Here is a 125,003-nt window from a genome sequence, read left to right on the forward strand (position 1 = left end):
AATATTTTAGCCACCCGCGTAACCTTTTAAATTAAACCGCAATTAGCATAGCTGCTCTGCGTTTAAAACTCACTGAACCACCAGCCGATGAAGAGGAAAAGCAAGGCTCGTTTCATCAAGATAAAAACACAAATTCAGTCTTACCTTCTATGTTTTATGGTCATAATCTGTGCTAGAGAAAATATTCCCTCCTGTAATCTGTTGTCCCTGCGTCATGTCTAACCTAATTTTTGTAAATCCGATGGATTCCATTGTAATTCCCCCTGACAGGCAATTTGTGAACCGTCATGTACTAAATTGCCTAATAACTTATTGATACGTCCAGGTTATGTGTTTTTTTTTATAAATATTAAGCTGTTTAGCATCTGATTACTCTTATGAATTGCTTTTATTCAGGATCAGATGATAATATGAAAACATTTTCTTTTTGAAGATGACAATTTTTTTTTATTAGCCTGATGTCACTGTTTTTTATTATTATTATTTATGATACAACTATTGTGCGATGTTAGCTGATTAATTCAGCTTAAAGAATGTGTATCAGTGTGTGGCTGCTTTTAACAACTGAAATATTAGCTCATCACCGCCATCATTAGTTTATACTAAGAATTAGTTTTGGTTGAGTAATTAACTGTTTTTCCATAAATTTTTGCCTTTTGTGGTGTACAAAATGTAATGTTCTTAAGTATTCGCCAAAGTTAAACATTCGGCTTCGGCCTCGGTCGGGTCTCGACTCCACACCTGTTTCACAGTCGTGCCGGGCCGGGCCGGGCTTTGAGTTGGACTGAGACAAACGGCAAAAGCTTTGCGATGACAATGATGCGCGAGTTCAAGAGTTATGAACACTTATGCAAGACACAGCGTCTTCCAAAGAGCGAACATGATCTAAGATTCTTTATGACGCTGCAAAGTGTAGACATGACCTCGGTCCTCTGCAGATGAATTGTTGTTTGTCTTCTTACAGATGAGGACACCATCTGAGCCTGCGGGGCTTTGGCAGGCCGAAGACATCAGATGTGTACAATGTGTTCCTCACCAGTTCCGCCAAATACAGACAGGCAAAGTGGCTCAAAGATTTATGAATAAAGTCATCCGATAACCGCAAAGAGACAGAAAAAGCTCCAACATGAAGTAAATTATAGGGAATAGAGGCATCAACCTCCTCTGCTCTGTCTTGGAAAAGGGAGTTCAGACGCTTGAGAACACCTTTTCCAAGAGGTCTGTCAAACCTGTTGACAAACCTCGGTCCATATTTGACCCAGCGCTGGGTTACGAATTGGGTTATTTTTAACCCAGCGGTTTTCACTGTGTAAAAGCAGCAGAGGTATAACAACTGAAACAGAGCATCTGTTACAATAAGCATAACATCTTTATTTCTGTTGTCTCCCAAGCATGCGTGGCATCGAGAGGTGATGGAGCTTTGATTTTCTGAATTGAATCGTCTTGCTTTTCTCTCTTCCTGCTGTGCATGACCTTCTTGGTGCGAAGTGAAGCACAGCGTGGCTGTTAGCAGGAATATGTGGGCAGATTGAAGTCCACATGCATAAATTAGCCTCCCTCTGTCACGGCTTCTTTTCTCTACAGGGTTAAACACGCCGGAGCCTCTCGGCGAGTGTGCTTTGCTGTAAATCTTGCAGGGAATATGCGAGAGTCTTGCTAAACAGTACCGGGCAGTAACCTCTTCAAAGAATTGGGAGTTTATGTCTGTGTGTGTGTGCGTGCGTGTGTGTGTGTCGGCTGGGGACTGCTGCAGGGAGAAGAAGACGGTGATGTTGCTGCTGTGGTGACACGGGTCAAAGTGGCATGATGGGGCAGGACAAGACAGCGTAAAATGGGTTCAGGGCTGCTGGCAGCACAGCAGATTGAACCAACTACACTGGTGACACAAAGCTCTCCATCTGACAAACCGGCAACATGTGGCGCTTTGGCTTGGGTTGTCCCTAGCGATGTAAGATGTTGTAAGAGTAAATGAGTAAAAGCGGGTCTTGATTTATTTATTGCTTTAAAACAAGATTCAAATTTGCTTTTCAAAGCCAAGAACCCAACACACTGTATTAGCTGTCTTTTTCCAGAGTTCACTGGGAGTGATGTCAATAACTTTATCTACACTTTGGCTCATAAACCCAAATTTTAATAGTTTGCTTCAGAAATTTAGTGAGATCATTGCAGTAGGCTGAATGCTAATCTGATTGATCAGTTTTAAAAATATTTTTTCATGTATGTTTGGAATTATTTAATATCCATTTATCCGAAAATAAAATATTTTGGATTTGATTGAATCATTGTACGGTTTGGACACTCATTTGTTTGCCAGTTTTAATTTATTTGATCAAAACTGTCACAATACGATGAAAGAAAATGACTTGGGATTTTCAAGAACAGCCCAAGAACCACCAAATGTATCTTAACCAAGAAGTTTCTGGAACTCAAGCGTCACTGTCTGCTGCAGAATAAAATGTATATCTGAGGCTTGGAGCCTGCTGAAAAAGAAAGTCAGATTAGACAAAGACTGAGCTGTTTGATTTAAAGAGAAAAGAAAACTTTTGTTGGGAGATGCCAATTAGAGACTTTCAAAATCAACAGCATTGTGCCAGCTGCCAAGCAAGGTAGAGGATGGTGTTTGCCATTTTTAGCAGAGCTTTAAGGTGCTGATTTTTGACCATTTCCTACCTATCTAAAAGTGGCATTTGAGGTCAATCGGTTAAAATGAAAACTCAGTTGGGTTTCCCCAACTGAGTTTTCTTGAGATAGACATTATTAATGCATACAGTTAGATAACAATAAGCTACCTCAATCCCACAGAAAATGCATGAACTATGCTTAATAGCTGGTGCCTTCCAGAAAGTCAGCTGATTTAAATATTTCTGATAAGAAGAGAAAACAGACATCCAGCCAGAATTAAGCCCATTCTACAAAGATAAAAATATGTTTGAATATGATCAAAAAACAGGTCAAATAAATGCAATGATAATGTACAATTTATTTTTATGATGAGTGTAGAGACAAATTAGCAGTAACAGACTGATTCTAACCATAGTAATAGGCACTCAAAGCTGTAAAGAGCATAATGTTACATTCCTTCCGTAGTTTCACCAAAGTGACTTTATCAAATCTCCTACAATCAGCTTTCATGCTCACCACCCACCAAACGTCACGCAGGTTCTGCTCTGCGGTCAAAACGAAAAAGACAGGTTGAGGCTTTCACTCACACCAGACTTTCACAGGGCGAGCAACCTCACAATTACAACAGTCCCTGAAGGCAGCATTTGATCCAAGCGCTCAGGGGGAAAGAAAAAAAAGCAGAGTAGAAGAGAGAGACTATTTAGCCTTGTACCTCTGGCCTGGTAAGATAAAGCCACCCTGAGGGTTGTTTTATCAACTTCAAAAAGACTGCGCAGGGTTTTTTTTAGTCTTAGTTTTTTTTTTTTTCTTAATGTGTGTGTTAACATTATTTTTCTAATTTTCATCCCGTAGTGAGCGCTGGCCCGGTGTCACGCATGGCTCCCCAGGCGGTCTGGCTCCTGGTCGCGCTGTCCGCCGTCCTGAAGCTGCGCTCCTGCTGGGCTTATACCTGTCCGGCCATCTGCCGCTGCAGCGCCGACACGTTTCAGTGCAGCAGAGACACTCAGCTGGCCTCCAGGACCGCAGCAACATCTGCGCTGCGACTGTAAGTAACCCAGCTGTCTCTGGCTTTCAACAGGTACAAGTCACAGAGAGCAGTCTTTCCTTTCAGGTTATGCCATCCTATAAACTTTTTACTCTCCGCTGCTTTCAGTCCCTCTTCAACTTAACTTTTTATTTTTTATTTTTTATTTAACTGTCACTGTAAATTTCCCCTCTTAGCACCGTTTTATATGATAAATGTAGAGTAATTCGGAGAGACAACTTAAAGAGACATTTTTGCTGCCTATTTTCTATTTTATTTTATTTTTTATATATGTCACAGTATAGCTGTGGATTTAACTGCTTTCCTCATGAATCTTACAGAAGGCTCACCCAGCTGCCCTTGAAACAAGTTCCCACTCATGCCTTCAAGGAGCTGATCAACATTACCATAATGTAAGTGGCTTTCTCCTTTACATATAAAAGAAAATTTAAAGTGGTGGATTTATATTAAATTCAATTAGGGGTTTTAGAGAGACTCATTTTCTTTTAAACATAACTGTATGCATAAGAAAATAAAAACATTTTAATCAGTGTAATTATTCATCTCGCACAATAATGCTGGTAAATATATGTTGCCAGACTGGCGCAGTGACCTTATCTGAAAATGTATTTAACATTCAGAGTAATAGTGAATGAAATTTACGTAGATAAAAAGCCTACTAACGTGAAAATACATCAACACTGGCCCTTTTCTGTGTGGGACGTCAGTATTTAATATCTTTCTGGCAATGTAAGACTTTTTAAGAGCAATGATTTATTTTAAAAGACAACACAATATGCTTCTAATTCTTTAAATTCACTCTGTTTTCCTGCTTATTGATGATAAACTCAGTTTTTAACGTTCTAATGTTCAGCAATTTTAATATTTTTGCTAAATCTTTGTGAGTACTCACTGGGGTTGCATGATCTCAAGAAAAATATTTAATTTCTACTAATGCTAAACTTTGCGATATTAATATAAGTTGGAATAAACATTTTCTTACCGTTTCCATTTTTCTTACCGTTTCGTTAACATTAACAACTCAGCAACTCAAAGCTAAAACCCCCCAGAACCTAACAGTGTTACCAGGGAGGCAACGTTCATAACCTTCACAACTTTTGAAAACCCACCAGCCCAGCAGAGCTTTGTATTCTGCCACGATTTGACTTTTTCTGTTCCAACAGCCTTGAAAAAATAGTCTTCTCTGTGATTAGCACGCCGTCTCTGACCTCATTCAAAACCAAACTCAAGACCCATTTATTTCAAAAGGTTTTTGATGTTTGATTTTTAGTATTTTTATATTCTCTTTACTTTTTCAACATAGTTGTATATTTCCTTAGCCTTTACTTTGCACTACTTCCTTTTTATTGCGTTTCGTATTTGTTCTTACTTCGTAAAACAAAACGAGTCATCGTTGCAAGGCGTTATATATAACGTTTGATATGATTTGATTTACAACACCCTGGTGTGATGGGATCTAAACACAGGAGAAGCCCCCTGTCCTAAACTCGACACATTCAAGCTCAAATGAAAATCACAGCTGCGAAGAGAAATATCTTCTGCAGAAAAACATTCACGGTCAGATGAGCTAATGATGTAGATATCTGACCCAATTATCAGAGATCTTGTGATTGCAGAAAGCCAGTGGTAATGGTGCATCACGCAAAATAGATGGAATAATTAAACCAGCTCTAAATTTATCTCCACCTCCCAACCACAACAAATAGTTGGTTGAAACTTGGGCAAAGTTGCATAATTTAACAGAAAAATGACCGGAAACCCATCAAATCTGGTTTTTCGAACAGACAAAACGAGTTAAGATTAATCTTTCATAATGGCCTTACCTCCACCCTGTTAAAAACTTGTTGACTGTGGTTAACAGCTAAGCCTATGCAAGTCAAAAATTCTTTGAAACGGATTCTAAACTTTGAATTTGATTCTTGTTTTAAGAAATTGTGACCATGTGTTAGTTACATTAGATAGATCATACATTGTTGTCTGATCCATCTGACTTATTCATCAGCCTTACAGAAATATAATTATCCTGGTCGTGATGAGTGGATGTAAACTTAAAAAAGCACTCGGGTTCAAATTAGGAACACCTGTTGTGGATCATGTGTTCCAAGGATTTGAATAAGATTTAAAGTTAAAACATAAAATTTAAAACTGTCTTAGTTGTAATAAACTCAAAATATATTCACAATGTTTTGAGTCATTCTCCTCCCTGGACTCCCATCACTTTATAAAATTCCTTTTGATTCTGAAACACACACAATTCCCATCATTGTAGGATGATGAAATATGAGTTAAGTGTTGCTCCTCTTCTTGTCAACATTTTATTAACAAGCATGTTTCTTTAAAAGCGATTGCTTGAGGTTGTTAAATCTCACTGAAATTGATCTGTATTTGCAGACGCATCAGTGTTAGACCACTGGCCATTAATTGTTGACAGAAACTTTCCTAATGCAAGACTTTTCTGGCGACGTTAGAGAAGATCAGGACCACCAACTGACTCCTGAACAGTGCATCATTCATGTACTACCGCCCGACTGTCAAGTTCAAACATCTCAACTCTCTTACACACAGAGGAGCCCAGAGAAAAGAAAAAAAAATCCTCTCTTTATATGGAAGGGGTGACTTTAATGGAGCCCGTGGGTTGTAAAATCCCCTGGAGCTCAGCGGTGGATGTCTCAGCAGCATAATTATCCTCAGCACAGCAGCAAATCCGCCAAGAAATGACTTAAAAGAACAAACCCAAGTGTTATGTTATCACTTTGTCATATTAATCACACAGAAGTGCTGCAGGGGAGCGCGATCAAATCAGGTGAGAAAACCCTGAAATGTAGTGGAACTAAGGAAACGGTGCACAGAAAGAGGGGGCAAGTTGGAAACCGGTAGGTTACTTATGCAAAATGCCCACCTGAACTCAACTCTGAGGAGACACCTGAGCTCTAATCGTCTGTTTCCTTTTTTTTTTTTTTTTTATCATCAAAATTTTTTGCATGTGACTTTTTCATACTGTGCTGAGCATGTTTGACTTTGCTCTCTGTTCCTCAGGGACGCGCCTTATCAGTCTCAGATACTTACTGTACTTTAGTCTGATCTGCTAAATGGAGCCCAAATTTAGTCAGTTTTAAAATAAAAGAGGTCCTAACTGTCCAAGTAGCCTTAAACCTAAATGAAACGGCAGCTTTACAGCTGCAATCCTTCATTTCCTCCTCGCCATTAAGTCTGCAATGGTAGAATGACATGACTGTGTGCTTTTGTCACCGGTGATGCATGCTCGAAATCACAGCAGCTCTTCATTTAGGCGATCATGTGAGGAGGCTTTTTATGACCTCTAAGCAGTAATTATGACACTATATGTGAAGCAATTAAGAGACGGGATGAAGGGAACGAGGATCCGCGGTACAGATGGAGTACTTTAATTGTTTCTCGGTTGAAGATGGAAGGACGTCGACGTTGGACGTGCAAAAGGTATCGGCTGATTACAGCTGAGCGGCAGTCGAAAATGATGATTGCAGGCAGGAGATGGAGAACGTTTTACGAAGTCAGCCATCAGGCAACAAAGTAATCAAGGACGAATACAAAAAAAAAAAAAAAAAAGGGTCTTGGTAACTTTGTCTCCGTGTCTTTGTTTAGTCCTACTTTTTCCAACATCTTCACCTACTCTTGTTGACCCAAAAGCATCAGTGATGTATGTTTGGAGCTTTTCCACACATGAGTTCCTGGCATGTGAGCGCTAGTGGCCTAGAAAACGTGAATTGAATTGGTGGTGGGATTTTGTTTTGGGAATTTCCCTGATGGTTTGCAATGGTGTATCAATCATCCCCGTCCTATTTTTGTCTGTCTGAATGCATTAGAAGTTAAGCATTCTAAATCAAACCTAACACAAAAGAGAAAAAAAAATTACTTACCAGCTTCATGTGAGATAATTCCAGTGTATGTTCTTAATTAATGACTGAAGGAGACTGATTCTTTTTTGTTGTTGTTTTGCAGAGAGATCTCCCAGAGTGACTGCATCACACACATTCAGAAGCACGCCTTTTTCTCCCTCCACAGTCTGGCACAGATGTAGGCTAAGCGACTTTTTTACCTTCTACCAAATCCCCCCCCATCCACTGCTTGCATATCAGTTTCAAACATGATTGAAGAAATATTCATTTGCATGTCATTTAAGTTTCATTGGATTATTCTGTCAGTTACAAGGCAGAGTGTTTAATCATTGAGTTTCAGTGCAGCCGATACATAAATATTTTGTGCGAATGCGAACGCTTTTGCATGTCAGACATCGCAATTACTGATTTGTTTCCCAATTATTGTTTCTGCAGCTCAGTGCAGAATATCAACAGTCTGAGGGTCATTGAAAGGGGAGCCTTCACGGATCTGCCCAGGCTGGAGTATTTGTAAGTCACTTCGTTTTTTTGTTCGTTACGCATTTAGACGTGATGATAGCTTTTGGGATTCTGAGGTTTTCACTGCGAAAACACAAAATTTGCCAAGTATTTTTTGTCTAGTTTGTCATGCAAATATCTTAGTGCGCTTAAAATAAGACGAAACGAACTTAAAAAGTAACTTTGCAGCAAGATATATTACTTACCTACTTAAATAATTCTTGAATATGTACAAAAAAAGTCCTAGTTTTAGTGGCATTTAAAAAAAAATACTTGCAAGTGGAACTAGTACTTTTTTAAATCTATATTTCACAATTATTAACTTAAAATAAGCTTACACATCTTGCTGAAAAGCTACTTTTAAGTTTGTTTTGTCTCATTACAAGTGATAGATATTTGCACTATAATGTAGCTGAAAACACTCTGAGATGTTGCCATGTTAAAGCTTCCAAAGAGAGACTTGGAATAAATTTCACATTTATCTCACACGTATTTACAAATGATCCCCAGAGGATGAACCCAATTATTTCACAATTATGTGGCCCTAAAAATGTATCCGCCCCCATCCTCCTCCCCACGTGAACTTACTAGGTTTTTCTGATGTAAACAAATGAGATCTTAAAAAACAGAAAATAGAATATTTTCCACCTTTAATGTGACATTTATTCTGCTCTATTTAACTGAAAAACCCTTGTAGAGAAAATTATACAAAAAAATAAAATAAAAATACAGGCGCTGCAGTAACCTGATTATATAAATAACATTTATGAACCTTTTGATTCAATTTTCTCAATAATTCTTGAACCTAACTTTAGGTCCTTCTGGTCTGGTACTGTCTGACATTTTCCTCCTTTTGCTAAATACATAGTTTGCAGAAAGTTACAAGAGAAGCTTTGCATCATTTCTATACGTCTTCTTATCTATTCATGGCCGCCTGTATCCGTCACTTGTCAATGCAGGAGCATCTCAAACACAGGCCTAACACACTTCCCAGACTTGACAACCATATCCACCCTGGCATCAGATATCATCCTGTGAGTATTTTTATTTCAAATCGGGGCTTCTCTGCCCCAGCTTAACGTAAATTTGCAAGTCATAAAAATGCCTTTTTCCTTAGGTCACATTTTTGGACGAGAGCCGTTTCCTCTGAGCTCAGTTTTACTTTTATTCTGTCAATGTCACACTGCTATCAACCCTGACTGGTACTCTGTCTCACTGTGACACAGTTCAAACATCCCTTATTTGTATAAATATGTATAATTTAGTCTAACCAGAGAATGGAGCCAAGCAGCCTAAATGAGCGTTATCTCCTGCGCCTGCAGAGAAATGGCAGACAACATGAGGATCGACATCATTCCTGCCAATTCCTTCCAGGGCATCACAAAGGAGTACGTCGACATGTGAGTGCAGGGGCCTTATTCTCTTTGTTGCTTCATTATCTGAGCTAAAAGCAGCAATTTGTCACTATTTGTTTCGTTGATGCATGTTTGCATATTTAAATGTTCGGCTCGCTGACCTTGGCAATATGTGCCACTGGCGGCGAAGTAGAATTAATAACAGTGTGTCCTCAACAGGAACCTGGTCAGGAACGGCTTCAAGGAAATACAATCTCACGCGTTCAACGGGACCAAGCTCAACAGTCTGTAAGCAGTTTGGATCATTTGGAAAATTTGCCTCATGCTAATGCAGTATGCTGCAGCAAAGCAGCCTGTCACAGCTAAGTGCAAAGGATTTCCTACTCCAATCATAAATTACTAATCGTACCAGTAAACAACCCTTATGTAAGACTAAACAAAGATTGGACGCCTCGTTGTTTTCTTGCCTTGTTCCATAATGCTGAACGTCAATGAAGACGAGATCCATACAGACACCCTGCAGTCTAAAAATAAGACCCCATCCTCCACAGTGCCGGCTCCAGAAAAGGAGATGAATAATACACTGGGGGCAGAGTTGGTCATTATCATGTCGTCTCAAGTTTCCGTTCAAATTGTGTGTGAAGCAGAAAATTGAGGTTACTTCTTTGTGTTTTGTAGAATATTGAGGGACAACAGGAACCTCCGTCATATTCAGGAAGATGCTTTTGAAGGAGCCACAGGTCCAAGCTATCTGTAAGTTTTCTTGTAATTTATATATTTTCACCAGTATGTGGTGTTAAGGGATGTTTCAACAGATTTTTTTGCACAAATGCGTTCATCTACACAAAAAGGGTTTTTTGAACGTTTTATAAATTTGCTCACAATCACAGAAGCATATATCCGCCGAGTGCATCTGATGCACCATTTACAGCTGAGAAAGGGATCACAACATTCATTATGAACTTTTAATTTCGAAGGGCATACAGATAAAATTCATTAGATTTGACTCATATTGGCTGCACGGTGGCGCAGTTGGTAGAGCTGTTGCCTTGCAGCAAGAAGGATCTGGGTTCGATTCCCGGTCCCGGTCTTTCTGCATGGAGTTTGCATGTTCTCCCTTTGCATGTGTGGGTTTTCTCTGGGTACTCTGGTTTCCTCCCACAGTCCAAAAACATGACTGTCAGGTTAATTGGTCTCTCCAAATTGCCCCTAGGTATGAGTGTGTGTGTGCATGGTTGTCCTGTGTGTCTCTGTGTTGCCCTGCGACAGACTGGCGACCTGTCCAGGGTGACCTCGCCCGGAACGTTAGCTGGAGATAGGCACCAGCAACCCTCCCGAACCCACTGAGGGACAATGGTGTAAAGAAAATGGATGGATAGATTCATATTGCTTTTCTTACACTATAGCTAGATAAGCACAGTTCTCCAGACTTATATACACCCCTGGTAAAGATGTAAGATCACTGAAAATAAATTAATCTTCAGTTTTCAACGCCAAATCTCACATGCCAGAAATTTTAGAAATGATTCCCCAATTTGATACGATTTATTTAGTAGAGAAAACTGGTCCGACTTCGAGTGGAATATTCAACTTGTTCTCTTGATTATTTCAGAATTTCTAAACATCTTTGCCTTTGTTGGTTTATTTTAATAAGTTTAAAGTGAATGCAGTTAAATAGAGAAGCAAAGAAGAACCCTGATGTTACATTTCTTTGCACAGAAATATATTAGTTAACTTCCCTTGTTGATAGACTGACTTTGCAAAACTCCTGCTGAGCTCAAATTGAAAATGAAAAACACCCAGAGAGATCAAGGTTAATCCAAAGACAGGCGGAAGCATTTTATTGCAATGAAATCCCGTCATTGTCATTTTTTTCCCCAACCCTCTCATTCGTGTTCTTTGTTTCAGGGATGTTTCGTTCACGGCTCTCAGTTCCCTGCCGAGTAAAGGCCTGAGTCAAGTGCTATCTCTGAAAGCCACCTCTGCGTTCGCCCTGAAGAGCCTCCCGCCATTAGACGGCCTCGCCGAGCTGCTGGAGGCCGAGCTCACTTACCCGAGCCACTGCTGCGCTTTCCACACGTGGCGCAGGAAGCAAAGGTAAGCGGCCAGCGCTCCCAGCGATGTGACAAATCCATTTACATCTGCATAAGAGAACCAGGCCGTGTCTCCTGAATACAGATCAGTCGGCCGGTAATTAGCGGTCAGGTTTATTGATGATTCTTACAAATGAATGTTTTCTGCTCTCTTTTTTCTCCTTTCCTTCAAGGGAAAATGCCTCAAGGAACTTTACGAAGTTGTGTGATCTCAGCAACGCAGAAATGTAAGTTGCAACCCAGATCAACATCAGAAATCATCCTCTCCGCCATCTTTAAGTCTACCTGTGTGTCATTTTATCTTGCTGTACAAACAGCCGTTTTGTGAAAGCTTCAGCTTTTCCCCTCGAGTTGGTCTATCATACTGTTTACCAATAATAGCTACTGAAGTTTCAATGTAAAAAGTTTAATGGGCATCTTTACTTTTGCAAGTCACCATCTGCCCTTAAAGATGTGTGAACAGACCTCAGCATTTAACAACATCCATGAACATAGAGACGGCTCTAATAAAACGCACCAGTTGCACTCTGGTTTTGATTAATGTTTGCATTATCAGAAGGCATTTGTATTTTTTTTTTATGTTATCATTTTGTTATGAAGAACTATAAGTCAGAACACATTGTTTCATTATCTGTGGGAAGTGAACTGCTGACAATCAGCATCCATTTTTGTTTCTGTAAGTCAGATTAGATTAGCTACTTGATGTTCAGATGATACATTTCACCAGTGAGGCTCAAACAACCTTTAATCGTCAAATTGGATTTCTTCGTTCTTCAGGGAGCCCACTGATGACGGCATGAATCTCATCTTCGACATAAGCTTCCAATACCCGGACCTTGTGCTTGGTTGTCATAGCAGCCCGTTCGTGATGTGCACGCCGATGCCGGATGCGTTCAACCCCTGCGAGGACCTGCTGGGCTTCCCCTTCCTGCGCTGCCTCACCTGGCTCATCACGGTCTTCGCCGTGGCCGGTAACCTGGCCGTCTTGGTCATCCTGCTCGTCGGCCGCCACAAGCTGACCACCTCGACATTCCTCATGTGCAACCTGGCCTTTGCCGACCTGTGCATGGGGCTCTACCTGATGCTGATCGCCTTCATGGACTTCAACTCCCGCCACGAGTACTACAACCACGCCACCAGCTGGCAGACGGGGCCCGGCTGCAGCACGGCCGGGTTCCTGACCGTGTTCGCCAGCGAGCTGTCGGTCTACACGCTGACCGTCATCAGCCTGGAGCGCTGGCACACCATCACCAACGCCATGCACGTCAACAGGAGGCTGCGGCTGCACCACGTGGCGGCCATGATGGCGGCCGGCTGGGGCTTCTCCCTGCTCGTCGCTCTGCTTCCTCTGGTGGGAGTGAGCAGCTACAGCAAGGTGAGCATCTGCCTGCCCATGGACATCGACACGACGGGCTCTCAGATTTACGTCATGGCCGTCCTCATCCTCAACGTGGTCGCGTTCCTGGTCGTCTGCTTCTGTTACGTATGCATCTATCTCAGCGTGCACAACCCGGAGCAACCCACCCGCCACGGCGACACCAAGATCGCCAAGCGCATGGCCGTGCTCATATTCACAGACTTCATGTGCATGGCGCCGATCTCCTTCTTTGCCATCTCGGCCGCGCTGCGCATGCCCCTCATAACCGTGTCCCACTCCAAAATCCTGCTGATTCTCTTTTACCCCATCAACTCCCTCTGCAACCCCTTCCTGTACACCATCTTCACTCGTGCCTTCAGGAGGGACGTGTGCCGGCTGCTGAGCCACTGCGGCTGCTGCGATGCCAACTCCGATTTCTACAGATCACAGACGGTGGCGTCGCAGCACACCTGCATCAGCAAAGTGGCCGAAAGCAAACCTCACTCGCTGAGCTTCTATGCCCATCACATTAAGATGAAGGGCTGCTTACTAAGTAAGGGAGCGACATGACTGTCGGCGTGCGGGCTGGGAACTCGGAGGCAACATCTGCTCTCTGAAGATGCTGCGTTTGAGAATTAAGGTGAAGTGGTGGAGAGACTGCTGGCGTCACGCAAATATCTAATAGAATCTCATGTGGTTTATTTCGCAAACAGAAAATGTTCATTTAAACTGAGGAGGTTTGAAGGCAAGGGAAGTGCATCCTCTGTTCTGTACAGGTATTGTAAAAAGAAGCAGATAGGCAGAGAACAACAAAAAATAAGCTTGCTGAAGAAATGTAAAGCATCTCTGTTTGGTTGTACTCTATTGATCAATGAGATATTTAAAGTGGATCTAAAAAGTTGACACATCCCTGTTAAAATGGTAGCTTTTTGTGAAGAACATAACTTAGTTCCATGATTTATTTCAAAACTTTTTCCACCCTAAATGTGGAACATTTTCTACAAATATTTGTTTAGGTGAAACGGAGGCTCTATTCTACTTGCATAACTGTGCACACCTGTGAGTTAATACTTTGATGAAGAATCTTGATTCAATTTAAGGCTGCATGATAATAGGAAAACATGCAATAATATTGGCGACGGTTGCAATAATGATGTAACTTGCAGAAAGACCCCAGATAATGACTGAGCTGCTTAAAAGAACAAAACAAAAAAAAACTAAACTAGCTTTTATTGAAAAAGTTGCGTCTGACCAGAGTCTGCAGTTTTGGCAATGAAAAAGACTTTCCTGTTTCTTAATGACTGGATCACCAAATTCTGACATATAGATTAGATATCTATGCACAAAGGAATACAGAGGACAAAAATACTTTCCATAAATGAGTCTGGTTAAGACTCAAACTGTCTGAATGTAAAACGCTCAGGTGAAAACAAAGTATGGAGAGTGAAGAATTACCGTAAATAACATGAAATATTAAATGTCATTAATTTACTAAAACTGGAGATATACAGAAATAAATGTATTTACATGTACAATTAAATGTATTAAATACATTTTAATATTTCTGACAATTTTATGTACCTGTGCTAAAGCACATCATGAATTTCAAACATTTATTTTAATCATTTCTGCATTTCCAAAACTAAAAATGTAATGTCATTTAAAATCTTTATTTCTCAAGTTATTTATTGAAAGTGGGCAGTCTTCACTCTCCATACATTTTGAGCATGGTGCTAAAAACTCAGCTCATAACACAAAGCAACGCTCACACAGTGAAACATAGTGGTGGCAACATCATCCTGTGGGCCTGTGGGATTGCCATTCTTGGTCACAGTGGACCAAATTGTAAATGGTTTCAAATACCAGGCAGTTTTGACCTAAAGATTTTAGTTTCTGCTAAAAAAAAAAAGTATTTTGTCCAAACATACTGCATACCAAAAATTAAAAACCACTTTGCTGTAAGGAAGTTTTGTTCCCAATGGTCCAGTCAAAGTCCAGAACCAAAACAGACATCTTGACAGACCAGAAAGCACACACTGAAAATAATTCAAACGTTCAAGAAGTATTTCAAGGTCTGCAAACTGAAGTGATTTTTTTTTTTACATTTTCCCCTAAAGGCTTTTTTCCAGTGGAATTGCAAATAATCTTCAAATCCACATTAAAAGTTGGAAACAATTTTAAAAGGATTTCTCATTTTGTTTTTCAAACTCCTACCATTTTCATAGGGCTGTACACACTTGAGATCCACCATGAATCTATTAATGATTTCAGAGTTATCCTTCTTAAATCAAGACTTTTACATTTGTATATAATAAAGGTTTAAATATCTTTTTAAATGGTTCTACTCAAAGTTGAGTTTTAGCGCCACCTTTTGGATTCAGGAGACATTTTGACAGAAGTGTTTGAAGACTGTACCAACATCTGAAAAGTCAAACTTTATACTGAAATGTCCATTTTATTGAAATAAAATTGTGATCATTTACTTTTGGCATTTCTCAAATCTCTTCTTGGATCTCCCTTTCCAGTTTCACACTCAACTACCGAAAACAGCAACAGGTGGGATTTCTTAGACATTCGGTGGGAAAAAAACCTTCATTTTATAAGTAAAACATTCAATTGTTGCTTGTAGTTTTTAGATCACTGCAGAGCTCTTTTCCTGAGAGTATTTAGCAAAGACGACCTTCATCTTTCACAGAAAGTTCCGTTCTACATTATTCATTTTCAGCAAGTATTTTCTTAGATCAAAAGATTCTATTCAAGGAAAGTTTTGAAACCGTTTACCACTTTTTTCCATCTGTTATCTTCAGCACATTAATTTCTTATGTGCAAATCTGTGGCAAGTTTAGGAGCCAGCAACAGGTCGTCCTTTTCCTCAGTGATATTTTCTAAGGGTTTCTTTGTCTCAATAAATTCAGATACTTAATTCCCCAGGCCTGAACAGACTTGGAAGACGTCTGAATATGGGGACAACATTTTAAAATCTTTGTTTTGCTACCAAATTGTGAAGCTGCATGCATATTTTTTTTACCAACAGTTTGTCTATCTTGTGCCCTGTTGCTTGAGCACAGTTAACCACGCTTTCCTTCCACTAAACTTTCCATTAAAGTGATTTTGCAAGGTGCAAGAAGTCAGCTTCTTTAATCAAAATACATTTTGCTTGGTGCCAGGTCAGCAGTGATCCACTTGATTTTGTAGCTCATCAAATTTTCAAAAATCATTTCCCAGTTTCTTATAATGCAATCTATTTGTCGAAAAAAATGTATGAGTTATCAGAAGGCAAAAACAATTTAAATTTAATAAATTACTTAGCATTTAAATTCAAAAAAGGAAACTTGCTATCGAGATGCTCAGTGAGTAAATTCTAAATGCATTTTTAAAGCAGTTTGATTTCTCCACTGCAATAAGATATACAACATATTCATTCAGATTAGCAGCGTATATCCAAGTTGTTTTTTTACAAAAAGGAGAAAACATGCCAAAAGAAACAAAAAAAAACAAAGCAGAAGAGAAAAAGTCTCTTTAATAAAATTCTGTCAAACATAAATCCGTCACATTTCTCTCAGTAAACTGGAGCAAAATAAACTACAGGGAACTTCAAAGTTTCCACTTTCAGCCTTGCTTTGATAAATAATGACAAGAATCAACAGTGATTTGAAACAGAAACGGCTTTATGCGTCTCTTAACTGAATTTCCGCACTTCATTTTTCATGACTTTCCTTTACGAAGCGATCTCCTCACCACTCCGCTTCTCCTACAGCTTTAGAAAACACATAGTCCCTGCCTCCGTAACTCATCACTCCATCTTTCAGGTGAAACTTCCAGCGATTTTTACTGCGGTGAATCTGCAACATGAAGAAATATTTATTTTATTTTATGTCCAGCGCTGGACTTTGTTTAGCGTCGGTTGTTCAGAGAGCGAGAGAACGGATGTTCTTACCTTGTCGTACTGGCAAACGATCACATTGTCGGTGTCAAAAAGATCCGGGATGTCCTGTTCGACAACATCGTCTCCAGAATTAAGAGGATCCTAAACGACGGCGCATCAGGGAAGCTGATTAACAAAAATAAAGCCTACAAAACAGCTGCAGGCCCTTTTTAAATATTTGGGTCTCCAGTGATGAAAATCATGAAAAGCAGAGATGTTTCCTAGGAATACTTCAAAGTCATCATAAAAGCAAATGATCCACTCAACCAGGAGTTGAGTGGAAACAGAACAGCAGCTGCTCAATTATGGAGAAACAAAAAAAATAATAATTTAAAAGCAAACTAAATTTCTCCGTCAACATTAATTATCACGATTCTTTGCGGCGTTTGAAAACAGCATTCATTAGAATTTACTTCAACCTTCACAGATACCTTCTTTGTTCAAAAGTGATAATATTTATACTTTTAAAAAATTAAACTAGAAAATTAGGGTGAAAGATACTTTAGGAAATGTAAATGTAAAACAAAACAGTATATTAAAGTAATGATCACAACAATTTATATAATCAAAAATGCTTACATGACGGTTTATTCAGCCACTGAAATGTCCGGCATATACATTTAAATTTAGTCCAAATACATCAGCTATTCCATTTATTTTCTACATAATCTCACTGATTATTAAGAGTTTTCAGGAAATTGAACACAACCGCTGGTGGTGCAGTAACAAAACATGCACATCGTGTTTTTTAATCTGTACTGCATCTTTAAATTTGTTCCCAGACTATTCTGCTAAACATTACTACTACCTGCAGGTCTGTAGTCATTTCATCAGTTTACGTTTTAGTCATTTCATTGGCAACTGCTTTAAGGGACAAAATTGTGGCAAACGCTGCAGTTTCATACCAACTACATGTCTTTTTATAGCCACCAGGGCGGCGCTGCTGTCCTCTCTTCTCCATCCTAAGCCTTTGAAAGAGGCAGAATATTTGATCAAAGTAATAATTCAAATATACTGTTCGACAATTACTTAGTTTTAGTGATCAAAAGTAGAAATTGAATTAATTTACTTAATTGTGCACCACTGAGGGGCTGCAGGCCTCCCTTTCTTCAGCTATGATCAGTGTTGATGCATCAACGATGAAGAGGAGAAGAAGAGCTTCATGGCAGAAACCACCACTCAGCAGAAAAAACATGGATGGTACGTAGCTGAACTGGTTTTTGCCAATACCGTTTATACTTTGCTCCTTTGCTGTGATGCGTAACCATAGCTCCAGGATGGCAGATGTTTATTGATCCCAAAGGGAAATGATTTAAAGTATTGAAGAATTAGAATTTTTTTTCTTCCTCCCCAAATAAATGACTGAAAACAGAGTAAATCAAAAACAGGAAAATACCTACAACCGGACAAACAATTCAAACAGCTCAGTAAACGAGACAAAACATAAGACTTGACATGAAGGTCACCCTCACCTCGTCTTCAACGTCAGCGAGTTCGTGCGCCACGCCTTCGTCACTGCTGGAGGAGATGCTGTCGCCGTCGCTGCAGTTTTCCTCCTGCAGCGCTCTGATTGCCTCTGCGTTGATCAAACCCAGGAAGTCGCTCTCTTCCATGGGAGCCTCCCCTTCCTCCTCTGGGTCCGAGCCGTCGGCAGGGCCATCCAGCTGGACAATATCCGACAGCTCTCTGTAGGTGTAGTCCAAGTCCAGCTTTGCAAAAGAAACGCAAGGAGGAGTTAGAGTTATGTGGCGCAACATGAAGTTGATGCTCACAATTAAAATGAACCAATCCAACAAGGATCTCCCACCTTTACAGAACCAAAGTGACATTTTTACCTGGAAGTCGAGGAAAAACTTCAATTTTTATGAATATCTGCAGTGATTTTGAAAGAGTCAATATTTTATTTTTTAAAGCAATAAGATGTTCATTTAAAAAAAAACAGTGTTTGTATAACACCAGCATGTTTCACAAATGCAAATTCTGCATCACATTAGTCATCTTAGTCAAAGTTATGCAAGAATTAAGTGGTATACAACACAGTAGTTTGGAGGAACAAAGAGAAAAAATGCTCAGTTACCCCCAGATCAGCTCCAGACTGGTTCCCAGCAGCTAGTTTCCACACCCTGCTGGCTTTCTCCCTCTCCTCCTCTATGACTTCTTTCAGGATTTCGTCAATGTCTCTGCTCTGCGTCCTCTGTGCGAGAGCAGCCTCCTCTGCAGAGATCTGGATGTCCAACAGCTGACTGCAGGGAGAGCCAGGTTCAGGCTGGGCGCTCGAATCACTTCCTCCCAGTGTGACCTCTCGACCTGGAGGCTCCCGAGGAAGGCCGCTCTCCTGACTCGGGGTGAGACCGGTTCTCGACTGCGTGATGAAGGAATCGGGAGCAGAGCAGGACTCCGGCTCATGAAGCGGGATGGGATTTGGTGGAGCTGCCGCTTCGCTCTGTTCTGGGACGGTTTGAGCGAGACGGGACGCAGCCCGCTGCCCTGCTGGAGCGTGAGTAACGACGACAGGAACATTGACTTTGTAAAGTTGCCCTTCAGGAAACAGAAAAGGGATTTTTTACTTTCCAATAGCTGCTATTAAAAAAACCCAAGGACAAGAAGACAATGGAGACTGAAGCTGTTCGGTACCAGAAGCCGTCTGTAGAGTGACGCCTGCCGGTATCTTAATGGGGTAGGGGAGCGCAGCGGGGAGCGAAAAAGTAGCAAGAGTTTTGGTTTTGTTCTAGTAAAATGAAAGAGAAAATACAATGTTATAGTTTTCAGATTTACATTTTTTTTTTAAATCCACAGCAAATTCACAAAATACAGGTTCTAATAATAAAGATGTCATAGTAATGAAAATGTCTCTTCTTGGCAACATACAGTTTTATTTCTCCACATGTCTAATATTTAGGTTATGTACCTAATGGGTGAAAAAAAAAAAAAAAGCTAAACAAATAAACCATAAGATTATGAAATCACAAGTTTATAATTAAATGCAATGTTTTTATTACATCAAAAGAAAAAAAATTTAAAAATTCCAATTAAATTTTTAAAATATGCAGAAAAAAATTGAAATCCCAGAGCCAATCTGTTCATTTTATGTTCTTAGTGTTTTTCAAAGTTTTACATCTTTAGTTTTTTTTAGGCAATTTGCTTTGATTCTTTGTTGCAATGATGAGATCAGATGCAACTGATTACCAAGTTTATGAAAATTAACTTTAACCCAATTAATTTAATCCAAAAGACAATCAGAGGAAAGTAACGAGGACAGGGCAGCTGATTATTGTGATCCTGAAATAAAACAGTTGCTTGAAGAGGAGAAAGTGTTTTTTTTAGATAAAACCAAGACCATTTACCACATCTGGACACAGGACTCTAAAGAAAACATGAAAAATATCCTGGGACTTTGACAGTGAAGCACCCAGATGATCTTTATGTGTCAATTCAGTCATCAATTTCAATAAAATACATTTTTAAAGAAGCCATACATTTAAAAAAACACCAGGAGTAAATTGCTTAAAAGTCTAAAAATGTTGAAGTTAAGCGAGTCAAACTCCCAGGACGTTAATCCCATTAAAATCTCTGTGCTTTTCGTAATCCTTCATAAAATTATGGCACTGCAGCATGGTGATCAAATAATGATTTTGTTGAAGTGATAAATATAAAAAGCAAAATTTGTCAGTTTCAAACCGTTTTTTGCCAAGAGGAATACAAGTTACTTTTCAGGAGCTTTCACAAAACTCACCAGGTATTTTAGGAAACTTTAATAAAAGTTACATTCAGTCCCAACATTATGCAACAGGATTTCTTCCCCCCCCCCCCATAGATTACCAAATATTTTCCAGAACTTATGGTTTTTCTATGTACTTTTACCAAGATCTGGAAAAGTTCTGGATAAGTTCCTGCTAAGTTACCAGTAAGCTCCAGGAAGGAATGAGCTGAATGAAACTGACCGCTTCTATGACACTTACCTGGACCGGTAAGCTGTGGATGTTCTGACCCGTTTGTGTCAAACCTGGAGCTGAAAAAGAAAACAGAAGCTAAACAGGCGACACCCAAACAAGCCTCCCACCATTTACATTATTTCAAGAAAATTGTTCTTCTTACAGTGACACAATGATTAAACTTAATTAAGCTACATAAAGACTGATTAGAGAAGCAAAATGCTTAAAAGGTGTGGATCATCACCTGGAAGTTCCTGGTTCTGGTCGGCCTGTGAGTAGCTGGCAGGAAGCTGGAGAACAAAGTTGGAGGAGTTGATGTTCTTCCTGAAGTCCTCCATTGCTCTGGACTGCAACACTTTTGACTCCCAAAGCTGCAAAGACACAGCGGCGCGTCTTCGTGGTGTAGTTCACACTTCCCCCGCTAGGTGGCCTAACTTTGCTGCGCTTGGAAACTTCCGTTTTCCGCTTTACTCACATGCCTCAAGTCGTCCAGCACTCGATCTTCCAGGCCTTCATCCAGAAACAATTCCTTCATGCCGTCAATCACATCATCCATGATGGACAGGTAGAGTTTGGCCTGCGGAAATGATTAGGATGAACAAAACAAAACAAAAAAAAAAAAACCCCGTAAGATCAGCTAAATATGTTCTCTATAGATATAATTAATAAACATTTCTTAGATAAAGCAGCTTTTGGGAACGTAGGCGACTTTTCTCACCACTGGGCCTGAATTATTCAGCATCTTTTAAGTCAGACTGCGTAACAATAACGGTGAACCTGGAAGCGTAGTGCAGAACAATCACGCTGATAACCCTCCATCTGTTTCCTGACCTTGCACACAGGTGACAGTGATCATCATCATCATCATCATCAAGATCCAGCCCACAGGAGCGGAACCCGATGTGACGTCATAGGCGGGTTAAAAAAAAACTGCCCGGGGCGCAGAGATCCAAAAAGCCCCCCCTTCAAAACAACCACAAATCATGATATTATTGGTGACATTACTGAGGTAATGTCTGTATGTGACAAGTTGGGTTCAATATAGTGCAAAACTACTTTGCATTTTTATTAGTATGGTGTATTTTTGGGATTATTTCAGTGTCTTAGTGTTTATTATTGAGCTGAGCTATTTTTCTATTATTATTAATAATGGAGGGGGATTTGTGTATCCAATGAGAGTCAGTAAAATTACCTTTGCCTGTTGATAGGGCGTTTATAAAAACCCCTCTTTGTGTTTTTAATCTATAAAATAATTTTTTTTCCTGCTTACCGTTTAGTTACTGGAGGTCTGATAAGAACATCTGCTGCATGACATACTTTTCTTTTTCCACTGGGGCTTATTGTGCTACAATTACAGGAGCTCTTAGCACTTCCTTGTTTACAGTGGGGAAATACAAGGCAGGTCTAGACGAGGTCAGCCAGCAGTCCTGGTAGACTCCGAAGTCAGACAACAATGTGATCTGTAGCATTAATGCCTGGAGATGTGGAGGAATTCAGTTGAAGCATTTTCAGCTACATAACAAAATGATAGCTCCTGTATGACCTGCTGTAGTCTGGGTGAAACTGTAATGACTAGAAAGTGCATAGAAGACACATAACTTTTCACTGTTCACAGGAGAGATTAATTAGAATTACCAAAGTTATTTGCTAAATAACCATTTTTATTTTCATTTTGGCTTTTTTTTTCCAATTCTAGAAGTTGGCAAACAGTTTTTTTACCTTTTAATGTTTTAGGAAAGCTCAGATCATGGTGGTACATTGCTTTTTCAACCGGAAACAGGTGTAATTAGCAACATTTGTGTTAAAGAGAGGCACACTTCATTCTGCCCTTTTTGTTTGACCCAATGGAAGAACTCCGAAAAAAGAAACAACAACCAAGAAATCAGGAGAAGTGTGGACCTCAACATGCCTGAAAAATACACTAATTAAAAACCCTTGTTTGCAAATGCATCCAGGTAAAAATACTAAAAATCATCTTTTATGGTCTAATGAACAAATATTCATAATACGTCCATAATAACCATAAATATACATTTACATAGAGAAGGAAATGTTAATGTTTTGGTGCTTTGCTGCAGGAGGGACTGGTGCATTTTATAAAACAGATTTCATCGTGGAAAAAAAAAAGAAAAGATATTCTGTGGAAATATTGAAAGACATCAGCCAGCATGTTGGCCATAAATGGGTCTCCCACATTGATAATAACCCTAAGCATATCAGCAGAATAATTATAAAGTAGATTTTGTTAATTAATTAATATAGAACTCTAAAATCAACTATTACTGATAAGGATCATTATACTTCATAATCCCGTTCTAACTCTGAAAATAGTGCTTTCCTTGTTTTTTTATAGGTAAAAGCTAACGTCTCCCATCATTACATCCTCTTTTCCTGTTTAAAAGAAAATATGTTTCAGATTCCTGCTTTACGGTTACTTTCAAACAAAAAAACAATACAGTAAACTGAATCTGGTACAACACTGCAAGCTGAACCACTGAACCCAGAGTACAACATAAAACCAGTTAAAAATATCTATCTTTTTTTTTTTTTTTTTTGCAAAAAGACCCTTATCCTTTTCAAAACTTTATGTTCAATAGATTCACAGCAGCACCACCCTCGACCCCGGCTTCCTCTGAGCTGGCTGCTCGCCGATTACGGCTCTCTTCCAGGCCCCGAGGTCGACTCTTCCTCTACCGAGGGCGAAAGTGCTGCAGCTGAAAGCGGCAACATGAAACGCATCTCCACACAGAGCAGTTTACTGTGGCTGTCACTTTGCTACAGAGCTGCTCTGAAGTTTGCACTCAGAAGTTTTTGCTGCAAATATAGAAAAGTGAAGACTTGTTCTTAAGATGCGCGGCATCACCATCCACTCTGCAACCGCATGTTTAATTTATCAGCACACATCTTGGAAATAGAAATTACTTGGTCATTTAAATAAATTTTAGATTCGTAAAATGTACCTTCTGCTTCTTCATAATACATAAAACTAAACCCAGTTTCATAATTGAAGAGTGGTAAAAGGAAAGCCAATGTTGAAAGAAAGCCATAAGTAGCCCTGGCTCACTGCAGTCAGGTACAATCATGTTTTTTGTTTTTTTTCATGGCCACATGCACTATCTGTTTGGCAGAAAACTAATATTTCACATTACCCCTGAACTCACCATCCCTATAATGAAGCAAGGTGGTAGCCGCATCATGCTGCGGGGAGGCTTTTCCTCAGCAGAGATGGAAAACCTAGACTTTAGACTCACTTTTTAGCAGAACAGCCTGAAATATACAACCAGAGTTACAACAGAAAGGATCAGATAGAAAAAATATTCATGTGTTTGAATGAAATGGTCAAAGCTGAGGCCTCAGTACCGTTGGGAATGTGTGAAAACTTATCTAAGCTGCAGTTTATAAATGCTCTCATTCAGATTTCAATCAGCTTGAGTTATTTTTGCAAAGATAATTCCCCACCTAAAGAAAAAAAACAGAAATCAGTGTCTGGCTGAGCAAAACAAACAGAACCACGCCTTGAAGGGTTTGCTGGTGTACCAGCAGCAAAATGTGTTTGAACAAAGTACAGTATTAACTCTGAGGCTGATAACACATCAACATCACTCCTCAATCCTCTCTGTATTCACATGAAAACACCATAAACATGTTGAAGTTTCTGATTGTGACTTAACACGTCAGAAAGCACAATCTTTGTAGAGACTGTAAACAATGAACGGGTAAAATAACCAGAATACATCGTTTTGGGACGTTCTTTTTCACAAAAGGAAGAACTGGATGAGTTCCTGCAAGTCGAAGCTTCTGCCAGGAGTGAGTCATGAAAACAAGAGCCAAAATGAAAGCTGGTGCTCGCCTTATAAAACCAGAGTAATCTGGTGAAACAATGGCGATCCGTGTGCAGCTCTTTCTCTCTCTCTCTAATCGTGCCAATCCGGTGTTGTTCAGCTCCGGCTCAGATGTTTTCTCTGCTGGCCACTTACCTTTACACCATGTAGCACTTCAGAAAATCATTACCAGAGCACTGCATGTAATGTATTGAGGAGCACGGTGTCAGTACTGGATGTCTCATCCCGCTATCAAAGGTACAATCACTGAGAGTCAGAGGTACGTCCGATTATATCAGCTTTTTTTTGGCTTTTTTCTGCGTAGATTTAAACTCAAGAATTTGTCCCGAGTTTAATGGGTGTAAAAGAACAAAATAACTACTCAGAGTCGTTAAGGTTTAATTCAGTTTTTATTCTTGATGCACATAATAACCAGCGTAAGCCAGGTACCTCACATAAAAAATAAAAAAAATTCCCCTCACCATTTTTAATTAATTATTTTATTCAGACCTTTTTTTCCCAGCCAAGAGGTAAAAAAGACCTCGTAATAAAGATTTGATTTGCTTAAATAAAATTACAGTCGTCCATAAAGCAGCCTTTGTTTAGAGTCAGGGGTCAGTTCTGTATTGATGATGACAAAATGCTGGTAAGTATGGAAGGCTAAAACTGCCACAATCAGACAATGTACCAACAATTTTAATGAAATTGTTAATTTTATCATATTAGTATGTAAAAAAAAATACTAAATACACATCATGAAATGTTAGTTTAATGTTGTATGTATGTTATATAATATTTTGACTTAATTCCTTTGCAGCAGCCCACCATGAAACATCAATAGCAGCTTTTATAACACACTGAACAGGACAGATCAGGCTGCTAATGAAATAATACAATAATTTATTCTTTGTTACACTGCCCTTACACTTTCTAAATCGTATCTATTTATATATATAAAAAATATTTAACTCATATTTGTGGTTGAATTGTGGCAATTTTGTGCCTTGTCAATAATGAGGCTCATAGTGTCACACAGTGAAGTTAAGACATGAGTTTATGCATTCATTATTACCAAGAACGCTTCAAATACTTTTCTTTTCATGTAACCTATCAATAATAGAAGACACTTTAGTATAAATTTAAAGGAATGATTCTTAAATCTGTTTGACAGAATTGTAAGAAACGGCCTGACCGCCAACTAAGATGATGAAAATAATTGATGATTTTAGCTGATTATTGGATAAATTCTGTTTAGCATGACTTCAATGAGACTGTGAGTCATTCTGGAGAGCAGTGCAGAGAGGATGCGAATGCAAGATTTTATATACACACAGTAGTATAGTAATATAATTAATAAATCTATTGTAAAATCTATGTAAAGTGCTAGGCAAGAAGAATGTTAAGTTGTTGTTTTAAGCCTAGAGACATTCGGTCTCAGGGTTAAGGATGCAGAATTTCATGAGAAATGCAACCAGTTACTGGAGAATTATCTGAACCTGACAAAAAACCTCAAAGCCTCTCAGTACCCTCACGTTTTTTGATCCACATTAGGATGATTTTGGGAAGAGTGTTGAGCAAAAGAAATGCTGTTTTGGAAATTACTGCGTCATACAACCAGATTGCCTCTGTGAGTCTGTTTCAATCCATTTTTTCTCCACTTCCACCTTAAAAAAAAGAAACAAAAACACACAGTTAGAGAAACCAATATAGAGTTTGAGCTACGGTGGAAATAAAAAGTCTAAAAATCCCATTTAAAATCTCAAGTTTTTATTGTGAATAAAATTAGACCCTTCATACGATCTGTACAAATTAAATTTGAAAATTTCATTTTGCAGGGGAAAAAATACAAAATCTAAGGCTAAAATAATATGGCTGCACAAATTTCTTATATCTTGACATGTGGTTGTCAGCATTAACCACATAACTCTGCTATTATTTAAAGTGCATCGAATTAATTCTAAACAAAAGTTAAGCTTGTTTTTTCCTGACATCTGGCATCTCAGTGTCAAAATGTATCAGTCAGGAGATGGGCACAAAATAATTTACAAGCCATTAAATTCATCATAGAGCAAAGTAATGTCACTCATTACCAAGTGGAGAAAATAGGACGCAGCAGTGACATTGGCAACAACAAATAGGAATAAAAAAGCCACATTATTTGTTTCTATTTTGCATTTTTTCCTCCTAAAAGATTTCAGTTTGTTTTTCAGTCGAGCAATTCAGGTCAGGGGTCACGATGTGGGTCAAAAAGGCTCTGAAGTAATTTATTTTGATTCCATCTCTTAGCATGTGTGCGCAGACTTCAATCCACCTTGTATAATTTCCTGAGGACTCGTCTCACCTGACAGTGATAGCGCGTCCAGCTGGTCACGTGTTTCTGCGGCTGAATGTCGTTCACAGTGCCGAGGGACTTGACCCTGGTCAGCGACACGACCGCGCCCGAGATTTCACATTCCATGGAGACAAAGGGGTACCAGTCACAGGGGATCTCCTGATCGGATCCCAGCTCCAGCTTACAGGAGAATGAATGGGGATGATCCATTGCTGCAAGAGGCGGGGGGGGGGGGGGACAATGTGCTCTTGTAGTTAACAATAGTACAACAGCAGAAAAATATGCAATGCCAAGGAAGCCAAAAGTACTGAGGGGCTCATCAAAAATGGATGAGCCAGGGTGAAGCATGCAGCGGCCCTGAGGTGCAAAGAGAGACAATAAAGCTGAAACCTGCTGAGTTTTGATTTTGTAAAGCTAACCTGCCAGTTCTTATTTTATCAGACTCTTAATTTTTCTTATCAAATATAAAAAAGCCAGAATACTTCTACCTTTGGGGGAAAACCAGAGTTAACAACAAAATGCATTCTTAGTAAAATAAAACCATTTTCTAAGAGGACAGCCCAGAGCCGTCTTTCCTTACATCACAGGTAATCTACAAATACAACTTAATCCTACAGGTTTGCAACAGATGTGTCTGTAGATAAAATACGACTAAAAATTATTTCAAGCTACCTTTAGAAGACAGGTTATGCTTCACTAAATTTGGAGCTGAAAATTGTACCACAAGAAGCTCAGTGATATGAGATCCATTCTAAATAAAGAAAAGATGAGTTTAACAATTAAGGGAATAACAGAGTTGATGTAAGACAATTCTTCTTCCCGCTGATCCACAGGCGCCCAGCTTAGTCATTATCAGTCTCTATCTGTTTGTAGAGGAATTAAGATTTTTATCTTAAAAAGTGACATTTTTGAACGGATGGTAACACATCCTAACTCAGTATGATCTTTGACAGGAAGAGTCAGATTCCTTAAAAGGATGAAGCAAAACACAGTCAGACTTTCGTTTATTTTTTGAATTCTCTGCAACCGCTTGAACAAATACCCAGCATGCCACTGAAAATGGAGCTTCTCTGAGCTTTTGTGCTTTCTCTTCAAAACCGTCATTGATACTGAAAATAGCTAAATTAGTCTTCTTCCCTCATTAACTGTGAGGCGTGTTATTGTCTGCGTGACCTGTGAGCGAATAAATCTCTGATCAAGAACACAAATAGAAGAAAAAAATCAGATTTTTGCTACCAATAACTGATCAGAATCTGGTTTCTGTGTCCATTTCTAAAATATTTTTGTCAGCTGTTCTTTGTGAAACGTTTTCATGTTTTCTGATTTTTTTGTTTGTATCCACCTATTTGATTTATCACTCATTTTGATTACTTTTACTTCCAAAAAACAAATATTTTCCTGTGATTTTATGAGTGGTCTTGAGCCCATTTCCTAAGGCTTTCCGGAGTGTCTAAATGATTTTGGTTGCTCAACATTTAAAAATACAACTACATCAACTACATCAAAAATATTTTACACCTTAATTACATCCTATTTAGATTACTTATAGTTTTCCATTCTGTCTACAAAATATTCAAAATGCTGCTGTTCACCTTTGAATGGGAAGAAAAATAGTAACCGCTGTTCTGGCCTTGCTGCACTGGCCTCCTGTCCATTTAAGGATCAGTTTAAAATTTTTTTGGTTGTCCTTAGGATTTCAAACAATATGACACCAACTTATTACTCTGAACATTTATGGGATTCACACACCAGTTACTGCTGGTTGTAAGTCAGAGGCGTTCCAACATTCGATCATTTAACATTCCAGGTTAAAATACAAGAGTTTTTTCTCCCTTTTAATTGTAATTGTGTAGCTCTTTTGTCAGATTTATTATATTTCTGCAAAATTATACTGTATTTTAATTGCAGCATGACCTTGAATCAGCCGACTATAGTATGGATACCAGAGCCTGACTGCCTGGTATTATACAATTAATAAATATTAACCCTTCCTTTTTCTGTCAAAAATAACATTTTCTCATATTTAGTCTCTTCTTCTTTGCCCTCTTTTATTTGGAAAACCTTCAGATTGACCTTTGTGTTTTTCTTTCACAGCAAAATACTCCCATTAAAGTAAAACAACATCTTTCTGGCTGCACAGGAATAACTTTCATATCAGCAGAAGTAAAAGGCTCATAACGAGATTTTAGGGATTTTGGAGACTTTTCTGCCATCTGTTTCATGCAGTTTGAGTACATTTGGTTAGATGGTAGATCTCGGGTATGCTAGATGTTGTTTTCAGACTTTATTGTCCTCCGTTAGCATTTCTACTTAGCTGATTTTAAATTCCTCTTATATTTCTCACGAGTCTTAGATTCTTTCATCGGATGTCCTAATTTTGTTTTTACATGAATGTATGTTGTATTTTTTAGTACCAGCAGCAACAACTTATGCTTTTGTTTTGAAATATCAAGTTATACTTTTCTGGTTTATGTTTTTTGTTGAAATATTCTCAAGCTGTAGGATTTCTTAAGGTTACCGTATGAGAATCTAAAACCAGTTCATTTCAATCAATCTCTTCTTGAAGTGTTACCTGTGTTCTTGGCAGGCAGTCTATCGATCCTCCACACGATGGCTGAATAAACATTCTCGTACTTGACGGATCCGATGGACACCTGCATGACGGGCTGCGAGTCCGCGGCTCTGACCGAGCCCAGGCAGGCGTTTCTATTCATCCGGGCCTTCAGCGACCTTTGCCGCAGCAAGGCCACCGTCTGCGTCACCTTGACCCAGTCGCCTGGAACCGGGATGCGGATCACTACGTTCTCACACAGCGGTTGGGAGGTGTCGGACGTCCTGAGGGAGGAGAGGAAGGTGGCAGACATGTTAAGGAAGGCCTGCAGCTCCACGTAGGCTCCTTGGACCGTGACCACGGCTTTGATCGAAAAGGGAATCTCGGTACAGCCCAGGACCGCCGTTTTGTACCGCATCAGCTCCACCCGGCACGCATCCGGAGGGGAGAACTTGATGAGCCGGGACATCTGAAACTCAGTCTCGTTCACGCATTGGTGAAAATGTTGGTCGGTGATCTCCATCCAGAGGTCGCTGTCCTCCTCGTACCCATAGCTGGAGTTGGAATGCAGCAAGCCAAGATCGTTCAGGGCGAGGAAACAGTCGCCCTGTCCGTTCAGGAAGGCCAGACAGTGGATCTGGGTGAAAGCTGCCCTCTCCATGACCGTCCCCAACTTATCCAGGTGTATCCAGATGTGGTCAGTGACCTGCAGCGACAGCTCCTGCTCCTCGTACTGCCGCCTCTGCTGATGCGGCACGCTCAGCTTGAAGATCTCCTCCTCCATGGAGACAACCAGATCCTCCATGTCCTCATGCGCCGTGGAGCCGAACTTCAGCAGCTGCTCCACCTCCGCCTCGTGACTCACCTCCAGCTTCGGGTGGAAGCGCTTCTTCTCGGTGTAGGAGAAGAGCTCCACCTTGACGGTGAGGACCTTCCTGGGCTCGCTGTAGTTCTCCACCTTCAGCTCCGACGGCCTGCACTGGGGGAGGAGCTGGAACTCTTTGTACGGCTTCTCCAGGCCTTTCTCGTAGAACATCTGCAGCACGCCTCCGGGGAGCAGGCGGAGATAGATGGGCCCCCACTGTCGGGACGACATGCGGTTCTTTTTTTCAGGAATCCTGAGCATGATGGGCCAGCCATCCCTCTTCTGACTACGGAAAAGACCCCTGGGGACGAACTGTACCGAACCATCGCCTATAACCTCGTTTCTTCCCTCTGATATGTCCGTATGTCCCTCATTTCCTACTTGTAGGTCTTCCAGTTTATTGCAGACAAAGGAGAAAGGGTTCTGGGGTTGGTCGCGGGGAGGAGGCGTGCTGCCATCTTTGGTCCGAATAAAGAATCGCGGTAGGCTGTTGTCTGTGTCTGAGTCTGAGGAGGAGCTGCTTACATCCACGCTCCGTCTGGAATCGTCCCAGAAGGGGTTGAAGTGTCCAGAGTTTCCCCTGAAAGCTGGGAAGGGGTTCGGCCCATCCGCGGGTTGACTTGAAGTCTCTGGTGCCGGTGAGGGCACGGAGACGCCCGATGGGCTGGAAAAACTCCGGATGAAGGCATTTTTTTCGCACGATGGGAAGTGAAACGGGCTGGTGCTGGTGGAGACTCTGGTCACAGGAGTACTCAAGGCGCTGCTGCAGGGTCTGAAAGACTTCCCACTGGAGCCTGACTGGCTTTGAGGCGATTCCAGTGAACCGCTGAAGCTCCAGGAAGTGTCTTTGATTGGAGGAAGCACCAACTTCAGACCATTGGGACGTGGTACTGATGCTTTGATAAGAGAGGGTGACTGCAGGGGCTTCTGAGGCGATGAGACCGGCGTGACTTCGTCGTCAAAGGTGACCCAGTTGGAATGGTTGGTGGAACACATGGCTGGACGCTTCAAAGGACAACGGCTCCTGGATCACAGGTCCTCCGATTCAAAGTTTTTTTCCATCTGTCAAAGGAACAAAACCAGGAGTCAGAAAGAAATATTAAAAAATGATTTACATTTGAACACAAGCTCCAATTATCACAGAGAAAACATGACCCTGAGGACATTAAGAGCATTTTTCCTGAGGGTAAATTCCTAAAATAAAACTCATGCTTGTCACTCCATCGGCTTGATCTGAAGATTATCTTTCAACCTTGAAGATAAGAGGCTGGAGCTGCAGTGAGAAAAGACACCCATGAATTTGTAGTCAACTTAAATGTATTGTATTTGATTGACCTGATCTGATTTAGAATTGTAATACAATTTATTTTATTTTATAAGTAAGTTGGTAAAAACTGTGTAACTTTTTCTGATTTTTTTCATACTACAACCACAAAACTTTATGTTTTATTCAAATAAAACACAGTTCCGATGTTTAATGTTCTTTGGAAAATTAAAGTTGATCAATTTTTGAGATTCATATGTCACTTGAAAATCATCTCAAGACAACATTTGAAGTTATTGCATTAATTTTTGAAACAATTTAATGTCCAGCAACATTTGTTCCCTACTGATTTAAACCAGGAATGTCCAACTCCTGTCCTGAAGAGTCCCTGTCATGTATATTTTAGATCTTGACAACCAGAGCTGGACATCTCTGATCTCTCCGATTAACACTTTCAAAAGGAACAGTCACTTACTTTTTCTGTCTGCATTTTGATTAGAATCTAAAAAAAACAACAACTTTAGATTCAAAGGTTTGAAAGAACTGCACATTGTGCACTTTCAACTTCCTGAGATCTTATTAAAAAATAGGATGGTCTAAATATTTTATGGTGAACTTGCTCCAAAATGCATTTGAGAGAAGTTGGCCGTTGCAGCAAAGATCCAGCCACATTAAAGGGCCTGATTGGCCCATAATGTGATGCAGCAGCTGGCAAAGCAAGAAGCTAGAGAAACATAACGGCTGTTTAATGTCTCTGCCACCGCTGTAGGATGAACGTCATGGATGTGGGACATATTTCCAAAAAAATAATTAATTTGACAGCAGATAGAGATTAAACATGCTGCAATCGTCATACAGTCTTGCAGTTAATTTAGCTGCAAATCAATCATCGTCTGTCCTTTGATGTGCTGGCAGCTCTGCTCTCAGAAACATCAGGCTCAAAGGCCACAGAGAGAAGCCACTTACAAACTGCTGAAGCTCCATCTCCCAATAAAGAAAAGCGAGCTGAAAGCCTCAATTACAGCCTCCCTCCTCCCTCCAAGATCACAGCCACCACTTGCAAGTTGGAGACATCCGATGGAAAGTTCCCCTCGGTATTAATAAACTCAGGTCTTGTGTTGGATCCACTTCGGGAAGAGCAGATTGACAGCCACTCAGTCAAACACAGAAGAACATCTTCCTAATGGGAGGATGTTTGTAAATCATACGCACGCATCCGCAACTTCGCCCGTCCTCTCCGACTTATAGAAGGCAGTCGGCTTTGATTCAAAGAGAAGGATGTGTTCTTTCAGGAGGGGGGAGTTCACTGACAGGCTTATTTCCAGTTTTCTTCCTGGGCTCTCTCACAGGCGGCGCAGAAATGAGACGCTGCTAAATCTATGGAGGACAAAAGAACACATTCCACTCATTCCTCTGGGACCAGCGGCTTTGCACACAGGAAGTACCCGCCTGCTCCACTTGTGTGAACAACAAATATTATCCATAATGTCACTTTATCTCATTCTGATGCGTCTGGTTATTAACCTGAGTCAAACTCAAGCGGACATGCAGAAAGAGAGACTGCAGTTTAACACAGGCACAAAATAATACAAGAACAGAGATGTTTTGTTTGGACGTTTTCGCACTTTGAAATTCTTAATTTAAAAAAGAAAAAAATGTGCAACTGAATCAAAAACACATCAGCAAGCATCCAAGTTTTCACAGTGGAGCTGTCCCCTACGGGGAACGGAGGTGAAATGTTCTGACCGTGACAGAAACCAGTACTTATCGTCATTTAGCCACAAACGATGACTGAGCTGAAACAGCTCCAGAGTAAAACTGCTGAGCTGAGAGAAAAGAAAAAACAAAAAAGAAAAAAAAGATGAGCATGCAGATGCTTCCTGATGACACGAGGCAGGTTCCTGTTGGATCCTCTGCATGTTTCCTGCTCGTCGAGTAAGCCCGTGGTTTTCCTGGGATGACATGAAAATAAAGGACATGGCATACCCTCAAGTTTAATTTAAAGCGAAACGATTTCTGTTGCGACGAACAATGACGATGTAATCCAGGGCAGTGGTTGAAAATGAGATGACCCATCTCCAAGGGCATCACTACCACCAGCTTAGAAAGGAAAAGAAAAGAAAAGAGGAGAAAAGAAGAGAAGAGAAAAGAAAATAGGAGAAAAGAAGAGAAAAGAATAAAAAAGAGAGCTGCCTTCAAGCAAAGCAAAACTAATAGGGAGTCTGGGTCCTGCAGTTGCTTTTTTCCGCTCATACACTTAATAAAGTTTTTATTGTTGCACCCGTAGAGTTTGTTTCAGACGCAGTTTGACTGGGAGAAATAAAAAAGGATATATAGATTAAAAATGTGAGTGTGTGCAGTTTTCTCCCAGGCAATTAGGGAAGGCTAATGAGGAAAAAAAGAACAGTTAAAGTTAAAGTTGGACTGTCACTTGTGGAAATAATACAAGATTATTTTCAGGAGAAGTAAAACAGTCTGTGGGCAAGGATTCTGCTTGTATAAGCAGCTACACTGTGAATTTATTAAGAGGAAATGTAGATTTTACAAAACCAAGCTGGTTTAAAGGGCAAATATCATCATAGTTTAGCGCCAGAACCATCCTAAAAAATCAGAATTTTCAAACAATAAATTAGAACCTGCCGAAACGGCTTGATTTTAGAAACAGAGAGAGAGGCAAAAAGAGTGGTTTTAAGTCCCCTGAAATGTTTCCACTAGCTTCACTATTGGAAACATTTTTCTGCTCTAGTATGAAAAAATGAGAACTTGGCTTCAAATAGCAGAACATGTTTAAAGCTGCGGTATGTAACTTTTATAAACAATATGTTTTCTTTACATGTTTCTTAAAACTGACACAGTGTGACTGACAGTGCTAAGTTCTTCCTCTTGGCTCTGATTGGTTGTTTCTGACTGGGGGCGGTGAATGAATTTCTGCAGATGGCAGTAGAACCATAGGTAATCTGTCTCACATTATTCTGTTAACACATATTGACAGTTCTAACAAATGCGTAAAAAAACATACTGTTTGTAAAAAAAATTACATACTATACTGCAGCTTTAAGAGACATCGATAATAATGTTTCTACCTCAGCTATTAGCGGTGAAACAGCAGCCAAACCAGCGGCCATATTGGATTGTGACCCCAGGATTGCTCCATCGATTTTCCTTTTAGGATTCTCATTTTAGGAGACTTATTGTGGTTTTCCCGACTTGAAATTGAAAAATTGACTTCCGAGTACAAAAAGGTGTGAATTTCCGAACTGCCCAAGTTCGGAACTCCATACCTGACGTAGCCACTCTTCGACTACTTTCGGCTAATGTTGGGATGCCTGTCTTTTATCTTTCACGCTATTTCCACACCATTCTCGACTTCGTGCACAGAAACTATTATGACTAACAACAACTACAAGCAAGAACACAATGAAAAGTAAAAAAATAAAATAAATTGTATCCCTTTTATTAGACTAGACTTTTACAACGAATTATAGAGTGGTCGTAAAGTGCAGAAATACTCTATACAGCAGCCCCCCAGAAGGTACTTCTAAAATAATTTGTTGAATTACTTCCGTTTGAGTTTCGTTGTGCCAGCCACATTTACACAGATTTAGCTGTTGAAACCAAAAGTGAACAAAGTCTCTTTCATTTTGTTTTTTTTTTTAAAGTTCTCAGCTGAACTTACGGATTAGAAAAGCCACATTAAAATGCCATTCCTTTTCGTAAATTAACTGGATCTCCATCTCGTTTCGCATCTTGATGCACTGTTTGCACCATTGTTGCACGCAGAGGGGGGTCAGTAAATCCCAGCCAAACACTCTAGTCACCGGGTGAACTATTTAATTTCTCCCACAGCAGCTGGTAGAGAATCAAAACAGAACGAGGATGCTGTCATCCACAACAGAGGCCCCTGTAACCCGAACACAGAGGCCCAGTTCGGGTCCCAGTTTAGTTTTACTGTTGTGACACACACACTCAGAGTTGTTGTGTTTACAACTTTTAAAGCTGTATCACTGCATGCAACACTTACAGTTGAACCAAAACGGACTAAACACCGAGGTCACCAGCGTTTACAAACAGTCCGAAACTGTTGCCCCTGTCCCTGATTTTTCTTTTCTTTTTTTTAAGTGTCCATGTTTAGTTTTTTTTTTTTTTGCAAAACATTTCTGAATGCAAAAGAAATCCATAAATACTCACAAAGTCCCGCCGAGCTGTTCTGCTTTAATTCAGGTCATGACCGCCACTTGATGGACACGTCTGAATTCCGCTGTCGGCAGTCTTTTACTCAAAATGGCAGAGTGTAAATCCTGGGAGTTTTCACAGCGTAGCGCTTCCCCTCCCGAGTTTACAGACTGTCCTCCAACGGGACAGAGCGGTGGTGTGTTCAAGGCTGTCGGACTTTTGGAAACCGGCCACATTGCGCGTAGAAACGTAGCAAGCGGAGAATACGGCAGACTTTGCGACTAAATAACAGCAGACCAGATTTTGGTTAGACTATTTTTGGTTTAGGTTTTGCTATATTTTTAACTCTGGTCTTTATGAGTCTCTGCTCTCCACTTATACTTTTGGTGAGTCACGCTAGTGATGATACAGCGGGTGTCTGCATGTCCCACAATTCAAAAACAGCAAGAGCCCGCTTAGTTTACCTCGAAAAGGTATTCACACCCCATAACTTTTTCATTTTCTGTCCCTTTACAACCACAAACTTTAGTATATTTCATTAAAATGCTTGCCATAAAGCCTAAATAGCTCATAATCTCTAAGTTAACAATTAAAAGGGGAAAAATGACACTCACTCCATTACACATAAACCTTCAGAAACCACTTTATTGGTGATACTGAAGCTGAATCTTTTAACCATCACGTAAAACTATAAGGAAACCTAAACTGAATCTCACACTTTCATCCACATTATGAAACATGGTGGTGGCAGTCACATGTTGCAGGGTTGTTCTACTTTAACAGTGATAGGGTAATCTGATGATAGCTGACAGTAGGATGGATAGAGCTAAATATATGCCAAAACAGGAAGAAAATCTCTTACGACTTGGAACTGGGGTGGAGATTCATGTTCAAGTAAAACAAACCCTCAACATACACCCAGGGCTATGCTTAAATAATTTAAATCAAATGTGGCCATTATTCTCACATTTGCCATTATTCTTTGATTGTGTAGTCAAAGTTCAAACCAGCCGAGAAACTTGAAAAATACTATTGGCAGATTTGATTCATGCAGGCTGAATACCATTTTGGTTTTTATTTTCTGATTTGCAGAAACATTTGAAACCATGTATAATTATTATATGGTACTGCTGTTTTCGCTCAACTCCCAAAAAAACGTTAACCAAAAAGCATAAGTTCAAGAATACACTAATAGTTACGTTTTACATTTTTTTGTTTGTTTTTTACTTCCTGGTAGCAATAAAAATACATATACTGTACATTTTATTTGACCATTTTTATTACACCATCAACTTAAAACAAGTGGTTGTTATTGGTTATTTATCCACTTTGACCTCGGATGTCAACAAATTTCCAAAATTAGCATATTCCTAAGAGGTCCAAATGACTTTTTCACCTTTCAAAAACAAGTGACGACATTAAAAACGAGTGTTCCCCCTGCTCTTACACAGTACTGCCTCAGCTCCTAGTGGTTAGGGTGTTCCAGGCTGTTTTTGTGTTTTAAATTACAGACTACTCACAGACCCGGTCTCCTCCATTTACCAGACATGAAACGTGTACACTGGTGTCAGGCGAGTTAAAAAAAACAAAAAAAACACGCCAAAATAAAAACAACCTCAATAACCAGGTGAATCTGACACTCTTCAGTATTGAGCAAGGTTTTTATTTTAATTCACATATGTGCCTTTTAACATGTTACACTGTGAAATACAGATTTGTTTTCTCCTGTGGGTTTAAAGGGTGTTTTCAAATCTCTGTGTTCAAATTTCAGTCTTGAATGAACGGCTCTGGAGCAACGCTTCTTTATTTGTTTCACATAGAAAAGTCTGTCACGAGTCACAATTTCCATAATCTTTGTGGTTCAATCTGTTAATGACTCTTCCCAGTTACATAGACAGCTACTGAAATAATAATATTTTTAAAAAAACAACAACAAAAAAAAAAAAAAACAGCTGCAGAATCTGTATAAAATAAAAATCTGGGTAAAATAAAGATTTGTAACTTCTGAATAAATGCATATTTTTGTATACATAATTTTAAGAAACATTTAATTACATCATGATTTCAGATGAATTCACATGAACTCCTTTTATTCTTACATCTTAGATTAATGTAAGGAGCTTTAAAGTATGCATCCACATTTCCTTTGGTGATGATAAACAAAAAACAACAAAAAAACTATTGTTACCAATCAACTTCTTAAGACTCAGACAACTTCTCTGTTTACCTGCCCAGGTAAACAGAGCTCATCAGTGCTGAAAGCCTTTTCTTCCATCCACTTCCAGAGGACTGAAAATGAAAACGTTTCCGGAAAGGGCAATGAATTCAAGTGCATCTTTGTAAGCTATTTGATCATACTCAACAGTTTGTTACATTATCCATGTATCAGATGGGGCAGATTTACACAGTTACCACCTGCACAGATAATCTCAAATCCAAAAAGATTTAGCCATTTCATTGTAAAACAATACTCTCACGTTGCAAAGCGTGGTGTCAAGAGTCGCTTCAGGAGGCAACACCCTGCAAACGCACGACCACACCAACGTTTACTCCGTTCACCTACTTAAAGAGAAGCAGCAATGGGTGCACAGTTCAATTTTCTCCCTCACACTCAGACACACACTTAGTCAGAAAATTACACACATTAACAGGGTTTGGTCTTCAAGTCTTGACTTCGGTGAGCATTAAAAAACTTCCACTTCAGCCGTTTTTCTATCCTCTTTGACCCGAGAGGCCAGCCAAACCATTTCCAGATAATCATAATCATTAAAAAGGTGACGTGACAAGAAAACAGAAAAACAAAGCTTTTATCAAACGTGTTCGAGTCTCTGAACTCGCAGTGATCCTGAAGGTCCAGAGACTGCGTCGGTACCAAGAGGTTCTGCAGCGTGGAAATCCTCCGCACATGTTGACGGTTTGAAAGCAGCTCTAACGACTCTTGTTCTTTTTCGCATTCGCCTAAAAACAAAAATAGAATAAAAACAAAACAAAAAAAACTATGAATTCCAAACGGTGTAGTGTAAAATAAACAAGTTAAACTTGATCTAGTCCACCGAGTTAAAGATTATTGAATTAATTCCTTTAAAAACTGTGAAACAGCCCTTTACTGAAGTGCCAAATCAGACAACTTCAGCCAACCGTGGTGAACAAAGTTTCTTACAACTCTCACACTGTGCATAATGTGTCCACACTTTTATACTTTACTCATAATACATACAAAACTTGCTTGAGAAACAATTCAGAAAAAAACAAAATACATTTTTGAAGTGTTTTATCCCACTGGCCTGTTAATAAGTTGGTTTCTTTAAACTTCCAGAGTCAATAAAGTTTCCACCTCACCAGGTCTTTGTCCCACTCCACACACTTTGGAAGCAGGTAAAGTTACACTTTGAGAAACTTTTACATCAATGAGCCACAATACCAATATCTAAAGCTGCTACTTCAGGGAAGTTTATGGCCAGGGAATTAAAAGTTAATTAAAAACATTTAAACTGATTGAAGAGCTCACATTTATTTCGGAGCAAATGACTTTAAATTTTTTACTTTTTGTTTTGTTTTAATGAGTTTAACGATGGAAGGAGAAAGAAATAAAAACAGAAGACAGGACCAACTTTGATAGAGAATTGTACCTTTTTGTTTCTGCTCATTCTAAAGTTAAATAAGACCAAACTTCTCCTGCTTCAGGTCAGTTAGAATTAAAGAGGGAGAATATGTCAAGATATTTATTAACATCTTCAAAATCAGAAATCTATATCAGGATGATCGCTGTCTCTTTAAGCAATGAGCGAAAGCCTCAAGGAAACTTCTGATAAGTTTATTGACACATGTGAGTTAATTGGTATTGTATTTTGCATTTTAATGAAGCATTAAAAAACAGATTGCCGTTACAAATGTCCACACAAACAAATGTTTTCCTGTTTGGACAAATATGCTGTGATGTGATGAAACTAAAGTGGAACTATTTGAACATAAAGAAAGCTATCAAAACCTGAGGAAATGTATGTACACTTCTGATTTTAAAAGCATTAATATACAAACACATCTCTGACATGCTTATTCTCTCATCATTGTGGAATTACCAAATAGAAATAATCTTGGTAATTCTACCTGATCATAAACAAGAGCAACTTGATTTTGATTTAACTTCAGAAGGTGAGAAAAAAAATGGTGCATGTGTTTTTTTTATTCAGTGTATGCAAACTTGTGGTTTCGACTGTATTGCATCTGGGTCTGACCAGGTGACGAGTGCCGGTTCTGCACCTGTTAACACAGCAAAGCTCTCTAAACCAACCAATTTACGGAAAGGAATCGTCACAAAGGAATGATTAGCCAATAGGAGGAGCTGCTGTAGGCACATTAGATAAACGTGGAAAAATAAAGACTACTATTTCCTCTCACAGCATTTTTTATCTATAGGAGAAACCAAACATGTCAACCAATTATCACTATAGACTAAATACCACATCATGACTGTTTTCATTTCTAAGGTTCTAGTCATTCTATTTGATAAAAACATATACTGGGAAGATTTAGGGAAACTAGTTGCTTGGGATGTTGTTGTGACTTGATGTAAAAGGTCCAGCAAGAATATTTCAAAGTGACCAGTTAAAATATGTGAAAGGTCAAATCTGAGCTGTTTTGTTCACTGTAATATCAGAGATTGGCATAAAAAACAAAGTTTGGTGTTGCATTTAAGTGCAGCAGGCAGCTGGCGCTCACTTTTAGAGATTCTTTAGAAATCCAAACATGCAGACGCTAGCTTGTAAAGTTCCAGCAGAAAATGGCTACCTTCAAAGAACAACATGTTTTGACCTGTGACTTCCCGACGTGCAGCGATGAGTGCGCATACAAGCAAGAACATGCACGCTCGGGAACAGGCCTCTCTTTTACTGTCGGCTTCGGCTTAATGACTTTTTCAGACGACTCCAGCGGGTGCGCCCTACATAAAACGCCAGTAGGAGCCAGACAAACCACAGATGACCTCTCGGCTCACCTCCTGACTGTAGACCTCACAAAGTCACATTTAAACCGCCACCTGATCCTGACCCGGCCTTTAAAACGGTTTGTAACCAAAACCCTTCTCGACGCAGTACCTTGCCACTCAGCTTGAGCATGTCGATCTCCTCTCGCTGCTTGCTCAACGTCTCATTCATGCTGCATAAATGGTCGCTCATCATGCTGAGCTGGTCCTCGTAGCTCCTCTTAGTCGTAGTCAGCTCGTCCTGCGTGAGACCGGTTAGTGTTGGCGTGTATTCTGATTTGGAAAGAGATCCATGCGTGCATACAGAGAAGATGCTGGTTTGTGTTTTACCTGCAGCCGAGTGATGTTCTCGTTAGCCAGTTTGACCTCTTCGCTCAGAGTCTCCCGTGCTTTCTCTGCGATGGTTAATCTCTTTGCCAAGGCTCGGCACTAAAAGGCAGGAACAACAAAGTGAACATCTGCCGTACCCCAAGCAAACATAAACACCTCAATAAAAGATGCTTAAGAGATCCAACTTTCAGAAAAAAAATTATAAATTTACAAAGCCTAATGATAACCTTAACAACTTAATTAAAAGAAAAATAAATGCGAGTGATGGTTAGACGCAAGGTATAAACGATAGAAAATAAAAAAGCACAAGTTGTTTTTTATAAATAACAAATTAAAATCTTAAATGCAGAGTTAGAAATCTTTACCTGTTCTTTTCAAAATAGCTCAAGTTCATCAAGACGGCATGAAAAGCTTTGGTGAAAAGCAACTTTCAGGTCTTGCCACGGATTCTTAATTAGATTCAGGTCTGGATTTTGACTGAAGTGCTCCAACACATGGATATGTTTGGATCTCAGCTGCATGTTTTTGTCCTGCTGGAAGGTGAGTCTCCTGATTCTCAGGTTTTCTGGAGCCTCTAATAGGTTTTGTTCCAGCAAAGCTCCATCCATCTTCTCCTCAAATCGGACAGAAAGTTCAATTTTGGTCTCCTCGGATCAGAACATCTTCTCTTGCACACCTAACTTTCTCGCTTGCCACTCTTCAATCAAGGTCAGATTTGCGTTGTGCATCATGATGCAGTTTGTTCCCTAAAGCTTTTCCCCATAATCTGACCCATATCTGATCTTTTCACCCAGAAAAAAAAAATCCAATCCGAGTCACTTCCATATGTGGAACTAAATGGGAATCGAAAGCATCTGCAGTCTGAACGGTCATGCCACGTTTTACGCGACTTCTATATCGCTTCCATGAGGCATAAATTGTAATTCTGAACCAGAAGAAGCCAGACCAGACGTAAACAATGGCTGAAAGAAGAATTTATAATTATGAAATTATGAAACAAGTCTGTTTCACTGAAGCGCATCAGATCACAATCAGAACACTCCTGGCTCTGACTACACATCAGAACAGACTTAGAAGTTGCATTCAACGTTTCACAAAACACCACTGCTATTAGTTGTGCTTTCTTTTTATCATCTTCCTTCATCTTGCTATAACTTTATAATAATGTTGTCAGCACTCATTGGTGAATAAACTTTGAAATCGATTGGTAAACAATGCGCTGCTGTGTGACGTCATCGTTCTTCTGCGCGTGCGGGTCGCAAATCGTTCACACAGATTGCGTTTGTGTTATGCAATAAAGAGAAAAAGAAAAAAAAATCTAATTTCACTAAAAGAAAATCTGAACTGAGCATCAAGACCTAGTGTGTGAACAGCTGGACTTAGGCTGAGGTTTGATTACATGCAGGTGGCCTCCGTTTACTGGTAAAATCAATTCTCAGGAATTGGTTGCACTGGAATGCATGTCTTTGTATTAAAGTAACTGGGGGTTTAAATAAGAATGCATGGGACACTTTTCTTATTCAACAGGTTTGGAAAAGTTAATGAAGTCAATAGTTTTGCAAAGCGCTGCTTGTAAACCCTTCCTCCTGTCAGACAGGATGCAGTCCTCACCTCTGAGTGAAAGTGAACAGCTTTGCTGTCTGAAACCTGGAGCTGGGTGGTGAGCTCTCCCACTCTCGTCATATAGTGAGTCTTTATCAGCTGTTCACGAGACTCTTCGTCTCCCACCTGCGACACAGACGACAACAGCAGAATGAGACTTTTCTTTTTTTACTAAGCCCGAATAAATAATGATCGTTTCTGTTTTCATGTGGAGCCATTTGGTTAATCATGGTATGACTTACGTGCTCATTTGTAGGTGTTGTGCACAACATGCCGACCTGGAGATGAAACAGATAAATAAATGGGAGTTTCATCAGTGTTGATGTGTTAAAAAGACGGCATCAGACAGCGACGGGCCTGTGTGGGGAGATGGGATGGCAAAAATAGCTAAATTCAAAGTAGACTTGGAAAAACAAACAGCTGTGATTCGTGACTTCACCATGAACTTTGTTCTGACTCACATTAAAAAAATAAAACTTTTTTCTGCCACATCAGCACAATGAAAGAGTGAGTTTTTTTTTTCCTTTTAAAGCTAAAACTTGCTTAGTGGGAGCTGAAAGAAAAGAGTGATAATACTCCCTTTGTTGAAGCTAATCAGATATGCTGCCAAGGGCAAAAAAAAAAAAACTTTCCCTACAAACGAAAAACAAACAGCAGCTTGAACAGTGACGGTACCAGGCTGGTGCAGAGAGTCGTCTCTTTCCCTGCGGCTTTCTGCGCCGTCTCGGCTTCCTCGTGGCTCTGTGTGAGCCGGCCGTCTGCGGCTGTCTGGGAGCTCTGACTTCCCCCCAGAGCCGCTGCCAGCTGCGCTTCCAGGTCGGCTATGCGCTGGTTCTCCTTCTCCAGCCGCACTTTCCCCAGCTGGGCCTCCAGGAGCCAGTGCTCCTTCTCCTGCTCCAGCCGGGTGATCTTCTCCTGGCTCTGCTGCACCTGCACCGAAACGACGGGGGTGATGAGAGGACGGTGACGCTCGTGGGGAAACAGAGGTTTGGAGAAGCGAAAGGACGGCAAGTGTTCATGAAGAAATGAGGAAACGTAACAGAACTGTTTCTGATGAGGAGAGAACGAACAAAAAAAAAACAACAAAAAAAACACACTTTTTCCAAGGACTGATTGCAGACACACAGCCAGGCTCTCGACATTTCACACCCCGTCCCTAAAGAGCAACTCCTCACGTTTCACATGACATATTGCAAAACATTAAGTATTTGAATTATTACCATTTCGACATGTCTTAAAACAATGTTTTAACAATTTCAACTTCACATTTTCATTCTCGTTACCAGAGACACAGATGAACATGGCTGCATGTTGGTAACTTTTAACCCTGAATTCAATGCTAACAGGTGACCTAAACACAGCTCAGTTAAATGGAATATTATAGCTCTTATTAATATGTAAACTCTTCTCACAGATATCTGTAGAAATCAGTTTTATCTCTGTGTTTCACCTGCTGAGTGAGACCCTCTCTGCTCTCAGTGGAGCTGGTGAGAACCCGACGGTTTGACAGGGCTTCCCTGTAAGGAACCGACTGTGGCCTCGCCTGAACAAAAACACACAAAAAAACAAACAAACGCATGTAAATAAAACTTGTGCTAAAATAAAATTGTTATAAACCTTAAAATATAAATCGGTACATCTGCAGGCTTCAGCAAGTCAAATTTAAAGACCTTTTTAATCCCACTATGAATGAAATTTAAGACAGAAAAAAAACTATAAATATAGGGGATGATTGGGAATCCTGCTGTGCTACAATCAAGCAAAGCAACAAAAACTGTGACATTTCTGGTGTGTTTGTGGCTCCTGGCAGCAGCTTTGTTCTTCTCACTCTCCATATGATGAATCTCTGCTGCTTTATCCCACACAATGCCAGGATCTGAAAACAAATGTCGTCCAGCCACCTGGCGAAGTTAAATTTGCACCGGCAATAAAACAACAACAAAAAAACAAATCTTAACAAGGGTATATTAACAGTTAGTTACCAGAAACCTCAACCAGATGAAGTCACAGAAAGTAATGAAGATGTCTGCGCACAACTTTAGCCTGACAGAAAAACTCAGTGAGGGAAATAAAATCTACATACAATATTAAACAGTACTGCACTAACAAAAGACCTGTGAAGACTTCTTAAGGATGCACAGACACCCTCTGAAAACAAATTATGATACAAAAATAAGGAGAAAAAAAAAATCTTTAACACCAGCAATATTGATGCCTAACCGTTTTGATGGCGTCGATGTAGGCAGCTGCTTTCTTTTTGTTGGCCAGCATGCTCTCTGCCTGCAGCGGGTTGAGGCTCACTGCGCATCCTCTCGGACTGTAGCCTGGAGACGTGAAGAAGTCCAAGTTGTTGCTGAAGAAAGTGGCAATCTGTGAACAATAATTACGATCTTAAGAATCACTTTATTTAACGCAGAATGGCTACATTTGTCAAATCAGTTCTCAGTTCTTTTATCCAATGCAAAACTTCATTGCGAACTCAACCTTTTACAGCTGTCTTATAAATCTGATTCTCATTCTGTTGACAGCAATATTAAGCAACGTGAAGAAACTGAATGGTGATGATTCCTCCGTTATTCTGGAAAATAAACATTCTGAGCAATCAGGCGTCTTTCACAGTTGCCTTCAGGTTGCAGAAGCAAATCTCATGCTTGCACGTTAGCAGATGCTGCCACCCAGTTGGATCGCAGAGAGAAATCATTTATCCCATTAATCTGACCAGAGAGCAGCTGTGCAAACTGTGAATTGGGCGTTATCTTCCTAAATTCTAACCACTGCCCAGCTGAGTCCTCCTGTTATTTGTTAACACATTAGTGCCATTTTACAACTGTGATCCTATTGCAGTGAAGTAAAAAAAAAAAAAAGCATTACAGTGAACAAATCAGACATGTTGCTCAGCAAGGGAGGTTAGACGCCAGAAACCCGACTGCTGCCTGCCCCCTGGTGGCCATACCTTGCCGGTGACGCTGGTCAACGAGCCCAGCGACCCGAGGAGGCACTCTGTGGTGGTGCAGAGCTTCTGCGTGACAGTGGGGAGCTCCTGCTCTATGCTTGCCTTCTGGTTATAATGTTTTGACATCTCTGGAGAAGCAAAAACAGCAGGTGAGGCATTCATACCATTGATGACCAAAATTAAAGCCTGAATTTCCAAAACGCAAGGTAGAAAAATGCTTTATATCCAATTCAAAACACAGCAGAGATTAAATGCAACAATGGGACAATAAGCAGAGCAGTCTCAAACACGAATCACAGAGAAAACACTTTAAAAAAGTGAGCCATCTAAACAGGGAGAGCGTTACACAGATTTGAGGACTTCTGATTTCATCGGTCCACACTGAAAACTCGATCAAAAGACGGTAGGGGTCTAAAGTATGGCGTTACCAGATCAATAATGTAGGTGGGGGGTCAACTTATTTATCACTTAGATCAGATTTTCTGTTCAATTCTAAGCTGGACTGGTAGCCGGAGAAAGTACGTGAGAAGTGAGATGATAAAAAATGTTGTAGATAAATATTCTTAGACTGAACAACAGACTTTTTACACAGATATTTAGTTTATCAATGATGACATCTGGATTTGTATATAAATTTTCAGGTTTCCACAGGATATTGTCATTTCAGGGGGGAAAAAAAATAAGCAAATTGGTTTCACTGTGATTTAATTAGAGAAACCAAAAGATCACCCAGGTGCTAATCTCCACTAAGAATTAGTGCATAGTAGTGAGTTCTGATGACGTGTAACACACAGTTACACTTTTGTATTTGGACCAAAAGGTCCAAAGGAAACTTACAAAAGCATCGACTGGTAAATATGACAAATTTATTCTCCTTTGATTGGCATGCAAATGGTGTCACGGTCCCTACTGTAACACTGAAGATAACTAATGTCTATATTGGCCCTGTACACAAACAGCGACGAAGACACATCGAAGACAGGCTGGCGTTTCCTTCATAAACACTGAACAGCTTGATGTTGAGTCGACGCACAAAAGAAATTCTGCGAGAAAGGCCGCGGGTCAAAAGCGGCTAAAGGTGCTGCTCACCTTTAATGGCATCATGAAGGCTGTGCAGGCTAGCTGCCAGCTGGGTGAAGACAGCTGAGGTGCTGCTCTGTGGCATGGCGTCCTGCCGAACACCTGAGGCACACGCCGCGCGTTTGTTAAACAAGCACAACATATTAACACCTGCAACCGGCTCTGCTCGATCAGAACCTGCGTTTCATGTTCATTTTATTATTATTATTATCAAAAGTATAAAAAAAAAAAAAAAAAAAGAGAGAGAGAACATAACATATTGCAATTAAAGCCTGTGTGTCATTCTAACATATTTAAACATCTGGTTATTTACTAACAACAGAGATAAATAAATTCAATAAATGTAACAAGAACTAAATGAGTGGAGGAGATTCTAAAATTTTCAGTAAAATGTAATTAAAAGCAGGCAGCTTCCCAGAAGCAGATGCACTGCAGTAGCTATTAGGATGTAGAGTGTATCAACTTTTTTTTTTTCATCTAGAGCTCATATTTTTACTGAACAGGTTAATTAAATCATTTTGTTTTTCTTGAGATGAAAAATGGATTAGTCGTCAATCTGAGGATTTATTTTGCAAGGAATGAATATTTAATGTAGTGTGCTAATCTTTTCACATCACTAAACGTATCACTGCACATTTGTCCACATTTTGCAATAAAAAAAAAAATTGTAATAAAATGACAAATTGACCAAAAGAAGTTCTGAATCCTTAATTCAGTAACAATCCTGAGTAATAAAAACAAAACAACAAAAAAAAGAGCCGAGCTGTTGCAAGTTAACTTACTGGGTAAGGCCAAGAGGTTGATGTAGTTCTGCATCTTCTCAAACACGGTGGTAACTTTCTTCATGTCACTCTGTAACTCCCGGTTTTTTGCCATCAGGGCAGCAGTGCAAAGAGGAGCTTCACACTCTTCATCCAAACTGAAAAAAATAAAAAATTATTATTATAAAAAATCCAGAGCAGACAATGCTATCAGTACAGCCTCCTCCACTTCCCAGCATGCTTTCTTTCAAACACAGCGCTGACCTTTTCAGTTGGTAGGGAAGAATCTTCAGCAGGAAGTGTGTGTAGGAGGAGAAATTCTCAGCGAAATTCCTCAGCATGACAACAGTCTCCTTAATTTCAACATGTAATGTAATTTAGAGTTATTGTTTTGTTTTTTTTATTGAACATATAAAACGTTCAGTCAGAGCCTCACCAGCACTGTGACGGTGTCCTCTGTGATGCTTTGGTACAATTGCAGAAAGCTGTCCTCCAGGGGGCGCACATAGGCAGCATTCTCATGGAGATACTGAGAAAACTGTGGCGAGACAAGAACTCTACTTCTTAAATTGCACAATAATTCACAGTCCTTCTACAGAACCAAATTGAAGAGTCGTCTCCAAGCTGCTGGATGTGTCTGTGTGCGACGGCCCCACCTTCTGGTTCAGAGGAGAAATGGGTTCGATGGATGAGTCCAGGGGGTAGATGTGGACCCGCTGCTCAGTGTAGGTGTGGAAGTTCAGCAGAGCAGCCACCAGGTCCTGGATGAAGCTCAGGGCTTGACTTGTTACGTCCCGAGCCTTAAGCTGCATCCAAACAAAGGCAAAGCTCCTTTAATTACTGTGCAATTTAGTGTAATCTCTGCAACAGAGCAGTTTTCCAGTAACTAAACAGCTACGAACTTGTTTCTCACTCACCTGGTGCCGTCGGTTGTGTGATGGCACATTTAGGCTGTTATAGTCGCTAAATTCTGCAGAATAAAAGAAGTTTGATCAAATCACAGCAACAAAATGCATCAACAAAACAATATTGTAAAGCTTTAAACACAAATATGAGCTTTCTGCTGAACAGGAGTTTTAATCAAATGTTTACACTCATTTGGGTCCTTTAACTATCTATTTGAGTCTTTCTTTTTGGGAGGTTAACAAGTAAAAACACATAATATGTATAATAAAACAAATATAAACATAAACAATCCATCAAATGTACACTCCCAGTGAAACTGCATAAATATCTTTTCTCTTTAGCAAGTTGCAGAGAAAAGATACTTCCTGCTACCATCAGGAGCCACTTGGTAAGGTTTTTAAGGATAGTTCACACGTTTTAGCACAGTTAAGGTCAAGGGTCATTCCAGGTGATTAATGTTATCTATTTAAAACCAGCTTTAGGATCATTATCCATTTGGAGCACCCAGTAGTCTCCCAGGTTCAATCATGTTGTTGTTTGCGGTTAATCCGAGGAATCGACTTGTACAGCTCACCGTTACCACGGTCACTGAAACAGGCCCTAAAGCATGATACTTCCACCACCATGCCTGACAACACAGGGAGTATATAACTAGGTTTGAAAGTGTAATCTAGACTCCTCCAGGCTAGTTTTTGCCATTTTCTCCTCTGACCATCAAAACTTTACACCAGAAGGTGTTTGGCCTGTCTAGCTGCAGGTTTCAGTTTTACATGATGCTGTCGTTGATAACTGGCCGCACCGTCTAAGCCCATGCTTTATTAGTAACACAACTGCTGCAGAAGTTTCCAGCTCGTGGTAATCTTAACTATTCAGTGGTTTCTTAACCATTTCTGATGATTCTAACCACATTTCTTTAAACTCAACACAACATGTTGGGTGTCGCTGGTTTGAAACTCGATAAGAGTTTGATTTCTCCTAAACACACATCAAAATTCATTTTTGGGAAATGTTTCAGATTCTCCTACGGACCTGACCTGAAATGTCTGGACAGAAAACCAACCATGTTAAATAGCATATTAAATAAGCTCTACTAATTCTGTGAATTAGAGCCGCCACATCTGCAGTCAGAGTTATACCAACACCATGTTGACGACTGCATGAAATGTGTGACTACATGTTAAGAATATAAACACAATGAGTTTAAACTTGTGCACTCAAAGCTTGAAGTCGTTTGCTGCATAATCGTCCAACCGTGATGAATCAACATGGAGACGCATCATTAAGAACCAGAACGTAATCTGACAGTCGTGCCTGGAAAATTCTGAGGCATAAATGCTTTTAAATTGGCGTCTGCTCAGAGACAATCCCAGTCACTTACTGGTGTCGTTAAAGGGCACTTTCTCCTGAATGACGCTGCTGCTTTGCTTCACCTGCCTGCTCAGCTCCGACTGGCAGCGCCGTAACTGCTGCTGGCTGCAGACACACACCGAAAACATGATTAAAAAACAGTCTGTGTGTTTAACAACCGTTCTCTACGGCCTTCTCCAAGAAATTTAATACAGCGCAGTTTGCGCTCAATACTTCTGGGTTTATTCTTTCTTGAGACTGCTCCTGAATTACAATGGATAACAAAGCAATATTATAATACAGCAATGGAGAACTTATTTCCTATCACAACCAAGTTTTCTCACATATTATAAAGCACCCGGGCAAATCAAGGTCATTTGTAAAGACACTACTGACCTCTAAACATGCAAAACTTATGAAATCTGTCCCCATAATGTCAAAACTAATTATTTCCATACCACTCTTCTGTTCGCATTCGACAGTCTTTCGCCTCCCTCTCCAAAGTTTGTGTTTTCAGCTGTTGGAAAATATAAAAATACATTTAATATGTGTTTTTTTTTGTTGTTGTTTTTTTTTATCTAAAAACTGATCCGTCTCCGATGAAATCTGGTTCTCACCTCTAAACGAGCTTTGTCACCCTGCAGGCGCTCGATGGTTTCCACATACTTTGTTGCGAGTCCATCAACAACACCCCGGTGTTCCTCTGCCTCTCCTTCCAGCTTCTGCAGCCGGGACCTCAGCTCGGCCTCCTTCTTCCTGTGCTGCTCGTCGGCTTCGTAGAACTAATAGGTGTGGAGAAGAGGCAAGGCCAGAGGTCATCAGACATACTTCCAGAGTAAGAAATTATACAAAGTATAGATGCCTGCCTGTATGTGAAGACGCTCATTCTCTTCTATCTTTTTTTGCAGATCTTCATTGAAAACACTTTGTGTCTGCAGGCCTGGCTGCAGTGGAGAGTCTCCTTTAGCCTGGAAGGAAAACAGCAACTGGTCAGGTTTCTAAACAATTAACCTAAAATGTTCCTCAATAAACCTTAGGTCTATATCGTTTTATGAATACTTCTTTGACCACTAAGCAGTTATAAAAACCTCTCCGCTTCACCAAGCACTCATTTCCGTTGGTAAAAACTCACCTTCCCCTTTTTGCTCCTGCCTTCACTAGCAGCCAGCTCCTCTTGCAGCAGCTCCACCCTCTTGGCGAGCTGCTGGTTCCTGAAGCTCAGGCTGTCCATCTCCTGCTCCTGCTTCCTCAGGCTCTGGTCCCTCTGCTTCAGCTGGTCCTGACAAACCACAAGAACAAGAAAAAGCAATAAAAAGGAAGACATTAGACAACAAAAAAGTTTCTGCCCAGTCTTACAGTCCTTCCACTAAATTACGAGAGAAAAATATATTTTTCAAAGGGTCTGCTCCCTTCTTTCCAACAGGAAAACACACGAGTTTCCAGTAGATTTCTAACTAGCCAAACCTTTGTTAGAAATACAAAGGTTTTGTTGAAACTATAAATAAAATAAAAATAAAAAAAACATAATTTGATCAAATTGCTTTATTCCAATCAGAAAAGCAACAATTATTCCTACTCTTGCAAAAATAATGTGTTTGGGAAAAGTATAGTAACTTGCTTTCACCCAGCTGACAGGCAGTGTGCAGCAATAGGTTCCAGAAAATTCCATAACTATTTCCAACCAGCCTTGGATTGATTCTGTCAACTTGTTTCTGCACTGATATGCAAAATCTTAAAGAGGACGTTTTTTTTTTTTTTTTTTAACAATTTTTCAGATATGATAAACACTTTACATGCAGATGAGACGGTGGTCATAGCAGTATCTGTAATGTACCTTTAAAGAGGCAGAGTTGGCCTGTTCATCTACAACTGCCTTCTTCAGCACTTGGTTCTGGGCACGGAGCTGAGAACAAACACAAAAAAACAAAAACATTGACACACGGACAGAGATAAAATCTGATTTACAAATACAGAAAAAAATTATGTGTGTTACTACCAGTTCTTTGAAGTTTTTCATTCTTTCTATCCAGAATGAGAAGTCACACAAACCTACTGAATTCTAAAATCTGGACTGGGAACATGAATGTTTGACAGTTACACAGTCAGCACTTCCTGGTTCAGGATATGGCGCTTAGTTAATGGAGAGATGAGAGCTAAAGAGGAAGCGGCTTGCACTCCCCGTGATGTCAGCTGACAGAGAAACAAAGGGCTGCAGTAATGCTCCACAGAACGCACTGACAGACAGGCTTTACTGTCGCCAGATCACAAATGTAACCATCAGGAGTGTTTACGGCGTCTTCAACACATCATGCATTATGGGTAGTTAAAACATCAAACGAGACGTGCAGAGCTCCAGCTCACTGAGGCACAGCTTTTTAAATGTTTTATATCGTGCACCTTAGGAATTGGGGCGTGCAAACCGCTAATTAAGTACATGCGGAAGTTCAAATTACATACTCCTAAATGTTTTAGGGGAGCAAATTCCTTTACACAGAGAACATGGTGGAGTAGATAGAATTTCTATCTACTCCACTGTACTCTGGAGTTGCACCAATTAATGATACATACTGGCATTTGTTACAATGAATGCTGAACCAGACTTTCAGAGCAGACTACTTATCCTGATCCAGTTGAGCATTTTTTACTTGTGTGCCATCAGTTATCAGCTCCACTTCACCTCTTTGCAAACTGACCGTTGTCATTTTGTCCCTTCCTACTTCCATTTTTTTTTTTTTTGCCATTTACTTTCACCTTTTCACAGCAAAATATTTTTCAGCATATTTTGATAATCTTTAAATTGTCATAAAAATGCTTAAATTTCACAAATTCATTTTCAGAAGACTTTATATTACTCCCGTTTTTTTTTGACTGATTGTGAGAATATGATTCTGGATCAAAACAAATTGTGTTTTGATCAAGTAAACTCTGCAACTGCTTATAAGAATTTTGATGCATCCCTGTCACAATAAATTCCAATTGGTGATGTTTAAAATAAAACAGTACCGTTTGTATAGTCAGGATTGTTATTTTGACAATTTTCTCCACTGTTTTTTCATTGAAAGCCTGAATAAATGTTAATAAATTCAAAAATATGACTAAATGCGGTTACTATGTGCAAATTAATGCTATAAATCACACTTTTTTATGTGACTAGAGAAGTGTATTACAAATGGGAATGTTTTCCAAGACCGGTATTTGTGTTTGTTGCCATAATTACTGTGACACACAGTTACCTAAACAAGAAGTAATAAGTAGTTCTTATTGTGATGAATCTAAGTAGATATTGCCCACCCCTACACACAATGAAAATTGGTAAAAAAAAAAAAAAAAATTAAAGGCTACATTGAAAACAATCAAAGAGTAAATGTAATTTAACATTATCAGACAATTGTGTTGAAGTAGCTTGCATTATTTGCACACAGTAACTGTGAAATATTAATCATGAACCACTTCAAAGAGATATTAATGGTGGTGTGGTTGACTGCTGGGCTCAACTTGTCACCACACCAAGATTTATTTGGTGTACTTTCCTGGGGGCCTCATATACCCTTAGACTGGCTCTGTGGCAAACTAAAAGCAAATTATAGAAAACAAGTTATCAAAAAACATGGTATGAAATGTGTTGCTGCTGTAAAACATGCACTGTGACAATATTATTATTATTTTCTCTGAGCCTGTATATATTACTATAAACAGATTACAACATTTTTTGAACTTGAATCACATGGCAAATTACGTTTAAATGTTTTTCCTTTTTACCTTTGAATACTCCTGCGCCAGCTTGCTGTATTTTGTCTGCAGGTCTGTAACATTAGCCATTGTAGTTGGAAACGTATCCGGTCCCAAACAATTGATGCTGGAAGCAGCTGACCCAGGGAGCCGATCAGCTGGTCGCCACAGCCCGAACCCTCACGCTGTCGGAACTGTTAAATGCTAGCAGGCTAGCTCAGATCGGCAACTCCGAAGCGCCTTGTTCCGTTACTCGGAAGAACTGACTTTAGATACATGATGACAGACAGAGGAGATTACAGCGCGTTGATAATCTAATTTAAGTTTATTTTCAAAACCGAGAGTTACACTGTCTTGCATGTTTTAAATTAGCGCTATTAGGTAGCAGCTAACTAGCTATGTAGCAAAACAAATCCATACACCAAGCAACACGTTAAACACGCACTATTAATTAAAGAGAGCCACGTTAATCAGCAGAGTCGTTGGGTTAATTTTAACAGCGAGTGTTGCCACCGCTGAGATAATGAGACAGTCCTAAATATCCATCCGTTTGGAGGAAGACTCTCATTATCCAGCTAACCCGCAAAATCCTCTTCAAATGAGAACCGATCAGAGACAACAGAACGAAGTCAAAGTGCATGGAACTGGTGGGCCGGTATGAGCAGAGCGCCATCTGGCGTTCGGAGTAATGAATGAACAACTCAAAGGTATTCTTATTCCTGAAACTTTAATCGCCACAAACTGCAATGAATTTTATTGAGCTGTTATGTAATAGATCGACATAAAATAGAAGTGAACGGAAAGGATTAAAGGTTCAAACGCACGTGTTTCGTTTTTAGGTTATAAAAATAAAACAGGAGCATTCCAAAGCTCAGTGATAGAGCAGGTGCATTCAGAGAGGCTACAGTCCTCAGCACAGTTGTCCCCGGGTCAATCCTGATCCCGGGCCATTTGGAGACTAATATTGTCCCATTGTCTTTTGCAAAAGAAACAAATAAATAAAAAATAAAGCTCTAGCAGATTCAAGTAGATTAGATGGGGAGAATCTGTGAGCATCAAATTACACAGATTGGATTTGATAGGTCTGGGTTTATGTTAGGCTGCACAGTGATGCAGCTGGTAGCACTGATTCAAACCCAGAATGTTCCCAGAAGGTTCTGGGTTTGAATCCCACCCTGGTCACTTTGTGTATGGAATTTGCATGTTCTCCCTGTGCATGTGTGGGTTCTCTCCAGGTATCCTGGCTTCCTCACAGTCCAAGGGTGCATCCCACCTTTCGCCCAATGACTACAGGTGCCATCTCCTCCTGCTATGCAATAAAGATAAGCAGGTAGATAATGGATGGTCATCTTCCTGGAAGCTGAACCTCAAACCAGTTCTCAGATGTTTTGCAACCTCTTACAGGTTTTCATGATGCTGCATCTATTATGTTTCACTTTAGGGTTCAGGCTGATGCAAAGCACTGGTTTGTAGCCACACGTAGCACTTTGCATGTATTCAAAAAATCTCACTAACGCACCTTCACATTGCTCTGCCTATACTGCATCGCTTTTGCCAAGCCACAGATGGAATTTCTTATGGCTTTATTTTACACATATATGTGAGCAATAAAATATAGAGAAAAATTAGTCAGTGCAGCTTCATACTCTAAATTAACAAAGTCTGAACATTCCCTGAATGTACAGTTTTGTTATTTTGATCCACCTGCTGTTCTGTTTGCAATTTATTGAATTGGTTGCTTAATCTCAGTGAGGTTAAATAGACATTAAATAGGATAATGTGGCAAGTAGACTGCATATTTTGGTTTGAATAATATGCAGATTAAAGGTGCAATATGTTATTTGGTATTTAAAGGCAAGTTATTTATTTATAAAAATCTGGCAACAGCAGCTGGTGATGTACATGAATAATTGAGTCTTTATTCCTGTTAATTTACTCTGAAACGAAGGGAGAGCATGTTGAGCTTTTCGTTCCATTTTTCATTGGAAGAGCAAAGTCCTTCATGTGGCTTTAAAAACACAGCTTTATAAATAAACAGAGGAAGATTCCAAATATATATGAATTACTTTACAGTAACATGAAATATTTTTGGAGTTAGCCTTTCCCCCTTTTTTAAAATATAAAAAACTTTAAAGTTTTTATAAATAGAGATATTTCTTGTCATTCAAAAAGACTTTTAAAATAAATTACCATTTAAAATAAAACCATTAGCCTGATTTATTGCTGGATTTCAGTAGAATATGTTCCCAGCAACTGTAATGAAAACAGGACCAGGAATCATAGACGGTCTGTTTCATGTGAAGGACAGTCTCTGTGATTTCACTTCACACTGACCTCATTTAGCCCAGAAGTGAATTGACATGTTGCTAATGCATCCATCTCATCACAAATCCTACACGATTAATTTGACCTAATCCACTCTAATCTCTTTAGATTTTTCATCACATAGCATAACTGTTTCCTTTCCCATCCTTTGCTAAAATGTATACATGCAAAACACAAACTCTCTCTTACACCGCAGCCAGTGGCTCCGGCATTGTCTGGTTGCCTGGCAACTGTCGGCGTGGCGTGGTTGCTAGGGCCTGTGTAGGAGGGAGGGAGAGAGGGAAAAGGGGGGATGCTGCTGCTCTGATTTCCTGCTGAATTGAGGCAGTCAGTAGGGAGAAGCTCCCACCCCTCCTCTCGCTCCCTCTTCCAGTCGACACACAGGACTCTATTGAACAATAGAGGGCCAGAGGGCTAGTCAGACAAGCCCTTGTTCAGGGTCACACCGTGTTCATCCCGCAGTCCTCCATGACTAATTAACTAACAGAGGAGAGTGTCGTTAGCACATCTGATGTCAGACTTGTAGGGCTCGGCCCAGGAATTTATGTCGATGTGCGTGAGGTGGGTTCCTGGTGCGCCCATGAAGAAGAAAAAAGGGGAAGTGATGTGGAGCTGCCACTTGAAGCGTTGAGCGCAGCTTGTGCAGTCAAAACAGAGCCGAACTGCTGGACCTGAGGGGAAATGCCTGGCAGATGAACCAAAGTAGTGTAACAACCTGCTGATCCTAACCAGCAGCAGTAGGATGTTGCTATAAACAGGTAGCAGAGTTGATCTGAACATTTTCACATTTTGTCATGTTACAACAAACATTGTATTTTCTCTGGATTTCGTGTGTTGGATTGACACAAGATGTGCAGAGCTGTGAAATGAAAGGGAAAAATACTAAAAAGTGTGGCATGCAACTATACTGCTAAAAAAAATAAAGGGAACACTTAAACAACACAATATAACTCCAAGTAAATCAAACTTCTGTGAAATGAAACTGTCCACTTAGGAAGCAACACTGATTGACCCGATGAGGGTCCGCGTTGTCAATCAGTGTTGCTTCCTAAGTGGACAGTTTGATTTCACAATTTCACAGAAGTTTGATTTACTTGGAGTTATATTGTGTTGTTTAAGTGTTCCCTTTATTTTTTTGAGCAGTGTATATTGCAACATGGAGCTGGGGCACATCCACAGTTAAGGTGGAAGAATATCAGCACAAAAACTATTAGTATTGAAAACACACACACAAAAAAAACATGCAGAAAAAGTTGCTCTGCTCAGTTCTGATAATACAATTGAAGTTTCTGGAGTGTTTGCAAAATTCTGTGTGTGGAGGAAATCATCCTGACCACACCTTTCTCACTTTAAAACATGGTGGTAGCAGCATCATGATGCTTCAGTGGGAACAATGAATGTGGGTCAGCTTATGGGAAGATGTATAACATAAATATAAGTTGATCCTGGAATTAAACCTGTTAAAGTGTGAAAAAAATTCTTATGGTGTAGCTACAATAGAGTGATTCAGATCAAAATGAATTATTACTTTAGGTCCCAGAATTTTTACACAGTTTAGAATCTAGACTTAGAAATTGACTGAATTTTGCAGGATTGTCAAACATTCAAGTTTCAATATGTGCAAAACTGGTAGACATATAAAAAAACAAAAAACAAAAACAAGAAAACATACTAAGACGCATATCGACACCACAGTTTGGGTATTTGACAAAAAATATATATTCTACTTCACAATTAATTATTTTGTGTTAGTCTATTACATAAGATCTCAATAAAGTTGAGACAAAATACAGAGACACCGAAGCTTCTTGACTGCTTTTTATAACGTAAAATATGAGAAACAAGAACAAGTCGTAACAAGAACAAGATTTTATTAATATTTTTGTAATACCATATATAATGCAATTGCATATCTTTGGCGAAAATAAATCTTATAAACATTTTTATCAACAGAGGTTAGCATACAAAAAAACAAAAGGTGTGTCAGTCCGATGGACATGGCAGACAACAGACACAAACTGATACTGGGTTGGCAGCTTTGTCAAATGCAAGAATTAGTACACCCAAAGGAACTGCAACAAATAAAAATAAAAAAATCACAATCAATATTCAATAACAGCTGATGAGCAATGAAGCAACCAATCATTTAAGTTGAGTGAAAACTTATCTGGCAGCTTTGCAAATGTTGCTTTTAGACCAATTGCAAACGCTGCAGAACACGAGATTTTTACTCGACATGTCTTTCCATAATTACTTAGAAATTGTTGTTATAATCGAATGTTAGCCTTACTTCAAACAGCAGCTGCCTGGTTGGCTTTAGATGATGTGATCCAGTTTTTGCAGTGATATACCCAAACATTCCCAGCAACTCATAAAAGTCATTTTCCCTCTGAGACTCTAATCTGATTCTGACCACTAATCTTCAATTTCAGACAAAAAGTTAAAGACAAACCATTCATGAGAGGATTGTGAAAGTTACTGAATCAACATCAGAGAATTTCTACAGCACGAGGGCAACGAGTTGGCTTATAATTCAACCTCCCCTGCTGTACATCAGTTTTGGCAACCTAAAAAAGAAACAAAAATAAAAATAAAAATAAAAAACTCCCAGGTTCAACATTAATTCACTGCTTCTATTTAGCTTAATAAAAAAAAAGCAAAACAAACACAAAAAACTGGCAGTCATGGTTAAACTGAGGAAAAGAAACCCGCTGAAAAGACATTATACATTGGCAAAATGTGTAATCACTGTAACAAGAAAAAAGGGTATTGCTGTAAAATAAACAAGGGAAAAAATACTCAGACTTCACAGAGTAAAGAAAATAAATGTGCTTAAGTCATTTTTTCACATGACCAGTGTTTGATAGAGTATGCATTCAAATATCCCATAAATTAAAGTTATAAATAAGGTGATGACTAACGAACAAATAATTTGTTCTTTTTTTTTTCACAGCTAAACAAGACCAGTGTATGCAGGTATTAGTTCTGGGAACCACAGATTTTACCTCAATTAATGGCTCCAAGTCTAAAGTGGCAAAAACAAAATTCTTTAAAAAACAAAATAAAACAAAACAAACAAACAAAAAAATAATAAAATAAAATAAAACACAACCAAACAACTGGAGAGATTACCAGATTCTTAACATTACCACAAAAAACTTGACTGCTGTGGCAGCGAGGGAATTACAGACGCATCTCAATAAGTTAGAATATCACTGAAAAGTTTATTTATATAAATAATTCAATTGAAAAAGCTGAATTCATGTTATGCAGCTTTATGACACAGAGTGATGTTCAAATCTTATTTTTCTAATATCTTGAAGATTATGGTTTAAGTTAATGAACACCAAAATGTAGTTTCTCAGAACATTTAAATATTTCATAATTAAAGACAATATGTTACACATTCATGGAGCAACTGTTGAGTTGACAGCTGTCCAGCAGACAGTCAGGAAAAGGTCACTGTTAGAAATGCTGGCCATTCGCAGAGCTCTGCAGCGTCCTAGAATGGTAATGGAAAGTTGAGTGGAAGGAGAAACTGTGGTAGAAAGCAGCGCATAAGCAGCAGCGATAACCACAGGCATGGGAGAGTTGTAAAGTCAAGACGAGCTGAAGACCGCTGGGCTTCCTTGACACCTCAGCAAGATTCTAGAGCAGAAAAATAATCATTTATTCACTGGTTTTATGTAATTTTCTGAGAAACGGAATTCTGGGTTTTCATTATTTGAGCAAAAGCAAACATCTAAATATATCACTCTGTGTGAAATTAACCAATATACATGCTCCACTTTTTGAAATTGAAATTTTAAAATAAACTTTTTGATGATTTTCTAATTTATTAAGAGGCATCTGTAAAGTGACCATAACCCCCCTTTTGTTTGAAGTCAGTGGCACAAAAAAAAAAAAAGTTTGGCAGCAACCACGTACACTTTACCGACTTTTCCTGTGAACATCCGAGTTTTCGGGTAACGACCATCATTCCTGCCCAGGCCGACGTGAATCCCGTGGGTCTGCAGCCGACCTAAAAGCTCCAACACAACAACTTCCCTTCTGAGAGCTGCGTGCAATCAGCTGACACCGGCTTTACAAGCTTGCGAAGAGAGAGTGTCCACTTCCGTTTTTTGTTCTAGCGGGAAGAGCAACGACGAAACACTCCCTGCCAGACAGGCCCTGAGGTCAGCACTGCTCTTTAGTAACTCGGGAGTGACTGTAAAGTTAAAGTTTCGCTCTCTCCACGCAGTCTTCCCGTTGCTTACGGTCTCCCATCAGTGGATCTCATAGCAGAAACTGAAACTCTAAGCTGCAAATTATCATTTGCCTCAGAAGAAAAACGAGGTGTAAAATCCACGGAGGGGAATCGGGGCGCTGCACATCAGAAGGAGCACGTATTGTTTTACGCTGGCACTCTTTCGGATTTCGGCTGTTTTAGAGCCATCATCTCAGGATCAGGCTGAAATCAGGGTTGCCACAATAAAATCTGTGGACAACAACCTAAGAATCTGGCATTGCGTGGCAGTCAGATGTTCACCAAATATGTGTTCACACGGTAATAATAATTAGCACAAAGAACTGCTGCTAGGTTTTCAACTAAATTTGGCAGTTGCAGAAAAATACTATTTTCACATCCTGAAAAAACAGGAGTCACGGTTTGTGTGCCGTAAACGGATCGCATACCAACATCGTAATACTCCTCTGCTCCTTTTCTTAAATGAAAAGCTAAACTCGCACGCTCAGCTGAAAGAAAGACGCCGTCACGGAAAAGAAGAGAGAAAAAGTTAAGGTTGTGGATTCATTATTGCATGTTTTTAAAAGGATTCAAAGAGCGAGGGTTGCTTTCCAAATAGTGGCATTACTTTTGTTTTGTTTTTGTTTTTTTGTCGTCATGTAGCACAAAGAGGAGAAACTGATAACACCAGGAGGTTAGGTTTTGTCTGTTACAAACATGCACTCATTCGCTTCATAAATAGATTCACTTGGAAGAGGATACAAGTTTGAGGAGGAAGCATGCAACGCTTTGAGTTATAAAAACCTTCAGCTTTTTTTCCCCCCCCGTTTTTGTCTTTGAAAGAGAGATTCTTGAATCACAGTCTTCTAAATCTGACAAAAAGCAGGCGGGTCGTTCTGGGTTGGGGTCTTCTCGATGGTTCTCCACAGCCCGAACATCCAACCCCCCCAATGTTACTCTATATGGCTTTGTTCTCCTGTGTGAACGATACTATTGCCATTTGTTAGTTGGACGAGGACGCTCCCAACCAAAAGAGGCTCAAAATGGCCAGTGAACGATCAGGTGAGGAGAAGGAGGCACACTGGGACACACGATCAGGGGTCAGGGGTCAGGATTCACAGGGTCCGGAGTCTTATCGGGGGCGAGGGGAACTTCATTTCCTGTTAAGTTTTGTGCTCTTGACAGTGCGTTTGGACCCCTCTGTACAGCTGCGTATACCGGCGAGGTGTAGCAAAGACCCCGCCGCCTCTTTCAGCTCCTCGTCTAGCTCCGGCTTGACCTCGCGCCGGGGTCGCTTGCTGATGGGCCACTTGATGGCGGGCGGACGTCGAGAAGTCTGCTGGACGGCCCTCTCGTCCCAGAGGTCGGAGTCCTCGTCGCTGTGGAAACCCTCACTGCCGGCGCGCCGAGACTGGCTGCGCTCGCAGCCGCCTTCGTCCAAGGATGAGAGGGAGGAGGAGGAGGAGCGGGACGAGCAGCGCTGCAGGGCTGCGCTGCTGTAGTTATGGTCCTGCTTCGGATCGCTGCTCACCAGGACAGAGTCGGGTCGGGAGAGGTCCAGCGGGCCGTCGGAGTTACCTGAACAGAGGAGGAAGTGACAGGCTGAATACACTTCATGGTGACATCCTGGAGAAACGAAAAGCAGGAATCAAACCCAGCCAGGTTTGAATGTGCTATTTATGGTCAGAGTATAAAGCAGATGTCAGGTTTGTCCTGATCCGAAGAGGAAAACCAAGTTGGAAACCATTAATCGGATTAATCGTGACTAATCAATTACTGAAAAGATTGTCAACTAATTTAGTGCTCGATTAATCACTAACTCAGAAAAAGGTCAGATGCTGAAAGAACAGTATACGAATAATTAAGCCAAAACTGTGCAGAAAATATAAACGTTATTTAAACATACATGTTTTAGGTGTTTCTTTGCCTCCACACTTAAATGAAATCTGGTTCGAAACTCTGCTGCTCGCATCATTACCAAAACGGCTTCATTTCACCACGTCGCTCCAATTTCGCAACAACTTTACTGGCTTCCCGTTTCATTCAGAATTCTATTTACAATCCTGTTGTTTACATTCAAGGCAATCCACAACCTTGCTGCTCCTTATCTGTCTGATCTTCTGCACATCACCACCCATCCACGTTCCCTTGGTTCTTCCTCTTCCATCCACCTCTGTGTCTCTTGTCCCCCTCATCGCCACGGGGACAGGTGCCTTCTTTTACTCTACTCCCAAACTCTGGAAAGCTCTTCCTCCTGATATCTGTAATATTGACTCTCTTCTGACCTACAAAGCACAACTCAAAACTCATCTGTTCAAGTTAGCCTTGTTACTTTAACTGTGTAGTAACTTTGTGGTTTTGTGTCTTTGTAGCCATTTCTTTACTGTCTAATTTGTGTTTTTATGTTGTAAAGCTTCCTTGGGTGTTTTGAAAGGCGCTGACAAATAAAATGCATTTTTATTATTATTATTATTATTATTATTATTATTATTATTATTATTATTATTATTACTATATGTTTAATTGCAAAGTTCTTAATGTAATGTTGAGGAGGTAATTCATTCTTTGGATGCAGAGAAACCTCTAATGAAAGGACAGTGGATCATGAAGACCAGAACTGGAAACCACTGATCGAGGGAATATTTAAATAAACATTGGTCGGTAACACTTTATTTGAAGGGGTGTGCATAAGACTGACATGACACTGTCATAAACATGACATAACATCTGTCATGAACATAAAGAAGTCTTTATGAATGTTTATGTCAGTTGTCATGAAGTGTCATTTGGTAAATAATGACACTTTTAATGCAAAATTGCTCTAAAAGTTGCATTAAAAGTCCATTAAAAATGCCAAATTTGCATGATTTTGTAAATTATGATAATTTAATGCAAAGTTGGCATTTTTAATGGACTTTCAATGCAACTTTTAGAGCAACTTTGCATAAAAAGTGTCATTATTTACCAAATGATACTTCATGACAACTGTCATAAACATTCATAAAGACTTCTTTATGTCCATGACAGGTGTTATGTTATGTTTATGACAGTGTCATGTCAGTCTTACGCACACCCCTTCAAACAAAGTGTTACCCGTTGGTTTGTAATAGTGAACATTGTGTTCACTATGATCAGCTTCTTACAGTACCAGTAAGAAGCTGATCAGCTTCTTACTGGTACTGTAAGCGAACCAAACGTCAAAATATTCTTCTTATGAAAGTCACATTTGTCAGTTATTCCCAGAGTGAGAACCAGAAACTTGTTTAAACAGATACAGACATATAAAAGCACATAAACCGACCAAAGAAGCAACATAAAAAGAAAGCAATGACAGGGTGGTATGAAAGAGGCAGGAGATCAAAAACCAAAAAGTATGAGTGTGGATTCTCTTACATGGGTCAACGTGGTGCCCAGGGGCAGAGTTTAAGAGCATCATGGCAGTGGCAGCATCAATGTCAGACTCTGGAAGAGGAGAAAACATGCACGATGGTCAATCCTAAGCCATGGAAGCATGGAAGAATGGCAACTCTACTAGGGCTGGGATGACAGGGAATCCTTCAGGAATTTCACACCATGAGCAGGGAGAGCCCATCAGTGTAAATCGGGTGAAAAACCCAAGTAGCAAAAAAACAACACCCACCGACAGTGAGAGCGCATCTGATATTTCCAGACCTGACAACGTGTCTGAAAGCCTCATAGCTCACTTCAGCAGCTCTAAATTATTAATGATTACACTGAGACAGAGTGCTCGACACTGAGCACCAGCAAAACCTCTGCTTGTCGTCAAGGTTACAAATCCAAGAAGCTAAAAAGAAGGGCGGGGGGGGACTGTGGAAACGGGGGTGACATCGATTGAGAGCTCACAATGTTATGGTGTTCATGAGACATCCATGAGCTCAAAGCAACACACCAAACCAAGAGCTGAAGAGCAAAAAAAAAGATGCTGAATGTTGGACAAAAATCATGACAACGCAAACACAAGCACATGCTGAACTCTGGACACATGTATGGTCATTTGATTTTAACATTTCGGATATAGCGCCACAAACAGGAATGAAGTTGGGTTCATCCTCACCTTTGAATGAGCAGCCTTGTAGAAAGAGATGGCGAGGAGGTGAGGAGGCACTGCAACACACAAACAACACACACACACTGAGGCTCAGATGTCGAGTCTGAGGAGCAGAGATTCAAAAAGGCCCACTCTGATACAAACGCGGTTGTTTGAGCTACTTCTGTGATTTATGACGCTGGTTTCCTATAACACAGCAGCTGACGGCAGTTTACCTGGGCGGGGAGGCGGGTGGCGTGCAGAAGGCATGTGCGGCTGGGAAGTGCTGCTTCTTAAGAGCTTGGATTAGGTTGGGACGATACTCAGGGTCAACACACCAGAGGGAACCTTTCCCATTGGCCTGCAGGACAAAACAAATGCATGCAGTTGAATCATTCAGTGCTATAGCAATCCTTGCTAACCTGAAATCTTTCATTCATTTGGAATTAGTGTTGCTTATCAAAAAAGCTGAATGTTGAAAATGTTGTCCTAAGTATACTGTTTCAGTGCCTTCCCAAAGTATTCCTAAACCTTCATTTTGTCACACACACAAACCACAGTGTTATTTTGATTAATCATAATTAATCTTGATTAATCAAATGTTGAAATCATAGCCAACTAATTCAGTAATCGATTAATCGTTAACTGGAGTATACAAACTCAAAAGCAGGCTATTTGCTGAAAGAACAACACAGTCAGAGCAGTAATAAAACCAAAAGTGTGCATAAAATATATTCAAGGACTCAAGAGTTAGGGCTACCCTACAATATCATAAAATATATTGTATTTGAGATTAATCAGCAAACATACAATTAAAAACTTGTGAAGCGTGGCCTGCATAACAAGAATGAAATTTTACACATTCTTCTTTGCAAAAGAATTTATGAATCCTCAAGACTTTGACTAGGCCATTCTGCCACATTAACATGCTTAGAATTATACCACTTCATTGTAGCTTGAGGTTGAATGTTAGGAGTTCTGGGCCAACCCTGGTAGATTTGGATTTGTGCCGGACTATTTTCAGAAGAAGGATCAAACAGTTCTCCTGAGACATTTAAAGTTTAGGATATCATTTTATAGCCTAAATCTACTTTTGAATTTTTCTGCAACTTTATCCTTGAGCTGTCTGCTGTGTTCCTTTGTCATCAGGATGCTGTTTGTCCTCTAATTTTCCTTGAAAACCTCCGAGGTCTTCACAGAACAGCTGTATTTATACCGAGATCAAATTACACACATTTGGAAACCATTTCCAGTTTAGATGACATTTGTAGGCAATTTAGATAAAAGATTTCATTTAGAAGTATCAGAAAGACCGTACTTTAAAAGTGTCATGTATAAAGTGTCCATAGTTATGCTCTACATATCTCAAAATCCTAATAAATACATTGAAATATGTAAGCATATGAATAATTTTCACTTCACTTAATGAAGTGAGAAAGTAAAAGTAACTGGTCAATGACAAAGAGGAAATGAATTGTGTCAAACGTTCCTATTATAAGCTACAATGAAACACATTGTAGTAGAAACAGAAAAAAAAACTGTGCAGCTCTGCATAAAAAGAAATCATCCACTTATCCACTCACAAAAATGTAACAGCAGTTTTTGAACAAACGTCCAGGCAATGGTTCTCTGGGTCTCAAACTGTGGAAAATTTGCTAACATCGGCTACGAATTCACCGACAGTCTCAGCAAACAGGAAGCATCAGTGTGACTGTGTTGCGCCAACAACCAGTGTGATGAGAGGAGCACTGTGTGCCACTTTATCTGATAGTGGCGTGTTCTGGGCCCGGTACGGGAGAACAGTGCGAGGGAGGGGAGGAGGAGGAGAATAACCTTGACTCAGATTACCAACCGGCTCTGATGCAGGAAGAAGGAAATGTCTCCATGGCAACGAAAACCACCAGCTAGTGTCATGTGAAACTGGTGCTGGTGTCTCAGCAGACGAAGGACTCACACTGTGCACCTGCATGCTGAGCAGCCTGTGCTGCGTTACGTTGCTACTCACACAGTCGGAGCAGCCGTCTCCACCCAAGGTGGGGAAAACGATCAGGTGTTGGCTAAACACGGCCCTGGCACCCCAGGCTCAAGCTGCACCCACTCAGCATCCCCCGAGCGGCATGGTGAAAGTTAAACTGCCAGGTTTTAAATCTTGTCGTGTTAGTGACGCATTGTTAGCTGGTGATATCGAGTTAAAGTAGTAAAGGGCAGCCGTAGCCATCCTCCCTCGCCAACATCCAAATGAACTGTAGTAAAGCAATTTCTACATTATAGAACAGAATTCCAGAAACCACGTCCGATTATCTAAATGGTGGGTAGTTTCAATTAAGACGATTAATCAGGTTAATCGCGGTGAATCAATTTCTGAAATAATCGTCAACTAATTTAGTAATCGATTAATCGTTAACTGGAGTACACAGACATAAAAAAAGCCCATTGCAGAAATAACCACACCCTCATAGCAGTAATTAAGCCAAAACTGTACAAAAATATACACATTTTGAAATTAAGATTAAAAAAATATTTTTGTCTGTAATTCTACACAGAACTAGTCAAGTAGCAAAGCTTTAGCTTAATCAAGTTCAAATTCTGTCAAAAAAAATTTCCTATTACGCACTTATTCAGCTGTTCCAACTGATCAGCACTACACTGTATTAATGTTAAGTAAAGCAGAAAGGGCTGAACTTTTCACATGTTGATGTCAGAATTAACTTTTTTAAACTGCAAAAAAATCTTTTGCTACAAATACGCTAAAGGAATGCTATGTTATTGCATTTCAGGTAACAAAATGTTCCGTTTTTATTTAAGAAATAACTTTACTATTTTGTCATAACTTTATTATTTTATTATTCACATCTTTTAATGTATATCTACTATATTAAAAAGGCTGAAGTGGTTAAATAATTACTGTGCAGAATGTGCCAATTTCTTTATCCATTTAATCAATATATCATCAGAATAATCGATTACTAAAGTAATCAACAGTTGCAGCCCTAGTCTGAATGTTTCAAAGGAAGAATGGGAACCACTGTGTAAACTACACGAGGAGCAACATTGCAACTAGATGTTACAAAACTGTGTGGATTAACACAAGTCAATCATTTTCAGTGTTTTAATAATTTTAAAGAAAAAATCCATTACAAATTAGAGGGCATCATTTTTACCTTTTTAAATTCGATGAGCCTGTTTCCAGTTTGCCACAAGCTAACTACAGTCATGTAGGCTACCTCGTTTGCCAGTAAAAGTCCAGACCCATTTCTAATTCAGAACTTGTCGGAAGATTGTTGTTTTAAACACACCAATTCTAATTTGACTGAGCTTGATGAACTTTGCAAAGAAGAACAGGCTAAAAATCCAGTCTCTACAGAAGACATGCAAATGTATCTGCAGCAGAAGGTGGTTCAGCAAAGCACTGAGTCAGGGGGGCTGAATACAAACCACACTTTTCAGAACTTAACACAGAAAACAACTTGAAAAACCACGAATCATTTCCCCTTCACTTTATAATTACTTTGTGCCGTAATCTGTATTGATCCGTCAACTGAATTGAAGCTGTACAGTAAAAATACAAACAGAAAATAAAAAACAAGGCCATCTGTAGTAGAGAAGTGGACCGCCAACGAAAGACAATGAAATGGGAAGAAATATGTAACTTTTTCTACTTCTAATTTACAAGATAACATTAGCTTGCACTCATAGCATCTCAATCATTCAGTCTTAAGTGTGTTTTAAAATTATGAAAGTTAAACATCAAGTGTACAAAACCATGAACCACAGACTTCACCACACAACCAGCATTATTGCTTTAAAATATGAATATGTTTTTTGTCTTTTTTTTTTATCCAAGCTACTCTCCAAAAGCATTATGCACAAACAAAACATATAAACCTTAAAATAAACTGCAGCTCTTTATTTACTATTACTATTTCTGCTGTCATAATGGACAAAAATATGATGTGTAGCAGCATAAAGGCAACTTTAATTTTCTATAGCTTTCCTGTCATTGCAGTGCTCTCCTATTTTTGGGCTTTACAACATGTCTAGATTACAAGATCTCCTTCATGTTCTGATCTGTTAAATTTTCTCTCCAAAATTTCAATTTTGTTTGCCAGAATAGTTATGGTTATTTTCTCAAGCAAGAATGCATGTTAAATAACCATCATCAACTTTAACACACAAACACTGCTGCTGCAGCATGTCTTGGTTGCTTCCTTCCCTAAATTTGATGTCTAGAAGTTCAGCTGCTGGACATTTCCCCTCCTACTAAAATAGTTGCACTACCTTGAGGTGCTTCAGGAGATAACATCCTTTATTATTGTGCTGTATTTGCATTTCCTCTGTAGGAGTATCTGCAACCTTGACTGGATTCCACTCTTATCGTAACAAAGTCACAGAGGTCCCCGCAGCTGCGTCAAAGCTCAGTACTCTGCCACAGGAGCTGCGCTGCAGCTTAGTGCTGCAACCTAACCCCAGTCTAAAGATGCCGCCCTCCCAATAAAAACAACCATACTAATGATCCCTGGAAGTTTTAAATAAGGTGATCACTAGAATATCCTTGAAACATCATTTGTGATTTAAGCTAGCTAAAACCACAAAGTTATTTCCACAAAAAATATGAATAGCACATCAGACCAAAATAATAACTTTTAATACTGAAATGTATGCTATGGTCTGCACCAGTGGTGTCCAAACTGTGGCCCAGAAGATTTGGAAATTGTCCGTTTTTCTTTTTTGTTTTTGTTTTTTTAACAAGCCAACAATTTGAGAACTTCTTTATGTTTTGGATCTATAACAATATACATATTTCATTTAAAAAAGTATTTATTATTGAGCAGGTAAAACTAAAAACCTCAATAAAGTTTTTTCATTTTTAATTTCTACCAGTAGTTTAAATTTGCCAGTTTTGGGCCCCAGGGCAAAAGGTTTGGACACCTCCGGACTACACAATCATGGGGAAGACTGCTGTTTGACAGCTGTCCAGCAAACAATGACAACATAATGACGAACAGTCTCAGAATGTTACTGTTGGAAAAGCTGGACACTGTATCAAAGTTAAAGCGATACACAAGCAACAGTGACAAACGTAGCCTTGGGGAAACGATGAAGCAAAGCCCATCCAAAGGTTTGACAGGCATTCCAGAGGACTAGAGTCTGTGATTCAGGAGTCTCCCACACACAGGCATTTGTATGTCAGGTGATTTTGGGAGTCATGTTATCTGCTGGTTACTCTACTATGTTTTATTAAATTCTAGGTCAGCTCAGACATCTGCTTAATCGTCTCTGGTGACAACTTTCATGGAGACGCTAACTCAGGGGTGGGCAATCCTGGTCCTTGAGGGCCGGTGTCCTGCAACTCTTAGATGTCTCCTTGATCCAACAGCTGAATCACCTCCTCAGTGCAGTCAAGTTCTCCACAGTCCTGCTAATGACCTCATTATTTGACTCAGGTGTGTTGAAGTAGAGACACATCTAAAAGTTGCAGGAGACCGGTCCTCGAGGCCTGGAGTTGCCTGTGCTAACTTCTTCTTCCAGCAGGACTTGGCTCCTCCCCCCACTGCAAAAAGCACTGACATCTGCTTTAATGACCTTGGTATCGCTCTGCATGAACAGCCGGCAAACAAACTCGTTCTAAACCTGATAAGCTCGGCAGAAACGACACAGCTTCCCAATGTGTCTGCAAAACAAAGCAGGCAAGCTGAAAGCAGGCAAGCCAAAGGAGCCCAAGCCAAGGGTTGGGTCCATATTGTCTATGTTAGTGGTCTCATACACCTGTCCTTAGGAGCTGGTGTCCTCCCAACTTTTTGACGTCTCTTTGCTTCAGCACACCTGGCTCCAATATTTGATCATTGGAGCTCTGTAGAGCTTGACTGGATGCTGGTGAGGCAGTTTCAGCATTTAATTCAAGTGTGTGGGTCAAGGGAAGTTACAGGACTTGGACCCGTGAGGACTGCAGTTTGAGGTCAATGGTCTAAATGGACATACTTTTCAGCTGACTGACATTGTAGGTAATAAAGCTATTTTAACATAATCATCAAGTTAGTTTTTTTAAGTTTAATACACATGCACAATATGCAAATTAAAAAAAAAGAGTCATCCAACTGGATCATGAGTAGAGTATTTCTATTCTACTAACTACATAGTATCTATATTTTATAACTGAGTACAGTATTTTTTTACTATTATTGTTATTGTTAATTAAGATTGTTCTTATATATACTTTTTTAACACTTCTGGAACTTTTTCGTGTGAACCTACATATCTTGATGTTGCCGTTACACTCGAATTTCCTCGCTGTGGGACAACTAAAGCTGTTCCTATTCTAAATTTACTAAAACTAAAAATATTACACATATATTATATCGAATGTTAGTTACAGTTTTTGCATTGAATTACAAAAACAAATTCACTTTCCAGTCTCCTAAAATCAGAAGGAACACCTTCCTGACCTACCTTTCCCAAGCTCTTGTCGACCTTGCGGAAGCATTTATTTAGAGACAAGTTGTGACGAACGGAGTTCTTCCAGCCTGTGGGAGCGTTGGAGAAGTAAGGGAAGTGCTCCAGAATCCACCCGTAGATTTCTTTAACTGGCAGAGACTTGCTGGGAGACTGCTCGATAGCCATGTAGATGAGGAGGGAAAACGAGAAAGGGGGCTTAGATTTCAGCGAGTCCCGTTCCCGGCCCCTGTTTTGCAATGAAGATGACGAGGACGACGAAGGGCCCTGGTTTTGTTTGTAGTCTCCTTCAATGTCAAACAGGGGGCTTCCACTTGTCTGAGCTTCTGGGCCGCCGAGAGTGAAGTTCTGGAGCAGGTTCTCGTGGAGCCAGTTGAGGTTGGTGAGCTCCTCATCCTCTGCACCTGAAGCACGATCCACGCTCGTCGCCAGTGGACTGGATGCGCACTCCGCCTCGGGCAGGGTCCCCACACCACAGACACCTCTGAGTCCCGTCCGCTCTTCTTGCATACCCGGAATTTCCGTTTTCTTATCTGGTGACATCCCAATGATTGGACCCATTAAACCAAAGAGGTCTGGAGAAACAAGAGAGAGATTGTTAGAGTTGAAACAATCTGAAAGCAAGAGCTCAGACAACTGTATGCTAACGAAAGTTTTAAAGTTTTCCCTCGGCTTTTCTAGAAGCCGAGGGATGGGCTCTTCTAGAAGCCCATGCCTCGAAACTGTCTCTGCTGCACTTCTTGAATTTCTCCCTCTTCCTCATGCCTGGATAGAACGATAAAAGCCTCTCAGCTCCCCCCACCTCCTCTTGACTCTCATGGAGAACCATTGAAGACACCATCTCAAGCAACTGAACTGACTTAAGGCTCCACTCCTCAACACCCACCTCATTTCCAGTCAAGATTCAGCTGCTCATTATGTGTAAATGAGCAGGAGACCATCCAGTCATTGCAGGCCTGCATCTTACAGAGTGGATGGCTCTTAAAAACTGCTCAGCATTCAGCGAGGATCAAGTCTCAATTAGTTGCATGCAAGATTAAGTAGCATAAAAAGGCTGCAGACCCGGGAGATATCAGCCATTTAACGGCACAAAGAAATTCAACCTTAGCAGTGATTTATCATTAGCAAATCCCAGCCAAGTACCCTTACTTAGAGAATGACACTTGAGAATGGCAGAGACGGAAGCAGGATATGTAAAACAGCATAGATCTTATCCAAGCTTTTCATTGGTGCACATCTATTAAAAAGTATAAAGGGGAAAACTAGTACATATATACTGTATTATTGAGGAGCTGTACATTGGCACAGTTGGTAGTACTGTTGTGTTGCAGCAAGAAGGTTTGAATCCTAACTCTCTGCACAGAGTTTGCAAGTTCTCCTTCTGCATGTCTTCTCTAAATTTTGGCTGTTTCTCCTGTGTATCTTTACGTTTTCCTGTGATGGACTGGCAAACTGTCCAGGGTGCATCCCACCTCTTGTCTAATGACTGCTGGAGACAGGATACCTCGCATTATTGGGTATTTATTATAAAGATATACAGAGAAATTAGCCTGGAATCAATCAATCTTCATTCAATCCAATCTTTTTTTTTGATCAGTGAACACGCTGTAGCTTAGCACCATAAGGTAGCATCAACAGCAACACTCTTTTCTGTAGATCCCACAACTGAGGGAAGGAGGCTCAAAGGTAGCAACACGTGAAAACAGAATTAGGCTATTTGAGCGCTTGGTTTAGGAAACGGTATTTATACAACAGTGAGAGACATTTTTGTGGCTCATTGAGGCTGCCAGAGAGCAAGAGAGAGCTTACAACACAAAGTTATAATAGAGTTGATAAAAGGTGCCCAATTTCATCCTTCTAAGGTGACATGATCCACCCACAGTGTCACCTAACATGGAGGGTCAAGAAATCTCATAATACAGGACTAAATGATTTAGTTTTTCCTCTAAAATAGTGTGAATCCCCAAGGTACGGCAACTTCTCTCTCCACACCCAGCATGTTGTCGCCTCTGCTCTTAACATAAATAATTAAGGACCACTCACAGCAGTGAGAGTATTTTTGGAATAATGTGTTTTTTTTCTCCATTCTTATAGAGAATTCGTAATTAACTAAAATCGGTGCCGCAAATTAAACTACGGCCTGTATATGTGCTCGAACATTCTGATCAGTTTATCTCTAGTTGCTAATTTTTTAAAACCATAGACCATAAGTGATGGCTTAGCACACTGCTTAGTGAGGCCAAGAGCATAAAGAGCTCACTCTTTGTCTCGGCTCACAACAAGCTTTATGTCCTGGTTGTCACCATGACAACCATGTCATCCCTTCAACATGAGCAGAAATCCCATAAACAAGAGTCAGTAAGAAAATAAGTAATCCACGCTGGCTAACACCAACACAGATGATGACTGTGGACCCTTCCACTCCCCTCCCCCATTTAAACCAATAGTCAACGTCGTGATCCGTTATCGTTCTTCCTTGGGGGGGGTGGGAGGGGTCTGAGAGGTTGTGGATCTGGGCTGAAGTCGGTAAAGGCGCACCGTGTGCGGTGGATAGCCATGTCTTTCATTTCTGAGATAGGATAAGAATTGGGTCAAACTCAAGAGTGTGTGTCAGGAGGCAGGAGACAGGAGAGGGAGTGAGCATACACATAAATCAGTTTGTAAAAGCCAGTCAACGAGGATGGGGGGGGCGAAGGGGAGGCATTAGTGTTTTTACACAATAACCCATCGACTCTCACTGAGCAGATTTGTTTGACTGAGATTAAGAATAATTTTCTAATCTGGTTTCTTTTGCCTTAAAAGCATGTGTTGTTTTCATGTCTTTATTAATGAAGCATATTGCTTCATTTAAGTTGTTGTCTCTCTAACATGTACCTCAGTCCATCTCTTTATCCGTTAAGTATTGCACAACAGAATTATATTGTTGCACTGCATTCACTTCTGCAATTTTGCTCACTAACTAAAAAGAGCCTATTAAGTTCCCAATGACAAATGGAGAAGCCACTTGAACAAAGGAAGAGAAGACAATAGTAATAAGTAAGATTCTACGCTAAACTGGAAAAAATGAAGTCCAAAAGACTAAAAAAAAACGAAAAACAACAACAAAGAGAACAAGTGGTAGGAAGAAAGGCTGGGTAGGTTTTCCACAGTCTGTGATGAATCACAGCTCTCAGTAAAGTAGAGCAAACAGATATGTCAGGCAGCATGAGGACTGCCTGTTAGTGTCACAGAAAAATATCTGCTCAACAACACAGATATCCCTTCAAAAGACAGCTTCTTCTTTCTGATTTAATTTGCAACCAGTAAAAAGATCTACAAGTCCCCAGACTCAAACAAAAAATATCATTTGAGCTTCTGAAAACGACTGTAGACTACGAATAGAGGTCTTTTGTAGCGTCATAATAAACCCCTCAGATGAGTCATCTTTCTTATTTTCTTAAAAAGCACATAGATGATAGGTTTTTGAGCACATGCCAAATGTTTACTTGAGATTTAATGTAAGACAGCTATATATATTTCCATTTATACATCAGTGAGAAAGAAAAATAGAGAAGGGACAATGAAAATAACCAGTTTAATTGCTATTTACTAAAAATCTCAAACTGTTTCACTTTCAGTGAAGTTTGAAGGTATAACTGGTGGACATGAGTGGTTTGCCTGTATCAAGGTTTTTGATTATACCTTGCGTTTAGCTAAATATGCTTCATCACGTCCTTCCTATGGTATAAAGTCATGTGTTTACCAGTTTAGAGTAAAGCCTAAACTGGTGATCTGTATGCTATAAAGTTTGTCTTAGGAAGCGTCAGTTATGTTTTAGCCCATCACATTTAATGTGGAAGATGTTCCCGGTCTTTACTGTTTTGGTTCTTCTTTCCTTTAAATATTTGTGGATTTAATTTCAATCAATCATGCACATTTTTGTCCATTTCTGATGTATACTTGTTCTTCATCTTCACACAACTGCATTTCCTCTGTCCTTTAAAGTTATATAACCTGTTTATTTGAGGTTTTCTGTACTTTCATCACATATTAATCTTTGCTTAACTCATTAGCTCTTAGTCATTGTCGTTTCTGTTTTTCCTTGTTTTTGTCTGATGTGTCAACCTCACAGTTTAACAAGTGCTCAATAAATAAAGACCAACTGAGACTGACTGAAGGAAGAATTATTTGCCTGTTTAGATGTTATAGAAATCATGGAAATATGTAAAGAGCAGGTGGGAACCTACAGAGTTACAATCCCATTACTACTATAAATAGCAAAATGAGAAAAAGGAACATTATTCTGTGCAATAATCACATGAGAATTACTACTTAAGAAGTTTATTCTGGATTTTTGTTTACGTCTAATAATCATAAATGTAACATATACTGTATATAACTCTCCCAATCAATAAGTCAGGATAAGATTGTAGCATAAGGATTCATTACACTTTTAAATAAAAGGTGTTTGATCATTTTATAGATTTTAGTAATAATTTTACTCAAGATAGTTATGATGTATAAATTTCATAACAGCCCAAGCTTGCGCTATGTCTTCTGTTGACAAGTAGGTCGGATTACACCAGACATCCACACAGGTGTGGCCAAACGAAGACTTGAGTGCCGTCTCGATGGATTAAAAGGTGCGGCCAAACAGTCCGCTGTGAACAGCCCACATGGCCCTTGTTTCTATGTAAACAGACCGTGACTGGCCGTAAACCTGCATGGCGGAGCATTATGGGAGAAACGGGCAGTGGAACTATAAAATGAGTGAAGTGATTAGTCTAAAAGCCAGCAGTGGAAATAAAAATCTGTGACAGACGCAGAAAAAAAAACTTTACAAGCCGCCATTTGCTTCAGACTAAATAACTTACGGAAATCTGATGTTTATTTATAATTATTGAGTACAAAGAATTGCAGTGTAAAGGAAGTGTAACGTTATAAAATGGACGGTTTATTTTTCCAAGCATTTTTGAAAACAGAAACAACCATAAAAGTGACGAGTTTGAATGTACGCCTTCATTTAATTGTATTTGATTCAGTTTAGTCTCATGAAATATGGCAGCTTGGAGTAACACAAAAGTTTCCTTACAAGAGAAACTATTTTAAACTGGGAAGAAGATTTTAAAAAGTTGGGAACAAAAAAGGTTTATTATTTCTCAACATCAGCAAACTTGCTAGTGATGTGGGAAACAAAAAACAGTGATTCATTTCTCTTGTCTAAAACTACCCAATCGTGTTTCATTACATGGTTTTTAACTTTACTGCCGCCTGCTTTACACCAGGAATGCAATGCCGCATTACTATTCTGTTCTCCTACCAGTGGCATTGACACCGGTCTAGTGGCAGATCAGACGCAATGGGTCAGGTGAGGAAATTGACACTGTTTTCCTGTTTGAATTGTAAACCTGCCATTGTAGCTTGTAAGCTGACCAAATTTACCTGCCCCTTCATGAATTTTCACCTGTTTGGCCAGGTGCTGGTGCTAATTTCCACAAGTAAAAGCACATGAAAGCTTTCAATCAGTCGATTTTACCCACTTGACCTCTTTGCTTGGCTTTTGGGAGTCGGAGAGAGCTTATCCCCCTTGAGTCGCCTCTTTCAAATGACTTTCATTTGAATTTTACCAGACGGAGGGTGGACAAGCGAGGAAGTCGTCTTGCATCCATCCAAACACAGGAAGTATTTTGTCGTGCCTGCAGCTGTTCAATTACCAGTGCTTTTGCAGTGATCACAGTTATTATTGCTCTTATGAAAAAGGCATCAAAGAGAGTCGGCTGGGACCGCGGTGAATAAAGGAAGACTCATGAGTGGAGTCGAGAGGCAGCTAATAAGGCATCCTGGCCTGTTGACTGCTGCCCATCCTTGAAAATACACCCAAGCTTTAATGGTGCTGACCTGATGGTTCATCTGCAAGTTAAAAAAGCCAGCCAGACTCATCATATTCATGTGCAAACGGGCAGGCTAACAGCAGGTGCCACGGGACACCCCCCACCCTCTGTTCAAACTGCTCTTTTATCCCGTTAAGCACTTGGTCTATTCAAAAATACACAAAGACATATGGAGATGGCTTTAAGTGGCAAATCAGCGGAGTTGCTGTGCCAGAGAACATACAGGAGGTTCAGAAACGAAGCGCTGCTCTGAGATGTTTCCCTAGAAGTGAATCTCATGACTGGGACTCAGTTGCCACGACAGCCAGTGTTGTGAGGGAAGCAATTGTGCTCATGTCTGTGCATGAAGAGAGAGCTAATGTGGGGAGATCAATACAGGCGGAAACTGCTGAGGCCAGCAGTCTGCTGCTGTTCTCCACAAACCTGTCTGACAAAGGCAGCTGCCAACCTGGATGCCATGGCGCTCCTGTCTAAGTGCCATTAAGGCTCACTTTATAACGCTTCATAAAAAGTGATGCTTCAGTTAGGCGGACAATTACCTGTGCAGAATCTTTTATATGGGCACAACAGAGCCGGATTTAAGAGTAAAGATGCCAGCAATTCTAAACACAACTGCCTACTGTTCGCATATTCACGCCACACCCTCTTCACTTGGAATAAAGCAGTTGACACAAACCAGTTATACAAAGGTGTGTCGCAAAGCCCCACGCTGACGACGGCTGTTATTTGAAACCCTAACTGATATTTTAGTTGACTACTCAGTCTGGTTGGAGCTCGAAATATGTGAATGACACAAAGGCGAGCGTAGGCAGAGTGGGACAGAGGGAGAGGCTGTTTCAGCGTGAGGCAATTCTTTTATTTAATAGCAAAGTCAAATTATATGGAAATGAATAAAATGACCATTAATGCTTGGGTTAATGAGGCTTTAGTTAAAGCAGCGCTACATTCTGAAATAAAGCTGCTTGGTAAAAGTGTGAAAACGCTCACACAAAGCACTACAACCGGCCCCACACTCAGCTGCTACAAAGACGCAGTTGTTTTTCCTCTAATCATGTTTCCGAAGTGCTCAGTATTCACCTCGCACTTTCAAACAGGGGCCTCGGAGGGAAGGAAGCACCTCCTGCCTGTTGAGGAAGTTCGCTTTTTCAGAACAAATTCACACAAACATGGCGAAGTCTCCTCCACGTCAAAACACAAGAATCGGTCAGAGTGAAAGGCGAGACGGGGGGAGCTCGTTGCTGGAGCGACAGCAGCCGCATTTGCAAAACTACGAACTTCATCGGCCATCAGACGCAAGCTGATCATGAAGTGTTCAAGCGTACGACCTCAACAACAGACGATTGTGACATTATGTTCACACAGAGACTTTAAACTGAAACAAACAAACTCCACTCTGACTGTAAACAGAGGTGAGGCCTTCCAAAGTACACGGAAAACCCCCCCTTCAGCCAACACTGAAACCTTATCTCTTTGGTCATGTGTCTGTAGGGTCAGAGTACCAACACTCAACCCCCCCGCCCTCCACCGCATCAACAGCCTCAATTATAGCCTCACAACTACATATTCTCATATACGTACACCGGTTAATGAAAGCAGTTTTTATGCAAAGAGCTTTCACACAGAAGCTGGAAGTTATATAACACAAACTTTTTAAGCTCATTGCTCCACTTTGGGCAGCAGTGAAGAGTTGGTATCTGCATGTGACATTCCTCGCTACTGAACAGCAGCAGCCCTGAGTAAATAAATGTTAGTTTACAAAAAAAAAGTCTACTTGGTTTGAATCCTTGCACAATGAACAGTAAATTGTATTATTTGTGATAAAGTTTAAGATGTTGCATCATTTAAGAACTAATTCTGGACATTCTCCATGACACCTACACAGCCTCTGTTACACCAACCCTCATTTTTCAAAAAGTTGTCACTTCACAGCCTTTAATTCCCAAACAGATAAACACAACATAGTATGTAACTACATTTTAAAAAAAAATACAAATCTGAAAAGGGTGGTGTTCAGAAGTCCCCTCATTTGTAAATGTAATCCTCAGTATAGATCCGTAAAGGCCTCAGAAATCTTTTGGGGAACATTAGTGTTCAACAACCTATAAAGATATGGCCGTCCATCTGAAATGACAGGCTGGGCAAGGCGGGCATTAATCAGAGAAGTAGCATATGGTAACTCTGGAGGAACTGCACAAAAGCACAGCTCAGGAAGCAGATTCTTCTCAGAGAGAAGATTCTTCTCAGAGAGAAGAATCTGCTTGCTTGCATTTAATCATCGTGCTCTACAAATCTGGCCTCCATGTACAGCAACTGATGAAACAAAACTATAACAAGCACTGCCACAAACCACAAAGACACAACACCCTGTGTTCTGGGTTGATGAGAATAGGAGAGGTGTTTTCACACACTGTGATAGGCTCGGTTTGATTTGGGATCAAAATTGCAACATTTGTTACATTTTCAGCTGGTGTGGTTCGCTTTCACACTGCATTGTGTCAAGCGATCCAAACCCTTTGAAAAACAAGTTCCCCTCCCTCGCTTGTGGTGGCACTGTACCGAGAACCACTTAAGGAAACGACACAAAACCTCCAAAGAAGACAATGAAGATGGAAACTTCCATATTCAGAAAATAAACAAAAACAGAGAGCGTCAGAATTTAGCGGTTGTAGGATTTCTCTTTTGCCATTGGTAAACAACCACAAGCCACTTGTCCTGCTAATGCTAGACATGCATTTGTTTTGGTTGTATTTACCCAGAATACCTTGTGCTACAGTCTGCTTGCTGCTTTTGAACTGGTCTCCTGTCCACTTAGGATTCACATATGAATACACTCAACGTATCCAATTTCACTTCAACCGAACTGAGACCCAGGTTTTTAGACAGACCAGATTTTGCTTTTCTGGTCCGCATCAGAGTATGTCACACATTGAAGCCTCTCCAAACACATCTTATAAAGATATTTGTTCATAAAAGTAATATTAACAACATAGTCATAAACCTCAACCTAATCCATTGTTACATACAAGCTTGTTGGCCTGTATCCTCATCGACATCCACGCATGCCATTATTTCAGCCAAAAGTGATAAGACAAAGACCTATTGTGACACAGGACACAGCCGTCTTCCCCTCTTCCTTTCTCCCAATCAAGGAAATGCTCATGTCACTGTTGCCTTCAGTAAGGCGGCCCCTAATGGGCTGTGTCTTGAGTCCACCCATCAGAAATGAGGCAGGCGCTCAAGACGGTGAGGATCAGAGAATGGGAGGAAGGAGGGAGGGATTCAGCTCACCACAGGGACCAAAATGTCCAGCAATCCAGAGATGTAAGAGAACAAGTGGAGCAGAAAGAGAGTAAAACGACAGCATTTAGGCAAAAGGCACACTAAAACTGACCAGGATTCTGAAATAAACTCCCAGTAATTTTCTTGCGTTTAGTACATCTCTCAACAGGTGACAAAAACGTCACGTTTACAGCTTCCTGAAAGAGACGTGAACTAATGCAAGACAAACAAGCAGATAGTCTAAAAACAACAGAAACAAAATGACGCCCACAGAAATGTAAAGAAGGCAGCAAACACGAAAGCGTACAATGTCTCAGAAGGCGTCTACATTTGCAGTTGAAATTCAGAGCCGCCACGCATGTTTGATCAGCAGAATGTCACAGACCCAAAAAGACAGCGAACTACATCCTCCTGGGGACGTCCCCCTAAATCACGCAGGGGCTGCGTGGGTGATCACTCCAGCAAGCTACTACGGAAAGGCTTCGGCTTCATGATTCACACAGGTCAGCGTTACCAGAGAGCACAGGCTGCATTAATTCATCTCAAGTAAATAAAACTTTGGAGTTTAACAACTTGAGCTGACCGATGCAAAACAAGAAGGAAATCATATTGTTCAAAAATGTCTACACTTTAATTTAGCTGATACGAAGAGAAGTCAACTTATAATCAGTTTTTGTGAGAAGCAAATCAGTGCAGAAGGAGCCCTGCAGCATAATTATGGGAAAAACAGTCACTTCAGCGGCGCAATCACCAACTTCCTGTTTCTGCCTAACTATGAATTTACATTACAAGAATAAGGGCAACTAAAAATTCAGCTGCTTAATCTGTCGGTATAATCAAAGTCACATTGACTTGGTAATGACAGGGTTCTGAGCGAATCAGAGTCACAAAGCTGTGAGTTTTTTTTTGGGGGTGTGGGGGTTTTTCCCCCATTCAGTTGATTCATTCAGGAGAAATTAGGTTCAGCCTGTGTTGAGCAATCGGCAAAAAGTTTCTGCCGCACGGATCGGCTTTCGAAATGAATTCAATGCCACAGACGCTCAGCTGCGGTGAATTCCAGAGGACTCAGCCTTTCATTTGCTCCGGGCCAAAGTGCATAGTCCTGTGATAAGAGATAATAGAACGGCAACATTTTAAGCTGACGACTGGTGCCAACCCATGTTCGGAAAGTCAATCAGAGTCACACTTCACGAATAAAAGAAGTTTGAACCAAAAAATATACTGTCTAATGTGGCATGGTCATTTTATATTCCGTTTTGTGGTGTTATTTTTACATCCTGATTGGAGCACCTTCCTGTTCTGTCATCAACGCAGTACAAAGGAACAGCTACCTCATTAAAAACACAATAAAGAGTTTACAAAGTTGTTAAAGCCAAGAGGAAAGTTCTGTGGTGTTCTATTACGGCTTAGAATATATTTGATACCAGACACCGTGGAAGGAAAATACTCCAAATGTTAATGGAACATGAACTTTCAAACTTTTTTTATAACGTGCAAACTATAAACAAAGCTGCTGCAGACAGCCGGAAGTGTTCATCATCAAGGCTACATGATGAAAATCTGAAATTAGAAGGAGAACATAATATCACATGTCACACGAACTGGAAGGAAATTTCAGTTTCAAGTTACACCATCATCAGGCAAACTTTCTCATCCTCAATTCAGCCAGTAACCTTTTCAAACACTGTGGGCCAGCCATCAGTCGGTGTAACATTCTTGGTTTTGGTGGCATTTTTAAAAGGAAAAACAAAATAATCTAATTTCTGTTTATTACATTTTTTTTATATTATTTTTGTTGGACTTACAGAAAAAGTACAACCAAAACTACTGAATTTAGTTGTGGTTTTCCAGTGTTTATTGTGCATATCATGTTTTGCGGTTCTGGTGATTTTTGAGTAACAATACGAGCACAACATGATGACATTAGTTGGTTATTGACTTGAAGGTAGTAGTTAACCTTCAGTTGGACATTGTTGCTTACCGTTTTGCAACGGGAGTTTTAGAACTGTCTAATGTGGAACAAAACACTGATATGTGATGAATCTGTCTGTTTCCACTAGACAGATTCACTAGTGGAAACTAGTGAATCTGTCTTTCACCCAGCTGACTGGCAGTGTACAGCAAAAAAGGCAAGATGGAAAAAAAATAGTGGCACTATAATTTAAACTACAAGAACAATATGATAAAAGGGGTGTTGGGTGAGATTACATAACTTTTCCCCACAAGCCGGTTTGCTAATAAAACCTTGATTATTCACAAAATTCCGTTTCCCACATACTAAATTAGAAAGAGGTGTGCTGAGGCTGTTCAAGTATATCTAGGAACAATTCAACTCTGACATTATCTCACATCCGTGTTGTCACTCTTCAGCAGCTTCTATTCGTAGCAATGGGCATTAGTAAAGTTCTGGCAGCCACCAAACCCCTTCAGAAGCTGCTCGACACTGAAACGGGGTTCACGAGAGGATAGATGCGAAGGTATAACAAAACAAAAGCAAAGACAACAGATGCTTGGACCACAGAAATTCTGGCAATAAATTAATGGCTGACTGGCAACATCTGTTCCTTTTATTGTCTGCGTTTGACCCTCAGGCTCCACTTGCTTTTGTCTTCCATTTACCACTAAAGATTTAACAACTGGCAAGTATGAAGAAAGCGACAACTTCGATGTACAGCGAAGTCGCCACCTCACAAAACGTGAACGAAAATTTCTATAATTTATTGATCAAGTACACAGAGAAACCTCTGAGCACACAATAAATTTTAGATGAGGTTTGTACAATTCAGTGAGTCCAATAGTGACAGACAGCAAGAAAAAAGGCTTAAACGGCCAACGAGACTTAACATATGAAAGAGCGCTGTATTGCATACTATGACTGGGAAACATAGATTTTTTTTTTCTTAGAACTTCACCAAGTAATCACCATTTTACATGTAATATGTTAACCGACGGCTACAGCTGCATGCTTTAAATAAGCAATAAAATAAATCTTACACATGTAATCCAGGATTTTCTGAGGCGGGGTCTTATATGATGCTCTCAGATACAAAAAAAAGTTACAAGATGTTTTATTCTGACTTTTATTGCATCAATTCATACCCACAATGTGAATGATTTACACCCTTTTTAACAACTGACCCATTTTTTTTATTTTCTAGCATGTACTTATGCTATACTGTAAAAATATGGTGACGTGACTACAGTAAATATCGTCTAGCGCCAGAAGCGAACCCAGTGATTTTAGTTTGATCAGTGAGTGTAATTTTATATTTCTACATGTCACCAGCTCAAAAGATGGATCCGAACAACAATCAAAAGAAGAGGACACAACTAAATGGATATGAATAACTTAAATTGTTTGCAATATTTGAAGTTTTTTTTACAATTATATCCATAATACCCAGAGAATTCAAATGCCAATTTACATGGGTACAAAGTGATTTATTCAGGGATACAAAATAGAAATAGATTGAGATGAAATCGCAAATGAACTTTACACATCTAGCATGTTGACAATCTTCCTTGACATTACCACCTGGAGCGAAACTAAAGTATTCATTCACCTGACAAGTGAGTCAAACAACTCTAACTTCATAAACCAAACAATAACAACACTAAACAAATTAGGCTTGCTCATATGCAAAGAATGTAAAAACTAACATACTTTGATTATTGAATTTTGGTCTCTAGGCAGAACTGGCCACTCATCTCTGCAACAATGACGTAGAGCCGGAAATTTTATGCCTTACCAGAAAGACAAAAATTAAATTAACCAGATAAATGGGAGCATATTGATGTAAAACTCTTCATTTTTAATTTTGTACAGTTACAAATATTACAATTGTAAATTATTTTGTATTCTAAATAACTCAAACATTTTCAAGCTAATTGTTTTTTTTACGCATCTGTAACGTATAAACGTTCTATGCAAAAGTAAACATAGCCTCATTCTTCAAAAACATAAACTAGAAATTGCAAGTTTTGACATATCATGTTAATCGCTCCTTAGTGCCCCCCCTGCTGGCCTGGAGTGATCTTATGCTTGTCCCTTGATAAATAAAATGTCCTAAAAGGTGTAACAATGTAAAGCAACAAAGCTATCATTTTAGCAAGAATATATATTATGCTCCTTTTCACCTCTAGTATTTAATATATATATATATATAATACATCATTTCTTTTAAGTCCTGAGCAAATCAGGACTTTTTAAAGAATATTTGATATTTTCTATGTATAAACCTTCTCAGTGAATTCAATATTTATCTTATTATTGATCAACGCAAAAACAAGGGTGAAGTTTTGACACATTCTGTGTGAAAGGATCAACGCTCTAAGGGGCCATGTCTGGCCTGGAAGCTATAAGCAGCTGCTTGTTTCGCTTGTACCTTGGGCTGGCTGCGTATCTAGTAAAAAGCACTCCCAGAACATATTGAGCCAATTATAAAGACTACCATATTAGTTAGTGAATGAATTAAATACTTTACATCTCAGTAAAAGTATGTTAAAACCTATTGGCATATGGCACAAGCAAAGCAACCACAGTAGACATATTTTTCTACACCAACATTGTAGAGCTCCGTATCTGGGACAATCTTGTGATAATCCATTACATCATGTGCCTAGCTTAGCCACCGTACCTCATAACCTCTGGTGCTGTCAATACATACCATGAAATATTCAACTATTTATAGATACCAACAAAAAAAAAGGAACGAGTGTCTCACATCAGAACCAACAAAAGAACAGACTTAGTATTATTGCTTTGTGCTACAACTTGAGATCAAATGAGTCGACCAAGGCTGTTTTAATGGAGCAATTAAGACTAAAAGCCAGTAGGAAAAAAGATAAGCTGAAAGTGCTGTTCGCACTGAAATCCAATATGCTTTGTAGCGTCTTGCTTGAAGACCACAACTTACAAGAAACCACAGCACTAACGCAGCGATGAACTCAAAGTTAGTCAGAGGCAAATTATCCTCAGCAATTTCCGATAAACACTGGTAACTAAGTAACTTTACACCCGTTAGTTCACCAAGTTTAGTTCCCTATTTAGTGTTGTAAGTTCACTACATGTTTCGTTATCAGTCTCCCACAGCGCAACCGTGAAAAGAAGTAGCGCTAGCAGTCGCTCGATGAGTCAGTGAAGGTAAATCTGCTGCTAGCTTTAGCATGACATTTAAACTATTTAGAATTACGTAGCGACAAAAAATATCTCCCAAGTGTCAGCCGAGAGCTGCTCTCTGCTTCTGTAATTCAGTCTCTGTCCTCTTCCCGGAGAAAACAGAGAAGTAACGTTAACTAGGTGGCCACATGCTGTCGCTTGATCTGCCATGCTGGCTTCTCTAAGCAAAGTCACTTGACCAATTTTACTTTTAGCTTGTTCGCAACGCTAACCCTTTTCCAGCCGAGCACATTTTGATCCCGTAGATTACAGAAATGTGTATTTTTAAAAAAAAAAAATACTTACAATCATGCACGTCGCTACCCTGGAGCGGTGTGTGTAAAAGCAGAGTTTAATTCAGATGTCTGTCTCACACAATGTCAGAGATCAGATCAGCAGCTGCTTCCTCCATACACGCAGCGCGCAGATCACACAGCGCACGGCAACGCTACCAAACCCCTCGCCGTCGTCATGGCAACAGGTCCACTTCAGCCAATCACAACCCCTCCCCTCCTATCTCCCCTGGCAACTGCCGCAGCGCTGGAGCGCCGCGAACGCGCACGCCATCCAGTTTTTTGCATCGTGCAATGTTTTTTTTTTTTTTTTTTTTTTTTTTTTAGTTTTATCTTACAGCGCTCACAGCGTTCAGTGGGAGGAGAATGTGTTTTTAGAGCCTTTTAAACCCGGTTCATTGGAAAGCATTAATGGGTTGATTTGTCTGTTATTAAAGAGTGAAAGCAAAGCAGCCGGACGGGTCCCGCGTTATTCAGGGCAGGCTGCACAAACACCTCGGGGCGGAGAGAAAGGATGTGTCACCACGCCCTGCCTCATGACGATAGTGGACCCTCAACTGGGCCCCTCCTAGAGTAAACGATGATGGGGGGGGGGGAGGGCATGACCCCTGGACAAACATTTGATAGACAAAAAAAACATAAAATTATTGAAAAAAAATTGCAGCTCTCTAGAGTACTTTACTTAATGAACTTATTTTATCAATATAAAACACACACATCTGTTTATTTTTATGTCTGAACACTTGTGCCACTATTGCCCCTCAGGGAACTTGGCAGTTGTAGGTTAGTATCTTTGCCTGGCTATCGTTAGAGGGCAGCTTTACTGGCCAACTGACTTCACACCAAACTGTAACTTTCACATAATGGTGATGCCTTACTCATCTCAGCCACTCCATTTCATAAGCGCACATGAGTAGCTCTCTGTGAACTGATCTAATAGCCTCTCTGTTTTCTTTTAACCCCAATTGCCTACCATGCAGTCGCACTGTAAATACTTCTGAAACAGCGTTGGTGCGCACGTTGCACTTCCTCTTCGCTGAACCGGACAAACAGGCTTGGGTAGCAGTGGTGTGTTTTGTGTTGTCATGTTAACATGAATGGCAGGAAGACAGCCTGAAAATGTATGCCAATCTATTATGTTTTCTCAATGTTTTTTTTGTTTTTTTTTTCAGTATACAGTTTACATAATGAAAAATATATTTAAGAAAAGGGTGAATAATTAAATGAAAGTGAAGACATTGTTTAGTTTTTTTTTTGTTTAGTTTTTTTCGTCTGAGCATTTGCATCTTTTTCTATTGAGCACTGAGCTATTCTTAGGGCCAGCAGGCAGCATCCAGTCTGCCCCATTTTTCCTTTTCGTATCACTCCCAGGGATGATGATGAAGTTACAAAGCTGGCGAATGAGAAATAGGAGAGCAAGATGCATTAATCACCACGGAAACAGCTGATTGAGGATGACTTAAAAAGACAGACCCATTAGTCTGTGTGCCTGCATTGGTGCTAATCTGATTGTGAAACTGTTAGGCTAAAACAACATAGTCCATTGACCACCATCAGTGACTTTCATAGTAATGCTATAAAGCTCTTTCTGATCTGTAAAAAGATGGCAACTTCATGGTTATCATGCTGTACAAGATTAGCAAAATAAGAGTACTGCACACAGCTCAATTAATGTTAAGAGTACTGTGGAGAAAAACTGAATTACAGACTATGAGCGGAGTTCATGGATGGCAGTAAAAGTGTGACTGATGAAGGGATGAACAATAGGGATGCTAGTCTGTGATGGAGAGTACTGACCGAGCATGAATAAGGGGGCAGTGTGTCTTAGAAGCCAGCCAACAGTGCCATAGTGGTCAGGAGGCCTGCTGCTTTAATGGTCCATAAATCTGTGTGGACTGGCTGGTCTGATGCTGCCCCTCTGAGACCCTCTCATGCGGAAAATGAATCACACCATTTTTACGGATCGCAAGTGTGGAAGCTCTCGCCCTCCCTTGCCCTGCTTCCAGCAAGCTGATAAGAGTGCTCCATTTTAGCAGGCCTGCAGCTCATAAAAATCTCTATTAAAGACTACCTGTGTTTGTGCACTGTTCTTTATTCAGTCCGTCCTCCTGCCTTTGTTGTTCTTTCTTTGTTCTCTCTTTACACTTTTGCTTTCTGGAGTGTGAACAGAGGCACTTTGGCACACAGTCAGTAATAGGGTGTAAACCTCCAGGGTTAATCACAGTCCAGCCGAAGCCCATTTCAATGTATTCTTCAGTCAAAAGTACTTCTAAATTTAAGCCAAAGGGACAGGCGTAGCATGAAGAATAATTTTTTGCATGCCACAATGATTGATTTAAGAAAATACTAATGAATAACTCCCAATTGTGGCATGCGTTTGTACTCACTTCCCTTTTCTCTGTTATTTCAAGAAACTATTTACATTTTTTTTCATCTCATAAGTCATTGGTCAAAGTCAAATTTATTTACATGGTACATACAAGTGCTACACATTTAAAATAATCAAATGAGATACAAGCAAAGGAAATCATTACAAATTTTTTTTTAAAAAAGAAGAATAAAATGACAAACTAAAAAATATAATTAGAGTAGCTAAATAAAGACCATTAAAATAGTATTAAAATAGTAGTCAAGATGAGATAAACATATTGATAACTCTCTCTCTCTCTCGAGGTCTCTAAAACCAAGGAATGGCTTCACTTTTGCAAGTTGCTGGAGAAAAAATTATTTTTTACAGTATCGACCTTCTCATCAACAGTTAGGTTACTGTCAAACTTCACTTCCAATTTCTTCACAAAGGTTTTTTTTCTTTTCTTTTTATTAACATAAATTATCTAAGGTTAAAATTGTAGGAGTATCACGGATCAAACATAATGACTTCTGTTTTCTGTTCATTTAAATGAGGAAAATTTGAAGGCATTATGACAGACTGACTTTTGGTGCAAGGACAGCTGCAGGCCTTATGGAGTATATCTATACCAGTTTGCTCATCTAGGGGCCTAAGGTTTTGCCTATCTATGTTAAACTGTTCATCTTATATCAGATTGACTATAAAAAGGAATTATTAAGTCTTGCTCTGAACTTTGACTGGGCCATTCCAAAACCTGAACATGGTTTGATTTAAATACCATAATAACTCTGGTTGTTTTTGTTAGTTGTTCTGTTGGAAGTTGAAACTCCACTCCAGACTCAAATGTTTCACACTCTCTAGTGGGGTTTCTTTCCTGTTTTTAGCTTAATTGATCTTCTGACCCATTTAATCATGACCAGCTTCTCTATTTTAAGTGAAGAAAAGTATCTGTATAGTGTCATTGCCACATCTCATCATGGGGACAGGGTTTTACGTGAAAACCAATGAGTTCAATTTCTTTGGAATGCACTCATATTTATACAAACAGTAAATTACACAAAAAAGGACGTCACGTTGCCTCTGTGACCTAAAGAACTGGTATTGTGAAACATACTTCCACTTTCTTGTGATTTAACAAAATACAAGTAGCAATTCATTAGGGTTGGTTTCAGTTTATTTTTCTACTTCAAGACTCTCTAGAGTGCACTATTAAAAGAATTTCAGCAAACCAACAGACAATCTGATCCCTGACCTAATTAGGTTGACCCCCATTTGAATTGTGAAGTGGAAAAGATTCTCAAGAGAATTAGGGCGAACACTGAAGAAGGCCAGTATGCACAGGTGTGCATGTAGAAAAATGTAATTTGCATGTGTGCATTATTGCATGGATGCTTGGTGGCATGTCATTTTCCTAGATATACGCGTATTCTCAGGGTGGTAGCTGGCTGAGCAGGTAGTATTTGCATTCTCCCCACAACATGATGTACAACTGACTGTGAAGTTTCGGAGGCTGCCCAAGGACAGGAAACACTCCAGAGGTGTGCAAACCACACATAATTGCTTTGGAGAGCAAGCCTCTCTTGTGAAGGGAGACAGCTTAAAGCAAGAACCTCATACTGCTCATTTTTATCTTTAAGTGTCCCCTGTTAAATCCCACATTAAATACGTGGAGGCTAATTACAAGTTTTTAGTCTGAGACAGTAAATGTGAGTTGAACACACCCTCTGACTGCAAGCAGAGCATTCAGGTGTGGTCAGCTTGTTTCCAATGTAGCGCCTTGGCCTTTTGTTTCTTAGGTTTGTTTTCTCTAGAGGGTCTCTGAGCCACTGCCTGCAGTTATTCACAACTGAAGAGTATGTTTGCCTACAGAAGCCTTTGTTTGACTATCCTTTCTGCCAGCCTCGTCTCATGAATTGTGTCAGCAGTGTGCTGATTGTCTGTTATCTGGCAGCAGATAAGTGCCTACTTTAACACACAAGCAATAAAATCTAACAGGTAAGACTGAGAAATGATCTCTTCTTACAGTTAAACAAATGTGCCATAATTCTCTATTGATTCTCACTTGTGTAGATAAGGCTAGGTAAACTCTAGTATTAGCAGAACTAAACATGTGTGCAGCTCTGGTGGAATTAACATGTAAACAATGGGGAAAATTTTAAATAGCTCATTTTAAAAAATATTTAAAGAAGTGGTTATGTTAGCTTTAAATTGCTAAAACTATAAATCTGTAATTCTCCTTTTGCTCTGCTGCCCCGGAATAAAATTAACCCATCTATTTTTATAACCGAGCAAATTCTCATAAACAGCAAGACTAAGAAACATACCAGATAAAGTTGTGGTGACATGTAAGGGTTAAGTTATCAAAAATGTGCCTTGCTTTGAACATCTCACAGAGGAATCATCAGTTCATCATCAGAGAACAGAAAGAAGAAGTAAAGAAAAAGTTGTTTGTTCAGATAAGACCAAAACATTTTGGGCTGTTATGCAAAATTCTTTGTGTGGTGGAAAACCACAAAACACAATGCTGTCAGCGTAGAACTGAACAGAGTAGAGTAGCCAAAACGTGTATTCAAGTAAAAGCAGGACTACTTCAATGTGTCTTTACTCAAGTAAAAGGACATGTAGTAAGCCAAGAAATTACTTAACAGAAAGTAAAAAAGTATATCGTAAAGGAAATTTAAATTAATACAAAGACATAATATAAATGCAAAATAACAATTTTCAATAGAAGAAACAGTTTTGCAATCCTTCCAAAGTAAAACAAAAGAAATGATATATTATGTTAATATATTATGTTAATATATTATGCTAGATCAGTGATAATATATACATGGTTTGCTGTATTTCACTCCAATTGATACAACAGGCTCAGCAGATGGAAGGAAAAAACATTAAAATGATGAAGCACAAACAGGAGGTCTCATTTTTACCATAAACTGTCAATGTGAGTCACATGCAATTTTGGTTAAAACATGTTTGTTCTTCATTCAATAATAGTATTATTGAATACTATTCAGTAATACTACTGAACAGTTACTTGGTGACTGTTCAGTAGTCACCAAGTAATGAGCAGTTACTTGGTGAGAGTAGCCAGAAATGTAACTCATGTAAGAGTAACAATACTTCATAACAATGTTACTCAAGTAAAACTAGAAAGTATGGTGCAGCAAAACATATAAAAATGTATTGTTTCAAGAAATTACTCAAGTAAAATATATGCTGGAAGAAAGCCTTGACACTCGAAACAGGTTCTCATTCCAGCTGAATAACAAATTCAGCATAAAACCAGACCTCCAATGGAATGGTTTCAATAAAAGCATATCAGTATATTAGAATGGACCAGTCAAAGTACAGACAACAATTGCAGTGGAATTTAAGATCTAAATGTAATTAGAATCTGTAGCCAGAAACTGATGGCCAATGATGCTCACTAGTCACTCTAATGTTTTTGGTCTATTTTGCCATAAAAAAAGGGATGCATAAAAAATGATCTCAGGATGTGCAAAACCTGAAAAGACAGATTAAGCAAAAAGTGAAGAATAAAAAAATGTTTATCCTTTTCTCTCCAGTCATACACTAGCTTATGCTTGTCTGTCACATAAAATCCTCATTAAAATACGTTCTGAAGTTTGTGGTTTTAATGTGACAAAATGTAAAAAAAAAAAAAGGTTCAAGGGAAAACAAAACCTTTTTGACACACTCAAGTCTAATATATACAATATTTAGCATATTATGGTGGAAACTTCTGGTTTTCTTAAATAGCTACTATGCATAAGACAAAAATGGCAATAAGTTGTTAAAGATTTGATTCAGTAGATGAAAAAGAAATATTAGATTAGAATGTTATAAGTGTTTGAATGTTTGCTAACTAATATCCATACAAAAGCCAGTGAGAATAAAATAATGCAGTCCTAAAATAAGAATTGTTTGATTAATCAACTCATGTCTTTGTGCAATCATTGACTTGTTGTTAGTTTTAATCTTGTATGCAGTGACAGCACTTTCCTAAAAGTAACAAGTAGGTGCAAAAAGAGTTTTTTCCTCCTCTCAGTATATAGTGGGTTTAAATGTCACCAAGCACACATCCAGGGAACTTTGCTTCTTTTTTTACTTCACTGCTCGAATGCTGTATTTCTGCACTTTAACAACATTAAAACTGTAGGACTTCACTATAAAGATCTTCAAACTGACCTGTTATACAATAAACAACATGCGGGGGCAATTGGATTAACCCATTGATCCCCGGGTGCTCTACTGCTGAGCTAAATTTTGTTATTCAGCCCTAATGACTGCTCCTCCAGGCAAATGAACACTTGCAGTCAATTAGCTGTGAAGCAGGAAGAGGCTGAAGGAAAGACGACTGACAAGTCCCACCAACAATTTAAAATGTGGATCTGACGTATGCAGAAACGTTCGTCAGAGGGCTCGACTGTAAACAATAAAACAACACCGAAAGCTTTGTCCTTTGACACTTGCTTATCTTTTCACAGCATCAGCTGGGCCCCGCCTTGCCTTGGTCACAAGCACACTTTATCTTGTGGGACAATAGCCGTCTTGTGCCCTGTAGTGTCGTCTGGCACAACCAGCTCCACAGTGGGCAGTGACACATTAGAGGGATCGCTTGCGTTCTTCGGGGAGAGTGAATGAGTGGGTGTTGTGTTTTCTCATGTATTTACACTGCAATAAGCTTTCTCCCTAAAGCCTGGCAGTACAAATTTCACACAGATCAACAATCACATCATGTTAGGAATAATACGAACTAATGAGCACAGAGCAGATGCACACAATATACAAAAACATCTTGAAGCTCTGCAGGACTTTTGGGGGAAATATTCTGTTAACTGAGAAGAAAATAGAGAAATATTTAGGAAAGTGTTTGTGTGGGTCCCCACTGCAACTGCCTAAAACTAACTAAGCATTTAGGAAAAGAAAGGATCATAGTAATAGTCAAGCATGGTGGCGTCAGTGTGATGGTCTGGGGGGCGCTCTGCTGCGTCAGGACTTAAAGGGCAAACATGAATTCTGCTCTGCCTTATAGAAAATGTCCTAGCATTAGTGTGTGACCTTTAGCTCCATTTCTCTTGGATCATAAAGCTGGACAATGGTCCAAAGCACGATCAGCAAGATCATCTCTGAATGGGTGAAAAGTGAAGGTTAGGCTGGCCTACTCAAAGTCTGGATTAAACCGGATTGAAAAACTAAATGGCTGCAAAACAAAATGCAATGAAACGCATAAATGCAAAATCAGAAAATCAATATCATTAACCACTTAAACTTGTGCAGTGATAAACTTAAACACAAACTGGTGGGAAATTATGAAAAGTATTTGAAAGATATTGTTTTGTTTTGGTTTAACTCTCTCCTAGTTTTGGTGTCTTAATACTTGTCTATGCAGTTCAGTTCATTTTTCTGCTATGAATAATAAAAACAAAAGTCCATATATCTACTGTTTTATTCAGATTAAAATGGATTGAATAGAACATATTGTAACTCCTTGTATCTTCTCTGCGATTAATAAGACTTAACCTTTGATAATGTAGGTATGTCTGATAAAAACATTGAGATCCAGTGCTTTGAATGTGCAGACACAAGTACAGAACTCCCACGGCTGTCTCTCTACATTGTGCATGAAAAGTGAGTGTGACCTGATGCCTGAGGGACAGTATACGCTGGCTGAGTCTGAGGGGAGCCTCATCGAGAGGCAAAGCTGCGAGCGGGCGCACGGCTGTAGCGGGGAGAAAGTGGTGCAGTGCCTCTCCGTGCCTGGATGAACACTGTTTAATGAAGCGTGGCAGATGAGAGAGGAAAGGAGTGTGTCTGCAGGGTAGGCATGGCCCTCTTGTTCCTATGCAACCAGGGCGGCTGGTGAGGTGATGCAGGAACGCCTCTTTCCTGCTTATTTCTCATGCTGCCAACATGCTGTCTCTCCCTGGTTGTGGACAGTTGTCCTTTTTCTGCCTCCCTTTTACATGCATCTTTCCCCATATCATGTGATGGAGTGGAATTAAACATCTTCCAGATATTCTTCATCTCAAAGTTACATCAGTAATAGTAAATTAAATTATAAGTCATGACTTTTAATGTTATTTTTGTTTTTAGCCTATTATAAAAACTTTTATTTTATTTGTGTTTATATTCACATGTACTTAAATATGTGCATTAGAAATCATTCACTGCGCTATATTTGCCAGTATCTCTTACTTATTATATTAAATTGATGTAAATACACAAATGTGATAAAAAGGGAGGCTTGAATCTGCAGTATGAACTAACATCTCAATCTTCCAGAAATAAATTTGTTTTCTTAACCAATCAGTTGGTTGCTCTTGCTGTTTCAACCAGAAGTTTAAGCAAAAGCAGAAGTGTTTTTTTCAGAGATAGTTCCTTGACCTCTAAATAAGGAGGAAGAAGCTCCTCTGAGACCATAGTCTGTCCTATTTCTGTGCACACTTTGTTTACATAATAATACAAAACACAAAATGAAATGAGCTACAATGAAGAAGACAATGGTATAGTCCAAATAATCAGCAATGACTTGAAAAACCTAACTTCAGATCACCTCTTTCTCTCCTATAGTCACGAAACAAAAAAGTTATTGTGATTTAACCTAAGCTAAAAATGACTTGACCACACTGAGATAAGAAATCATAGAGAGCAATGTTCTGATATTTCCGAGAGATAAAATGACCAAAGCTTTATAAAAGCTTGAAAAAGGGTTAATTTGTTCAGTTTAAGTAACTTATGTTACTTCCAAAAACCAGATAATGCTGCCAGGTGTAAACATCTGCTTTTATCCAGATGTTCGGCCCTGCAGGTGATGAGTGAGTCCTGGCTCCATGAGGGCAACCCTGTTACCCTTCTGAAATTGAGGTTTAGCTATGACCGTGTTCCAGCTTCACTTCAATCCAATATGCACGGAGAACAAAACAAATCTGACAGGGTGAGAACCCGAGCTGTGCTGTAACCTGTGAGTTGCTGGTTCAAATCCCTGTTCCCTCCATCTCAGTCATTGGGTTCTTTTCTGCTCTTCCTGCTGGTGATGGCCGTAGGCCGTTGATTGTAAGACAGCCTTGCTACTGGCAGTCTGCCCCAATGCTGCTGTGGCCACCATCAGCATGTGAATGAGTGAATAACTGAATTGTGCTTTGGAGTCCTATGAATAGATAAAGCATGACACAAGTCTATAATGTTTCTGAATTGCCATGACTATACAATTAATTTCATGTTTTTATTGTCTTTGTGTCTACTTTGTTTTCAACTGGACCTTTAGGAAATGGTAACTGCTGATGCTATGTACCATCTACCACAAATTTTAATGTGTAAATAATCAGCCTCAGAGTCTGTTTAGGCTCCAGTTTCTATTCCACCCTCTTATGTGTCAGGTTGTATCTTTGAAAATGTGTTTTGGTTGTTTGATTTCTTTTCAGTTTTGCACCTCTTCCATTAAAATCAAACTGTCTGATGTTTTGTAATTACCTTGATGAAGGCCGCATGCTGAAACAAGTCGGTCTATTAATACTTTTGGTTTCTCAATGCTGCTCTCGGAGTCCTCACCGTAGGACTGTGACTCACGCTTATTTGCCTCACGCTTATTTGCCTTGGGAAATCCTATTGAAAGGAAAAGCCCTGGGTAACAAAGCCCCTGGGTCACAGAGCTACTCAAACCCCTGCGCCACCTCAAGGGGCAGTTCTTCAGAGGGGCAGAGGTCAATCTCTACGCCAAACAGAGAGATTTAAGTATCTCGGTGTCCTGTTCAAGACTGAGAGAGTGGTAGATGGGTGGACGGATTTGGGCGCCATTCTTTCTGTGGTTGTGAAGATAGCTAAGGCAAAATTTGAAGCTCTGACTGGTTTATTTCTGTTCCAACCCTAACCTGTTGTCATGAAACATGACTCACAACAATGGTTGAAAATCCCAGATGAAAGAAACTGAAATTAGCTTGCAGCATAGTTTGACTTAACTCGACTTCTTCATATATGGGACCTCGAAGCAGAGTGAATTAAGGTGGATCATGTGTTTGACTGAGATGCCTCTTTGACAACTACCTTTAGAGGTTTTTGATCTTCTTGGGATTGACCTAGAACCTACTGGAAATACTATCCATCCCTGCTGGTGTTGGAAAGCCTTAATAACTCAGAGAAGGATCTAGAGAGTATCACAGGGATGTCTGTGTCCCCCAACCCTCACCCTCCATGACCCGATCTTGGATAAACAGAAGAGAATAGATGCATACATTAGACCCCATTCAGACTTTTAAAAAACCTTTTATTATACTGGAATGTCCGATCTGAGGAAGCTCACAATAAAATCTTTGATGTCAAATCTAGTCCAGTTTTTCTTGTAACATGGCTGCCAAAATCAAGATGTGAAATGCAGTGACAAAATAAATAATACTGATTTAATTTTTTCATAATCACTCTTGGATTGGACCACTATCTTGTAGAAGGCAACGTCTTTGTCAAAGAGTTTGGTAAACACCAGAGTTGGCGCTGAGACTCCCCCAAAACACATCAGTAGCCATAAGCAGTTCTGTTACAACCCTACTTTTGCCAATGCTATGTGAAATTACATGTTACATCAATACAAAAAAAACAAAAAAAAACAATGAACAATAAAAGCAGGGCAGAAAAGGAGTCTGCAATCACACTTTGTGAAAGATTTCTCCCAAGCAAGTGTGCTACACCACTACAACCTCTTTAAAAAATTACCATCTATTGTGCAGCCACACATTTCCTGTGGGCAACAAGTGCAGATCTATTCTTAGCTGATGGCCACGACTTCATCACTTTCCACTCCTGCCTTTCATAGGTTGGACGGGATTAGGTGTGATGCAGCCCTGCCAGGACTCGCTGTGTTGGTGCAGCTTGCGTCCAGCTGTAGGACGGTGGGGCCCATTGACCATCTGTCTCCAACCAACAGATTCAAGTCTCAGTCCTCAGAACAGGAGCATAAAGGGGGCGGGAGCGAACTGAGGTTGGATGGGGGGGAATCAGCTTTGTGTTGCCATAAAGCTGTCTCTCCTCTCTCCTAGCAACGGACTCCCATTTTCTTGGTTTTCGGGCATCCTGGTCCTGTTGGTTTGGTGCGCATGGCCCCCTTACTGACTCTCTCTTTCTCTCTCTCTGTCCTATTTATGGTAATGAGCCATCTGCCCTCTCTGAAACAGCCGCCCAAATGAAGGAGAAGCTAGGAGGGGGTAGGGGCTGCTGGTTGTGGGGTGTCTCTGACAGACAGGAGTCTGAGACAAAGACGCTTATCCTGTTGTGTCTGCCTCTGCACCAGTAGATGCCTTTAGATAGTAATGGGCTCAGTGATGACCAGAAACAGGAACAACGTTTCAAACCCAGCTGCATTGCGAAGAAAGAATGCACTTTATCAAAGGGGAGTTGTTTAAAAAAAGAAATTAAATATAGACCTTGTTTGCTTGTGCACCTGACAGATGGAGGAAGCAACACAGAGAGAGTGCTACCACCTGCAGGTTACAGCCTTAAATTGTTCTACACCTTGAACATTTGAGATAGCAGTTCAGGTTTGCCTCACACACACCTAACACCCCCACCATTTTTAAGATCTGCTTCGTAAATGTGCCTCTATGACTTGATGACACAGGAGACCGGTTGGAACAGAAGCACAGAGCCACCCAGCATTCAATAGACCTCTGTTGCCACTGGATACTAGATTGGTTACCAAGCCAACACATGTTCCTCACTGTCATATCTTCAATATATTAGTGTCAAAAATAACAGAGATCCCCGGAGCTAAACTCTACATAGTTAATGCCTGGACGGAGTGGCTCGTTTTGGTGCATATCTCCTGAATATACGTCGTGGTCAAATCCCGTGAATAAAAATAGAAGTAAAAGATAGTCAAATATCTGTGTGCTGCATGATAAATGTTCCCCTTTAGCTATAACAACACTGAGTCAAAGCATTTCCTCAATAGCAGACAACAATGAATCATGAACACATGCTGCCATTTCAAGCCAAGTAATCTGTTAATGTAGCAACTGTACCCTGTAAACCTATTCATACCAGCTGAAATCCTATTTTGTTATTTTGCACTAAAACAGCAGTTACTGGGATTTTTGTGTTGTGAACCAACACAAAATAGTGCAGAAATATGTACATTTCCTAATGCACATATTTCTGTATATTAAGAAGTGAATTTCTATTTTAATAGAAATTTACTATTAAAATAGTGAATTTTAATAGTGAATTAAAATTCACTATTAAAAGTGAATTTCTATTTTAATAAATAGAAATTTCTATTTTAATATATTTTAAAGAAAAACATTTCACTGCGTCTAAAAACTGAACTTTTTGTTAATTTTCTGTCCAAAAAAGCTTAAACTCGGTCTGTGGAAACACAAATTTTCAATTATTTCCAGAGATTCTAAATTAGATCTGGGTCTGGGCTAGTTAACGAATGATCAAAAGGTTATTTCAATAAATATGCTTCTTCTTGCTCTTTTTTTTTTTACAACTCCGATGTGTTTTAACGAACAATTAATACTTCTGACCTTCTCCCACCTTATCTGTGGCACTATGTAGCTCATTCAGAGTTACATAGAGTTCCTTGGTCTCCATGATATCTGTTCTCAAACAAACCTCTGAGTCTTTGGGGCGATCACTAAAGCAAAACAAAATGTGAAATTGTGACAGTAAGTCCATCAATATCATCATGGACAGTCCGTACAGCAAAGTCAGGAAAATGTTCAGGCTTTATTTGTAAGACATTTTGGAAGTTGTGCACAACTGTGTGCACAGCTTCCTAATTTGTGTTGGTGTATCACAAATTATGTGATAATTTGTGTATCACAAATTATGTGATAATTTGTGATACACCAAATTATCACATAAATTTGGTGTATCACATAAAATCCCAATACAGTACAAAGAAGTTTGTAGTTGCAATGTAATAAAGAAAAACCTTCAAAAGGAACTCTGACCATTTGAAAACGTAATTTCATGCAAAAGACCCCGAGGCTACCTCTTTTTATCTACGTATAATCAGCACAAGACCTCCAGATGACTCCTTTCATGAGGTCAGTCACCTTTAACCCCCTCAGGCAAAGTCACAGGCAAATCAATAAACCTTTAACTCACACATGGCCCTATGTAATTTCATCTGGTTGTCCTTCTTGGCATTAAAGTCTATTCACTTCTCTTCCAAATGTCTTTTTTCAGAATCTGACTGTCTTGGAGATTAAGGATTATGATGACTTTAAGGCCTAAGAACTGATTAGGGACATCCTGAGAGTAGTTAAAGTCACATGTGTGGCATTGATCCATTCTGTTGTTAATTTGGGTGTTTGAAACCTGTGAGGTGATTACCTCACTGACCAACATCATAGCTGTTTTGGTCATGCGTCTCGAAATCCGAATGACAGTGAACCCACCTGTGGAGAGGATAAAAGACTGGAATGTGTTTGTAGGTCGATGATAGCTGAGCCCACACCAAATATTCCCAAAATAAAGCTCTAAGAATTAAAGATCATATTAATTCTGTCCTCATGAGTCAAGACTTTTTATTTCTCTACAATTGCAGTTCTGGGTTTTTTTAACAATCTCTTTGCACATCCATTGAATGTTGCTCTTTGTAAAAGATCTCAAAGCATCTATGAATATCAATGTTCAAATCATGCAACAATTTTTTACTGGACTTGTGCTTGGATTTTTACTTGGTCATTCTAATACATAAATTTGCTGTGATGTAAAATAGAAACATGTGTAGAAGGGGTACCTCTGAGATAATTTTGTGTCTTTTGGAGCCTTTGGCTGGTTCTCACAAATCTTTCTATCAACTCTAATCAGCTTCCCTATTCCTGCTGAAGAAAAGAATTACCACAGCATAATCTTGCCACTACTGTGTTTTACTGTGGAGATGTATACAGGATGATGTGAAGAGTTATTTTTCCACTACACTACTAGCATTTTGACCTAAGTAGGTTTTTTTAGGGATGTCGGGCTGAATAGAAATGTAAACTCCCAATAAAATAGATGAAGTTGATATGTAGCTAAGATGTTACAAGATGAAGAATTGCAAGAATCCTTTTGATAGACACCTAAAACCCTCCTGGAACAACACTAAATGCTGTTCTCCTCCTTGAAACAAGTCCTGAAATTACTTCTGAGATCATCCCTTCCAACAAAAGCAATGATTATATTATTCTCCTTTAAAATAATATAAACCTCCTTTAACAACACCTCAGCTTCTAAGCAATTCTGCTTAATGGTCACAACAAACTCTAAATATGACAGCATTTTGAGGATAAATACAGACCTTAGATCTTACGTTGAGCTTACAACCAAGAGTGAAAGATGTCTGTAGGAGAGTTGGCATCATTTAGCCTAATTCAGACAACAAAAAACAAGGCATGGGGCAGTCATGTGATCCTCTTTACTAACACAGCATTCACTCAGATGATGACTTAAGAGGACATCTAGTGGACAACACAGCAAATGACACGATGCAAGGGAGACTTATTATTGGCCAACTACAAATAAATGAGGAAGTACAAGTTCAACTGCTCATAAATAAATAAAAATCTCAGGTAAATAAAACCCCTTAACTTTATTAAGGTTTGCTGCATTATATTGCTTTTAGTGCACTGACACTATAAGCTCCACCCACATATGAGCTGAATCTTGCATTAACGTGGTGGAGGCTGCTTTTACATGGCAGTTCTCGTCATGGGCAAGGAAAACTACAAACAAATGTAAATTTCTGAGTCACCTCTTCTACTTAGGGCACATTTCCACTGCAGAAATATTTTCAGTAACCAGGAGATATTTCCACTGGTTCATGTCTCTCTAACAATGAGACATACATCCATTTCAGACCTTTAGCAAACATACAACATTACCTCTCCAGGAGAATTTTCAGGGTACCTCAAATATGACACGCAACTATTTTATTCACCAGTTGAACCAAATTAATAAATTAAATTATTGTAATTAATAAAAATTAATAATCTGACATCTAGTGGTTCTTTTTCAGATCTGGTGCAATAAAAACATGGAATCACTGGAATCAATGCTGGGAATAAAATATGACAAGAAAAGACTAATTTTTTTAATAATGTCTTTTCAACGTTCCTGTTTAGCAGATGTGAGAACAACTCTGCAGGGTAGAGCTTTACTACGCACCATTTTTTTTCACAGTAAGATGTCTTTTGGGTTTATTAGCCATGTTATTAAGCCTTTCTTAAAGAAAACATATATATTCAGTGCTGATATGATGCATCATGATCTTGAAAAATGTCTTTGTTATCAGCAAAAACACTTCAGATTTATAGACAAACAGAAATGTGTAAATGGCACCAAAAATATTCATCACTGAATAAAACTTCAGCTATCCGCAGACCACAGCTGCCTCTCTTCAACCTTGGAACAGGGTTTTCTTCTTTTTATGTATAATTGGTGGTTTCCTCTTGGCTTTTCTGCAAATAATAACAATTTCCTTCGGCAGATTTCCAACAGCAGACACAAACATTGATTCTAGCGTGAGCCCTTTTGACTTTTTTTTCTTAGATTGTGCATTTTGTATTTCCAAGGGAAATTACTTTGAGTTTTCTGTCCTGACATTACAACGTTCTCATTGGTATAGCAGTTTGTTTTTCGTTTACACCCTTCCCATTATACTGGTAGTTGCTCTAAATTGTTTTGCAGACACAACTGACTTGGAACAACCAGCATCGTTTGCTAAACTCCATGTGGATTTACTTTTTCTACAATAATTTTTAGTGTTTCAACAGACAGTTTACTTGTTGAGGAAATGATTCCTGCTAATCAGATAAGTGCTCTCTTTTCACTGAAGACTCATTTGCATAATTAGAGTAGTGCGCATATTGATTTTAGAAATGCAAATTAAAGAGTGATTCTTTGCTTTGTTCATTTAGTTAATCAAAATAAGGAAGATTAATTTCAATAATGTAATTTATTTAGCTATTCCAGGTATACTTCCCAAATCCTGGCTTTTTTCAAGGAGTTTAGATTTATTTCACATTTGCGTTTTTCCTTTTTTGCTTTGAAGTGAAACATTTGACAGAAATTCACTTAAGAACAGTGATAATATTTTCTTTTTTTTGAGAAAACTGGCCTATTAGTCAGACTAGAATGAAACTCTCTAACAATGACCCAGCTTAACTTGTTAATGTTTGTTGTTGCTTTCTGGCCCATTGTGCTTAAATAGTTTGCTTGCTTTTGTATCCAGTCATATTGTCTGTGATATAATATTTTTTTTCCAAACTTTGCTGTACAATCAACCAAAATAACTTAATATGCTGTTTTTATCACATGTCATGGTCAGTTGTTTTTATAATTATTTTTTTATTTTGGTCAATAATATCTAGTTTGGTTTGTTTAATTTATATCTTACGGTTGTCACGTATTTTAAAATATATTTGTGTTTTTGTGATCCTTTTATGTGTGTTTTTTTTAAATTTTTCTTCTTGATGTCGTCTGGGTTCAGGCCCAGTCACTTAAATTAGTAAAGTTTCCATGGACACAAGTGAACCCAAACAGATAACATAATCAAAAAGGTATGTTGTCAAAATATTAAAACTAAAACTCATTACTCATAGTGTGATATGTATTGACTGATTGCTTTATTCAACAGACTCGTGGTCCACAAAGACATGATGCACAGCAACACATACAAAATAAAAAGAAAAGAAAGTCTTATAAAAGACTTGCATACCAATGCATGTTTTCATTTTTTCTAATTTTGATGATTATGGTTTACATGTAAGAAAAACCAAACATAAGATCACTATGTTAAATAAGACCATGAAAAGGTTTCATGTCTTTTCATGGTCTTAAAAATGCCATATTTTATGGCATTTAGACAGTCTGCACCATTAAAGGGAAGACTGCTGACTTGAGAGCTGACTCACATCCACCGCAAAAGTAAGTAACAGAAGATAATTGCTAAATAAGTTGTTTTTTGTTACAGAGTGCTGTGTCCAAGCACAGTGAAAGATGAGTGGAAGGAAAAGGTGCACATAGGAAGCAATGTTAAGCACTTCCTTTTCCTTTTATTTCACCTTTATTTAATGAAGGGAGTTATTCAATTTTTTTCATTATTTACAATAACAATCTGGTTTCCCTCTGCTGACATTTTTAATGTAAATGCTGAATTCCAGCAGGAATTGGAGCCTGCCTCCACTGCCAAAAGCATAAATTTTGGTTTAATACTCAGGATAGCACTGTGCTTGACTGGTAAACAAAACTGCCTGACCTAAACCTCATTGATAATCCACGGGTGGTTGTCAAAAAGAAGGTGAGACAGCAAATCCAACAACTGATAGGAGCTGAAGACATAAAACACTGCATCTTGACTCCACAGGTTCCACTGATGCATATAAAAAAGGTGGACCGATGGCTCATATCTTCGTAATAAAAACTTGTTTCTAACATGTATTATTATTATTTTTTCATATAATATTCTTCTTTTAATACTGAAGTTTTTATTTGTTACAGCAACAGTCATAAAAATGATCAGAAATAAACACTAAAATCTTTTTGTGTAATGAATCTATATGAGATTAAGCTTTTAAGCACGTGACTAAGTATTTAGGCTTTTCTCTTAATATTCTTAGTGAGATGCATATAGCCTACATATTTTATACCTTAACCCACTGAGGTTCAGGACCAGTATGTTCGTTTAGTAGTGTCAATAAACACTGTATGGAGATCATTTGTAAGCTAAAGTAACCAGAGCCCTACTGTAGCTGCGACAAACCACACATTCCCATACAGTGCATACTTTTTAAAAAATGTGTTAAAGTCTAAAGAGCGTCTTAAATCGAGCGCCTTCAACAGAAAAGGCAATGAGAAGGCGAACAGTCTACGCATGTGATGCGACTGAGGCCTGACGGACTGTCGCTGTCTGTTATGGCTCCTCCTGCTCCAGAGGAACGGGGCCAGACGTAACACCAGTGCGGGCGAACGGGGAGCAGCACAGCGATACGGTCCTCTCGAGCCGCGGTGAAAGATGGCAGCTCGTCAAATGCTTAACAAAAAGAAATAGACGGCGTGTTCGGCGTCGCCTCTTCTGCCGTGAAAGCTTCGACATTTTCTCAAGATTACCAACACCCCAAATGAACTCCGTCAGAGCAAGTAACGTTAGCAGAAGACCTAGGCGAGTATCAAGGCCGCGCCCGGTGCAGCCGGATAGGAACCACCAGGAAAGAGGTAATTTTCCTTCAACCAGCGATAGCTTTGCTGGGAGGCTTCTCAAACTCCCAGCCGCAGTTGCTTAGTCTTGTATCAGGACAATACGTAGCAGTTTCGTGTATTTTTTAAGCTAAAATGTAGGACATAAAGAAAAGACGGGTTAGTCAGTGTGAGCCTAACACGGCGTTCTCAGTCGGTGAACTCTAGTCAGGAAACGCCGAGGTTTGTGTGTTTGTAGCTGGCATTTAGGCCGCGCTTTGTTTTGCTTGATTTTATGTCCCGAGTCGACTCGTCTTTTGCTTGTCTCACGCAATACCGCTGCTGTTTTAAGTGTTTTTGTGTGACAGAATTGCTAATGTTTCACAATTGAATAGCATAATGTAGATACTGTAGTAGAATGACGGATGACAAACGCCTGGAAGGGCGCATTAAAGGGTTTTGCTAGTTGCAGTAGCATGCTAATTAAAGGTAGCCCGTACTAGTTAGTTATTATTGGAGTATTTAGACAGTTATATACGTACCTTTGCTTTCATACCGTAAGCCGTCATTTCCCCCTAAAAAAGCCCCAGTCTTTATAACCTCTGCGATGTTAAAATGTCAGTCGCGCTGCCCGTCATTATGACTAACTTTTTCTCTTGAAATAACCCATTAGGTTTTAGCATTTTGGGTGACATTAAACAGTGAACCATTAGTGGCCTCAAGTTGAAGCATTTTCTTGTACTTGCACAGTCTTATTGTCAAATTGCCAATCGTAAGGGGAATGTACTGGTAATAATTATGGTCTGAATGTAGTTTGACGTTATTTGCATCGCTAGGGGATGGTGAAATATTTGATCTCTAAATATCAACTGAATGACATTCAGCAGGAGATGTGCACTTGCAAATGTTATTCAAAGAAACTAGAATAGGAGTGGGCCATTATAAATTTTCATACAGTAGGCTTCAATAACATAGAGTGGAAAAAAACAAAACATGTCTTGTAGTACATTTTACATTTATTTAAGATAGAAAAAACAATAATTGTTCCTACTTCTGCAAAAATAATGCAGCAAATTGATCATCACAATGGCAATGTTGTCATAAAAGTGACTGCTAAGTTCTGTAGGGGATTTCAATTAAACATTCTTATTACCTATATTTAGTATAATAGTTTAACAGGACTATTTACAAACTGATGATTTTGGTTATTCTTATCATACCATGGTTATTTAAATAAGTAAAGTATAGAAACTTTATATGGCATCATTAAAATGAATTTAAACCATAGGGATGATATAATGTATTTCAGCAGCAACTTAATGCTATTCTAAAAAAAAATAAAAATAAAAATAAACAAAGAATATGACAAATACATTTAGGTTTTAAATATTTGATACCAACAAAAAAAATTGCTACTTTACATTTACTGGAAACTGGGAATGATTTCATATCAGAGTTTAACTCTGGTATGAAATCATTTTCGTTTTAGTTAAAACAGTCAGAGAAGTCGGGATTCCAATATGGAAACGCCTAAGTAGCCATGTCTGTAGTACTTCTTACGATTGTTTTAAGCTATACTTTCTAGATCCAAACACCGGTGTCAATTTCTTTAGTTCAGAGTTGTAGGCGCTACCCGTAACATGGATTTCAGATGCACTCTTGTAAGTGTGTTCTGTAAAATTTATATACCCCCCCCCAATTTACCATTGTTGATGCAATGCTCGGCCATACTGGATCTTGAAGTCGGCATCTGAACAATTCTGACTTTCCTAGTTGGAAGTCCGACTTCCGGTTGATTTTTCTGACTAAAATGGAAATTTTTTCGGAACACAATACTTTTTCTAGGTGTCATTACAGCTAAATTATCAACTAAATTAGAAAATGAACAATGTTTACAATACTACTGTGCAATGAAACTTTGATCAAGGAACAAAAAAATAAGAATAATAATGATAAAGATGGGCTTTAATGAAAAAGATGATTAAAGTTGCTCATTGGGCAGTGCTGAAGGGCACCGTTAACTAAGCGTTTCTACACCACAGAGAATAGATTGTAGTAGTGTAAAATTAATTAATATTATTTTATGCTTGTACTGAAACGTATTTGCATACTTAAACTGTACTACAAATGGGTTTGTACATTAATACATATTTTACATAATTTTTACTTGTAATACATACTGTCTGTGGTTAGTTAATGGAAAGTTTGAAAAACTGAAACTCATTAGTTGCTTAAATTAGTTCTTTGAAGTGTAAACATAGAAAGTGGAGTAATTTGCAATGGTATTGTGATTCTTACAGAAATTACTCATTACAGTACTATTGTTATAGTAGTAATAATGTGATTTTTTTTGTGAACTAGAGCTGTGTGAACTAGCTCTAGTTCACACAGCTGCATCGTTAACACTTTTTAAGGCATATTTGGTGGTTTTGTGTTGTTTATGTAATAATCGATTAGATTCTTATCAAGCAGATACGAGTCTAATCAATTATTTATCACAGCCTTTGACCTTAGCTGTCAAAGGTCAAAACCTTTGACAGCTACAGAGTATCTTACAGAGTAGATCTTAAAAGGGACAATTTACCTTTCTTGATTTTGATCTCGGCTCCTCATGAATACTATTTGGTGCTCGCTAGTGTGTTTCTTATGTCTTCTAAGTTTATTTCTGAAAGCTTATATTGTAATTTGAACAGTTAATTCAGCTGATGAGTTATTGTATTAATCCTGTTCAAACAGGTATTTTGATATTTCAGCATTTGTGAGCTTCAAAACAAAATATACCAAATAGGAAACATTTTATTTAATGGTACATAAGAAACTTTTCTTTCTCAGGAGCTTAAAATTCACATGAACAAAAGTTTTTGCCCACCATGTCCTTGATAAATGCATTTTTTGTTGTTGTTGTTTGGGTTGATTTAATTACCATCTTTTCCCCCCCATCTATTAACTGTAGATGAGGACATTCCTGCAGAAATGGTTGCAGAAGAATCCGGTCCAGGAGCTCAGAATAGTCCCTACCAGCTTAGAAGAAAGTCTCTACCCAAGAGAACGGTGTGTCCCACAAAGACAAACATGGAGGTATGGCCTTTCTAAAGCAGCAGGCGGAAACGATTGATGGAAGAAAAAGGTTTTTAAAGATGATTCTATAACTAATAATGAGAAATTCCCTTTGGCCTACAGGGTGCTTCCACTTCAACAACAGAAAACTTTGGACACCGACCTAAGCGTCCCAGAGTTTCAGGAAAGTGTCCAGATTTACCAGGTACTTACACACAACGTTTTTGTCTTGTTTCTTCTTTAGAGCACACTCGTCATTATGTTTTACATATGTTGGGAGTGAAAATGTTGGGTGAAAAATTTGTCAATGTAAGCTAATGCAAAAAATTTTGTGGCAGCTGTTCATAAAGATGTTTATATTTACTGCAGTACTTGTTTGTAGTTGTGGCTTTTTGTTATGCTTGTCTATTTTTCTGAGCTCCAGGTTATTTCGCTCCTTCACCAATTTGCACCTCCATTTTTCCCTTCCCACTTCTGATTTGTACTTGAAACCAAATAGTTTTGTTACTGTCTAGTTAAATCATTGTGCATCAGTTTACTTTTCAACATGGTTAATAATTCTGATTAAATAATTGGGTTAAATAGTCTTTAGAAATGCAGAAAAATCATTTATAATTTAATTCAATTATATATTATTTAGAGTCTTTGTTTTGCAACCTGTTTATCCTGATTGTTACTTGGACCAGTATTTTGACCTATTTGAGTTGGATGGTTCTTCATAAATATGATGGATTTTAACACCCTGTCAAACCAGAACACCTCTTAAATGTGATTTAAGCAAGCATAAATTCATATTTTGAATTAATTAAGCTTTATTTATCCATCAGTGCAGTTTTATATTTTAATAGACAACAATTTGGGTTGATCTTTTTGGATTAAACATGTAGTGCTGCTCTAAACTTGTATATGAGGAACTTATAAAGTCTGGTGTTCGTGACATTTGGGCCTGTCATCCTCTGCTGCTCTCGCCAAAGGACTTGAAATGGATGTTTGTCTGTGACACAGCCTTGCTGTACTGAAGCCAACTGTCAGCTTAGATCATGTTATGCACAAGGTTGGCCAAAGTGGCTCATTTTAAAATAAGCAATTCATCTATTTACAAAATATTGTAGTAATTTTTTTTTTTTTTCATTTATTGCTTCATTTTGACTTGGTGCCACAAATTCACACAAATATTTTTTTATTCTTTCTCCCATTCTAGCTGTTTAAGCAACTTTTTTTCCCCTGTGATCTTGGTATAAATATGTCAGGTCTGTTCCCACAAGCATACGATGGTCTAACGCCGTGGTCGTTGTCTTCCCAGCTGCTCCAGCAGAACAGTATTTACAGGAGAAGCTTCCAGATGAGGTGGTGCTGAAAATTTTCTCGTACCTGTTGGAGCAGGACTTGTGCCGTGCAGCTTGTGTGTGCAAGCGCTTCAGTGAGCTGGCCAACGACCCCATCCTCTGGTGAGCCTTGTTGTCCAATTAATGTGACTTGTATATCGGTATTTAACCCACCATATTCTAAGACTGTAAAGCAGCTATTCTAAACCCTGAGGATTGTCAACATTGCCAGTTTGTGGATCTGTTGCAAGGATGCACAACTTGACATCACGTTGTTGTTATTGAATATTGTGTTTTACTTGGTTAAAATTAAGTTTCAGGGGTCCCTATACATTTTTAAGTAACTTCATCTTTCATTTATCCAGCTTTATTTCAAATTTCCAGTTGTTTTCTGGGATACTACTAAATGCCACAATGATCACTATAATTAAACATTTATTTAAGTGTGTGTGTAAAGGAGAAACGTATAGGTATTTAATGTGTTTGTGACCTATATGAGAATATTAATTACTCTTGATGTTTTTTAACATTTCAGGAAGCGATTGTACATGGAGGTTTTCGAATACACCCGACCTATGATGCACCCGGAGGCAGGAAAGTTTTACCAGATAAATCCAGAAGAGTATGAACAGCCAAACCCGTGGAAGGAGAGTTTTCAGCAGCTGGTGAGGAAATCTCATTTATAAAATAGCTTTCCTCCTCCTTGTGGTTTCTAGCAAAAGTTAGCATTCACCCATCATTTTAGAGTTTTAAACCAAACTAAAAGAAGATGCATTTAAATGTCTTCAGCTTTCACTTTGTCAAAATTTGTATTATGAGAACAGCATATTTAAAAAAAAAAAACTATATTATTAAAATGACTCCAGAAGGATGTTGTAGTGCAGTTTGTCTTCTGAGAATTAAGTGTAGATTTGTGTGTATGTGGAGGTGGATTTCCTAAATGAAGCTCAATATGTTTTTTATATGTTTCTCTAGTAAAACTAAACTCCAGGTGCATAGAAGAATGTAGAAATGAGATATTTCTGCTCATTTTTATTTTAAAATTCTCCTTTATTTATTTATTAATTTTTTTGCTATTTATGAATTTGCATCTGAAAATCTTGGACTATTATTTGTCCAGTATAAATTATTTTCTCTGTCTGTGTTGTTTTCCTTTTTTAGTATAAAGGCGCCCACGTTAAGCCAGGCTTTGCAGAACACTTCTACAGTAATCCTGCCAGATACAAAGGAAGAGATAACATGTTTGTAAGTCAAACAGCTTTTTTAACCCTGATGTTTTTTAATCTATATTTTTTAAGCTCACTTATTTATTTTTTCCAGTATTATGACACCATAGAAGACGCTCTGGGAGGCGGTCAGGAGCCTCACTTCGACGGCTTGATATTTGTCCACTCTGGTATTTACACGGATGAGTGGATCTATATTGAATCGCCGATCACAATGATTGGAGCTGGTATGTCCGTCTCAAATCTATTTCAAAAGTACATTTGAACTAATCTTGTCCTGTTATTAAACTTTTATAATCTTTCTGTAGCTCCTGGGAAGGTTGCAGAGAAAGTCATCATAGAGAACACCAGAGACTCCACTTTTGTTTTCATGGAGGGCTCAGAGGACGCTTACGTTGGATTTATGACTATCAGGGTAAAAAGACTCGTGGTTTATAATTGTCGTATGTAACAAGTTTAGTGCAATTTCTCGTTTCCATGGTTGTGCATGTTTATTGTTAGTTATTTTGTAATTGTTGTCTGCTCTGCAGTTCAACCCTGACGATAAGTCTGCCCAGCACCACAATGCGCACCACTGCTTGGAGATTACAGTGAACTGCAGCCCCATCATCGACCACTGCATCATCCGTAGCACATGCACAGGTAACACTCTGTCCTCTAATACAAAACTAGGAAAGATCTGGCTGTTTTATATTAAAATTCAAGACATTTCAAATTGAAAAATAATAATTTGCATATTATTGCTATATTGGTTTGAAGTGTTATATTACATCGTGTTGTTTTATCTTTATGTACTTTAACTCTGAATTGCCTTTGGCTGAAAGGTGCAATATATAATAAAGCTGCCTTACATTATCGTATTGCTCTTGTACATTTCTTAGAATCTGCATCTATCGTTTTTTAGAACTGCGGTTTTCTTACTTTGTATATTTGACCTCACTTACTTCTATGTCTTTGTGCTTTAATTTGCTCTTTACTTTGCTGCCGCTGTGATAAATACAAAATGATTATATTTTATTCTTTTCTCTTCTAAAATAAATAAATCTGTAAATGACTGGAGATGCTGGACTTATTGGCACTTTGTTTTTCTTTTTAAACTTTTTTTTTTTTTTTTGCATTATGCATGTTGACATAAGGTTTTTCTGTTTCAGTTGGGTCCGCCGTGTGTGTGAGTGGTCAGGGGGCTTGTCCCACAATAAAGCACTGCAACATCAGTGACTGTGAAAATGTTGGCCTTTACATCACTGATCATGCACAGGTAGTGTACACTTTTTGCATGTATAATGTTAGCATTTGATCATCTAGATTTGTGTGGCAGTAATTTCATCTTCATTCTTCTAAAGGAGTAGAATCTCAGATACTGTTAGGTACTGAGAGATCCACCAGTCAGGCTATTCTCGGCTGATACAAATTTTAGATTTTCTTTGAGATTATAAAAATAACTTTTTCTCACTTGGGATGATAGGGTAGGGTTAGGATGTTCTGCAATGATCACCGGTCTTAGAAAAATTGTCCAATCACATAAAAGTCCCAACAAATTAATCTTTCTGTTGAGAAAATCGCTTCTGGTATACAGGCAACAAGTGGAAATAATTCCTAATACGTATTCATGTTGTTGTTTAGGGCATTTACGAGGACAATGAGATTTCAAACAACGCTCTTGCGGGGATTTGGGTGAAGAATCACGGCAACCCAATCATCAGAAGGAATCACATCCATCATGGCAGAGACGTCGGCGTCTTCACATTTGATCACGGCATGGTAAGATATAAAAGCTTCTCACAGTCAGCTGCTGGGTTTCCTTCCTAAATATTTGGTTTCAAACTTTCTGCTCCTCTTGCAATGTGACAAAACAGACCTGTGTAGTTGTTTACACACATGTTCGATACATCTTTCCTCTTTGCGCACTAACTCAGTATTGCTCCGTGTTTCTGTAGGGTTACTTTGAGAGCTGCAACATCCATAGGAACCGGATTGCCGGCTTCGAAGTGAAGGCGTACGCCAACCCCACAGTGGTTCGCTGTGAAATCCACCACGGTCAGACTGGTGGCATATATGTGCATGAAAAGGGACGCGGGCAGTTCATCGAAAACAAGATCTATGCAAATAACTTTGCAGGCGTGTGGATAACCTCAAACAGCGACCCCACAATAAGGTCAGTGTGGCCAGACTGACAGCTGGGGTTTTCCCATGCTACATGCTCAAATATGTTGTTTTGTCCAAACACAGGGGTAACGCCATCTTTAATGGCAACCAAGGTGGCGTTTACATTTTTGGTGATGGCCGAGGCCTCATCGAAGGCAACGACATCTACGGCAACGCCCTGGCAGGAATCCAGATCAGGACGAACAGCTGTCCTATTGTGCGACACAACAAGATCCATGACGGTCAACATGGTGGCATATATGTGGTAAATACAGCTGTTAAAACAAACCTTTTGGTTCATTTTCTTCCATTTTTAGTTTGTAGCTTCAGTAGATTTTCTACTCTTACTTGGAAACGTAATAGTGTTTGTTTTTCTTTCTTTGTGTGTGTGCAGCATGAAAAAGGACAGGGAGTCATAGAGGAGAACGAGGTGTACAGTAACACTCTGGCGGGTGTGTGGGTGACGACAGGCAGTATGCCAGTGCTGAGGAGGAACAGGATACACAGCGGGAAGCAGGTAAGATGACAGCTGGTTATACGAAACAATTATGTGCAAGTAAAAAGTAAAGGGTCAAAGGTAAAACCCTAACCTTTCCTTATTGTTTTGTGCTATTGGTGAATATTCTTCACTTAGCTCCTTTGTCATGGAAAATTATTATATTTATCAAGATTCAGCTTAAAAACAAGGATTTTAAAGAGAACTTGTCAATAACTAAGAGTGTAAGGCAAGAAATGTGTGAAGCATTAAACATAATTTTGTCCCTTTTGGAATTTTTAGGCCATTTACTTTCATTCTACGTCCATTTTGTTGAATACATCATCACTGCAGATCATCTGCTTATTTTTTTTTATTCCTCTTTAAAAATGTAATTTACTGCTTTCCAATAGGTGAATTACACAAAACTGAATTAAACAAAAATTCCAAACAAAATTAAAAATTTACACATATTCCATTTTATATATACCAGGAGGAAAGAAGCTAATTTTGTTTGACTTGATCACAAAATCATTTGAGTGGTTAAAAAAACCTAAATATTGTTATGCATAGTGAGAAATAAACTTCATTCATCAAAACAAACATAGTGATGACAGTATTCCATCACAATCTTGAAAATGTTTATAAGCAGAACTGATATAGCTGCCAATTTGTAACAGTCACTCGCTTAAATAATGAAAGAGGGGAAAAAATACTTAAAATCTCTAAAAACGATCTTTACAGATTTTCTTAGAAAATGTTTGAATGAAACCCTGTTTCATTATACAATCACTTGTTTACGTTGTTTTGTCATTTTTTTTATCATGGTAATGCCATTAATTCTCGATCAGAGTGCTAGCCTTTAAAGCTCTTCAGTTTTGTGTATTTTATCAAGAAGAACAATATTAAATCCCAATATGTGTTATTGACACAGGTTGGGGTTTACTTCTACGACAATGGCCATGGTGTGCTGGAGGACAACGACATCTACAATCACATGTACTCTGGGGTTCAAATAAGGTTTGTCAGGAAAACAAAAGTCAATAATCTTGAACATTCTTAATCCCAAGTCTTGATTTATATATACTGAAATAAACGGTCTGTTTTAATGTACTCCTTTCATCCTTTTTCTTTTCTACAGGACTGGCAGCAATCCCAAAATCAGACGGAACAAGATCTGGGGCGGCCAAAATGGAGGCATTTTGGTTTACAACTCAGGTGGGGATCGCAGAGGGATTTTTTTTTGCCAATATAGTGCTTTGCTATTGCCACTTGTCATTTTGTTTACTCAATTTCTCCTGGCTTTCCAGGCTTGGGATTCATTGAGGACAATGAGATCTTTGACAATGCAATGGCGGGAGTGTGGATCAAAACAGACAGCAACCCCACGCTGCGGAGGAATAAGATCCATGACGGGAGAGACGGAGGGATCTGTATATTCAACGGAGGACGAGGTAGTTTATCAATTTATCTAAAAGTCACAGATTGATACTGTTTAGTATTTTTCCTGCATTACTACTGCAGTAAATCTAAAAGTCAGTCTTATTTTGTGAAGGTTTGCTAGAAGAGAATGACATCTTCAGAAATGCCCAAGCAGGTGTTCTCATTAGCACCAACAGTCACCCCACACTGAGGAAAAACAGGATATTTGACGGCTTCGCTGCAGGTGGGCAACACACGCGCAGCTGTTTTTAATAAACTTTGAATGCTGTTTGTTTTTATTTTGTTTAAAAAGAGTTATTTTCAATATGTTCTGTTCCTAAATTGAAGGTATTGAGATAACCAACCACGCTACAGCGACCCTAGAAGGCAATCAGATCTTCAACAATCGTTTTGGGGGGTTGTTCCTGGCATCTGGCGTCAATGTTACAATGAAAGGTAGTTGCATGCTCAAATAATTTATACTAAGCACTTGTTAATAAGATATTAATGTTTACATTTCTCCTATGTCTGCTTCAGATAACAAAATACAGAACAATCAAGATGCCATTGAAAAGGCTGTGAGCAGAGGTCAGTGCCTGTACAAGATTTCAAGTTACACCAGCTACCCAATGCACGATTTTTACAGGTAACAAGCTCAATCATGGAGACAGTAACGATCTCTCATGATTTTTGTGTTGGATTTTCTTTTATTAATGATTCATTTTTGGTCTACACAGGTGTCACACCTGCAACACAACAGACCGCAATGCCATTTGTGTGAACTGTATCAAGAAGTGTCACCAAGGACACGACGTGGAGTTCATCAGACATGATAGGTCAGTGTATATATTCATATTCAGTTAATTCAATTAAGCTTTGTAAATGTACTTTTTTTCCCCCCTAAGAACAAGCTATTTTATCCCTAATATAGTTTATATTAATTGCTTTTGTGGGTGAATTTCACAAAACTTTAATAATTAAATTAAAAATTGCAGTACGTTCTTACAGAAAAGAAATTGTTTAATTTTTTTTAACAAAACTTCAATACGTAAATGTGAAATTCCCCACATTGTTGTGTGCAAGTGTTTGGATTACTAACTTTATTTGTAATGTAGAAACAAAACAATAATAATAATAAAAACATAACAGAGGAAACAAGTGAAGGAAACAAGCCATTAACTACTTCAATTCTCTATACAACATATATTCATGAATTTTATAAAATTTCAGCCCACTTGATGGAAATTTTTCCCTATATAGTTGACTTTCTGTCCTAGTATTCCATATACAAACAAAAGTAATTTTTATCAGGAAAAATTGCATTTCCAAGTGCAATTTTTAGGAATGTTAACTAGATGTTAGTATCTAGTATCTTAACTAGAATTTTGAGACAGATGCGTCTCAAAATTAGAATTTTGACACGTTTCTCATTGGTTATTAGAACCAGACGCGGCTCCATACTGTCCCCCGAAAGACGCACAATGAACACTTACTGCGTTTGATTTTTAATGCTCAGCACTTACTGAAGTCTTACTTCTTGAGGATTTTTGGCTTGAAAGGTGCTAAATAAATTAAGTCCATTTATCATTTATATAGTTTCAAAAAGCATTTGAAAGACGAAGCAAAAAAAATCATGAAAATTTAAACTCACCTCAAACTGCCTTTGCAAATGTTATTCCACTTGCATCAATGAAAATGGCCAAAAATCCATTTTACAATTAAATGCAACATTAATTGTATGCGTTTCCTGTCTACAAGTGGACTAATATTCCTGTTTTTGCATTATAATTTAACCCACAATTTAATTCTTCTTCTTCTGCAGATTTTTCTGCGACTGCGGTGCGGGGACGCTGTCGAATCCATGCACGTTAGCTGGGGAGCCGACTCACGACACAGACACGTTGTACGACTCGGCTCCTCCTATAGAGTCCAACACGCTGCAGCACAACTGAGCCCCAGACCCGAGGACCCTTTGTGCCTCGGCTCAATTGAACACACAGACACTTTTAGTTGTGCAGCAGAAGAGGAAGCCCGAACTAAGTAACAAATTCACTTTGACAGAGCAAATACAGCGTACAAAAAAAAACAAAAAACACTTGGGACATGAAAATGCTTAAAGATGTTTAGAGAAAAAAAAAAAGTCTTGATGATGGATGCCTTGCTTTTTGTAAAAAAAAAAGAAAAGAAAAAAAAGACACCAGTGGATCAGAGGAGAGCAGCTGACTCAGGGTTTGTGGGTTGAACTGGTGAGACAGACAAAAGCCACCTTCGCTCATCTTCCTTAAAGAAGCGCAAGAACAAGATACTTCAGTGATGTACAGATCCAGAGTTCTCGTCAGAGGAAAATGTCCCACTTCCGATGCTTCCACCACTTGGGCGACCGATGTTCTTGTTTGTAACATACGGGGTAAAAAAAAACAAAACCCTCCAGCACTTCAGCTTTTTTTTTTTTTTTCAAGAGAACTGATGAGATTTGATTTTATGTTTTTGTGTAGTTTTGTATTTTCATGCAAAAATCTTACTGTACTTGAATGTCTTTATTTTATAAATTTTTTTTGGTTATTCCCCAGAATTGCTGTAATTATACTCATGTCGCAGTATCTAACTTCTTTCTGTGAAAGAGATCAGAGAAGAGGATAACACTAAACATTTTCTCCAGCAATGTTGACTTATTTTTATTTTTTGCAACACAGAAAATCTGATGCCGAAATGTGCTTTGACAAGACCGCTAGAGCCTGCTTTACGTATTCTATGCATATCGTTTATTTTTCCATGTTGGTTTGCTAAATATGCGTTTTAGAAGCATGAAACTTAATCCAAAACAGCTTTTATTTACAAACCAAGTAAAAGTGAAACGATTACCGATGTGAGAGTATAATTACACATCCGATGGGAAATGATCCAAGTCCTGTTTGTTTACATCTGGTTCTGTTTTAAAGTGTTGCTTCATTGTCTAATATCAGATGCTTGCCTGTTTTTACATCCACAAAATTAAAAGCAAAAAGTCTTGTAAAAGCATAATTCTTAGGATTTTTCTGTTTCCAATGTTGCTGGAGAATCGAACAGCTTTTGCCCTACAGAAGCTGAGACAAGTACCTATTTACAGCGCTTTATGGTTTCATCGCCTCCCCCCCTCCTTCTTTCATGTGTACTGGTGATTGTGGATTTCTCATACAGACTGAAAATGTATGCATGTATCATAACATCTAGACTTAATATATTGTGAAGTATTCAATAACCGTTATGTAGGCGCTAGTGTGAATTAAAAGGGTTTAATTTCCTAGATGAAACATTGTCATTTTTTTAAAATAAACTTTATTAGATCATTGCAGTAGTGTTTTTTCCCCTCCCTGAAAAGAACAAAAATAGAAACATGAGGGTTTGTGGGTAAACTACAGGGTGTTGAGCAGTTGAACGAGTGAAGTGAAGTGCGCGTTGTCTGGAGCAGGATCTTCAGCGAACTGGCAGAGTTTCCTGCAGGGAAAATGGAGGGAAAACGTCAACGGAGCTGCAGCGCTAAACTCGCTGCATGTTTCAAAAGGAAACATACCTGAATAGTCTGAGGCTGATGGTGCTTCTCTCAAACTCTCTGGCCTTGCTGTGTCCAGACTGGATGACCTCCTCTGGCAGGTTGGCGAGCCGCGCCGCGTTGAAGCCGTAGCTCTTTGGACAAGCGCCGGTGATGAACTTGTAGAGGAACGTGATCGTTTCCTGACTCGGATCCTCGCATTCGTTCTCCACCATGCACGCCTACAGGGGACAAAACACAAGTTGTAGTGGAAAAGTGAAGGCAGTGGCTGATTTGTTGGAAAGAAGCACAAACTTTCTTCTGCAACGTCTAACGTTAGTTCAGGAAGCGGCTTGAGGCCGGATCGGAGGATGCAGCTGTTCTGTAATCTAGATGAAGCCACCAACTGTTAAAATTCTCCCCAACTGTGATCCTTTGGTTATTGCTTCACTCTTTATGTTGAAGTTTTAAAGCCCATTTTAATGACTTGGAAAGAAATAGATTGGGACAGTTAAGATTCAAAATAATGAGATTCAACATATTTTCATCTTTGAAAGACCAAACTTTTAGTTTAAACTCATATATGGACTTTCAATTTCAAGATACATCATCAATTTCAAATCCTTTTGTCTGAGAGTAAATATAGCGTTTTAAGTTATACCTTTGTCATGTGAGGGCAAAAGTGATTTCTACAAAAGCATTCAACTGCCAGAGCATGGAAATAAATTCAGGAGCAAAACAAGATGCAAAACTCATTAAACCGAGATGAGTTTTAAATCTCATCACAAGAAAGTTTCATGTCAACGCTCCGACTTCTTAAAAAGGCAAAACGGGCTCTCACCTGTTGATTCTAGATGAAGTCTAAACATCTAGAATCATGGTGTGTTGTGGGAGGAGTCAAATGACAGGCACATACAAATGAATGTGGCTGAACATTTGTATCCGATTAGTGCGGTGGGTGCTGAACCCGGATACTAAATAAAAGTTAGAAGACGTTTCGGGTTGTAGGCTGCAGTACAAGTTTCAGCGGAGAAAAATGGAGTAAAAACAACAGGATTCGCTGCTCCGCAAGCAGACTTGGAACACTAACGACGTTAACATAAAAATGACACTGCAAGTCAAAATATTAATTTCCATTTTATAATTAAGACAATGTGTTTTATTCTTTCAAGTGGTGGAAACGGGATTCTATTGGGAAGATCCTGATAGGATCTTGGATTAAATTCCAATAAACCTGAGAAGTTCTTTTACACCACTTGGGAAATGAAAAAAGAAAAGTCATAATTTTGTTTTCTAAAATTTAAATCACACGTTTATGGCTTTGAAAGTCAAATTCATGACTGAAAACAGTCAATTATGAATTAAATAATTACATTAATGACAAAACATTAATGTATATGTTGAAATTATTCCTCCATAATAGGAAACATTTAGAATATTGGAATAAAGGAATGCCTCCTCTTACCATGTGGCCCAGTCGCACAGCGGCGTTGTTAGCGTAGTCCTCTACCAGGGAGTGGTAATGCGTGGAGAACAGAGTGCGACAGCAGATCTTCTCAGCAAGCTCCTTCACGACAGCGCTGGCGATGGCTGTGCCGTCATATGTAGCTGTGCCCCTTCCTACAACACGCCACAGCCTCATGAGTCACCATGACAACGCAATAACAGGCAGGAAGCGCAAATCAAAGTCTCACCGAGTTCATCAAGGAGCACCAGAGAGTGTCTGGTGGCGTGGTGCAGGATGCTGGCCGTCTCGCTGAGCTCCACGTAGAAGGTGCTCTCGCCTGCAGAGGGACAGAAAAACGGCTTAGACTGGAGGAAGAAGCTCAGATTGTCATGGATACGGGCACACAGCAGGTCCTGATGCTCAATTACAATTCTTTTTTTAATAAAATCTGATTTTTTTTGTGTGTAGTTGTGATGCCACTAAGCCTGTCGCAGTTAGCAATACCTCAATTAATCGCTTGATGAATTAAAATGAGATTCATGTTTTCCCTTTACATTATTGTTTGTTTTTCTACTTTTTCTCTACCAAAAACTTGATGACAAAAGGCTTCAGTTTGGTTTTTTGGACTCAGCTACTTTTTCTGAAGGACAATTTTGTTTACAGAGACTTCAGTATCTATTTTATTTGTTGCTTCAGTTGTTTTGTTTATTCTGGATATTAAAAGTGTCATTCAGTTTCAGTGTTACGTGTTTGTTAGAAATTAGTTTATTGTTCTTCAAGAGGGTGAACTTGGATTATTATGCATTAGTCTGTATCAGAGGTTAAAGGTGTGTGTGGCGTTACCGGCCATGATTCGATCCGATGCTCCCAACCGAGTGAAGACCCGATCGACCGGAGTGAAGCAAAGGCTCTCAGCTGGAACGTAGCATCCGAGTTGAGCTAGGATGATCACAAGTCCACACTAGAAAAACGACGTTTATTAAAACACGCTGGCAGAGAATACAAAACAATTTTTTAATTTAGTGAAAAAACAAGCCCACCTGTCTCATTAGGGTAGATTTTCCCCCCATGTTTGGTCCCGTTACAAGGACACATGAGGCGCGACCTTCCACCTCATCACCTTCACTGTTCCCAGGGCAACCGATGAAGATGTCGTTAGGAATGAAGTCATCACCAAAAAACGTTTTAGTCACACATGGGTGACGGGATCCAGTGAGGTTAATGAAGGGCGTGCCGCGGTCATCGTCCTCTGGTAGAGCCACTTGGGGTCTGGCCATCGGCCCGTCGCCACCCAGACTGTAGCGGGACAAAGCCAGCAGAACGTCTAGGGGAAAAAAAAGGCACAAAATGAAACTCGGAAGAAACTCAGGGATGAACGAAAAAGAAAGCGATAGAAGGGAAAGCTAATGAGCAGACGAATCTATGGACAGATGATAGATCCTCTACCTCCACATGGACAGCCGGAAAGATAGATGGACAGAGAGACATGGATAAATATGTAATTGTGACGTCAGCGGTTCTTACCCAGCACGGCCATGCATTCCACAGCCGTCCTCCAGTCTCTGTAGTTCTTGTCGAAGTTGTAGAAGAGCCTCCTCATGCAGTCCTTCAGCGCCGCGTCTCTCTTCTCCTCGAATCCCTGCAGCTCTGAGAAGAGCCGCTCGCTCTCCTTCGTCACGTAGCGCTTCCAGCCTTTCTTTGTGGATTTCACTTCATACTCCTCGGGGATGTTCCTCTCCGAAACGCTGTCGGGAACTTCCATCTGAAAGCGGTTCCGCCCGGTTCCCCAGTACGCCATGTTCTTACAGCCAAGCCTCTTCTTCTGCCGCTCCAGGTAGTCCTGCAGGTCCCGTTCGCAGGTTTTGATTCCTGCGAGAGCCTGGTCGAACTCCGGGTCGAAGCCAGTCTTAGGGGTTATGACCCCAGTGGTGCGGGCTTTCTGGTGGTCGAAGGCCGTCTCCCAGCGCTTCAGCTCTGCCGACAGATCCGGGAAGAGGCCGTCCTCTTCCGTCTTCAGGCTGACAATCTGACGAAGCAGCGTGGAGCGAAAGTCGCCTAAAGCCGGAGCGAAAGCAGAAATGATCTCTTGCATTGTTTTGAAGCCTTCTAGCGCTGACAAGAAGTCGGCGATCTTGCGCTTGCTGTAGGTGACTTCCTCATAGAGCACCGCTCTGGAGTCCGGGTGGTCCTGGTCCTTCAGAGGGGTGCCAAGGCTGTGGATTTTACTCAGAAGCCGCTCCAGATCCGGAAGCTTCTTCAGCAGCTCTGAGACGTCGGCGGCCTGAGCCTGCGCTGCAATCAGGTCGTCCATGGCGTCCAGCCTGCCCCTGATGGAGGCGGGGTTACACAACGGAGCGCAGAGCCACTGCTTCAGCAGCCTCTTACCAAACGGAGTAGAGCAGGAGTCCAAACGCTCCAACAGCGTCCCTTCGGTTCCCCCTGAACCGTTCTGGAAGATCTCCAGGTTCGCCAGCGTCACGCCATCCAGGACCATCCGCTGACGGGTCTGGGAGAAAAAACTGGCGGGTCCAGCAGCTTTTTCTAACTCCACATCAACAGGGACGTACTCTTCGAAGTTGGCCATGGAGAGCAGCTCTTTGTCAACCAGACATTTCTTCAGGTAGAAGATGCAGCCGCCTAAAGCCGACAGCGCCAACTCGTAGCCTTCCTTAGGGGACAGACACAGTGAGTCACTCTCCGAGGTCATCCTCCGCAGCAGCGCAGGGAGGAATCCGTCTCCAGCCGTCTCCTCAAAGTAATTCTCCTCCGAGAGGGTTTTCAGTGTCTTCTGAGCATCCCAAAACTGTGTCCCTGCGCTCAGCCCTTCCTGCAGCGCGGAGGACAGAGACGCCTTCAGGATTTTGCGGGTCTCGGCAGACGGGTTACTCTTTTCGAAAAGGACCTCAGCAGGTGGGAAGTGTGCGATTAAGGTGCGTAGCCGTGAACAGTGGCGATCGTCTGAGAACTGACCGATGTGGAAATATCCCATTGATGTGTCTGCGAAGCAAACGCCGTAGGTGCGATGGCGTCCAGAGCTCTCGTCTTCAGCCTTTTCCTTTAAGCTCAGGAGAAACTTGCTCTGGCTCTCTGAAGGAGCACCGTCCAAGACGCTGTAGGTTTGGGTACCGCGGGTGATAATCCGGCAGACTTCCCTTCTGACGACGCGGTCGAACTTCGTGGGCTTGGCCATGGTCTTGCAGCGCGCTTCCATCATTTCCGGGGTCTCCGTTTGCTCCACGCGGGCCACCTTGTAGCCCTTCTGCACCAACACGTCTGAGAAACGCGCAAAGCCAATTTCCGGGAAGCCGGAATGCGCCCACGTGCCCTTCATGAATGTCAGGCCGAGCTCGTTGACACCAATCACGGCGTCCATGTGGTACAGCTCGTAAAACTTTCCCACCTTGTAGAAAATCACCGTGTCAAACATCCCAGACTTCAGCTGCCACCAGCGGCGCATTCCAGGAGTGTTTCTGTTCAGGAAGTCTTCGGGGACGTACAGAGTGGTCGGGTCGTAGTCATCCTCACTCTGACGGCGTCTCTTACCGTCCTTCCTCCGACCATCCTGCAGCCATTCCAGTTTCTCATGATCCCAGGTTGTCGCCCCTCCAGCGGGACCGGATCCGTTTGCTTGGCTCTCGAAGGTGTCTGGGGCGGAGAAGGCGGACAAGCGGGATTTGGCGTCAGCTGTGATCATCTTTGGAGCTCGTTTAGGTCCAGCTGAGGGCGTAGCTGGCGTCTTCGCTTTCTTACTGGCGGATTTGTCTGCAGGACGTTTTCGCTTCACAGGTTTGATCGGGCTGTCTGCTTCAGACTCTTGGCTGCTCTCCTTCTCCTCCTCTTCACTGCTCACGGTCACCTCTTCCTCCTCTTCTTCGCTGGTGGATGCAGCTTGCTCTGGTTTGAACTCCTCGTCTGATCCGTCGCTGTCTGAGGCCATGATGATGCGGCGGCGTTTGGGTTTGCCTCCTTGCTCTGCGGAGGAACGCGAAGAACGTCGACCGACTTTTGGCAACTTCACTTCTTTGCTTTTCTGTTCTTCCATGTCACTGACCTCTTCATCACTCACTGTTGGCTTGTCAAGCTAAGAAAAAACAAACAAGTAAATTTTAAATAATGATTGAATTAAAATTTTAATTGAGTTAAATGCAAGGTCAGTAATCCATCAATCTCATTCTAACAGGCTTTTTATATTCACCTCCATTTCTTCTTCTTCATCCTCCTCTTCTTCATCAGATGGATCCCTGCAGACCGGCATTTTTAATCGTTTTTCAGGACTATCGAAAAAGGATTTATCAGCGAGCTCCATCGCACGACGGATCACGGGTTTGCTGCTGAAGAACACACCCCCCGGTTTAACATCACTGCTGTCAGACCCTAAAGAGACATAATCTAGATTAGATTATCCACACAAGGACTCAACACAAACTGAAACATCAGAATAATTAATACTGTTTTAATTATGACTAGTAGAAACAGCTCACCTTGGTACTCTCTAATGTATTTGGTGCTGACCCATCCTCTAGTTGGAGGTTCATCAAAGAAATGGACATGAATGCGCTGATCCCGACCTTTGCCCCTCATTTGCTGGCCTGTCAGAGGTTGAGGTACCACCATGCATGGCCACCAGGGGTGTCCTTCCAGTTTGGCCCACACGAGGGCGCCAGCACCAAATGAGCATTTGGAGCTGCCAGAGGAAAAGAAGAAGTCACAAATCAAATTGTGTATGAGAAACTATAATCTTGTCGTATTTGTTTGTTTTGTTGTTGTTTTTTCAGATTGGAAGGATTATGAAGCAACAATTTCAATATGTTTTGAAAACAAGAATTGCTGCAAAAGTTTGGCTAATTATGCTAAATTTCCTCAAAGCCAAAATTAGAAAAGTAAAAAGATGGCTAAGAAACCGCTCTCTTTTTGTAGCTATGGAAAACCTTCCCGCATGGTTCTGGCTGGATATTTGACCACTTTTCTCATCATTAATCCAAAATGCCTGCTGATCACCACCAGCATGGCAGATATTTTAAATAAACTCAGGGGTTTCTGATGAGACGATGGGTCAAATATCCTGACACAATTATGCCATATGGTTACTGATGAGTATAAAAAGAACGGGCTATGCTTGATTTCAAAATCAAATCAAATTAAGCATAGTTCAATTGTCAAAAATGTATCAGTAAATGACTAAAATTAATATGACAATTATGCCAGAGGCAAAGGATGCAATCTTATGGCCAGGATGGCATGTTTAAATCATTTTTGAGCTAAAGGTCAACTATGAATGAATATTAATGAATATTTTATACTCTGATAAACCCAGACCCTTATTGTATCTGCTTGGAGATAAATTGTTAAATAGAAAAAAAGCAGACTCTCAAAAACAATAAGCTGCTACTACAAAACTGTCAGCTTTATAGCTTCAGCTACTTTAAACATCTATTCAAGAACAGTCTATGATAGGTTGTTGTTGATCACTTATATGATTTTACTCTGATTTTTGACTAGAGAACACTGTAGGACAGTGTAGTAAACATAGTCTACCACTAGAACACATGTTATCACACCTGCAAATCGTCATAATGCCTTCACTTTTGATAAGCGATGGAGATGATTCACGTTTGAGGTTTACAACAGAGGGGCTTGGTTTGCAACCACAACCTGCATCTATTTTTAAAAATACGACAGAAATAACATTTAACTATGACACATTTCAGAACTGCAAAATTTATTTTTGATACGTTTTGAGCACAAAGCTTGCTGACCATGCTGTAATTTTTTTTTTTTTTTTGTCAGACGGGGAAATGAAACACGTTAAGTGACACCAGGAATTACACGGTTCCAAAAACTGACCTGTTTTCAGTCGTCGCGGCCTTGTCTCCGAACAGTTTCTTAAATCCTCCGCTTGCAGGCTTGTTCTGTTTAACTTTGCTGGTCTTACTTGGCTGCTGCTGCTGCTGCTGCTGCTGCTTGCTTTGCGTCTGTCTGGCTTCTTCTTTGGGAGACGAGTTGGACTTCTCCACGGAGCTCGGCAGGTTCGCCTCGGCCGGGGAGGAACTCTGCTTCGGTTTGGAAACCGGCGGCGGAGACTTGGTGAAAAAGTTGAACAGAGAGCTTTGCTTCGCCATGTGCTCTCGATTAAATTCAGCTTTCGCTGCCTTTTTCAGATACAGTTCCGAAAGGTAGAGCCCTTCTGATCCTCCAGTCGCCACTACCACCAACTAGCATCCAGTAGCCACTAAACTCGCCACTCGCGGGAAACAAACGCACGCGACGTTGTGGGCGTGAACACGAGCTTTGTCCAATGACAGGCGACGACACTGTAACGTGGAAGAAACGAAATCAAAACACAGCTTCACTTGTTGGTCACGCTGTTGGCGCGAATACTTCTTTTTTCTCATAAACATACAAGCTACACCCTCATGGCTTATCAGAGTACCGTACACAAAAATTTTACTCAAGTATCACTACTTCAACATACTTTTACTCAAGGAAAAGTAAAAAGTATCCGTCCTAGAAATTACTCAAAGTACCGAGTAACTGAACAAAAATGATAACTTAATATTTTAAAAATTACATCATGGACCAAAATATAAAGGTAAGTGGAACTTTTGGTATTTTAAGGACCGAGATGACAATTCATAAAAATAACAAAATCAGGCAAAATAAAATTTTTCCAAATCAGTTTCTTTCAATTTAAAACTTTAACAAAAAGTGCATATTTGTCTTTGGTAAATATTTTGGCTAAAAATGTTTGTTTCACATTCAGTGGGCAAAGAATCCAGATATTTTACTCAAGTAAGAGTAGCGATACCTTATATTTTATTACAGTGTAATAAAAATACTCTGAAAGT

General features: G+C 39.6%; 7 protein-coding genes across 11 annotated transcripts; 2 read left to right on the forward strand and 5 right to left on the reverse strand.

The window, feature by feature from the left end:
• Positions 1–2,497: 2,497 nt before the first annotated feature.
• LOC103477044 (lutropin-choriogonadotropic hormone receptor-like) lies at positions 2,498–15,327 on the forward strand. Of its 2 annotated transcripts, XM_008429912.3 has the most exons (12): positions 2,498–3,344; positions 3,475–3,667; positions 3,988–4,059; positions 7,646–7,720; positions 7,978–8,052; positions 9,000–9,074; positions 9,363–9,440; positions 9,615–9,683; positions 10,074–10,148; positions 11,304–11,492; positions 11,662–11,715; positions 12,266–15,327. In XM_008429912.3, exons 2-12 carry the CDS (start codon positions 3,498–3,500, stop codon positions 13,413–13,415), a joined length of 2,082 nt encoding a protein of 693 aa, XP_008428134.2. In that variant the 5' UTR covers positions 2,498–3,344; positions 3,475–3,497; the 3' UTR covers positions 13,416–15,327. The 2 variants fall into 2 exon arrangements, with proteins under 2 accessions (XP_008428134.2, XP_081472187.1); XM_081616061.1 differs by having other exon boundaries at positions 2,498–3,667.
• Positions 15,328–16,347: 1,020 nt separating this feature from the next.
• On the reverse strand, positions 16,348–21,575 carry gtf2a1l (general transcription factor IIA, 1-like). Its single transcript, XM_081616062.1, has 9 exons — positions 21,421–21,575; positions 21,178–21,279; positions 20,947–21,073; positions 20,730–20,779; positions 19,405–19,498; positions 18,848–19,308; positions 18,243–18,479; positions 16,783–16,872; positions 16,348–16,687 (listed from the first exon to the last, which is right to left on the reverse strand). Exons 1-9 carry the CDS (start codon positions 21,442–21,444, stop codon positions 16,580–16,582), a joined length of 1,293 nt encoding a protein of 430 aa, XP_081472188.1. The 5' UTR covers positions 21,445–21,575; the 3' UTR covers positions 16,348–16,579.
• Positions 21,576–24,914: 3,339 nt separating this feature from the next.
• ston1 (stonin 1) lies at positions 24,915–36,240 on the reverse strand. Of its 2 annotated transcripts, XM_081616060.1 has the most exons (5): positions 35,724–36,240; positions 32,502–32,912; positions 29,428–31,333; positions 26,865–27,067; positions 24,915–26,187 (listed from the first exon to the last, which is right to left on the reverse strand). In XM_081616060.1, exons 3-5 carry the CDS (start codon positions 31,265–31,267, stop codon positions 26,122–26,124), a joined length of 2,109 nt encoding a protein of 702 aa, XP_081472186.1. In that variant the 5' UTR covers positions 31,268–31,333; positions 32,502–32,912; positions 35,724–36,240; the 3' UTR covers positions 24,915–26,121. The 2 variants fall into 2 exon arrangements, with proteins under 2 accessions (XP_081472186.1, XP_081472185.1); XM_081616059.1 differs by lacking the exon at positions 32,502–32,912.
• Positions 36,241–37,350: 1,110 nt separating this feature from the next.
• On the reverse strand, positions 37,351–54,029 carry ppp1r21 (protein phosphatase 1, regulatory subunit 21). 2 transcript variants are annotated; one of them, XM_008429914.3, is made up of 22 exons: positions 53,428–54,029; positions 51,503–51,571; positions 50,801–50,947; positions 50,535–50,636; positions 50,286–50,450; positions 50,127–50,185; positions 49,700–49,794; positions 48,333–48,385; positions 48,072–48,221; positions 47,852–47,953; positions 47,680–47,768; positions 47,437–47,573; positions 46,664–46,831; positions 45,575–45,702; positions 44,842–44,991; positions 44,072–44,164; positions 43,297–43,551; positions 42,864–42,899; positions 42,631–42,747; positions 41,020–41,118; positions 40,802–40,930; positions 37,351–38,666 (listed from the first exon to the last, which is right to left on the reverse strand). In XM_008429914.3, exons 1-22 carry the CDS (start codon positions 53,485–53,487, stop codon positions 38,637–38,639), a joined length of 2,433 nt encoding a protein of 810 aa, XP_008428136.2. In that variant the 5' UTR covers positions 53,488–54,029; the 3' UTR covers positions 37,351–38,636. The 2 variants fall into 2 exon arrangements, with proteins under 2 accessions (XP_008428136.2, XP_008428138.2); XM_008429916.3 differs by having other exon boundaries at positions 46,664–46,756; positions 53,428–54,028.
• Positions 54,030–57,576: 3,547 nt separating this feature from the next.
• On the reverse strand, positions 57,577–85,661 carry foxn2a (forkhead box N2a). 2 transcript variants are annotated; one of them, XM_008429917.3, is made up of 6 exons: positions 85,059–85,653; positions 70,443–71,020; positions 64,232–64,356; positions 64,023–64,072; positions 63,341–63,409; positions 57,577–61,525 (listed from the first exon to the last, which is right to left on the reverse strand). In XM_008429917.3, exons 2-6 carry the CDS (start codon positions 71,004–71,006, stop codon positions 61,101–61,103), a joined length of 1,233 nt encoding a protein of 410 aa, XP_008428139.1. In that variant the 5' UTR covers positions 71,007–71,020; positions 85,059–85,653; the 3' UTR covers positions 57,577–61,100. The 2 variants fall into 2 exon arrangements, with proteins under 2 accessions (XP_008428139.1, XP_008428140.1); XM_008429918.3 differs by lacking the exon at positions 63,341–63,409 and having other exon boundaries at positions 85,059–85,661.
• A 17,593-nt stretch (positions 85,662–103,254) lies between these two features.
• fbxo11a (F-box protein 11a) lies at positions 103,255–116,529 on the forward strand. The gene is made up of 22 exons (XM_008429919.3): positions 103,255–103,592; positions 106,507–106,631; positions 106,734–106,815; positions 107,914–108,058; positions 108,471–108,600; positions 109,097–109,180; positions 109,256–109,388; positions 109,470–109,576; positions 109,692–109,803; positions 110,313–110,419; positions 110,785–110,922; positions 111,099–111,316; positions 111,391–111,571; positions 111,701–111,823; positions 112,716–112,801; positions 112,923–112,999; positions 113,092–113,235; positions 113,337–113,447; positions 113,552–113,659; positions 113,741–113,849; positions 113,941–114,039; positions 115,026–116,529. Exons 1-22 carry the CDS (start codon positions 103,499–103,501, stop codon positions 115,153–115,155), a joined length of 2,643 nt encoding a protein of 880 aa, XP_008428141.1. The 5' UTR covers positions 103,255–103,498; the 3' UTR covers positions 115,156–116,529.
• msh6 (mutS homolog 6 (E. coli)) lies at positions 113,937–124,438 on the reverse strand. Its single transcript, XM_008429920.3, has 10 exons — positions 124,003–124,438; positions 122,640–122,842; positions 122,354–122,532; positions 119,683–122,239; positions 119,199–119,482; positions 119,002–119,119; positions 118,406–118,495; positions 118,177–118,331; positions 116,754–116,953; positions 113,937–116,677 (listed from the first exon to the last, which is right to left on the reverse strand). The coding sequence occupies exons 1-10, from the start codon at positions 124,275–124,277 to the stop codon at positions 116,596–116,598; spliced, it is 4,143 nt and encodes a 1,380-aa protein (XP_008428142.2). The 5' UTR covers positions 124,278–124,438; the 3' UTR covers positions 113,937–116,595.
• Between the last annotated feature and the right edge of the window lie 565 nt (positions 124,439–125,003).

The sequence above is a fragment of the Poecilia reticulata genome, chromosome 15, assembly GCF_904066995.2.
Source record: "Poecilia reticulata chromosome 15, P_reticulata-male-v2, whole genome shotgun sequence".
Lineage (NCBI taxonomy): Eukaryota > Metazoa > Chordata > Actinopteri > Cyprinodontiformes > Poeciliidae > Poecilia > Poecilia reticulata.

Excerpts from the sequence above, each read along its gene's own strand:
- ppp1r21 (XM_008429914.3), bottom strand. The coding sequence starts at position 53,487 with ATGGCTAATGTTACAGACCTGCAGACAAAATACAGCAAGCTGGCGCAG. Across the intron at positions 47,574-47,679 it reads CTTCCCTACCAACTGAAAAG|TTTGGATGAAGAGTGTGAAG; the intron begins GTCAGCGCTGTG and ends TATTTTTTTCAG. Across the intron at positions 43,552-44,071 it reads GAGAGGGTCTCACTCAGCAG|GTGCAGCAGAGCCAGGAGAA; the intron begins GTGAAACACAGA and ends GTTTCGGTGCAG.
- msh6 (XM_008429920.3), bottom strand. The coding sequence starts at position 124,277 with ATGGCGAAGCAAAGCTCTCTGTTCAACTTTTTCACCAAGTCTCCGCCG. Across the intron at positions 122,533-122,639 it reads ATACATTAGAGAGTACCAAG|GGTCTGACAGCAGTGATGTT; the intron begins GTGAGCTGTTTC and ends ATGTCTCTTTAG. Across the intron at positions 119,483-119,682 it reads GGAATGCATGGCCGTGCTGG|ACGTTCTGCTGGCTTTGTCC; the intron begins GTAAGAACCGCT and ends TTTTTCCCCTAG.
- foxn2a (XM_008429917.3), bottom strand. The coding sequence starts at position 71,006 with ATGGGTCCAATCATTGGGATGTCACCAGATAAGAAAACGGAAATTCCG. Across the intron at positions 64,357-70,442 it reads TCGACAAGAGCTTGGGAAAG|GCCAATGGGAAAGGTTCCCT; the intron begins GTAGGTCAGGAA and ends TTTGTCCTGCAG. Across the intron at positions 61,526-63,340 it reads TGGGCACCACGTTGACCCAT|GTAACTCCGACGGCCCGCTG; the intron begins GTAAGAGAATCC and ends TCCTCTGTTCAG.
- fbxo11a (XM_008429919.3), top strand. The coding sequence starts at position 103,499 with ATGAACTCCGTCAGAGCAAGTAACGTTAGCAGAAGACCTAGGCGAGTA. Across the intron at positions 106,816-107,913 it reads AAAGTGTCCAGATTTACCAG|CTGCTCCAGCAGAACAGTAT; the intron begins GTACTTACACAC and ends TTGTCTTCCCAG. Across the intron at positions 113,850-113,940 it reads CCAATGCACGATTTTTACAG|GTGTCACACCTGCAACACAA; the intron begins GTAACAAGCTCA and ends TGGTCTACACAG.
- ston1 (XM_081616059.1), bottom strand. The coding sequence starts at position 31,267 with ATGTGTTCCACCAACCATTCCAACTGGGTCACCTTTGACGACGAAGTC. Across the intron at positions 27,068-29,427 it reads ACTGCCTGCCAAGAACACAG|CAATGGATCATCCCCATTCA; the intron begins GTAACACTTCAA and ends CGCCTCTTGCAG. Across the intron at positions 26,188-26,864 it reads GGACGCGCTATCACTGTCAG|GTGGAAGTGGAGAAAAAATG; the intron begins GTGAGACGAGTC and ends CTTTTTTTTAAG.
- gtf2a1l (XM_081616062.1), bottom strand. The coding sequence starts at position 21,444 with ATGCTGAATAATTCAGGCCCAGTG. Across the intron at positions 19,499-20,729 it reads TCCACAGCTTACCGGTCCAG|AACAAAACCAAAACTCTTGC; the intron begins GTAAGTGTCATA and ends TCATTTTACTAG. Across the intron at positions 16,873-18,242 it reads TCGCTGACGTTGAAGACGAG|GATCCTCTTAATTCTGGAGA; the intron begins GTGAGGGTGACC and ends GCCGTCGTTTAG.
- LOC103477044 (XM_081616061.1), top strand. The coding sequence starts at position 3,498 with ATGGCTCCCCAGGCGGTCTGGCTCCTGGTCGCGCTGTCCGCCGTCCTG. Across the intron at positions 3,668-3,987 it reads GCAACATCTGCGCTGCGACT|AAGGCTCACCCAGCTGCCCT; the intron begins GTAAGTAACCCA and ends TGAATCTTACAG. Across the intron at positions 11,493-11,661 it reads ACGTGGCGCAGGAAGCAAAG|GGAAAATGCCTCAAGGAACT; the intron begins GTAAGCGGCCAG and ends CTTTCCTTCAAG.